The 144179-nt window shown below is 46.4% G+C and overlaps 1 pseudogene; it reads right to left on the reverse strand.

Annotated features, from left to right (window-relative positions):
- Positions 1-52883: 52883 nt before the first annotated feature.
- On the reverse strand, positions 52884-53122 carry LOC139276541 (U2 spliceosomal RNA; annotated as a pseudogene).
- Positions 53123-144179: the final 91057 nt, after the last annotated feature.

The raw sequence follows: 144179 nt of genomic DNA on the forward strand, positions 1-144179 counted from the left end.
TGGACATTCTCAAACCCTCAGCCAAACCTCGCGCGAAGATAACCAGCAGGATGGAACAGAGGTACCATTCTGTTTCCCAACCAAACACGAGAGCAAACACCGCAAGCTTCACGCCGGTCGCAGCGTATCAGAACACGACCTGGCTATCTCAAGGACTTTGTCTGTACATAGACTGTGGTTTTAAAAAGGGGGAAATATGTTGTGTTCATACTCTGCTGGTTTGTTGCAGCTCACAGGACGGGAGCTATTCACAGTTGCTGTCGTCATGCTGGTTCATGCCGGTTTGGCGACTCCAGTTTTGGGTTGTTGTATAAAGCACGCGGTTTAAGTTACTTTTTCTCCTGGCTCAGTTCGTCAGTTATTTACAACAGATTGCTTGCTCTATGACACATCTGGTCATCATGTGGCTTCCATTATAACGCTCCTCGTCCTCATTGCTTGGCCTCCTCAAGGGTGCCATCAGCTACATTTTCAGTGGATGGCCCTTGTCTCCAAGCAGCCAGCTGGTGAGCCTGTTTGAAGCTGTGAAGAGCTGAGGGAGGGTGGACTGGTGCAGGACGAAATAGTCTTGACAGCTGCCAAGGAATCTGGTGCACGCATGCATGATGATCTTTTTGTGGTTGCAGACGAGCTGCACATTGAGGGAGTGGAAGGACTTATTGTTGCTGGGTGATGATGGGGGCGCCGTGATGGCCCATGTGTGCAGTCGATGACGCCCTGCACCTGTGGGAAGCCAGCCAGAGACGCAAAGCCGAGCAACCACTCAGTAACATTGGCTTCATCAGTGGCATAAGTTTACGTAAGTGGCTGAGTTGTGAAACATGGCATCAGTCACATGGGTGATGCATTTGTGGTTAGCCGACTGCGAGATCTGGCGAATATCTGCTGCAGATTCCTGGAAAGAGCCTGAGGAGAAACATAGAAACATATAAAACAGGTGCAGGAGTAGGCCATTCGGCCCTTCGAGCCTGCACCACTTCTCATTAAGATCATGGCTGATCATTCACCTCAGTACGCCTTTCCTGCTTTCTCTCCATACCCTTTGATCCCTTTAGCCGTAAGGGCCATATCTAACTCCCTCTTGAATATATCTACCGAACTGGCATCAACAACTCTCTGCGGTAGAGAATTCCACAGGTTAACAACTCTCTGAGTGAAGAAGTTTCTCCTCATCTCAGTCCTAAATGGCTTATCGCTTATCCTTAGACTGTGTCCCCTGGTTCTGGACTTCCCCAACATCGGGAACATTCTTCCTGCATCTAACCTGTCCAATCTCGTCAGCATTTTATATGTTTCTATGAGATCCCCTCTCATCCTTCTAAACTCCAGTTAATACAGGCCCAGTGAAGATGTTGAGGGCTATGCTGACTTTGACAGCCAGTGGCAAGGCACATCCACTACGTCCTCTGGGCAGCAGGTCTTGTTCCAGCAGGCTACAAATGTCTGCGATGACCTGGCGCGAGAGCCTGAGCCTCCTGAAGCATTGTTGCTCAGTCATGTCCAGGAAGTTCATCCTCTGTGTTTGGGGTACCGCCTCCAGTGCCGTGCACCTCTGTGCTGATCCCCTCTCTCGTGTAGGGCATCAGGTCAGTGAGGTGAAGGCTGCTGGTGTTATTTCTCCTGCTGCTGCTGGTATGGGGCTCATCTTGGTCCAAAAATGAGATCCAAGGTGGAACAGCATAAGCGGCACCTATGCTGATTCGATAGATGCCAGCTTACCTGGAGATCAGAGGCACAATCCGCCAGTGTAGTGAGTGTTATGTTCAGAATAATTCCACGAGACTGTGTTGTAAGCTTGGTCTCTGTAATATAACTCCAAAGTGAGGCAGCAACGTGGTGGCCTGCCTTTTATACCTGCTTGCACCAGTGTACACAGGTGACCCATAGGTCTCCCACAGGTGTGCCCCCTAGTGGCAAGTCTTACACACAGGTGAGGTTCACATACATAACAGTGAGAGTAACTTGCAATGTGGTGAGAGTGGCTTCCGAGGTTGCAGAGATCACCTGTGAACTCCTGAAAGCAAAATCTCCACACAAAATGGTGTCAGCCAGAGCCTTTCCCTTAGGCAAGGAAGCAGGTGTCTGAGTATTTATGTGCATTTTCCAGCTGTCACTTAATGAACTGACACAACGTACCCTGAGTTTCCACCTTGCCTTCACACAGGAGCTTGACGAAGTCCGTGAATCCTGTTCACACGCAGTAAAAGCTGTCACCTCATGTTAAGAAAATCTCTTAAGGGCCTCTCAAATGAGCTGTTAATTATCTCACGAGTTCGCCCGCCTCTCCCATGCGGGTCCGTGACGTGCTTCAAAATGTGCCAGAGTTCAATGTGGAGGTCGGCGAGATGAAGGCGGATTCCCAACGAGCTGTCAGTTTCAGTACTTTCAACACTGGTGACGCGCTCCCAAACCCGCGCTCTCTGCAATGTGAAAGTTTCGGCCTTGGCCTCTGGGCTGCTGGTCCAGTACTACAGCTGCTGCACTCAGTATTGTACACAGCATTCAAGTTGCGGTCTGAACAGTGTGCTGTGCAATCTGATCAGGACTTCCTGCGGCCAAAATTGCCCTGTTCTATGTCTCCGGGGGGGGTGCTAATGGGTTGTGAAACTGTTTTTACCCGGGGCGGGGTGGGGCGGGGGGGGGCGGGTACCCGGAGGTGTGGGGGGGGGGGGGGCGAGAGGGTACCCGGGGGGGGGGGGCCGCTACCGACTCCCGCGAAATTGCACGGGAGTTAGTGAAAGCGCTACCACAGTAGTGCCACACCCCTCTAGTAGAGACCCAGGCCGCCGCGCAACCGGCGATGATGTAAACACCGTGCGCATCGACGCCTTAGTGCCCCACGATGACCACATTCGCCCCCGCTATGGAAATTGGCCAGCGAGCGGTGTCAGCGCCAGCCTCACAGGTCGTGAACCGAGCCGTCCTCCGCTCCCGGGGTGAAAGTTAAAGGGGAGGTGCTCTGTGTCGCATGCCGCCATTTTCCTTCCGGTCGACTCAACCGTCGGCCCATTGAACTCAGCCCGCAGAGTTCGCCAGCCGCCCCTCCCCTTTAACAGAAGGGGAGGGGCGTTGAAATGAATCAATGCTGCGTGGAGATGCCGCGTAGCGCCTCCGAAACCACCCCAACAGGAAGTGGAGTGCGTGATTTTGCACTCCACGTCCTGTGACAGGCCGTAACCACAATTTTGCGGCCTGGATGGGACTTCCCCGCCGGGCGCAGGAAGTCCCACCCCGACTGGGGTACCACCCCCAAACGGGGCGCTGGGGGATTTCACCCCCAATGAGGTGGTAAATGCGTCATGCTTGGGAGAAAAATGATGATTTTGGACCTGTGGTGCTGTAGAAATATAAGTTATGATATACTGCAGTTTTGAGCTGTTTGCACCTTTGAAACTGCTTAGTAACATAATCATTGCAGGAATTACCATGGACTTAATAGCAGCTGCCATTTCCTGTCAATCAGCATTACTTTGACCTGGCCATCTTTCCTTTTCATTTTGCAGCTTTGAAAGACAATCTTTAAGAAGAAACTGAAGTTTAGTCGAAAATATAAAATAGGACATGCTGATGTGAGGATGAACATGGGGGTATGTCACCACTAGCTCCAGATACCACAGGGCAAGTCAACTTTAGTAAACTCCAGAATATTGTGTATTTAGATTTCCAACAGTAATTTGATAAAGTTCCACGTGAAAGGCTACTAATTAAGTTGGAAGCTGTGGGGATTCCATGTAAATCTTGGGTATGGATAAGAAAGTAGCATAAAGGATGAAAACAACAGGCACTGATTAGAGGAGTAATGTCAGAATGGGAGGAAGTACTGAGTGGGGTGCTCCAGGGCTCAGTGTTGGGACCACTGCTGTTTCTAATTTCCATCAGTGGATTCAGAAGCTCGATGCAAACTGGTCAAATTTGCAGACAATACTAAACCAGGATGAGCCATAGCATTGAAGGAAGCAGCGCAGACATTACAAAATGAGTTTAAAAAAATGTGATTGGTCTGAACAATAGCAGATGAAATTTAACACAGACAAATTGAAGTAATACACATAAGAAGGAAACGTGGGCGATTCCATGGACGGCGTTGCGAAAGCTAAGGATGAAATTGAAAGAGATTTCGGAGTCTTATTAGACACAACACTCAAAATGCCTCGCCAATGCCGAGCAGGCAGCTACAGAGCCAATAGAATATTGGGCTACATAGCAGTATACAAGATAGAGGGGGGGCGAGAAATTCGTCTTGGGCGGTGGGGCAAAACAGGCGGTATCGGATTGGCCGCCCGTTATACGCAGCGCCTGATATTCAGTTCCACTGCAGACAATGGAGCTGAATATAACACCATCCGAAACCGCCCGCTTTGCGCCACCACCCGAGATTAATTTCTAGGCCAAAAAGTTTTAATAACCACCACAGCTTCATTGTTCCCTTTTTGGGTCTCCAAGGTTGAGTGTCATGTCAGGACCATAAATCAACTCATTAATAGAACTCTTAAGACATGAATTGCCAGCCTGAAATGGCTACAGCGAGATCAATTCGCATCAATGGCATAAATCCAGCATTTACATGACACACAATGGGTCGCTCATGGGGAGATTGCAGTCATTTCGGTTTTTGTCGAGGCTAATCTTCCGATTCTCCACAAATTGCTGGAACTCATGCAGTATCTCTGCTTCGCCGCAAATAGCTGGCTTTTTTGCTGGGAAATCTGGGTCCTTGCGGGGACTCGTTGGGCAGTCGACCGGCAGAGTCACGCCACCCACCCACCCCGTCAAGTAGCCGAGGAGACCCAATCCATTTTGAACTCAATACTGATATAAGTCATGACTAAACACAATTTTCTTCTCCCCCGCTCGTCTCCTCCCTACACCTCTTGGAATGAGCTTACACCAGAGAATAGTATGCTATTAACAATTGATCTTGAAGGCATATTCTGGACCAGTTCTTAAACATTTAAAACTCACACTTCAGGATTCAAATCAATCAGTATAAATTTGCAGAATAAAGTAATGAATACCTTTATTTAAAAATAAACAGCACTGCAAAGCAAAATACTCAACAAATACCCAAAATACAATTATATGTACATATTACAATAAGAAAGTCCAAAATGAGTTAATTACCCTATGGAAGATTTGTTTCTTAAATGCAATAGTGGCTGTTGAATGACAAAGTTCTGGTTTTGACCAGGAGAAGTCAACTAGTTCCACCTTTTCGCAATACCTCCAGTATCCATCAAGCAGGGAATGACACTGAGCATCGAATTCCAATCAAACACCGTCTTTCAAACAAAACCCGCCTTCTGTTTCTCAAGCTGCTTTCATATTGCAATTCTTTTAATTTGGCTTCTGGGAGCCCAGTGTTCATGAGCTGGAGCTCAGCATTTATGTTATTAAATTAATTTTCTATAGCTTGGTGGCAGATTTATAAGCCGAACTGGGTCAATGGGACCGAATTTCACCCAACCAAGTCGGGGCAGTGATGGCCTCAAGATGGAGTCAGTAGACCTACTGCCCCATTAACGTTGTTGCCCCAACCACCTCCATTTTTAAAGGGTCCTTCCTTTGGGCGGCCGGAGCACCTGCCTGTTGCAGGCAGTAGGCCTCTTGATTATCCAAATTGAGGTCTCATGCCATATTTAAGAACTTGATTGCAATTTTCAGGGTGGAATGTGCATCGTCCGTGCTCCACCCATGTGATCTAGATCTGAGCAGCCTAACCAGGACTGGAGGTCGCTCCAAAGTTGGCCTAGAAAAGTTTTTGGGGGTGCTCCTCCTTGCTCCTCAAAAATACCGTTGAGCGCAGCCGGCCTGGCTCCCCCTCCCCTTGCTGATGTGGAGGTGAGTCGTCATATGATGCCTGCAAGATCGATGCCCTCAGTGCCCCCCCTATGGTACCATCCCAATTGGAGAGTGTTAGAGTATGCCTGCTACATTTCATGCCCAGCAGACGGTTAATGTCCCTGCCTGTGCCAGCTTATGCTGCTTGGTAGCTGCAGGTGTCCTTGCCGACTTGCTGATTGAGATCCTGAGAAGACAGTCTTTTCCAAGTCGATGCACCAGGACCTCCAGAAATGCTTGGTGGCAACTTGGCAGGTGCAGTCCATCGGGCAATACTGACTTTTGATCACTTGGCATGACTTCTTTCATGCAGCACCGTGTAAAGCACGACCTGTTGTGACTGGGCTATTTCTGAAGAATCATCCGGCATAACAGTTGGTAAAGGCATGAACAAAAATCTTTGAACGGAAAATAAAACAGTTAACTGACTCACCACCATATTACACAGCAAGGTGTGACTCACTCTTACAGGTAGAGGATAGGGCCAAAGACAACAACTTGAACAATATCTCAGCTCACATCATACATTTCCTTTTTGGGTCCAATTTGGGCAGAATGGCTTCTCGTATAATTATGGAAGTGATTATTGATGACTGAAGAATCTACAAGAGTTGATCTACAATATAATCAAACCAACAATGCCCCTTAACCTATTTTTTACGGTCTTGTTTATTGATTGATTATTGTGCATCTACATTGACCTGCAGATGATCACATCAATATCGACCATGTATTTCCTATTTATTCTTTGGCATTATGTAAATATATTCTCATCCTTGCATGCAGTTACTCTATTTAAGTTAACCGGCCAGCTAATCAGACTGATTCAATTCACATAAACAAGTTATTGAATCCTCTTTGGTCCATACAGTAGAAGTCAAACTCCATACACTCCATTTATAAATCTTGCAAGAATTATTCCTGTTTTATTCAATTGATGTACAAGCATTAACCAGGGTGCTTCTGAGATTTCCCATTCAGGTCTAAGTGCAAGCTAAATACATAAGTGATCCTTACAACAACAACTTGTATTTATATAGCGCCTTTAACATAGTAAAACATCCCAAGGCGCTTCACAGGAGTGTTATAAGACAAAAAAAAGACACCGAGCCACATAAGAAGTAATTATGGCAGATGACCAAAAGCTTGATCAAAGAGGTAGGTTTTAAGTAGATTCTTAAAGGAGGAAAGAGAGGTAGCGAGGTGGAGAGTTAGAGAGGCGGAGAGGTTTAGGCAGGGAGTTCGAGCTTGGGGCCCAGACAACAGAAGGCATGGCCACCAAGAGTTGAGCGATTATAATCAGGGATGCTCAAGAGGGCAGAATTTGAGGAGCACAGACATCTCGGGGGGTTGTGGGGCTGGAGGAGATTACAGAGATAGGGAGGGGCAGCTTGTCGCACTGAAGCCTCTGCTACATGTACATGAACGATGGCATGTTCTGAAACAAGGCAATGCAAAAAGGAATGAAGAGCACCAACCTTTTCATCACTGAGGCAAAGCCCATTCTAACAAGCAACTCACAGACACAGAAAGAGGTTTGGTCACAGTTCGGATATTGACTCTCACCTGGCACAGGGAGAAGTTTCCAAGTTATAGAACATTCGAGGTACTTTAGATGGATCGCCTCCACAAATCTGCCTCATACAGTTTGTGTACAGCACACTCAGTGAAATAACCTTAACTTTCTCCTCTCCACAGCTGAGAACACGAGTTGTCAACCCGCTCCATGACCTTTTCTAATCTCATTCGAGCTGTCCGTCTCTGTGAGCAGCTAATCAATTCCCCCTCCAGTGCTGTGGAGAACTGCTTTGCCTCACTCAGTATCTCAATCTGACAAGGCCGTGTCCAAATTGTTATAAATTCAAAGTCAGCTTTGAATTTATAACATGTATTCACAGACTCAAGATTCACTCATGCCACTGATAACATTAACAAATTGGTCCTTATAAATTTAAGCTAACATCTCTTAATTTAAACAGGATAAACATCTTTGACATTTTACACATCTCGTATTGGTGAGGCCATACCTGGAATACTGCGTGCAGTTTTAGTTTCCATATTTACAAAAGGATATACTTGCTTTGGAGGCAGTTCAGAGAAGGTTCACTAGGTTGATTCCAGAGATGAGGGGGTTGTTTTATGAGGAAAGGTTGAATAGGTTGGGCCCCTACTCATTGGAATTCAGAAGAATGAGGGGTGATCTTATTGAAACGTACAAGATTATGAGGGGGCTGGATGCGGAGAGGATGTTTCCACTGATGGGGGAGACTAGAACTAGAGGGCATGATCTTAGAATAAGGGGCCGCCCGTTTAAAACAGAGATGAGGAGAAATTTATTTTCTCAGAGGGTAGTAAATCTGTGGAATTCGCTGCCTCAAAGAGCTGTGGAAGCTGGGACATTGAATAAATTTAAGACAGAAATAGATAGTTTCTTAAACAATAAAGGGAGAAGGGGTTATGGGGAGCGGGCGGGGAAGTGGAACTGGGTCCATGATCAGATCAGCCGTGATCTTATTAAATGGCGGAGCAGGCTCGAGGGGCTGTGTGGCCTACTCCTGTTCCTTTTTCTTATGTTCTTATATTCTTATGTTCTTATGAATAGGATAAAGGGAATGGCTGCCACAACATAATGGGGAGGTTATAGTTTAGGTGTGCACAACAATAGGATTGCATTATAATGGGAGGAAATTCTGGTCAGAGGCTTCCTTCAGACAAACGCCTCTGACCCGAAATGTTTTTGTGAAAATACCTGGAGGTCACGGATTCCGGTTAGAGGCCTTCATTCAATGCACAGCGTATGGGGAGATGACTTCCCTATACATACGGAAATGCTGGAGTCACGTGGGCCTGGACCACCAATCACTCCACAGTATTCTCATTGGTCTCTGTATTTAAGGAAGGATATACTTGCATTGGAGGATGTTCAGAGAAGGTTCACTAGGTTGATTCCGGAGCTGAGGGGGTTGACTTATGAAGATAGGTTGAGTAGGTTAGGCCTATACACATTGGAGTTCAGAAGAATGAGAGGCGATCTTATCGAAACATAAGATAATGAGGGGGCTCAACAAGGTGGATGCAGAGAGGATATTTCCACTCATAAGGGAAACTAAAACTAGGGGACATAGTCTCAGAATAAGGAGCCACCCAGTTAAAACTGAGATGAAGAGGAATTTCTTCTCTCAGAGGGTTGTAAATCTCTGGAATTCTCTGCCCCAGAGAGCCGTGGAGGCTGGGTCATTGAATATATTTAAGGCGGAGCTAGACAGATTTTTGAGTGATAAGGGAGTAAAGGGTTATGGGGGGCGGGCAGGGAAGTGGAACTGAGTCCATGATCAGATCAGCCATGATCTTATTGAATGGCGGAGCAGGATCGAGAGGCCAATAGCCTACTCCTGCTTCTATTTCTTATGTTCTTATGTTCTTATAATAATGGGAACTTGTAAAAACTGAGAATCAATGAGAAAACCCCCCTAAAACAAGAAACACTACATAATAATTTTTTAAAAACTCCTCACATATTTAAAATTAATTGAAATTAAAGTTAATTAAAAGTTTTAGAAAAAAAACATTTTTAAAATTTTTTTTTAATGTGTTTTAAGAGGGTTTAAAATAACTTTACCTTGATGGACAGGGTTTGTAACATAAAAATGTATGATTACATTTAATTTTTATATGTTTTAAAACTCTTATGCTGGTAAAAGTAAGCTATACGTCTGCTTTTACCAGCTGTAAAGGTTTAAAGGACATTCACAGGGCAAGAGTTGGGCAAATAGCCCAATCTCTCCCGTGCAGATGTCCTTCTCCCAGGGATGCAGAGGATTTGTCAAGAGAAATCTTGACAGATCGGAAAAGCCGATTTTCGGCGCATGCGCATCGCGCCCCAAAAACCGTCTTTTGCGTACTTCGTACGGACCCGGCGAGGTCGGAATTTTTGGCACAATAATTGTCAATGGCTTTGTACAGTATTTTGTGAAAACAGTTCCTTTGTGGAATTTGTGATTTACAGTTCAAAATTTGTTAAGTAAATGCTTTAACTTACTGAAGGAAGTCGTTTGGTCTTCAATTAAACTACCATATGGTATCTTACGTACCTCATATTCACGGGCAATTCAATCAATCTAGCTTGAGGCTGATAGTGGGAGTATGGGCTGGGTCTGTGAGTATGAGAGCGGGAGCAGGTCTGAGTGTAAGGGTTGAGCATTCAAATAGTAGTAGTAGAATTGCAAATTGTGATTCCCAACCCACCAGTAAAAGTGATGGAATCCCATGTAATAAAAGCTAATTTGATTTATTTATTGTCCATGATCAATGCTCCTCATTATGGGGATATAGGTTACAAAAGCAAAATACTGCAGATGCTGGGAATCTGAAATAAAGCCCGAAAATGCTGGAAGCACTCAGCAGGTCAGGCAGCGACTGTGGGGAGAGAAACAGAGCTAATGTGCGTAAATTTGCGGTCGGAGGCTTTCCGTGTGGAAATGCCTCCGAACATCAAATACAATCCGTGCCGACCTGGGGCCTCGGGATCCATGGAGACTTGCGCTCCTGGGCCTCTCTGGGAATGCGCGGGTAAAGGCCCATGTATCCCAGGGGTGCAAGCAGTTCACAAGCGCCCTGGGATCACATGAGCTGGCCCAACCAATGAAAGAAGGGGGATCCCCATTCATACACATGGGGATTCTGTTTTTAACATAATTACACACCAATTAAATTTAAGCAAACATTATATATTTAAAATTAATTTAAATACTATTTAATCAAATATTTAAAACAAAAATTAAATCTTTTGAAAAATAAATTGAAATGTTTTAAAAGGGCTAAAAATAGCAGTAACTTGTTTTAAAGATGTTTTAATGTATAAATAATTCAAAAAATATATTTTTATATTCACTTAAACTCTTACGCTGGTAAAAGCAGGCTTTATGGCTGCTTTTAGCAGGCCTAAGAGTTTCACGGGCATTCGCTGGGCAGTAGCCCAACTCTTCCCCCATGATGACGTGTTATATCTGTCAAGAAGATTTTTGGCAGATTGTAAGTTCCGGGTTTTTGTGCATACACTTCGGGCGCGAAAACCCCAAATTTGTGCGGCCCTTACGGGCATGTACGCACCACATACGCACCACATATGCACCCGTAGGGGCTGCAAAATATGGGCCAACGTTTCTGGACGAAAGTTCATCGACCTGAAACGTTAGCTCTGTATCTCTCTCCACAGCTGCTGCCTGACCTGCTGAGTATTTCCAGCATTTTCTGTTTTAATTCTAGATATAGGTTAATACACTAGCTTTCTGATTCCACAGGAATTTAGGAATGTAATTCCCAAAACACTGGTAATAAGAGTAAATTTAATGCTCCCGAGCTTTCAACGGATAACTATGATTTAAGGGAACACTCTTTGGAGAATCAGGTCTACAGTGGCTATTAGTCACCACAAACCAGTGGCTGTGAAGAGAGCACAAGTGTGAAGTAGCAAGTTCAGGAGCAGCAATCTGCTAGCCAGAAGACCAGCTTAAGGGATCCTTCAGTTACGCAGCCTGATAAATCATATAGTCCTTGTCCCTGTAGGAGCAGATAGTACATCATAGGCAGTCCCTCGAAATGAGGATGATTTGCTTCCACACCAAAAAGGGCTGAGTTCACAGGTGTTTCAATGAAGGACCTAATACTCTAGGTCCTGAACTACATAGTGTAGGGTGGAAGATGCCTGTGCGTGGATTTTTTTAACGTGTGGTGGCCGTTGCACACCAGCCACCACATGGGCTTGACAGAGCTAGGTCTTGGTCCAGTGGCAAGGATTAACACTGGAGCAGATAGTACAGGGTGCTGTGAAGTGCTTGGTCAAGGTCAGAAATTGATCTCTGCTGCCTCCTCATCTTGGACACATAGAGGAGCAGAAGACAAATATATTTTACAATTCTGGAAGTAAGGCACATCTTGAAATACAGCTTGCATGGCAAGACATGCTGGTGCCTTATGCTCCAGTGCTGCAGTGTATTTCTGTGTGTGAGGGAATGCACAAATGAGTGAGTAATGAGATAAAGAATTATTAACAATGGATGGCACTAGCCATGTGCTCAGAGGCCTCTGACCTCACTCTCTCGCCTTCCTTTTACCTGCAGACGCAGAAACCCCAGTAGCTTCTCTTCATAGTCAGTCAAAGATTTTACCTGAAGTGACCTCATGAGTTCTACATTCATTGGTGCAAGGGTCAAGTATGTCTCGGAGTGGCTGCAGAGCATTCTGGAGAGGGAGGGTGAACAGCCAGTTGTCTGGTACATGTAGGTACCAACGATATCGGTAAGAAGCGGGAAGAGGTCCTACAAGCTGAATTTAGGGAGCTAGAAGTTAAATTAAAAAGTAGGACCTCAAAGGTAGTAATATCTGGATTGCCACGTGCTAATCAGAGTAGAGGGAGCAGGATAGTTAGAATAAATACGTGGCATGAGCAGTGGTACAAAAGGGAGGGATTCAAATTCATGGGTCATTGGAACCAGTTCTGGGGGAAGTGGGACCTGTACAAGAGGGACGGTCTGCACTTGGGCAGGACTGGAACTGATGTCCTGGGGGTAACATTTGCTAATGCAGTTCGGGAGTGTTTAAACTAATATGGCAGGGGGATGGGAACCTATGCAGCGAGACAGGGCGAAGTAATATGGAGTCAGAAACAGATGGTAGAAAGGTAAAAAGAAATAGTGGAAGGCCGAGTAAACAAAGGCAAGAAACAAAAAGGGCCACACTACATCATAATTCTAAAGGGACAAAGGGTGTTAAAAAAATAAGCCTAAAGGCTTTGTGTCTTAATGCAAGCTATATCCGTAATAAGGTGGATGAATTAACTGTGCAAATAGATGTTAAAAGATATGATGTGATTGGGATTACAGAGACGTGGCTCCAGGATGATCAGGGCTGGGAACTCAACATGCAAGGGTATTCAACATTCAGGAAGGATAAAATAAAAGAAAAAGGAGGTGGGGTAGCATTGCTGGTTAAAGAGGTGATTAATGCAATAGTTAGGAAGGACATTAGCTTGGATGATGTGGAATCTATATGGGTAGAGCTGCAGAACACCAAAGGGCAAAAAACATTAGTGGGAATTGTGTACAGACCTCCAAACAGTAGTAGTGATGTTGGGGAGGGCATCAAACAGGAAATTAGGGGTGCATGCAATAAAGGTGCAACAGTTATTTAATATGCATATAGATTGGGCTAACCAAATTGGAAGCAATACGGTGGAGGAGGATTTCCTGGAGTGCATAAGGGATGGTTTTCTAGACCAATATGTCGAGGAACCAACTAGGGGGGAGGCCATCTTAGACTGGGTGTTGTGTAATGAGAGAGGGTTAATTAGCAATCTCGTTGTGCAAGGCCCCTTGGGGAAGAGTGACCATAATATGGTGGAATTCTACACTCGGATGGAGAATGAAACAGTTCATTCAGGGACCATGGTCCAGAACCTAAAGAAGGGTAACTTTGAAGGTATGAGGTGTGAATTGGTTAGGATAGGTTGGCGAATGATACTTAAGGGGTTGTCAGTGGATGGGCAATGGCAGACATTTAAAGACCGCATGGATGAACTACAACAATTGTACATCCTTGTCTGACGTAAAAATAAAAAAGGGAAGGTGGCTCAACCGTGGCTATCAAGGGAAATCAGGGATAGTATTAAAGCCAAGGAAGTGGCATACAAATTGGCCAGAAATAGCAGCGAACCCGGGGACTGGGAGAAATTTAGAACTCAGCAGAGGAGGACAAAGCGTTTGATGAGGGCAGGGAAAACAGAGTACGAGAGGAAGCTTGCAGAGAACATTAAGACGGACTGCAAAAGCTTCTATAGATATGTAAAGAGAAAAAGGTTAGTAAAGACAAATGTAGGTCCCCTGCAGTCAGAATCAGTGGAAGTTATAACGGGGAACAAAGAAATGGCAGACCAATTGAACAAGTACTTTGGTTCGGTATTCACTAAGGAGGACAGAAACAACCTTCCGGATATAAAAGGGGTCAGAGGGTCTAGTCAGAAGGAGGAACTGAGGGAAATCCTTAATAGTCGGGAAATTGTGTTGGGGAAATTGATGGGATTGAAGGCTGATAAATCCCCAGGGCCTGATGGACTGCATCCCAGAGTACTTAAGGAGGTGGCCTTGGAAATAGCGGATGCATTGACAGTCATTTTCCAACATTCCATAGACTCTGGATCAGTTCCTATGGAGTGGAGGGTAGCCAATGTAACCCCACTTTTTAAAAAAGGAGGGAGAGAGAAAACAGGGAATTATAGACCGGTCAGCCTGACATCGGTAGCGGGTAAAATAATGGAATCAATTATTAAGGATGTCATAGCAGCGCATTTGGAAAGAGGTGACATGATAGGTCCAAGTCAGCATGGATTTGTGAAAGGGAAATCATGCTTGACAAATCTTCTGGAATTTTTTGAGGATGTTTCCAGTCGAGTGGACAAGGGGGAACCAGTTGATGTGGTGTATTTGGACTTTCAGAAGGTCTTCAACAACATCCCACACAAGAGATTAATGTGCAAAGTTAAAGCACATGGGATTGGGGGTAGTGTACTGACATGGATTGAGAACTGGTTGGCAGACAGGAAACAAAGAGTAGGAGTAAATGGGTACTTTTCAGAATGGCAGGCAGTGACTAGTGGGGTACCGCAAGATTCTGTGCTGGGGCCCCAGCTGTTTACATTGTACATTAATGATTTAGACAAGGGGGTTAAATGTAGTATCTCCAAATTTGCGGATGACACTAAGTTGGGTGGCAGTGCGAGCTGCGAGGAGGATGCTATGAGGCTGCAGAGTGACTTGGATAGGTTAGGTGAGTGGGCAAATGCATGGCAGATGAAGTATAATGTGGATAAATGTGAGGTTATCCACTTTGGTGGTAAAAACAGAGAGACAGACTATTATCTGAATGGTGACAGATTAGGAAAAGGGGAGATGCAACGAGACCTGGGTGTCATGGTACATCAGTCATTGAAGGTTGGCATGCAGGTACAGCAGGCGGTTAAGAAAGCAAATGGCATGTTGGCCTTCATAGGTAGGCGATTTGAATATAGGTGCAGGGAGGTGTTACTACAGTTGTACAGGGCCTTGGTGAGGCCACACCTGGAGTATTGTGTACAGTTTTGGTCTCCTAACTTGAGGAAGGACATTTTTGCTGTTGAGGGAGTGCAGTGAAGGTTCACCAGACTGATTCCCGGGATGGCAGGACTGAAATATCAAGAAAGACTGGATCAACTGGGCTTGTATTCACTGGAGTTCAGAAGAATGAGAGGGGATCTCATAGAAACGTTTAAAATTCTGACGGGTTTAGACAGGTTAAATGCAGGAAGAATGTTCCCAATGTTGGGGAAGTCCAGAACCAGGGGTCACAGTCTAAGGATTAGGGGTAAGCCATTTAGGACCAAGATGAGGAGAGACTTCTTCACCCAGAGAGTGGTAAATCTGTGGAATTCTCTACCACAGGAAGTTGTTGAGGCCAATTCACTAAATATATTCAAAAAGGAGTTAGATGTAGTCCTTACTACTAGGGGGATCAAGGGGTATGGCGAGAAAGCAGGAATGGGGTACTGAAGTTGCATGTTCAGCCATGAACTCATTGAATGGCGGTGCAGGCTCAAAGGGCCGAATGGCCTACTCCTGCACCTATTTTCTATGTTTCTATGTTTCTATTGCCAACTGTTATGTACAGCCTTCTCCTGTAAACAAATGTTGGTGTGTTGTAAAGGAGTTTTCCAAAGTTTTTCCTAAAGTAGCTAAGATTTTTTCTCTTCTCTTTTGTCTCTCCCAGGAGATTGCATAGGGTGCATGTTTTTGAGTGTGTGTTTGAGTATGTGTTTGAGTATGTGTGAGAGAGTGATCGGGGTGATATTTTGTGAAAGTTACACCACACCGGATGGGACAGGTTTGATGGACCAGCCCTTCTTACCCTGTCTCTTTTTGTATGTTCGCAACATGCTTAACGTTTGCCATTTCAACATTGAATGGAGTCATAGGGCAAGTGCAATTGCATAGCAGCATTAGAGCGTGCGCTGCTAAAATATGGGTATGTCTGTGCATTTAGAAAGTACTTGAACAGTTGTCACTGTGTTGTCATGCTCTACATTCTACCTCTGTGATTTTCCCTAAGTCTACAATGGACTGTTGTTAAGATGCATGGCAATGCCAGATTATAATATTAAGCAAAGGTGAAAAATACTTACCATGGCAGCTGATTGGATACCAGCAAAATTCTTCCTTACCTGCTTCCAATATGAATGCACAGGTGAGCTAGCATTGATGTGGGCCGACATTCAGCCTCCCAATAAGGCCCGTAACCGTCGGAATGCAGCGGCCAGCTGGCCGAATCCAACGGCTGCCGATTTGTGGTCGAATGGCTGCCGCCAGCAAAATTCAACACGGGATGGTGAGGGGGGGTTTCTGGTGGTCGCCACTTCTGCCCCACCGCTGCTGAACGGCTTTAAGTTCATCATCAGTGCGCGCACTGCCGGGTGCTCCCCACCTCCGTCAAAATTCAGGCATAAAAAATGCCTGCCGAGCGGTGCCCCCGACAGCTTTTTCTGTCGGTGCACCTTGTATTCTCTCTGTGAGCCCTGGCTGCACAGCGGCCATTAAAGGTGAGGGCCCACTGCTGCGGTCGCCATTTTATTTTTTTGCCATCCGACTTCCATGTCAGCCGGACTATTATGCCCTCAGGTTCGGCCGGGCCGCCAACAGGCAGGATGCAAGGACTCTCCCTGGCCCAGTGGCTGATCCTAAATAATTGCTGCTTCTCTCCCCTTTAAGTAAAGAGGAGATACGTGGTGATGCAGACACGCAATGATGTCATCTCCACTCCGCTGCTGACTGACAGCGACGGAGAATCCGTCCCGCCTCCACTTCCGCCCCTCACCAGCACTTACCGCCACACTTCCGTCCCCATTATGACCGACTTCCTGGCTGCTTCAAAAAAAAGGGACAATGAGCTGAATATCGATCAAGAGTCGACCTCATCCTACCCGGCGGTGAATGCACTTAAAAAACGGTAAGTGCGCCAGGTTTCTGGCAGGCCTGAATTTCGGCTCCATGGTTTCAACCACCTTCATCCAGGCTGCTCTACAACAACAACTTGTATTTATATAGTGCCTTTAATGTCGTAAAACATCCCAAGGCACTTCACAAGAGCGTTATCAAAAAGAATTTGGCACCAAACCACTTAAGGAGGTATTAGAGTAGATGCTTGGTCAAAGAGGTACGCTTTAAGGAACGTCTTAAAGGAGGAAAGAAAGGCAGAGAGGCAGAGAAGTTTAGGGCCTCAACTGCTGAAGGCATAGCCGCCAATGGTGGAGCGATTAAAATTAGGGATTCGATGCTGCTCAGCTCCAAAAAAGGATCTGTCTTCTTTGCAGGATCTTCTGCAGGACCTCCAAGCTTCTGACTAGGAGCTGGCCTGCTTCATGGACTGGTTCCAGCCATCCCTGCCCCTCAATTACAGACCTACTTTAATGGCAAACGAGAGCCCTTTAAGAATCCCGGGCAATGGATAACTTGCACCTTGACCCTATTGATCTCCTAGCACTTAATTCGCTGCGCACTTGGAGCACCACAACATAATCTAACTGTATTCTAATCTATCTACTCATAATTACAGTGCAAGGTCAACTCACAGAACTGCAGGCACATGCAACCCCTAAGGAGCAGTAGTCCGAGCATCAATGCACTGGGACCACATTATCAGCTCCATACTGTTTTACATGCATAAATAAACGTGTTTCCCAACTACAGTGACATGACTACTAAATTCTCTTCACTGCATGTCACATAGTGAAGAAGCAACAATGGGCACACAGTAATAGTTTAAATCACTGTGATCGTGGGAAATTGCTTTGGGCATGATAGTACAAAATGTGCATTCAACTTTTGTGAAGCAGTCATCAAACAACTTTGCAGATGCTGTCTGCATGACGCTGAGTTCTGTTTGTTATTTAGTTATTATGGCCCCAGTTTCCACATGCGGCAAAACAGGCGCCCCTCCGAGCTGGGCGCCCGTTTCTCGCGCCGAAAACGGCCCCTGAAAAAAACGCGCTATTCTTGAGCTCCTTGCAGCTCAATGTCTGCTTGGCGCGGCACACAGGGGGCGGAGCCTACCACTCGCGCCGATTTTGTAATAAGGAGGGGGCGGGTACAATTTAAATGAGTTTTTTTCGTGCTGGCAACCCTGCGCGTGCGCGTTGGAGCGTTCGCGCACGCGCAATCTGAAGTAAATATTGGCACTCGGCCATTTTAAAAAGTGCTGCAGAAAAAGTGAAAATTTGTTTATTGAACCCTTACAAAGGCTTGCATTTTAATTTTCTTGATATTTCTGTGTGTGAGGGTGAGGGAGTGCATTCTGTAATTAAAGATAGACTGTGATAAACAGGACACATGCACTTGTTTGAGACTATTCAAATTCTTTGTAGCTGTTCAATTTTTAACATTTTTTAATAAAACCACATTGCCCTTCCATGATCAGCGCTGAGGCTTCTTGCAGCTTTCTTCCCCTGCCGTCCATCGGGCCTGACGGCAAACGGCTGCCTCAAGTACTGAGGCTTCTTGCAGCTTTCTCCCTCCCTCCTCCTGCCGTCCGTCGGGCCCGACGGCAAACGGCTGCCTCAAGTACTGAGGCTTCTTGCAGCTTTCTCCCTCCCTCCCCCTGCCGTCGGTCGGTCCCGACGGCAAACCGCTGCCTGAAACACGCCCCCTTTTGAAAAAAAAATTCTGTTCAAAAGTGAAACTGTTCTACCTGACTAGAACTGCAGAAAACTTAAATGTGGAGAATTCCGATTTCTAAGATATTCCGTTCTCCACCAGTTGCTCCTAAAAATCAGGAGCAAATCATGTGGAAACTTGGGGCCTATTTGTTTCATATACATTCATGTATAAAAATGCAGTATTTCAGGCATTCTTTTTCTGCATATGTATCCAACATTTTAACCAAGTATATTGACTTTTTATCAATATTAATCATAACTTGAAGAATATATTGCCATTTTCATAAATAACGTATAAATTGCCTCTCTATTGTTGAAAATAGCAATCTAAATCAAAATGATGGATGAATGCTACCTTGCTTCCAAACATTCCATTCAATCAAACCCCATTAGCATTAATGGAATCAGGGCCCCCTTGTAATAATGATGCTTTTGATATTTTTTGAGCACATAACTTGATAAAAGAAAGACATAATTATATAGCAACGTTCACGACTTCTGGATGTCCCAAGGTGCTTTACAGCCAATGAAGTACTTTTGAAGTATAGTCACTGTTGTAATGTAGGTCCATTAGCATGATAGCAGCCATGGTGTGGCCCTGGACACCGTGGACCACTTTCCATATCTCTGGAGCCTCCGATCAACAAGAGCAGGCATCGACGACGAGATCCAACACCGCCTCCAGTGCGCCAGTGCAGCCTTCGGCCGCCTGAGGAAAAGAGTGTTTGAAGACCTGGTCCTTAAATCTGCCACCAAGTTCATGGTCTACAGGGCTGTAGTAATACCCACCCTCCTGTATGGCTCAGAGACATGGACCATGTACAGTAGACACCTCAAGTCGCTGGAGAAATATCACCAACGATGTCTCTGCAAGATCCTGCAAATCCCCTGGGAGGGGAGGCGCACCAACATCAGCGTCCTCGTTATGGCTAACATCCCCAGCATTGAAGCACTGATCACATGCGATCAGCTCCGCCGGGCAGGCAACATAGTTTACATGTCAGACACGAGGCTCCCAAAGCAAGTGCTCTACGCGGAGCTCCTTCACGGAAAACGAGCCAAAGGTGGGCTGCGGAAACGTTACAAGGACACTCTCAAAGCCTCCCTGATAAAGTGTGACATCCCCACTGACACTTGGGAGTCCCTGGCCAAAGACCACCCTAAGTGGAGAAAGTGCATCTGCGAGGGCGCTGAGCACCTTGAGTCTCAACGCCGAGAGTGTGCAGAAGTCAAGCACAGGCAGCGGAAAGAGCATGCGGCAAACCAGTCCCACCCACCCCTTCCCTCAATGACGATCTGTCCCACCTGTGACAGAGTCTATGGCTCTCGTGTTGGACTGTTCAGCCACCAAAGAACTCACTTCAGGAGTGGAAGTAAGTCTTCCTCGATTCCGAGGGACTGTCTATGATGATGTTGATGGTATGGTAGTACAGTGGTTATGATACTGGTCGAGTAATCCAGTAGGCCTGGACTAATGATCCGGAGATGTGAGTTCAAATCCCACTGTAGGAGTTGGAGAATTTAAATTCAGTTAAATAAATTGTGAATAAAAAGTTAGTATCAGTAATGGTGTCCATGAATCTACCGTTTTGTTGTAAAACCCACCTCGTTCACTAATGTCCTTCAGGAAAGAAAATCTGCTGTCCTTAACTGGTCTGGCCTATGTGTGGCTCTAGCCCCACAGTAATGTGCTTGCCTCTGAAATGGCCTAGCAAGCCGCTCAGTTGTGCTCAGTGCTACAAAAAGCAATAATAAGAATAAAACTGGATGAACCATGTGGTTTTGGACACAAAAACAGCACATTCAGCCCATTCAACCCTGCAAAGTCCTCCTCACTAACATCGGGAGATTTGTACCAAAATTGGGAGAGCTGTCCCACAGACTAGTCAAGCAAAGCGTGACATAGTCATACTCACATACCTTTCAGCTAATGTTCCAGATTCCTCCATCACCATCCATGGGTATGTCCTGACCCACCAGCAGGACAGACACAGCCAGGAGGGAGAGGCTCTGGGGCATCTCAACATTGACTCCGGGTCCTTGCTTTGCAGACCCCATGAAATCTCGCAGAGCAAGGCAATCTCCTGCTGATTACCATCTACTGCCCTCCCTCAGCTGATGAATCAGTACTCCTCTATGTTGAACACCACTTGGAAGAAGCACTGAGGGTAGAAAGGGCACAGAATATACTGTGGGTGGGGGACTTCAATGTCCATCACCAAGAGTGGCTCGGTAGCACCACTACTTAGCAAGCAGTCCAAGCCCTGAAGGAAATAGCTGCCAGACTTGGCCTGTGACAGATGATGAGAGAACCAACATGAGGGAAAAACCTATTTGATCTCGTCCTCACCAATTTACCTGTTGCAGATGCATCTGTCCATGACAGCATTGGTAGCAGTGACCACCGCACAGTCGTTGTGGAGACGAAGTCCCGTCTTCACACTGTGTTGTGTGGCATTACCACCGTGCTAAATGGGACAGATTCAGAACAGATCTAACAGCTCAAACTGAGCATCCATGAGGCACTGTGAGACAGCAGCAGCAGAATTGTATTCCACCACAATCTGCAACCTCATGGTCCAGCATATCCCTCACCCTATCATTACCATCAAGCCCAACCCCGGTTCAATGAGGAGTGTAGAAGAGCATGCCAAGAGCAGCACCAGATGTACCTAAAAATAAGATGCCAACCTGGGGAAGCTGCAACACAGGACTACGTGCAACTATCTTCAGCTAGAAGTGTTGAGTGGATGATCCATATTGGCCTCCTCCTGAGTTCCCCACCATCACAGAAGCCAGTCTTCAGCCAATTTGTGGTATTAAAAAGCAGCTGAGTGCACTGGATACAGCAAAGGCTATGGGCCCCGACAACATCCTGGCTATCGTGCTGAAGACTTGTGCTCTAGAACTAGCCGTGCCTCTAGCCAAGCTGTTTCAGTACAGCTAAAAAATGGCATCCACCTGACATTGTGGAAAACGGCCCATTTACGTCCTGTCCACAAAAAGCAGGACAAATCCAATCCGGCCAATGACCATCCCCATCAGTCTACTCGCAATCATCAGTAAAGTGATGGAAAGTGTCATCGACAGTGCTATCCAGCAGCACTTACCAATATCCTGCTCACCAAAGCTCAGTTTGGGTTCTGCCAGGACAACTCAGCTCCAGATTCATTACAGCCCTGGTCCAAACATGAACAAAAGAGCTGAATTCCAAAGGTGAGGTGAGAATTACTGCCCTTGACATCAAGGCAGCATTTGCCCGAGTATAGCATCAAGGAGCCCTAGTAAAATTGAAGTAAATGGGAATCAGAGGGAAAACTATCCATTTGCTGGAGTCATATCTAGCACAAAAGAAGATGGTTGTGGTTGTTGAAAGTCAATCATCTCAGCCTGGGGCATCGCTGCAGGAGTTTCTCAGGATAGAGTCCTAGGCCTAACCATCTTCAGTTGCTTCATCGATGACATTCCCTCCATCATAAGGTCAGATGTGGGTATGTTTGCTGATGATTGCACAGTGTTCAGTTTCATTCACAACTCCTCAGATAATGAAACAGCCCATGCCTGTATGCAGCAAGACTTGGATGACATTCAGGCTTGGGTTGATAAGCGGCAAGTAACATTTGCGCCACACAAGTGCTAGGCAATGACTATCTCCAACAAGCGAGTGTCTAACCACCCCTTGACATTCAATGGAATTACCATTGCTGAATCCTCCACCATCAACATCCTGGTGTCACCATTGGCCAGATAATTAACTGAAACAGCCACATAAATACTGTGGCTACAAGAGCAGGTCAGCGGCTGGGTAATCCTGTGGTGTGTGTCTCATCTCCTGACTCCCCAAAGCCTTTCCACCATCTACAAGGCACAAATCAGGAGTATGATGGAATACTCTTCACTTGCCTGGATGAGTGCAGCTCCAACAACACTTAAGAAACTCATCACCATCCAGGACAAAGTAGCCTGCTTGATTGGCACCCCATCCACCACCTTAAGAACATAAGATAAGAACATAAAAAATAGGAGCAGGAGAAGGCCATACGGCCCCTCGAGCCTGCTCCGCCATTTAATACGATCATGGTTGATCTGATCATGGACTCAGGTCCACTTCCCTGCCCGCTCTCCATAACCCTTTATTCCCTTATCGTTTAAGAAACTGTCTATTTCTCTCTTAAATGTATTCAATGTCCCAACTTCCACAGCTCTCTGAAGCAGCGAATTCCACAGATCCACAACCCTCTGAGAAAATAAATTTCTCCTTATCTCAGTTTTAAATGGGTGGCCCCTTATTCTAAGATCATGCCCTCTAGTTCTAGTCTTCCCTATCAGTGGAAACATCCTCTCTGCATCCACCTTGTCTAGCCCCTCATAATTTTATACGTTTCGATAAGATCACCTCTCATTCTTCTGAATTCCAATGAGTAGAGGCCCAGCCTACTCAACCTTTCCTCATAAGTCAACCCCTTCATCTCTGGAATCAACTTTGTGAACCTTCTCTGAACTGCCTCCAAAGCAAGTATATCCTTTTGTAAATATGGAAACTAAAACTGCACGCAGTATTCCAGGTGTGGCCTCACCAATACCCTGTATAGCTGTTGCAAGACTTCCCTGCTTTTATACTCCATCCCCTTTGCAATAAAGGCCAAGATTCCATTGGCCTTCCTGATCACTTGCTGTATCTGCATACTAACCTTTTGTGTTTCATGCACAAGTACCCCCAGATCCCACTGTACTGCAGCACTTTGCAATCTCTCTCCATTTAAATAATAACTTGCTCTTTGATTTTTTTTCTGCCAAAGTGCATGACCTCACACTTTCCAACATTATACTCGATCTCCCCAATATTTGCCCACTCACTTAGCCTGTCTATGTCCTTTTGCAGATTTTGTGTGTCCTCCTCACACATTGCTTTCCCTTCCATCTTTTTATCGTCGGCAAACTTGGCTACGTTATACTCAGTCCATTCCTCCAAGTCGTTAATATAGATTGTAAATAGTTGGGGTCCCAGCACTGATCCCAGCCACACCCCACTGGTTACTGGTTTCCAACCCGAGAATGAACCATTTATCTTGACTCTCTGTTTTCTGTTCGTTAGCCAATCCTCTAACCATGCTAATATATTACCCCCAACCTGTGAACTTTTATCTTGTGCAGTAACCTTTTATGTGGCATCTTGTCAAATGCCTTCTGAAGTCCAAATGCACCACATCCACTAGTTCCCCTTTATCCACCCTGTTCGTTACATCCTCAAAGAAATCTAACAAATTTGTCAAACATGACTTCCCCTTCATAAATCCATGCTGACTCTGCCTGACCGAATTTTGCTTTTCCAAATGTCCTGCTACTGCTTCTTTAATAATGGACTCCAACATCTTCCCAACCACAGATGTTAGGCTAACTGGTCTATAGTTTCCTGCTTTTTGTCTGCCTCCTTTTTTAAATAGGGACATTACATTTGCTGTTTTCCAATCTGCTGGGACCTCCCCAGAATCGGGGGAATTTTGGTAAATTACAACCAATGCATCCACTCTCCCTGCCGCTACATCTCTTAAGACCCTAGGATGCAATCCATCAGGTCCAGGGATTTATCCGCCTTTAGTCCCATTATCCTACTGAGTATCACCTCCTTCGTGATTGTGATTGTGTTAAGTTCCTCCCCCTACCCTATAGCCCCTTGACTATTCACTGTTGGAATATTGTTAGTGCCCTCTACCGTAAAGACTGATACAAAATATTTGTTCAAAGTTTCTGCCATCTCCATGTTCCCCATTACTAATTCCCCGGTCTCGTCTTCCAAAGGACCAACATTTACTCTAGCCACTCTTTTCCTTTTTATATACCTATAGAAACTCTTGCTATCTGTTTTTATATTTTGTGCTAATTTACTTTCATAGTCTATCTTCCCTTTCTTAATCATTTTTTTAGTCATTCTTTGTTGGCTTTTAAATGCTTCCCAATCTCCTGTCCTCCCACTAGTTTTGGCCACATTGTCTGCCCTTGTTTTTAATTGGATACCATCCTTTATTTCTTTAGTTAGCCACGGATGGCTATCTTTTCTCTTATGCCCTTTCCTCCTCATTGGAATATATTTTTCTTGAGAGTTGTGAAATATCTCCTTAAATGTACACCACTGTTCATCAACCGTCCTACACTTTAATCTATTTTCCCAGTCCACTTTAGCCAACTCAGCCCTCATACCTTCATAGTCTCCTTTATTTAAGCTTAGTACGCTGGTTAGAGATCCAAATTTCTCACCCTCTATCTGAATTTGAAATTCAATCATGCTATGATCACTCATTCCAAGGGGATCTTTTACTAGGAGATTGTTTATTAATCCTGTCTCATTACACAGGACCAAATCCAAGATAGCCTGCCCTCTGGTTGGCTCCATTACATACTGCTCAAGGAACCCATCCCTTATGCACACTATGAACTCTTCCTCAAGGCTACCCTGACCAATTTGATTTGTCCAATCAATATGGAGGTTAAAATCACCCATGATTACTGCTGTTCCCTTTTTACAAGCCCCCACTATTTCCTGGTTTATGCTCCGACCAACAGAGTTGCTACTGTTAGGGGGCCTATAGACAACATCCACCAGTGACTTTTTCCCTTTATTATTCCTTATCTCCACCCAAACTGTTTCAACATCCTGATCATGTGAGCCAATATCATTTCTCACTATTGCAGTGATTCCATCCTTCATCAATAGAGCTATCCCATCTCCTTGTCCTTTCTGTCTGTCCTTCCGGAATGTCAAATACCCCTGAATATTTAATTCCCAGTCCTGGTCACCTTGCAACCATGTCTCTGTAATGGCTATCAGATCATACTCATTTGTCTCAATTTGCGCTATCAATTCATCTATTTTGTTACAAATGCTACGTGCATTTAGACAAAGTGCCTTTAAATTTGTTTTTTACCCTTTTTTCCTGCTTTTTTCCTCTCTCCTTCAAACTCATTTTCTTTATTTTTGCTTTCTAGTTCCAGCTTTACTCCCCTCCCTACTGAATCTATTCTCAGGTTCCCATCCCCCTGCCAAGCTAGGATAAACCCTCCCCAACAGCATAGCAAACCCCCCAACGAGGATATTGGTCCCAGCTCTGTTGAGGTGCAACCCGTCCAGCTTGTACAGGTCCCACCTCCCCCAGAAGTGGCCCCAATGCCTCAGGAAACTAAAGCCCTCCCGCCTGCACCATCTCTCCAGCCTCTTATTCATCTGCTCTATCCTCCTATTTCTGTACTCACTAGCTCGTAGCACTGGGAGTAATCCAGAGATTACTACCTTTGAGGTTCTAGTTTTTAATCTCTCTCCTAGCTCCCTAAACTCACTCCCTCCACTAGTGGCGCACCGTGGCTGCAGTGTGTAACATCTTTAAGATGCACTGCAGCAACTCACCAAGGCTTCTTCAACAGCACCTCCCAAACCCATGACCTTTACCACCTAGAAGGACAAATGCAGCAAGTGCATGGGAACACCATCACCTCCAAGTGCCCCTTCAAGTCATACACCATCCTGACTTGGAAATATATCAGCATTCCTTCATCATCGCAGGGTGAAAATCCTGGAACTCCCTCACTAACAGCACTGCGGGAGTACCTTCACACATGAACTGCAGCGATTGATGAAGGTGACTCACCACTACCTTCTCAAGGGCAATTAGGGATGGGCAATAAATGCTGGCCTTGTCAGCGACGCCCACATCCCAGGAATTTATTTAAAAATCAATAATGTTGTAATGTATGCAACAAGCATAAGCATCAATTCTTGCGTTCGTCCAATAGTGCAGTGCACAAAGCCGAGTCACAATAAATCAATGAAGATTTAACATATCCGATTTTACAGATCATAACATAGAAGTTCCATTATATTTCAGAACTGAAATGCATGCTGAACATTTTGGGCTGACATGTGGCAGCGAACATGGCAGAGTTAGGAGAATGCATTGGCATCGCCTTCATTATCCTGGCTTCTGTGGATAACCCCGGCACAACTTGCACTAGCTGTTGGAGCTTGACTCTCATTGCCAGTCCAATCCAACTCAACTCCCATTGTCAGTTCACATATTGTCAATTTACAGCCAATAAGTGCCTTGCCTAATATGGACATGATGGACTTCTAGAGATGATTTTTAACCCTACCCGCTTGGTAGAAATTGGGTGAGCTGGCAGTTACAATTGGCTGCCAACATCTCATACTGATCCTGCTGGCTTCGATATTAACTTGTCCTTCTGAACAGGCGGCAAGGACACCCACCTGGAGACGGCGAGGTCCTTCTTTAAATATAGAAACATAGAAACATAGAAAATAGGTGTCGGAGTAGGCCATTCGGCCCTTCGAGCCTGCACCGCCATTCAATAAGATCATGGCTGATCATTCCTTTAGTACCCCTTTCCTGCTTTCTCTCCATACCCCTTGATCCCCTTAACCGTAAGGGCCATATCAAACTCCCTCTTGAATATATCCAGTGAACTAGCATCAACAACTCTCTGCGGCAGGGAATTCCACAGGTTAATAACTCTCTGAGTGAGGAAGTTTCTCCTCATCTCAGTCCTAAATGGCCTACCCCTTATCCTAAGACCATGTCCCCTGGTTCTGGACTTCCCCAACATCGGGAACATTCTTCCCACATCTATCCTGTCCAGTCCCGTCAGAATAAGAACATAAGAACATAAGAACATAAGAATTAGGAAATAAGAATATGTAGGTTGGCGCCTGATGTCATCATCAGGGCTCCAACTGCAATTTTAACTGTGGTCTGAGCAAAGAAGCCATTGTGCTTTTCACACCAGGTGAAGACAGCGGGAAGAGGCTCAAACAGGTAAGCTTTTATTTTAACTTTCCTTGTTGGGCGAGGAGGAGGGGGAGTGCTCCTCCAGGCCCCACAAGGAAACTTTAGGCTTTTCCTGCCTCGGGGCACTCTTCTTCCCTTCCAAGAAAGCAACCCAAAACTGCCTTCCCCCGCCCCTCCCCTCTCCCTCACCTTCACCCCGCCGCCCCCCCCCCCATTCCCCTGCCCCCCCGCCGCCCCCCACCCCCCCAGCCATCCCATGACTTACCTTGTTGCCAGTGTTTGTTCCTTTGGTGCTGGCTGGCAGCCTCCTGCAGCTCCAAATTCCGTTCCCACATGCCAGCCAGCTGTCGCTTTTTGCCCATTTCCAGCGGGCATCTGACAGGTAGCATGCAGACGAGGCCCAGGGGTAAAAAGGATCAGGCTTCACACTGCCAAGGCCAGGGGTGTTAAGCACTCGACTCATCGACCCTCTCCCCCCCCCCGTCCATCCCCCAGCCCCCCCCCCCCCGCATCCCGCCTGATTCCTGCTCGCAATTAAAAGCGGGGCATATATATCAATGAAATGATGTACTCGTTTTTTAAAGATTTGAATGAACTAAATAAAATATATCCGCACACTCACTCAAATGAATGAACTTATGGGAGGATAGAGGGAGATACAATACTTTACTACAGTATCACTGAATTCAGCTGAAAAAATGATCTGCTGACAGACCAAAAATGACAACCATCATCAGACACTTCAAGATAGCATTTCCTTTCTGTGGAAGTGTCATTTGAAGTATTACTGAAGTATAATGAAGTATACATAAGAACATAAGAAATAGGAGCAGGAGTAGTCCATTTGACCCCTCGAGTCTGTTCTGCCATTTAATAAGATCATGGCTGATCTGATCATGGATTCAGTTCCACTTCCCTGCCCGCTCCCCATAACTCTTTATTCCCTTATCGCTCAAAAATCTGTCTATCTCTGCTTTAAATATATTCAATGACCCAGCCTCCACAGCTCTCTGGGGCAAAGAATTTTAAATGGGCAGCCCCTTATTCTGAGTTTATGCCCCCTAGTTTTAGTTTCCCCTATGAGTGGAAATATCCTCTCTGCATCCACCCCTCATCTTCTGAACTCCAATTATAGTCCCAACCTACTCAACCTATTTTCATAAGTTATAAGTTAACCCCGTCATCTCCGGAATCAACCTAGTGAACCTTCTCTGAACAGTCTTCAATGCAGGTTTATCCTTCCTTAAATGCGGAGAACAAAACTGCACACGGCACTCTAGGTGTGGCCTTACCAATAGCCAGGACAGTTGTAGAAGGACTTCTCTGCTTTTATATTCTATCTCCCTTGCAATAAAGGGCAACATTCCATTTGCCTTCCTGATTACTTGCTGTACCTGCATACTCACTTTTTGTGTTTCATGCACCAGGACCCCTAGGTCCCTCTGTACTGCAGCACTTTGCAATTTTTCTCCATTTACATTATAATTTGCTTTTCTATTTTTTTCTGCCAAAGTGGATAACCTCACATTTTCCCACATTATACTCCATCTGCCAAATTTTTGCCCACTCACTTAGCCTGTCTATGGGCTAGAACCTCCATTTTTTTTGCATGCATAACGCCCACTTAATGCCCATTTTACTGCTGAAATGACGTGTAACGCCCATATAGCGCCCATTTTGGCACAAAATGGAAACTGATGGGCATTTTTAGGAAACTTATCGCCGAGTGTTACTTTCCCCATGTGGTTAACGCCGGGAAAAAATATTACCGCCCGCCCACTGTTTTTGGGTGGAATCATCAGAATGGGCGAAACCAACGCCCATAATATCACCCTGTTACTTTCCGCATGGAATTAACACCGAGATTCAATAATACCGCCCGCTCACTTTTTTTTGTCGTGAAGAGCACATTTGACGAAACTTACGCCCAGGAGATTGCCCATCGTCACTTTCACCACCTCGCACACATATCGCCCACAATATCGCTCGCCCAAAAACCGACCAGAAAAAGTGGCTGCCATTTTTTAAATCGCAGGTCACTTCATTCAAAAGGCTGCTTCAACTTTGGGGGAGTTTGTATTGACTCTGGAGTTCTTCTCAGGTGAAGTGAACATCTCGACAGACATATTTTCAGACTCTGGACTATTGGGGGTTTACTCTAGGTGTATTTTAGTGAGGAAATTATTGCTTCTGATCAATCGCTATTATACTTTCAATGCAATGGGGCCAGCCATTTCTCAGCCTACATCGATTAATACGCAGATGCTGCAGAGTGCTGATGGCTCAATGATGCACATCATTATGTCCCCAATTAAAGACATGCAAGAATGAGGAGCGCTAGACCGTACACACCCCGCACGTTCAAGGAAAAGAGGTCTTACCTCAACGTGTCCGACCACACCTGCCTTCGGTGACTGCGATTCCACAAGGTGGTGATCAATGAAATATGTGAGCTCATCAGGCCACATATGCAGCCAGCTATCAGGACATCAGTGTCGGTCGAGGTCAAGGTCACCGTGGTACTGTCTTTCTATGTGTCTGGTTACTTTCAGGCCTCCGTGGTCGAGATTTGCCCTCTGTCTCACCATGTAACCCATCGCTGCATTAGACAGGTCACATAGGCCCTGTACGCGAGAACGATGGACTTTATCAGCTTCCCCATGACCACGCAGGCTCAGACTGACAGGGCTGGAGCATTCTACCGCATTGCTCAGTTCCCCAGGGTACAGGGAGCTATACAGTGCACCCATATCGCCATGCGGCCATCTTCTCAGGACCCGGAGTGTTTTCGTAACACAAAAGGATTTCACTCCCTGAAGGTCCAACTAGTTGTCGACCACAATCAGATCATACTGGCAGTGAATGGCAAATGTCCGGGCACGTTCGATGAGCCTCACATCCTGTGTGAGAGCGCTGTCTCTGACATCTTTAAGAGTCAGCCACAAGAACAATGCTGGATGCTTGGTGACAACCGATATGGCTTAGCCACCTGGCTGATGACCCCCGGTGTGACATCCACACCGAGGCCGAGAAGCGATACAACCAGAGGCACAGAGACACAGGCAATGTGGTCCAGCAAACAATAGCTGTGCTTCAGATGTCTGGACCACTCAGGAGGGGAGCTACAATACCACACTGAGCAAATTGGTAAATTTGTGGTCGTGTGCTCGATGCTGCACAACCTGGCTATCGGGAGGGGCCAAGAATTGCCAGAAGGCACTGATGTTCCACCTCAGGAGAGAGAGGAAGAGGACGACGAGGGGCTGGATGCTGACCTAGGGCCAGACAATCAGGCCGGCTATGCAACCATGCCCATGACCCTATCCAGACCGCAGGAAAGGGCCCATGGTGGCTACATAGCTGCAAGACTCTTACGAGAGGAGCTGATATCTGAACGATTTGCCTGAAAGAACTTGATGTGAATGACAACGCTGACACACTGCTGTGTGTGTGCAGCTCAGACATCAATGGTGCCCATCACCTTGGTGCCAGTTAAAGTTTACATTGATTGAAGTTAAGTTGTATTTAATGCTTTCATGTGAAGGAATCACCAGTGTGTAACGGTCCAGCTATCTGAGACTATATGCAACAAGGTTATGTTCAATAAAAGAAATGTTACACCAACATTGGTCTGAAATCATAAGTATCACAGGCAATAACAATCAACACCCGCCCACACCCCACTTTTTCCACCATTGACAACAATCAAATGTTCAACGTGCCCAGCAACACAGAATACAAATACAAAGCAGGAGCGTGCTCCCCTCCCCCCATACATTACAACGAATTGCATACACCTAGATGGAGATATAACACAGCCATCACCTGCAGTCATGCACCTCACTTTCCTTCCCCCTTCCCTTCTTCACCCCACCTCTACCTCTTCCCCTCCTTGCTCCATGGTGCCTTGTTGAGGAGCTCCTCAGATGATGCCTCATGGGGGGGGGGGGGGGATGAAAGCAGATGCAGTGGTTGCACGGGTATAGTAGCAGGGGGTGCCGAGGGGGCAACATTCTCTGATGCAGAAGCAGGATCTTGGTCCGCGCTCTCATCTGTCATTCGCAGTGGTGGTGCGGAACCGAGGGGTGGAGTGCTGCGCTCGGGGACCACTGGGAGGCCTGTGCCAGCAGTGATCCTGGCTATCGCCTCCAGGGCCTCCACCATCCGTGGAATGTACTCAGTCATGGTGGCCAGCTATTGGGATATGCCCTTCAATGCTTTGATGAGCTGATTATCAATGTCTACAGTCCTCCTGGACAACTGTACCATCTCTCGCTCTCACGTGGCGCTCGTGGAACAGACCTGCTGCGTCTACGAGACCTCCGCGGGGTCGGTGCCGTCCTGGAGACAAATGTGCTGCCCTGTGGTGAGGTGCTTGGGGCTGGTACCTCCAGAGTGGAGGCGGGAATGACCGGAGGAGCAGTAGATGGCCTCGGGGTGGAATGGCTTCTGGAGCGTGGCGATGCAGGTTCCTCGAAGTCTGCGCTCTCATCCGTGGAGAACAGACCCAGCGGATTGACGGGCGAGAATCGGAGCTCCTCAGCAGCAGCTGTAGGATCGTCCGGAGAGTCAGTCCCCGCGCCCCACCTTCTGGCCTCTGTGGACTAGCCTTGGGACGCGCTGCTGGCTGAGCTGCAAAACACAATGAGATTATTAGAGGAGAAGTAGGTGCTAGGGTCACAAGGTGAGTCCAGCGCTACACACAGCAAATGCACGACAGAAGCACTACCGTTATCAAAATCATCGCAGACATCACATTTCATGGCCATCAACACATTTGCATTGCAATGATTTTCATTAGGCCATCGTTATTTCTATGACATTTTTAGAAATCATCTATCATATATGATTGTTCAGATATGAATGGGTGTGGCATCTACTGACTTTATATTATGCAATAGTGTAAGCTTTACTCACGTGACATCACTTCAGGGTCTGCAGATGCCTCCGTGGTTGTCCGGGGGTGCTTCCCCATCTCAGTGATGTCGCTGGGGACTGGTGGCCCCCCGCCCATTCGCCTCTGCACGGACCTCATCGTCGATAGCTTCTTCTGTAAAAGGTGACAGGATGACATGACATGAGATCATTGCGTGATATCATTTACTAGGTACTGTCACAGAGATGATACAACTCATAACCAACAGATGTAATCCTGATTATTATGAAAATTATCATTCTTTACCCAAAGATGTGCACTGTGACCGTAGGCTTTGAGTAAAACATTCCCGGTAAAAGTGAAAGACCTCACATCTGCTGATAGTCATCCATGACTGTTGCAAATCAACTTATCTAAATACATAAGTACATGTAAATCAATGAAATACTTACTCTTGCGGATCCCACAAGGTCGTTCCATCGTTTGCGGCATTGGTTTCCCTCACAAATCTCGTTGGTCGCCGACAAGACCACCTCTGCTATTTCGGTCCATATCCTCTGGTAGGCCTTTGGGGTGGGCTTCCTACGCTCTCCCTGTGTCAAATCACCCTGGGGTGGCTTGACCTTCTGCAGGAGGGAGGCATTTGCCTCATCTGAGAACCTCCTGGCACTTTTGTGCCCTCCAATGTGCTCCTCTCCCACCTCACTGCTCTCTCCAGCGTCAGTCTCCACAGCGTGCTGTGATGCCTCTTCCTTTCCCTCCATTATAGGCCAAATTCGGGCAAATATGTGGCTGGTAACAGCTAATTTTTGTTTCCCTACTTGCTGTGAAGCTCTAAAGCCTCCCTCCGTCCTCCCAAAGCAGCCACACCACACCCAGACACGCCTTAAGGCTTTCTCAGCTCCCTCTCTCTCTGTCTCCTCTTCTGTGCATGTCATGATGACCCTTGACCTCCTGAATCGTGAGAATCGATCGTTGCCATGCCGTTGCTAAGGACGGGCACACTTTACGACACAAGGTCAGAGAGATTTAACGCTACCGCCCATTTCATATCGCTCGCAGTAACGCCCATTTTCAAAAATGGAGACTAGGTGCTTTGAGAATGGGCGACAAGCCGATGATCTGAGAACTCTTTGTTACCGCCCACGCCGGAAATAATGCCCATTTTTGGGCGATAAGCACAAAAGTGAAAAATCTAGCCCTATATCCCTTTGCAGATGTTTTGTGTCCTCCTCACAATTTGCTTTCCCACCCATCTTTGTATCATCAATAAACTTGGCTACATTACACTTGGTCCCTTCATCCAAGTAATGAATATAAATTGTAAATAATTGAGGCCCCAGCACCGATCCCTGCGGCACCCCACTAGTTACTGTTTGCCAACTGGAAAATGATCCATTTATCCCGACTCTCTGTTTTCTGTTAGTTAGCCAATCCTCTATCCGTGCTAATATATTACTCCCAAGTCCGTGAACTTTTATCTTGTACAGTAATCTCTTATGTGGCACCTTATCGAATGCCTTCTGGAAACATCCACATCCACTGGTTCCCCCTTATCCACCCTGCTCGTTACATCTTCAAAGAACTCCAGCAAATTTGTCAAACATGATTTCCCTTTCATAAAACCATGCTGACTCTGCTTGATTGAATTATGCTTTTCCAAATATCCTGCTACTGCTTCCTTAATAATGGACTCCAGCATTTTTCGATCGACAGATGTTAGACTAACTGGTCAATAGTTTCCTGCTTTCTCTCTGCCTCTTTTTTTAAATAGGGGCATTACATTTGCGGTTTCCAATCCACTGGAACCTCACCAGAATCCAGGGAATTTTGGTAGATTACAACCAATGCATCCACTATCTCTGCAGCCTCTTCTTTTAAGACCCTGGGATGTAAGCCATCAGGTCCAGGGGACTTGTTCGCCTTTAGTCCCATTATTTACCGAGTGCTACTTCTTTAGTGATAGTGATTGTATTAAATCCCTCCCTCTCTATAACCCCTTGATTATCCACTATGGGAATGTTTTTAATGTCTTCTACCGTGAAGACTGATGGAAAATATTTGTTCAAGGTCTCTGCCATTTCTTTGTTCCCCATTATTAATTCCCCATTCTCATCCTCTAGGGGACCAACATTTACTTTAGCCACTCTTTTCCTTTTTATGTACCTGTAGAACCTCTTACTGTAATGTATTTAACCCTGTGTAACCTGCATGACACCTGGCCACCAGAGGGCCCACCTGTTGGAGTCCCAAAAGATCGCAGCATCCCTTGGGAGCACAGTATATAAGCAGGCCACCCACGAGGTACCTGCACTCTGGAGTCTTATTAAAGGAGCTAAGGTCACACTTGCTCATTGTACATAGTACTCAGTTTCATCCTTTATTATGAGTGTATCACTTACTATCTGTTTTTATATTTTGTGCTAGTTTACTCTCATAATCTATCATCCCTCTCTTTATTATTTTTTTCGTCATTCTTTGCTGGCTTTTAAAATTTTCCCAATCCTCTGGCCTCCCACTAGTTTTGGCCACATTGTATGCCCTTGTTTTCAATTTGATACCATTCCTTATTTCCTTAGTTAGCCACGTATGGTTATCCCTTCTCTTACAGTCTTTCCTTATCATTGGGATATATTTTTGTTGCGAGTTATGAAATATCTCTTTAAATGTCTGCCACTGCTCATCAACCTTCCCACTCTTTAATCTATTTTCCCAGTCCACTATCGCCAACTCTGCCTTCATATCTTTGTAGTCTCCTTTATTTAAGCTTAGGACACTGATTTGAGATCCAACTTTCTCACCCTCCAACTGAATTTGAAATTCAACCATGTTATGGTCACTCATTCCTAGAGGATCCTTTACTAGGTGATTGTTTATTAATCCTGTTCCACTACATAGTACCAGATCTAAGGTAGCCTGCTAGTATTATTGGATAATTCCAGTTGCTGCCTCAGGATTAAATAGGATATACCGCACAGGAACAGACCATTCGGCCCAACCAGTCCATGCCGGCATTAATGCTCCACTCGAGCCTCCTCCTATCTTTCCTCAGCTAAATCTATCAGCATAACCCTCATGTGCTTGTCTAGCCTCTCCTTAAATGCATCTATACTATTCGCTTCAACCACTCCCTGTGGTAGCGAGTTCCATATTCTCACCACTCTCTGGGTAAATAACTTTCTTTTGAATTTCCTATTGGATTTCTTGGTGACTATCTTATATTGATGGTATCTAGTTATTCTCTTCCCCACAAGTGGAAACATTCTCTCTGTATCCACTCTATCCAAACCTTTCATTATTTTAAAGACCTCTATTAGGTCAGCCCTCAACCTTCTTTTTTCAAGAGAAAAGAGACTCAGCTTGTTAATCCTTTCCTGATATGTATACCCTCGCATTTCTGGTATCATCCTTGTAAATCTTCTCTACACCCTCTCCAGTGCCTCTATATTCTTTTTATAATATGGCGACCAGAACTGTATGCTGTACTTGGTCTAACCAAGGTTTGATACAGGTTTAGCATAACTTCCCTACTTTTCAATTCTATACCTCTAGAAATAAACCCTAGTGCTTGGTTTGCTTTTTTTATGACCTTGCTAACCTGTGTAGCAACTTTGTGATTTGTGTATTTGTACTCCGAGATCCCTTTGCTCCTCTGCCCCACCTAGACTTTCACCTTCCAAGTAATAAGTGACCTCCCTATTCTTCTGACCAAAATGTAATACCTCACATTTATCTGTGTTGAACTTCATTTGCCAATTATATGCTCATTCTGCAAGATTATTAATGTGCTCCTGTAATTTGTTGCAGTCCTCCTCAGTATTGACTATTCACCCCCCCCCCCCCCCCCCGGCCTCCTCACCTCCAATTTGGTGTCATCCACAAATTTAGAAATTGTGTTTTTGATTCCAAAGTCTAAATTGTTAATATAAATTGTGAACAACAGTGATCCCAGCACTGATCCTTATGGAACACTGTCATGTATCCTACATGGCCACTGTTGGTACTATATCAAGGTGTGTCACCAGAGGGCACAGCAGTGGGAGACTCGTATGTTATCTGTACAGGTGTGCCTGGCCTAGTAAAAAAGGCAGGCCACCAGGTGTGATCCTCACGCTGGAGTTAACTAATAAAGGACGAAGGTCACTACAGTTCAAGTACAACACACTGCCTTGTGGAGTCATTGTTAGAGCATTTAAGGACATAACAACTGGCAACGAGAATACGAACTTTCACGTGAAAATGGCTACCCTTGGTACGTTGCAGCAGTTCGCCAATGGTGATGATTGGGATGCCTTTGTGGAGAGGCTAGAACACTGTTTTTACAGCAATCGACCTGGCAGGAGATGAACCGGCCGCGCTGGCTGCTAAACGGCGAGCTATCCTACTGACCAGTTGTGGGCCCAACGTCTATGGCCTCATCAGGGACTTGCAGTCACCAGCGAAGACAATGACCAAGTCGTACAAGGAGCTTGTAACCCTGATCCAGGAGCAACTCAAGCCCAAGGAAAGCATCCTCACAGCCAGACACTGGTTCTATACCCACCGACGGCCCGAAGGCCAGGAAATCGCAAAGTACGCCGCAGACCTCAGGAGGCTGGCGGCACCGTGCGAGTTCAGCACCCACCTCAATGAAGCGCTGTGGGACATTTTTGTCATTGGCATTGGCCATGAGGACCTTCTTCACAAGCTATTGTCAGCGGATACCACAGTCCCACTGCAGCAGGCCATCTCTGTGAGCCAGGCATTCATGACTTCGACCTGTGGCTCTAGGCAGATGTCTCACCCTCAGGACTCAAACCCGGCAGGTACTGTGCACCAAGTGGCGCCGTTCAGGAGCTGGACTGTAGAGAGCGCACCCTCTCAGGGGCGAGGGAACAGGTCCCCGAGTCCCTTAACTCAGAGTCCGCCGAGAGGGGCTAATCGAGTAGTACCATGCTGGCATTGCGGAAAGAATCACAGGGCTCACCAGTGCCGTTTTAAAGACAATGTTTGCAAAGCCTGCGGCACAAAGGGCCATCTCCAGCGAATGTGTAAGGGAAATAGGACTCACTGTGTCGATGAGGAGTCTGCAGATGGCCATGAATCCAACGTGGATTACGAATCGTTAGACAGAGAGGCAGCTCAGCCCCACTATGAGGTATATAGCATGTTCATCTGCACCACCGAGTGTTCGCCGTTGAGGATGGAAGTCGAGATAAATGGCGCTCCAGTCTTCATGGAAATGGACACGGGGGCGAGCCAGTCAGTGATGAATCAAGGAGCCTTTGAGAGGTTATGAGACAATCCGGCTGAACGACCCGAGTTGGTACCGGTTCAGGCTCATCTACACCAATCAAATCATCTCAGTCATTGGTAGTGTGAATGTAAAGGTACTCCATGATGGAACGGTACAGAAGTTACCTCTGTGGTTTGTTGCAGGTGATGGACCAACGCTGCTCGGCAGAAGGTGGATGGAGAAGATCCAGTGGAAGTGGGAAGACTTCACCCCTCCAGCGATCGAAGCCCTCTGCGCTCAGAGGCAAAGCATGCCCTCACCTGAGGGTGGACCCGGCACCGATGAGCTGACCAGCACGGCACCCAAGACACAGACCGCTCAGCACGACAGCGTGGAGATGATCCAGTTGAGACGACCCGAACGCACCTTCCAGGCTCCAGTGGCAAGACTCAGGAGGGAGAAAATCGGATCCAGCAATGACTTCCCATCTGTGGAGGCAGAACCCGGGGAGAAGAGGATCACTGCGGTCGACATCATGGACGAAGAAAAGATGGCGCCCGAACCATGAGGTGATGTGCTGCAGACAAAGATGGCTGCGACCAGACCACGAAGTGCAGCGCTGATGGAGCAACACATGGTACCAAGCGGAGAAGCAGATTGGGGTAAAGCAAGCAAGGCTCTCTTAAAGGAGGCTTGCAAACCACTACAATTAAAGGGACAGTTCCACACAATTAAGCAATGTAACAAGTATTGTAAGTTAGAGAGTAAAAGTGCAGTGGAGCATGTAAAATGTGTAACTGATCATGTAAAATGTGTAAATGATGAACGGAATTGTATACATGCAACCAGCGAGGAAAAGTTGCGTGATTATGTACAATGTGTAATTGATGATTTGAACTGTGCATATGCAATCAGCGAGGAAAAGTTGTGCGATCGTGTTTGGATCCCTAGAGTGTCCATAATAAGCAAGGAAAAGCTGAGCGATCCAGGATTCCCACTGCACGCAGCTAATGCAGTGGGCAGACACCAATGCTGTAGCCTGCTTTCCAGGGACCAGAGTCAGGCACCACGAAGTGTGGCCACAAGCCACGAGCTGCAAGGCAAGCGACTTCAGCAGGGCAACGGCAATGGTAGTAAGACCATGCCCTGGGTCGGCTCCATCTCTCAGGCAACCGATGGCCCCAATGGCCACAAGCCTGAAGGAGCAGATTGCACCAAGGCCATACCCCTAGATGTAGGGTCACCTGTCAATGTTTCCCCAGAGGAAACAAGCACCAGCCAGGATCACGAACCAAGTGACGCTCAGGTCAGCGAGTCAGCAGTTCCCTGTGCACTGCTAGATGACAGCTCCTCAGGGAGCAGCTGGGACCCAGGACGTAAAGAAAGGACAGGGAGATCACAGACATCTGTGAACTTGCCCGACGCTAGGGACCGTGGCAACAGCTCCGAGAGCAAGCTATGCAAGCCAACCGGCTTCCCACTGCCAGTACCGGGCACTGAGCCGCCAGCAGACTGCAGGGACACCACCCAGCAGCTTGGGAACTAGCCATCCTTACGCACCGGTCACTGCATCTTGTCGCACCACAAACACAAAAAAAAAGAGAGAGAAACGCAAAACCCACTCACCTGAACTTGTAGGTACATGAATGCCAGGAGCCTCCGCCACACCAACGTGGGAAGGGGGGAGAATAGAATGGTTAGGAACACACACACACAAACAGCAACCACCAGTACACTACTACACCAACTACCCATCCAAGGTTGAGCCGGCCCGCCAGAGGTCTACCAGACAGAACCCATATAGAGCTAAGCCCAGAGCATAGTTAATGCAGAGGCGATTTGCACTGAGGGTTCAGGGGAGACTGATGTCATGTATCTTACATGGCTACTGTTGGTACTATATCAAGGTGTGCCACCAGAGGGCACAGCAGTAGGTTACCCATACAGGTGTGCCTGGCCTAGTATAAAAGGCAGGCGTGACCAGGTGTGATCCTCGCACTGGAGTTAACTAATAAAGGACTAAGGTCACTACAGTTCAAGTACAACACACTGCCTCATGGAATCATTGTTAGAGCATCTAAGGACATAACAAATACCACTACCCACCTTGTGCCACTGTGAATAGCTACCTTTTACCCCTACTCTCTGCTTTCTGTCTTGAAGCCAACTAGCTATCCGTTCTGATACTTGTCCACTGACTGCACATTCTCTGCCCTTGTTCATTAATCTATGGGGTACATCTACTGCATTACCCTTGTCTACTCTCTCTGTTATCTCTTCAAATAATTCAATGAGCTTGGTCAAGACTTTTCCTTTTGAAATCCGTGCTGATTCTTACAAGTCGTTGCTGTGGTGCACTAGAGTGATGACACACGAGCGCACGATGTCAGGGAATGGTTCTCCATTTTGTGACTTCTCACCTACAGCATTGAGAAGAGGTTCCAGACACAGGCCACAGTCACAAAGAAGAAGAAATAAATCAGGAGAGGGGCCTGTGGTCACTTTTTTGGTTGGAGTTTTAAACAGGCTGTTTCAGGCATTTCAGGGAACTGAGCCTGCATGAAAGTGCCTTGGAAGTGTGACAATGCCCCTTTAAATTGTTTATGTGTATACCTGGTGCTTTTACAATATATGTATTGATGACTGATGTTTTACAGCAGTGTGTATAAACATGTGGTTTGGCTGATAATGCACCGAATGTGTGCATGGCATCATATGTTACTAGCTGGCAATGTTGTGGCGAGATAGGAGTAAGTGGTTCCTGAAAAGTGTCTGTTTCATTTTCCCATATTGCCCATCTGATTTTCTGTAGCCAAATTCCTCAATGATTTCCATCGGACCATTGCCATAGCTATGTGTGCCTATCTCTCGCATGTACCTACTTCTGTGCCTGTGTCCAATTTCCCTGGATAGGTATCGGTCTGCCCAGTTTCTCTGACTAGGGAGGCCTCCATCTGGTTTTTATAGTAAACTAGTGATACATCCAAGTTTCTTGGCAGTAAAATGGGTCCATTGCATTTGATTGTCTTGGCTGTCGAGTGGTTATATATCAATCTGCTAATTTTCCTTATCCCAGGGGCATGGAAGGCAACTACAGCATTAAGGGGCTGAAATGTTGTGGTTTTGCTTCTGTCTATGTTCTCTACCGACTAACAGATCCCAAAGGGTCTGTCTTCCCTTGACTCTGGATCAGTTCCTATGGAGTGGAGGGTAGCCAAAGTAACCCCACTTTTTAAAAAAGGAGGGAGAGAGAAAACAGGGAATTATAGACCGGTCAGCCTGACCTCAGTAGTGGGTAAAATGATGGAATCAATTATTAAGGATGTCATAGCAGTGCATCTGGAAAATGGTGACATGATAGGTCGAAGTCAGCATGGATTTGTGAAAGGGAAATCATGCTTGACAAATCTTCTGGAATTTTTTGAGGATGTTTCCAGTAAAGTGGACAAAGGAGAACCAGTTGATGTGGTATATTTGGACTTTCAGAAGGCTTTCGACAAGGTCCCACACAAGAGATTAATGTGCAAAGTTAAAGCACATGGGATTGGGGGTAGTGTGCTGACGTGGATTGAGAACTGGTTGTCAGACAGGAAGCAAAGAGTAGGAGTAAACGGGTACTTTTCAGAATGGCAGGCAGTGACTAGTGGAGTGCCGCAAGGTTCTGTGCTGGGGCCCCAGCTGTTTACATTGTACATTAATGATTTAGACGAGGGGATTAAATGCAGTATCTCCAAATTTGCGGATGATACTAAGTTGGGTGGCAGTGTGAGCTGCGAGGAGGATGCTATTAGGCTGCAGAGTGACTTGGATAGGTTAGGTGAGTGGGCAAATGCATGGCAGATGAAGTATAATGTGGATAAATGTGAGGTTATCCACTTTGGTGGTAAAAACAGAGAGACAGACTATTATCTGAATGGTGACAGATTAGGAAAAGGGAAGGTGCAACGAGACCTGGGTGTCATGGTACATCAGTCATTGAAGGTTGGCATGCAGGTACAGCAGGCGGTTAAGAAAGCAAATGGCATGTTGGCCTTCATAGCGAGGGGATTTGAATACAGGGGCAGGGAGGTGTTGCTACAGTTGTACAGGGCCTTGGTGAGGCCACACCTGGAGTATTGTGTACAGTTTTGGTCTCCTAACTTGAGGAAGGACATTCTTGCTATTGAGGGAGTGCAGCGAAGGTTCACCAGACTGATTCCCGGGATGGCGGGACTGACCTATCAAGAAAGATTGGATCAATTGGGCTTGTATTCACTGGAGTTCAGAAGAATGAGAGGGGACCTCATAGAAACGTTTAAAATTCTGACGGGTTTAGACAGGTTAGATGCAGAAAGAATGTTCCCAATGTTGGGGAGGTCCAGAACCAGGGGTCACAGTCTGAGGATAAGGGGTAAGCCATTTAGGACCGAGATGAGGAGAAACTTCTTCACCCAGAGAGTGGTGAACCTGTGGAATTCTCTACCACAGAAAGTAGTTGAGGCCAATTCACTAAATATATTCAAAAGGGAGTTAGATGAAGTCCTTACTACTCGGGGGATCAAGGGTTATGGCGAGAAAGCAGGAAGGGGGTACTGAAGTTTCATGTTCAGCCATGAACTCATTGAATGGCGGTGCAGGCTAGAAGGGCTGAATGGCCTGCTCCTGCACCTATTTTCTATGTTTCTATGTTTCTATATGCCCTCAAAGCTCCCTGCTCATTTCATCATCATAGGCAGTCCCTCGGAATTGAGGAAGACTTGCTTCCACTCCTGAAGTGAGTTCTTTGGTGGCTGAACAGTCCAATGCGAGAGCCACAGACTCTGTCACAGGTGGGACAGACATTTGTCGGGGGAAGGGGTGGGGCGGGGGTGGGACTGATTTACCACATGCTCCTTCCGCTGCCTGTGCCTGACCTCTTCACGCTCGCGACGTTGAGATTCGAAGAGCTCAACACCCTCCCGGATACACTTTCTCCACCTAGGGCGGTCTTCGGCCAAGGACTCCCAGGTGTCAGTGGTGATGTCGCACTTTACCAAGGAGGCTTTGAGGGTGTCCTTGTAATGTTTCCTCTGCTCACCTTTGGCTCGTTTGCCATGAAGGAGCTCTGCATAGAGCAATTGCTTCGGGAGCCTCGTGTCAGGCATATGAACTATGTGGCCTACCCAGCAAAGCTGATCGCGTGTGGTCAGTGCTTCAATACTGGGGATGTCAGCCTGGGCAAGGTCACTAGGTATCTGTTTATCTATCTGGCTTTCTTGATGGTCTAATGGACTTGATATATTCAAGCTTGCTGGTAGGATTTCTACCTCACGCACAAAGTAGTATTTAACTTCTTTTATTCCTTCTCCCATTCCCTACTTTAGGTGTTCTTGTATTATATCCAAGTCTCTAGCCAAGAGGGCAAACTTGCTCCAAGGCCCTTGCAACATGGTTTTCCAGCTGGCTCAAGGGGCTGTGCACTTGTGACCAAAGGTGACGCATCCGAAATCGTTCTTTCCCTGTCTGGCCTCTAATCAGTGCCTGGGTTCACTCAGCTCCTCCCCAACATATTGCACTAATGCGATATGCCATTGAGCTTCCTGCTGTCATTTTCTTTTACCAGTTTTAAGAATGTGAACGATGGATGGTTCGAATCTAAAGGCTGAAGTTCCAAATGCTCATCTATGAAGACCGTGCATAATCTCTCATCAAGCAGTATGATCTAAATTCAAGAATCATGGGGGAATTTTAACCCCCCCCTCCCCCACCCCCAATGACGGGCGGGCGAGAATCGGTGGGGATGGGAGATTTTAAATCAGCAAATTTGAGAAAACACGACCCAACCTGCTGTGGACGTTCTGGCTTCCATTTTAACCGCCACAGATTTTGGCAAATTTGAGTAACCCACTCTGGAGAGGCGGGTCCGTAATTAGAATGTGTAAACATGCCTCCGTTCCTGAAATTTTGGCAGCAATTTGAATTTAACTTCCTGCACGGGTTTCCCAGGACTCGGGAAACTCGGCAGCTAAAGGGAGATGTGAGCAGCCGGATCCAGCAGGTAAGGGCTTTTTATAGCACTGCGTGTGCCCCAGAAGGAGCAGGAATTCTTCCCCCGGTCCCTCGAGCAAACCTTCTGTTGCGATCAGCCAACTCCCCCCTGCCCCTCTTCCAAACCTACAATCCCCCCTCCCACCCGATTGCCAGTCTAACCTTCCCACCCACACCCTCCCGCAACCTGCAATCTATCTCGGTCATCCCCTTCCTCCCGACGGCTGGTCCAACCTCCCTCGCCAACCCACAATCTATCTTGGTCCTCCTCAGCCTGTTACCCTGGCCAGCTGCCAAGGTCCTACCGAACCTCTGCCATCCCGGCATTTCTGGATTTCCCACTTGCAACCGCGTTCCTTTGTTCCTCCCCCGCCTGTCACCCTGGCCAGCTGCCGAGGCCCTACCGAACCTCTGCCATCCCGGCATCGCTGGGTTTCCCACTTGCAACCGCGCTCCCTTGTTCCTCCCCCGCCTCCCTGTAAATGTCAGGGCCATACAATCAGGCAGCACAGAAGGAGGCCATTCAGCCCACCATGCCTGTACTCGTTCTTTGAAAGAGCTGTCCAATTAATCCCACTCCAGTTTCTTCATGTATATGTACAATTCCCTTTTGAAAATTACAATTGAATCTGCCTCCACCACCCTTTCAGGCAGTGTATTTCAGATCTTAACTACTCACTGCATGAAAGAATTCTCCTCATGTCCCCTCTGGTCCTTTTGTCAATATCTTACATCTGTGTCCACTGAATTGAAAAATAATTCAACTTAAAATGATACTTTTTTTTTACATCTTACTGGTACTGCTTTTCTGCTGATTAACAGTAAGGGAATTAATAAGGAAATTACCAGAACTGCTCCCTGGTCTGTGTTGAGTTAATTGATCTCAGCTCATCCGTGCTGTAGGTGGCTTCCGTGCCCCTGGGGAAAGGAAGGGAAAATCAGCCAGAGTTCCTGCTCCTGATTGCTAACCAGTGGCCACTGCCAAAAAAAATGCATGGATATTGGGTGAGAACAGGATGGCACTTGGCAATGATGCTCGTCTCCACATTCGAATATCCTGCTGTCACTCACTATCTAGGCCCGTACCTGAAGAATGATCAGTTGGGGGAGTTGCTGGACAGTCAATAGCTTTGGTGGAAATGTACACAAGCCAGAGTCAGTGCCTTTAGACGATGGAGGAGAGAAAACTGGAGGGGATAAAAAAAGGTTGAAGGACGGGCCAAGTTTTTAAAAAAGTGTTCTGAATCTCCTGAGGTTAGCCCTCGTTCAGGCCACTCTGACTCTGGTAGCACTTGATCCTCCTCGATAAGTGGCCCGTGTACACGGATGATCATTGGGATTTCTCTAAAGATTTGTGAATGTATGGCTATCTGAGAAGAAACACAAATCCCTGCCCCTGTCTGACATTCATACCATATCCGGCATGAAAGCCATTTGCGTCATATTTATCTTAAAAGGAGGAAATGGTCCTCTTCTCACATTCACATACATTTCGCTGTCGCCCACTGACAAATGGAATGGGCCCTTATTACCAGCGCATTTGAAAATGACAACGAGGTTATGATTCATGTTATCAACAGTGCAGCGACATGTCTCATTACTGACTGACAAGAGAAAAAATACATCTTTGTGCTGCACATCCCCTAACCAGACGTCAGGTTAACATGAGCAAGTACAGGTAGTATATAATCAGTGACAGGCCTGTTTATGGTTATGCTTACATGTCAAGCTCAGTAAAAGGTCCATCAGGTTTATACATGCTCACCCTACCTTGGCAGATTTAACTTCCATATACCAGCTCTCCAAAAACAGAGGCCTGTCACCAGTTCAGAAGTCCTCTGTGAAAAATTCCTCTCTGACCTCTTGTGGGCACCGACCAAGCTCCAGGAGGTCCCAAACTCATTGACTATTTAATGGAATGATTTACGTGTGCCTTCCAGATAGTGGGGTCACTTCTTTTTCTAGAAATTCATCCACTGACTACTTCACAAGGTGCTTTAGAACCCTGTCCCATAGGTCAATCGCCCTCTTGGAAAAGTGACATTTCCAGACATCCAATCGCGTTCCCTGCTTCCTCAGTTTATATGGAGGCCGCCTCAAACGTACTGGGGGTGCAATTGGTCTTCAGCAGGAGCACAATTGAAAAATTTGGAAAAGAAGATTGGACAGGGTGTAGAAAGAGTCTCGGGATCACGAGTTGGAGGATAGGGTCGGCAGAACAGGCAACAGCGGGGAGAGGCCGGGTTGGAGCACTTCTCTTGCTCCTGGTTCACAAGGAGTTGCTGCGAAAAGCTCTTGCCTTCTGCAGCCAGCTGCTCCCATCTCCATTTCCCCCCGAGTCCTGGGAAACCCGCCTGGCTGCCGTGTGTGCAAGACGGGACACATGCAGGCCACGTAAACCGTCGCCGCAAAAATGGCGGCAAGCATGTACGCAGCGGTTTGGGGTCGCGTTCCGTGATTTTACATTTTTAACCATCCCAACCCCTGAACCACTCCCATCTGTCGGGGCGGGGTTAATATTGCTTCCTGCATTTCAACAGTATTTCATTGACCGTAAAGCGCTTTGGGACATCCTGAGGTTCCGGAACTCCCTCCCTAAACTTCTTTGCCTCCCGACCTCTCTTTCCTCCTTCAGAAGCTCCTTAAAACCTCTCTTTGACCAGGTTTTTGGTCACCCGCCCTAATTTCTCCTTATGTAGCTCAGTGTTAAATTCTTTGTCAAATAATACTCCTGTGAAGCACCTTGGGATGGTTTACTATGTTAAAGATGCTATATAAATACAAATTGTTGAGGTTGTGAAAGGTCTATATAAATCTTATTTGCCTTGGCTGTGACCTCCTGATATTTTGTTGCAACATTGAGAGAGACATGCATGAGGTGTACATGCATGAGAGAAACTTCCATTTGCTGAACAGGACACCAAACATGATGAGCTGGGTGGTATGTTGCTAAAATGATGTAATGCTCCTGGATAATGGCCCAAATTTGTATTGTAACAGTATAACACAGTTAATTTGCGGTCAGTGCTTAAACCTCTGTATGTGTCTGCCATGTGGCATGTCTTTCCTCATTTTGTTCTTCATTTTTTTCTTGGAAAGTGGGTTGACAAGACAGTAAGAAGTGAAGAATTTAGTGCATGAGATCGGAATTTTGATTCAGTCATACTACTTGACAGCTCTGTATGATTATCTAAATTCTGATAAAGAAGGCAGACAGAATTATTTTTAAAAAACACCAAGCCTGTCAAATACCTGATAGTTCAATGGGTTGAGTGCTGGAGGGCAGCTCCTGTGTTCGAATCCAAGTGGGGTTCACTCAGACTATGCTTCCTTCTGAGGTAGATAAAATAAGTGTTGTATGTGAGAGTGTGGGAATAGAGCAGACAACTCATGGGACTGTGCAGTACTTATTGCACTTATACAGTAGCTGTTGCAGAAATGAAAGTCAACACTGCCTCATGCAGTGCTGGTGAGATAAGGGGTTTGAATATGGCCTGTTGTACGCCTCCCTTTAGCGCCTCTGAGCCCACCCCGAGAGGAAGTGGACCGCGTGACATTCGGCCATGGGGTGGGCTCTCTGCGCCGGGCACAGGAAGTTCCGCCTTGTGGAGGGGGATGTTGGGGGAGGAGGGCGGTACTCAATTTCTAGGCCAGGTTTCTCAGAAATTAGTCTAAGTAGCCCTTTGAACAGTTACGTTTTGAATATTTGGCCTAACTTGAATTAGTATTGACTTTCAAAAACAATACTTCATTTAAAGTGAGATCTGGAGCCATAAATCAAGGCCCACAATTCATATAAACCACCTGCTGGTTCATGAAACCACTGCAGGGCACTTCCATGAACCACAGGGGGAATATAATAACATAAGCACTGCTATCAACTGGTCCCAACATTCTTCCCAGTATTGTTTTCCCAGGCTGCTACTTCTGCTCCTGGCTTGCTAAATTCAAACTAAAAATATTAAAAGAAAAAAAACTGCTGCTCAAGTGCCCACATGTGTGGGAGGGCAGGAGAAGGGGGTGATCCAAGCTGAGCTCAACAAGAGTTGCCCAGGATCTGAAGCCATCTCTTCTAGCTTTTTTGTTGACCTCCTGCCAATCCAGAAATGGCTAATTTGAATCATTAAATGGTGGCAAACGGTGTTCAAAAGACAAATGTCTTTTGTGCTGGTCTGCCTTCAATGGAATTTGCATGGAAGAGCATGCCAGGAGCAGCACCAGGCGTATCTAAAAATGAGGTACCGCCCTGGGGAAGCTGAAACACAGGACTACATGCATGCTAAGCAGCGGAAACCACATGCTATAAACAGAGCTGATTGGGGGTCATCAAAGCTCTGTAGTCCTGCTACATCCAGTCATGAATGGTGGTGGACCATTAAACAACTAATGGGAGGAGGAGGCTCCATGAATATCCCCATCCCCAGCATGCGAGTGTAAAAGCCAAGGCTGAAGCGTTTGCAACCATCTTCCTGGGGCCTTCTCCTGAGGTCCCCACCATCACAGAAGCCAGTCTTCAGCCAATTCAATTCACTCCACATGATATGAAGATGCGGCTGAGCGTTTTGGATACAGCAAAGGCTATGGACCCCGACAACATCCCGACTGTCACTGCATATCTGTGCTCAAGAACAAGCCGCGCCTCTAGTCCAGCTGTTCCAGCACAGCTACAACACTGACATCTACCCAACAATGTGATAAACTGCCCAGGGATGTCCTGTCTATAAAAAGCAGGACAAATCCAATCCGGCCACTTACCACCCCATGAATCTACTCTCAATCATCAGCAAAGTGATGGAAGGTGTCATCGACAGTGCTATCAAGTGGCTCTTACATACCAATAACCTGCTCACCGATGTTCAGTTTGTGTTCTGCCAGGACCACTCAGCTCCAGGCATCATTAAGGCCTTGGTCGAAACATGGACAAAAGAGCTGAATTCCAGGGGTGAGGTGAGAGTGACTGCCCTTGACATCAAGGCAGCATTTAACCGTGTGTTGCATCAAGGAGCCCAAGTAAAGTCAATGGGAATCAGGGGGGAAATTCTCCATTGGCTGGAGTTATACCCAGCACAAGGAAGATGGCTGAGGTTGTTGGAAGTCAATCATCTCAGCCCCAGGCCATCGTTGCAGGAGTCCCTCAGAGCAATGTCCTAGGCCCAATCATCTTCAGCTGCTTTATCAATGACCTTCTCTGCATTATAAGGTCAGAAGTGGGGATGTTTGATGATGATTGCACAGTGTTCAGTTCCATTCACAACTCCTCAGAAAATTAAGTAGTCCATGTCCGTATGCAGCAAGACCTGGATGACAGACGTGGGCTGATAAGTGGCAAGTAACATTCGTACCACAAAAGTGCCAGGCAATGACCATCTCCAACAAGCAAGAGTCTAACCATCTCCCCTTGATATTCAATGGCATTACCATTGCTAAATCCCCCACCATCAACATATTGGGGGTCATCATTGACCAGAAACTTAACTGGACCATAAATGCAGTGGTAACAAGAGTGGGTCAGAGGCTGGGTATTCTGCAGCGAGTGTCTCACGTCCTGACTCCCCAAAGCCTTTCCACCATCTACAAGGCATCAGTCAGGAGTGTGATGGAATACTGTCCACTTGTCTGGATGAGTGCAGCTCCAACAACACTCAAGACACTCAACACCATCCAGGCAAAGCAGCCCGTTTGTTGGGCACCCCATCAACCATCTTAAATATTCACTCCCTCCATCACCAGCGCACCGTGCCTGCAGTGTGTACCATCTATAAGATGCATTGCAGCAACTTGCCATGGCTTCTTTGGCAGAACCTCCCAAGCCCATGACCTTTAGCACCTAGAAGGACAAGGGCAGCAGGTGCATGGGAGCACCATCACCTGCAAGTTCCCCTCAAAAATATACACCATCCTGACTTGGAAATATATCGCTGTTCGTTCATCGTCGTTGGGTCAAAATGCTGGAACTCCCTCTCTAACACTGCTGTGGGAGTACCTTCACCACATGTGTTATATATGTAAACCTGTAAATACTTTGTTTAACCACCGGAGGGCTCATCCCCTGGAGTCCCAAGAGATCCCACAATCCCTTGGGAGCATCTGTACTAAAGGAGGCCTCACAGGCTGGAGAGGCACTCTGGAGACCTGCAAATAAAGGACTACGGTCAAACTTTACTTTGAGCTCACAGTATCTGGTCAGACTCTTTATTCATATACTACAACTGGTGATGAGATACAGATGACAAACCCCACCACAATGATGCAGAGAACAACGGACATCCTGGAGAAATTTTCGGAGGGAGATGATTGGAAAACCTTCGTGGAGCGACTTGACCAATACTTGTGGCCAACGAGCTGGAAGGAAAATCGAACGCTGCCAAACGAAGGGCGATTCTCCTCACCGTTTGTGGGGCACCAATGTATGGCCTCATGAAAAATCTGCTTGCTCCAGCGAAACCCACAGAGAAATCATACGATGATTTGTGCACACTGGTCCGGGAGCATCTTAACCCGAAAGAAAGCGTTCTGATGGCGAGGTACCGGTTCTACACGTGCAAGAGGTCTGAAGGCCAGGAAGTGGCGAGCTATGTTGCCGAGCTAAGATGCCTTGCAGGACATTGCGAATTTGAAGGATATTTGGAGCACATGCTCAGGGACTTTTTTGTACTTGGCATTAGACATGAAGTAATACTTTGCAAACTTTTGACTGTAGAGACCTCAACCTTGAGTAAAGCCACAGAGAAATCATACGATGATTTGTGCACACTGGTCCGGGAGCATCTTAACCTGAAAGAAAGCGTTCTGATGGCAAGGTACCAGTTCTACACGTGCAAGAGGTCTGAAGGCCAGGAAGTGGCGATAGCCCAGGCTTTAATTGCTACCAGTGACAATACCAAGCAAATCTCTCAGCACACGAGTGAACAAAGTAATGTTGTTTTCGAATCGTAACGTACAGGGCAGGCCTCACATGCCTGCAGCTGCACGTCCACAGATGCCTCAGAGTCCACCATCAAAGGTGGTGAATGCTAGGCCATTAACACCTTGTTGGTGCTGCGGGGGTGATCATCGTTTCCATTCATGCCGCTTCAAAGGGTACATGTGCAAGGGCTGTGGAACAATGGGACACCTCCAACGAATGTGCAGGCGAGCTGCAAACCCTGCTAATCCTGCAAACCACCATGTTGCAGAGGAGGACAGATCCACGGCAGATCAGGATGAACCAGTGCCTCAGACCAAGGAGGCAGAGGTATATGGGGTGCACACATTTACCACAAAGTGTCCCCCGGTAATGCTGAAGGTTGAATTAAATGGACTCCCGGTGTCAATGGAGCTGGACACGGGCGCGATCCAGTCCATTATGAGCAAAAAGGCTTTCGATAAATTGTGGTTCAGCAAGGCCTCAAGGCCCATCCTGACTCCCATTCACACTAAACTGAGAACTAATACAAAAGAACTGATTACCATAACCGACAGTGCTACTGTAAAGGTCTCCTACGATGGAGCGGTGCATGTTACCACTCTGGGTGGTACCGGGCGATGGCCCCATGCTGCTCAGCAGGAGCTGGCTGGGGAAGATACGCTGGAACTGGGATGACGTCCGAGCGCTTTTGCCCGTCGACGACATTTCGTATGCCCAGGTCCTAAACAAGTTCCTCTCGCTGTTCGAACTAGGCATCGGGAAATTCCAAGGAGCAAAAGTGCAGATCCACCTAATTCGAGGGGCGCAACCATCCATCACAAGGCAAGAGCAATACAGTACATGATGAGAGAGAGGGTGGAGATTGAACTGGACTGGCTGCAATGAGAGGGCATCATTTCGCCGATCGAATTCAATGAGTGGGCTGTCCGATTATTCCAGTCCTCAAGGGAGACGGCACCATCAGAATCTATGGTGATTACAAAGTAACTATCAATCGTTTCTCCCTGCAGCATCAATACCCACTACCAAAGGCAGATGACCTATTTGCGATGTTGGTGGGAGGAAAGATGTTCACAAAGCTGGACTTGACCTCGGCCTACATGGCGCAGGAGCTGGAGGAATCATTGAAGGGCCTCACCTGCATCAACACGCACAAAAGTCTCTTCATTTACAACAGATGCTCATTTGGAATTGGATCAGCTGCGACGATATTCCAGAGAAACATAGTCGGCTTACTGAAGTTGGCCCCACGCACTGTGGTCTTCCAGGACGACATCTTGGTTACAGGTCGGGGCACCCTCGAGCATCTACAGAAAACATAGAAACATAGAAACATAGAAAATAGGTGCAGGAGTAGGCCATTCGGCCCTTCTAGCCTGCACCGCCATTCAATGAGTTCATGGCTGAACATGCAACTTCAATACCCCATTCCTGCTTTCTCACCATACCCCTTGATCCCCTTAGTAGTAAGGACGACATCTAACTCTTTTTTGAATATATTTAGTGAATTGGCCTCAACAACTTTCTGTGGTAGAGAATTCCACAGGTTCACCCTCTGGGTGAAGAAGTTCCTCCTCATCTCAGTCCTAAATGGCTTACCCCTTTTCCTTGGACTGTGACCCCTGGTTCTGGACTTCCCCAACATTGGGAACCTTCTTCCTGCATCTAACCCATCAGAATTTTAAACGTTTCTATGAGGTCCCCTCTCATTCTTCTGAACCTGGAGGAGGTTCTCAGTCGGCTTAATCGTTTGGGGCTCAGTTTAAAATGCTCGAAGTGCGGTTTCCTGGTGCCTGAAGTGGAGTTCCTGGGGAGAAGAATCGCGGCGGACAGCATCAGGCCCACTGATTTGAAGATGGAGGCAATTGGGAATGCACCGAGCCCACAGAACATGACGGAGCTGCAGTCGTTTCTAGGACTCCTGAACTACTTTGGTAACTTCTTACCGGGTCTCAGCACACTGCGAGAACCACTGCACACTTTATTGCATAAAGGAGACAAATGGGTATGGGATAAAAGCCAAGAAAATGCCTTTGTAAAAGCGAGAAAACTGTTATGCTCAAACAAATTGCTTGTGTTGTACGATCCATGTAAGCGTTTGGTTCTAGCATGTGATGCATCGTCATACAGTGTCGAGTGTGTATTGCAACAAGCTAATGAATTTGGGAAATTGCAACCGGTTGCTTATGCATCCAGAAGTCTGTCCAAGGCTGAGAGGGCCTACAGCATGATTGAAAAAGAAGCGTTAGCGTGTGTTTATCGGATAAAGAAAATACATCAATATCTGTTTGGGCTCAAATTTGAATTGGAAACCGACCACAAGCCACTGAAAGTAAGGCGATAAATACGAATGCATCAGCCCACATCCAGAGATGGGCACTCACATTTTTTTTTTTTTTTTTTTGAAATTCGTAGCCAATCGTTCCAATTCTTTGTCAAATCACAAACGCCAGAGGTCACCTTGCACACGCCAAGGATCACTCTGCGCCAATGCTCTTAGCCAAAAGGCCTAGAGCCACTGCACCGTTCCTGGAAGTACTGCAATACCAGGTTCGTGCCATGGAGGTGGATGGGTCAGGTCCCCCACACACCTCCGTGGAGGTGGATGGGTCAAGCCACCCCACCCACCTCCTGTTTCCAAAAAAGCAAGCATATACCTTCCTGATCCAGGGAGAACCACTCGGAGGTCATGGTGGCTACTCCCCTGTCAGGTCAGTTACGCATGATCTTAGCCAAAAGGCCGAGAAGCGATGGACTCACATTGTCCGCATTCAACTACGCCATCCGCCACAGGCCAGGCACAGAAAACTGTGCTGCTGCTCTCAATAGGCTGCCATTGCCCACCACCAGGGTGGAAATGGCACAGCCAGCAGATTTAGTTATGGTAATAGAAGCATTCGAGAGTGAGCAATCACCCGTTACCGCCCGACAGATTTGAACCTGGACGAGCCAGGACCCCTTATTGTCCTTAGTAAAAAACTGTGTGTTTCACGGGAGCTGATCCAGTGTCCCGTTAGAAATGCAGGAAGAAATAAAGCCGTACCAGCGGCGCAAAGATGAAATGTCTATACAGGCAGACTGCCTTCTGTGGTGTAATCGGATAGTGGTACAAAAAAAGGGCAGGGACACTTTCATTAGTGATCTCCACAGTAACCACCCAGGCATTGTAATGATGAAAGTGATAGCCAGATCTCACGTGTGGTGGCCCGGTATCGATGCAGACTTAGAGTCCTGCATGCACAAATGTAACACCTGTTCACAGTTAAGCAATGCACCCAGGGAGGCGCCACTAAGTTTATGGTCTTGGCCCTCCAAACCGTGGTCTAGGTCCATGTTGACTATGCAGGCCCATTCTTGGGAAAAATGTTCCTTGTGGTTGGAGATGCATACTCCAAATGGATTGAATGTGAGATAATGTCGGCAAGCACGTCCGCTGCCACCACTGAAAGCCTGCGGGCCATGTTTGCCATGCACGGCCTGCCTGATGTCCTTGTGAGTGACAACGGGCCGTGTTTCACCAGTGCCGAATTCAAAGAGTTCATGACCCGCAATGGGATCAAACATGTCACATCTGCCCTGTTCAAACCAGCATCCAATGGTCAGGCAGAGAGAGCAGTGCAAACAATCAAGCAGAGCTTGAAGAGGGTAACTGAAGGCTCACTGCAGATTCGCCTATTCCAAGTTCTGCTTAGTTACCGCATGAGATCCCACTCATTCACTGGGATTCCACCCGCTGAACTGCTCATGAAAAGGGCACTTAAGGTAAGGCTCTTGTTAGTCTACCCTGATCTACATGAACAGGTAGAGAGCAGGCGGCTTCAACAAAGTACATATCATGATGATGATGATGATCATCATCATCATAGTCAGTCCCTCGGAATCGAAGAAGACTTGCTTCCACTCTTAGCATGAGTTCTTAGGTGGCTGGAGGAAGTGCATCCGAGAGGGCGCTGAGCACCTCAAGCCTCAATGCCGAGAGCATGCAGAAATCAAATGCAGGCACCAGAAAGAGCATGCGGCAAACCAGTCCCACCCACCCCTTCCCTCAATGACTATCTGTCCCACCTGTGACAGAGTTTGTGGCTCTCGTATTAGACTGTTCAGCCACCAAAGAACTCACTTCAGGAGTGGAAGCAAGTCTTCCTCGATTCCGAGTCCTATGATGAGTGTTAATGCAATGCCAATCAACCTCTCTGACCCAGAAAGGGAACAATTTAAACTGTTTGGTTTCATTCCTGCATGCAGTAAATTTTTATTTAAAATAAAATATAATTTTAAAGTTTTGAATTTTTTTTCTAACTTTTCTTTTCTGTCTCTTTTATCTCGCTCTCTTAATCCTATCTTTCTTTCCCTCTATTTATTTTTCTTTCTGTACATGATATGTGTCTAATTCAGCTTAATTCCCTTACCGCCGTTCCTCGGTTTCTTTCACAATCCTTAAATTTCATTGGTTAAGGAGCGAGATTGTTGGATCCGCCATTCCCGAAGGTCCCAGATGGCCCGTTGCCCTCGCCAGGCCATTAGCAGCTCGCACCCCCAGCAAGTTATGGCGCTAATTATATTCGAACTGAAGGAAAATGTTGAACTAACGGCACGCAGTGTGAGAAGCTCTGCTCCAATAAGATTTGGCCCATTATGTTGTGTAATAGATACTGTCACTGCAAAACAATTAGAATCATTCAAGATTTATTTTCACATATCGTTATAGCAGCAGATAACAAACTGTTACTTTATGAAGCTAACATTTGTATTTTGTAATATTTACAGACTTTTTGTTATGCCCATTGCCAAATTCTGTCCTCTATAACATGCTAGAGTTACTTCAGTACCATCATTGATAACCCTCGGTTTCAACACCATTACTGGAAGTGAAAGGGACCTGGTAATTCGATGACTCTGCCCCCAATTTACAGATGTAAACAGACGCAAAAGCCTCCAATACGGCTGGCAGTTTGTGGACGTATTCTGAGCCGGAAGTGCGGCGTCCACCATATCAGTACAGGGATCAAAAGAGGACCAGAGGTCCCTAAAGGGACTGCTGACAGCCGCCACCAAAGGGGTAAGTTTTGTAAAATATAAATGTGGAGTCAGGAGGAGCAAGGTATCTGCACCTAGTTCCACTACAGCTCTGAAAAACATTGCTGGCTCCTGCTCGGCCCCCTCCCTATCGGCCTCCTCCCTCTCCCGATCGCTGTCCACCTCCCCTCTCTCAGTTGCTGCCCTCCTCCATCTCCTGGTTACTTTCTCCCTCTCTCGGTCACACCCCACCTCTCCCAGTTAACCCATTCTCTCCTGATTGCTTCCTTCTCCCTCTCCTACCTGATGGCTACTATCAACGGCACTGCAGGACAGAATTGCAATCCGCTCTTTACGAGGGAGCTGTCTGGGGACTACTGGCAGGTCTCCAGCCTGAGGCCCAATATTGGGCCTTGGGCTCGGGACCCAATATTGGGTGGGCCTTGGGCCCGAGACCCAATATCGGGAGGGCCTTGGGCCTGAGGCCCAACATCGGATGGGCCTTCGGCCCGAGACCCACTATCGGGTAGGCCTTGGGCCCGAGACCCAATATCGGTTGGGCCTTGGGCCTGAGGTCCACTATCGGGTGGGCCTTGGGCCCGAGACCCAATATCGGGTGGGCCTTGGGCCTACCCATTCCAGTGCAGCGGTTGCCTACCACGTCCTGTTCTCCCCGACAGGCTGGCGCGAACCAACCTCTGGCCAGGATGTTTGCTGCACAACTCAATCGCTGCAAGGTCAATTGGAAATCAATACTACCTCTGAATTGAAAAATAATTAACTTGAAAGGAAAGAGACTGCAATGAAATATCTATGAACAATGCAGGTCTGACTAATGAACCTACCATAATGAGCGTCTTTTTTCTGTTAGTCTAATGAACAGTCAAAAGCGGCCCTTGCCTAACCTCATTCTAAATTATGATGAGATACTATAGTCTCTATATTTATCTCTTCCTCGAAAAAATAAGGGAAATCTGAATGTAGATTTCTTTGAACAGGTGCAGGTGGCACAAAAGTATTTTGATTAGACTTAGTGTGTTCTGAAATGAATGCTATGCAAATATCAAGACAAAGCAACATGTATTCTCTATTAAAATGCCTGTTTTATTTATCTGTGCATGGAGTTCAGTTTAGCAGTTGAATCTACAAAATGCTCATTGATTAACTGAATGTGCAGCATGTTTCCTGATGCATTGCACAAGTATTTCCCTTGGAGTTTTGCATTGCCAGATAACATTTGGCTACAGTAGATTAACACACGAAAAACTGTCACCAGCCACCATCTCTGGCCATAACTTCAGGTTGCCGTTTCTTCTATTCGTTTTAAATTTCCATTTTTTTCAAGCGTAGGCACAGACAGCATGGTTGTATGATTGACAGCACCACAGCTAGCTTCTGCTGGTTAATGTACTGATCTCGTACTTGGCTAATAGCCTTACAGTACACTGCAGAGTACACTGATGATACATGATAAAACTTTCCTGTGTTACTTGATCTCAAGCTACACTCTCTGAGTTTACCCAGTAACTCATATTGTGAGTAACAATCAGACAAACCCCCTCCTTATCACCATTACACCTACTGTTATTGGGAAACTCCCTGCCCATACAATCACATCTAGTTTACAGACTCTCTTGTTTTAACACAAAGGGGGAGAAATTCGACATGTTAGCGCTCCCTGTTAACACCTGCTGGGGGTGCTAATGAGGTGCTCAGACAGTAGTGCCACGGTGGGGCGAATCCTGCGCCGCACGCCAAATTCGCCGGCCCCATAGCAGCGGTGATAACATTTGGCGTATCGGCACCTCTCATAGAAACAAAGAAACATAGAAAATAGGTGCAGGAGTAGGCCATTTGGCCCTTCAAGCCTGCACCACCATTCCATAAGATCATGGCTGATCATCCACCTCAGTACCCCTTTCCTGCTTTCTCTCCATACTCCTTGATCCCTTTAGACGTAAGGGCCATATCTAACTCCCTCTTGAATATATCCAATGAACTGGCATCAACAATTCTCTGCAGTCGGGAATTTCACAGGATAACAACTCTCTGAGTCAAGAAGTTTCTCCTCATCTCAGTCCTAAATGGCTTATCCCTTATCCTTAGACTCTGTCCCCTGGTTCTGGACTTCCCCAACATCGGCAACATTCTTCCTGCATCTAACCTGTCCAGTACTGCCAGAATTTTATATGTTTCTATGAGATCCCCTCTCATCCTTCTAAACTCCAGTGAATAAAGGCCCAGTCGATCCAGGGTCTCTCCTCATATGTCAGTCCAGCCATCCCAGTAATCAGTCTGGTGAACCTTCGCTGCACTCCCTCAATAGCAAGAACATCCTTCCCCAGATTAGGAGATCAAAACTGAACACAATATTCCACGTGAGGCCTCACCAAGGCCCTGTACAACTGCAGTAAGACCTCCCTGCTCCTATAATCAAATCTCCTAGCTATGAAGGCCAGCATACCATTTGTCTTCTTCACCACCTGCTGTACCTGCATGCCCACTTTCAATGACTGATGTACCATGACACCGAGGACTCGTTGCACCTCCCCTTTTACTAGTCTGTCACCATTCAGATAATAATCTGCCTTCCTGTTTTTGCCCCCAAAGTGGATAACCTCACATTTATCCACATTATACTGCATCTGACATGCATTTGTCCATTCACCTAACCTCTCCAAGTCACTCTGCAATCTCTTAGCACCCTCCTCACACCTCACACCACTACCCAGCTTAGTGCCATCTGCAAACTTGGAAATATTACACTCAATTCCTTCATCAAAATCATTGATGTATATTGTAAATAGTTGGGGTCCCATCACTGAGCACTGCGGCACCCCACTAGTCACTGCCTGCCATTCTGAAAAGGACCCATTTATCCAGACTCTCTGCTTCCTGTCTGCCAACCAGTTCTCTATCCACGTCAATACATTACTCCCAGTACCATGTGCTTTAATTTTGCACACCAATCTCTTGTGTGGAACCTTGTCACAAGCCTTTTGAAAGTCCAAATACATCACATCCATTGGTTCTCCCTTGTCCAGTCTACCAGTTACATCCTCAAAAAATTCCAGAAGATTTGTCAAGCATGATTTCCCTTTCATAAATCTATGTTGACTTGGACCGATCCTTTCACTGCTTTCCAAATGCGCTGTTATTTCATCTTTAATAATTGATTCCAAAATTTTCCCCACTACTGATGTCAGGCTAACCGGTCGATAATTACCCATTTTCTCTCTCCCTCCTTTTTAAAAAAGTGGTGTTACATTAGCTACCCTCCAGTCCATAGGAACTGATCCAGAGTCGATAGACTGTTGGGAAATGATCACCAATGCATCCACTATTTCTAGGGCCACTTCCCTAAGTACTCAGGGATGCAGACCATCAGGCCCCGGGGATTTATTGGCCTTCAATCCCATCAATTTCCCTAACACAATTTCCCGCTTAATAAGGATATCCTTCAGTTCCTCCTTCTCACTCGACCTTCGGTCCCCTAGTACTTCCGGAAGGTTATTTGTGTCTTCCTTCGTGAAGACAGAACTAAAGTATTTGTTCAATTGGTCTGCCATTTCTTTGTTCCCCAGTATAAATTCACCTGAATCTGACTGCAAGGGACCTATGTTTGTCTTCACTAATCTTTTTCTCTTCACATATCTATAGAAGCTTTTGCAGTCAGTTTTTATGTTCCCGGCAAGCTTCCACTCATACTCTATTTTCCCCCTCCTAATTAAACCCTTTGTCCTCCTCTGCTGAATTCTAAATTTCTCCCAGTCCTCAGGTTTGCTGCTTTTTCTGGCCAATTTATATGCCTCTTCCTTGAATTTAACACTATCCTTAATTTCCCTTGTTAGCCATGGTTGAGCCACCTTCCCCATTTTATTTTTACTCCAGAAAGGGATGTACAATTGTTGATGTTCATCCATGTGATCTTTAAATGTTTGCCATTGCCTTTCTACCGTCAACCCTTTAAGTATAATTTGCCAGTCTATTCTAGCTAATTCACGTCTCATACCGTCAAAGTTACCTTTCCTTAAGTTCAGGATCCTAGTCTCTGAATTAACTGTGTCACTCTCCATCTTAGTAAAGAATTCTACCATATTATGGTCACTCTTCCCCAAGGGGCATCACACAACAAGATTGCTAATTAGTCCTTTCTCATTGCACATCACCCAGTCTAGGATGGCCAGCCCTCTAGTTGGTTCCTTGACATATTGGTCCAGAAAACCATCCCTAATACACTCCAGGAAGTCCTCCTCCACCGTATTGCTACCAGTTTGGTTAGCCCCATCTATACGTAGATTAAAGTCACCCATGACAACTGCTGTACCTTTATTGCACGCATCCCTAATTTCTTGTTTGATGTTGTCCCCAACCTCACTACTACTGTTTGGTGGTCTGTACACAACTCCCACTAGCTTTTTCTGCCCTTTGGTATTCCGCAGCTCCACCCATACAGATCCACATCATACAAGTTAATGTCCTTCCTTACTAGTGCATTAATTTCCTCACCGTGCAGCTCATGACATCAGTGAGCATGCAACGCTCGCTGGGCACTTGATTTGCAAACATCAGTAGCACCACCGCCCCCCGCCACCCCCACCGCCTTACCGCCTCGCGCCAGGGAGCGGAGACATGAACCAGCCAGCTGGTGGCTGGCGGGGTGCTATTTAAAGGGATGCATCCCACCTGTCACAGAATCATGGAGATATACAGCACGGAAGACGGCCATTTCAGCCCATTGTGTCTGCGCCGGCCGAATCCCACTTTCCAGCTCTTGGTCCGTAGCCCTGTAGGTTACGGCACTTTAAGTGCACATCCAAGTAGATTTCTGCCTCTACCACCCTTTAAGGAAATGAGTTCCAGACCCCCAACACCCTCTGGATGAAGACATTTCCCCTCATATCTCTTCAAAACTTCCCCCCAATTACTTTAAATCTATACCCCCTGGTTGTTGACCCCTCTTCCAAGGGAAACAAGTCCTTTTTATCCACTCTATCCAGGCCCCTCATAATTGTATACACCTCAATCTGGTCTCCCCTCAGCCTCCGCTGTTCAAAAAAAAAAACAGACCCAGCATCTCCAATCTTTCCTCATAGCCAAAATTCTCCAATCCAGACAACAATCTTGTAAATCTCCTCTGCACCCTGTAAAGTCCTTACTCTACAGTATGAAACCACACGAGGCACATTCTGGGGACAAGGTCACTCTGTGACCTTAACTCTTTATTCACAGGACTCCAAAGACGATGACCTTGCGTGGGACCTCGCTTTATATACCTGGGAGATCAGGTAAGGAGTGTCTGCCACAAGTTCACCCCTTGTGGTCAAGGTGTGCATCTAGGTTGAGTGTATACAGTAATACAGTGGTGTTACATTGCGGTTACATACATGACATCACCTTCCCCCCTCACCCCAAAGTCTTATTGCGATCATAGGTTTAGTCTTTCACATGGTCTACGCTCCCTCGTGGAGCGCCGCAGTTGGGGCTCTGGTTGTTGGACACTGACGTAAGTGTCTGTCACCTGTGGTGATTCCGGCCTGTCCGGGCTGACCGCAGGGACTGTGCATTCTTCTGATTGCTCTTGTTGCTCGTTCACTGGCGGTGTTGTGAGCTCCATCTCATGGTCTTCTTCAGGTTCCTCCGTGTCGATGCTGAACTTTTTTTTTTACTTGGTCCAGATGCGTACGGCATATCAGACCATTGTCGAGTTTTACCACGATGACCTTATTCCCCTCTTTGTCAATTACAGTGCCCTCAAGCCATTTGGGCCCCATGGCATGATTGAGGACGAATACAGGATAATTTATTTCTATGCATCTCCCCCTCGATTTACGGTCATGGTACTCATTTTGTGACTTGCGCTTGCCCTCAACTATGTCGGTCAGGACTGGGTGAATGAGGGACAACTGAGTTTTGAGTGTCCGTTTCATTAGTAGCTCTGCGGGCGGAACCCCTGTGAGTGAGTGCGGTTGGGATCTATAGGCCAGCAGGAGACGCGATAGCCGGCATTGTAGGGAGGGTCCTTGAATCCTGAACATACCTTGCTTAATGATTTCGACCGCACATTCTGCCTGGCCATTGGAGGCCGGCTTGAACGGTGCAGTCCTGACGTGGTTGATGCCATTGCCCGACATTAACTCTCGGAATTCGTAGCTTGTGAAACATGGGCCATTATCACTAACCAGGATGTCCGGCAAGCCATGGGTTGCAAAGATCGCACGTAGGCTTTCCACGGTGGTGGATGACATGCATGAATTCAGAATGATGCACTCAATCCATTTCGAGTACGCATCTACCACAAGAAGGAACATCTTTCCCATGAACGGGCCCGCGTAGTCAACATGAATGCGTGACCATGGCCTGGTGGGCCAGGGCCACGGGCTGAGCGGGGCCTCCCTGGAGGCATTACCCAGCTGGGCACACGTCGTGCACCTGCGAACACAGGTCTGAATCAATTCCAGGCCACCAAACGTGTGACCAGGCAATGGCCTTCATCAGCACAATGCCTGGGTGCTCGCTGTGGAGTTCCCTGATGAATGCCTCCCTGCCCTTCTTGGGCATAACTATCCGGCTGCCCCATAGTAGGCAGTCAGCTTGGATGAAGAGCTCATCCATCCATCTGTGGAACGGTCTGACCTCCTCAGGGCATGCTCCGTGTGCAGGCGCCCAATCCCCAATCAGGACACATTTCTTAATCAGGGATAGGAGGGGATCTCTGTTTGTACAGATTTTGATCTGGCGAGCTGTGATCGGGGAGACTGCGCTGTCAAAGGCATTGACAGCCATGACTTCCAGTGCGCTTTGCTCTGCTGCCCCCTCAGTGGTGGCCACCGGAAGCCTGCTGAGCGCATCAGCGCAATTTTCAGTGCCGGGCCGGTGCCGGATGGAGTAGTCATAAGCAGCCAGCGTGAGAGCCCATCGCTGTATGAGAGCATTTGCGTTGGCATTGATAGACTTGCTGTCTGACAACAGTGATGTTAATGGCTTGTGCTCCATCTCTAATTCAAACTTCCTACCAAAGAGGTACTGATGCATTTTTTTTACACCATATACACATGCAAGCGCTTCCTTCTCGACCATCCTATATCCCCGTTCTGCTTGAGAGAGCGACCTGGAGGCATAAGCCACAGGTTGTAGTTGACCCTCAACATTGCCCTGCTGCAACACGCACCCAACCCCGTAGGACGATACATCACATATCAGAACCAATTTTTTACAGGGGTCGTACAGAGTCAACAACTTGTTTGAACAAAGTAGGTTTCACGCCCGATCAAAAGCCCGTTCCTGACAGTCTCCCCAAAACCAATCGCAACCCTTATGCAGGAGCATGTGTAGCAGCTCCAACAACGTGCTCAAGTTTGGCAGAAAGTTCCCGAAATCGTTCAACAGTTCCAGGAATGAATGCAGCTCCAATGTGTTGCAGGGCTCGGGTGCTCATCGAATCGCCTCTGTTTTGGATTCGGTGGGCCGAATTCCATCTGCAGCAACCCTCCTGCCCAGAAACTCAACCTCAGGGGCTAAGAACACACATTTAGACTTCTTGAGTCGCAGGCCTACCCGGTCTAGTCGGCATAGCATCTCCTCCAGGTTGTGGAGGTGTTCCTCGGTGTCTCGACCCATGATGAGGATGTCGTCCTGGAATACAATTGTTCCAGGAATGGATTTAAGCAGGCTTTCCATGTTATGTTGAAAAATCGCGGCCGCTGATCGAATGCCAAACGGGCACCTGTCATAAACGGACAGTCCCTTGTGCGTGGTGATGGTGGTCAGTAGTTTAGAGTCGTCGGCCAGTTCCTGGGTCATATAGGCTGAATGAGGTCCAACTTGGTGAACAGCTTACCGTCTGGCAGCATGACGAAGAGGTCCTCCACTCTCGGGAGTGGGTATTGATCTTGTAGGGACACCCGATTGATGGTGGCCTTGTAGTCGCCAGAGATCCTGACAGAGCCATCCGCTTTTAGGACGGGAACGATGGGGCTCGCCCAGTCGCTGAATTCAACAGACGAGATGATGCCCTCTCTCAACAGCCGGTCCAATTCGCTCTCGATCTTTTCCCGCATCACATACAGCACCGCTCTGGCTTTGTGGTGCACTGGCCTGGTGTCCGGGGTGATGTATATCACTACTTTAGTGCCTTTGAAAGTCCCGACACCAGGTTGGAATAGTGAATCGAATTGTTGCAGGACTTGTGAGCACGAACTTCGTTCCACAGATGACATTGCATGAACATCCCCCCATTTCCAGTTCATCTCAGCTAACCAGCTCCTCCCCAACAGTGCGGGACCATTGCCCGGGACAATCCAGAGCGGCAGCCGATTCACTAACCCATTGTGTGTGACAGCCAACATTGCACTGCCTAGCACCGGAATGATTTATTTAGTGTAAGTCCGTAATTGTGTCTCAATATGTGGTAATTTGGGTCTACTGGCTTTAAGTGGCCATAGCTTCTCAAATTGCTGAACGCTCATGAGTGACTGGCTGGCCCCAGTGTCCAGCTCCATACGTACTGGAATACTGTTTAATAAAACCCTCATCATCATTGGTGGAGTTTTGGTGTATGAACTGTGAATATTCGCCACATGGACCCGCTGAACCTCGACGTTCATCGATTTGCCCCAAAAGTCATCCTGCCTCAAAGAATCCTCTTCTGGTCCACCCGCCTCATATATTAGTCTGGTTGCAGATTTCCTGCACATTCGAGCTCAGTGGCCACTGAGATTGCAGTTCCTGCAGACAAACTGTTGAAATCTGCAAGATCTAGCTGAGTGTTTTCCCCCACACCTCCAGCATGAGTTAAAGTTTCCATTGTTGGGAACAAAGGAACTATGGCCAGGCATTCCGCGCTGACTGTCCCTTTGACACCCTATTAGTGGGTGTCAATGGCCCCATCCCAGGCCGCATTGTCCACTGTGATGGCATGAATGTCCGTTCAGCCTGTCATTGTCTCTGTTGAAGTCCTACTCTGGGGTCTATTGCTGCCTGGGGAGTGTCAGACTGCCCCTGCCTGCCTGCAGGGCTCTGAGTCGCATTGATGATGTTGACTCCCTGATCCATTGCCGCGTTAGAGGCAGAATTGCACGCGTATATTATTTTCATCTCTTCCTCCCCCGCCATGAAAGTTTGAGCCATCAACGCCGCCGCTTCCAAGGTCAAATCCTTGGTCTCAATTCATTTGCGGAAAATTCCCGCATGACCGATGCCCTCGATAAAGAAGTCCCTGAGCATCTCCCCCCTGCAGGCGTCTGTGAACTTACCAAGGCTGGCCAAACGCCGGAAGTCCGCTACGAAGTCCGGTATGCTCTGTCCTTCACGACGTCGGTGGGTGTAGAATCTGTGTCGGGCCATATGTATGCTACTCGCTGGTTTGAGGTGCTCCCCGATCAATTTGCTAAGTTCTTCAAAGGTTTTGTCCGCCGGCTTTTCGGTTACTAGTAAGTCCTTCATGAGCGCGTAAGTCTTTGGTCCGCAGCTGGTCTAAAGATGAGCCCTTCGCTTGTCGGCCGCTGCATCCCCCAGCCATTCTTTCATAACGAAGCTTTGCTGAAGCCTCTCGACAAAATCGTCCCAGTCTTCCTCAACACAGTACCATTCCTCTGTGATACCGGTGGCCATTCTCGTGGGTCGTGAATTCCCATTTCTCATCGCCAATGTAAAGTCCTTACTCTACAGTATGAAACCACACGAGGCACATTCTGGGGACAAGGTCACTCTGTGACCTTAACTCTTTATTCACAGGACTCCAAAGACGATGACCCTGCATGGGACCTCCCTTTTTATACCTGTGTGATCAGGTAAGGAGTGTCTCCCACAAGTTCACCACTTGTGGTCAAGGTGTGCATCTAGGTTGAGTGTATACAGTAATAGTGGTGTTACATTGTGGTTACATACATGACACACCCTTTCCAGTGCAGTCACATCTTTCCTGTAATGTGGTGACCAGAACTGCACACAGTACTCCAACTGCGGTCTAACCAGTGTTTTATACAGTTCAAGCATAACATCCTTGCTTTTGTATTCGATACCTTGACTAATAAAGGCAAATATTCCATATGCCTTCTTAACCACCTTATCTACCTGGCCTGCTACCTTCAGGGATCTGACAAGGGATTTCTGTTCCAAAGGTCAGTTATGAATGGCAGAGAGCGCAGGATGTATCTGCAGCCAAATAAAGGCTGCTTAGTCCTCGGAGTGTTGCGGGCAATCAAAGGAATTTGCATTTTATCCCACAGCGTTTCGCCGCTCTGCACTCCCCAAATTATTGGGGGCTGATGAGCAGACTCCAGTGACCCTCCCCTTTAATGGCTGCAAGGCGCCTTCGCCAATGCTCACTCCCGATTACATAATCGTTATCGCTTGGAGCCGAACGCCACTCACCTACGCCGTTCTTTGAGCACTGAGACTGAATTTAGCGGGCAGCGAGATTCATCAGTGCCTGGTGCTAAACTTCCAACTTCTCAAAAGTTAATGCCCGAATCGGGGCGATACCGAATCTCTAGCCCAAAGTTTATTAACTATTTGTTGTAAGCAACTGGAGACCTCACAGTCGCTTCTTTCCCCTCTGACTATTCCCGCAGCTATCTTGTTAAAAATTTATTTATTCACGAGGTGTCAATGTCATCGGCAAGGCCAGCATTTATTGTCCATCCCTAATTGGTGGTGAGCTGTTTCCTTGAATACAACTGAGCAGCTTGTTTCAGAGGGCAGTTAAGAATCAACCACAATGCTGCAAGTCTGGAGTCACATCTAGGCCAGCAGATTTCCTTCCCTAAAGGACATTCGATGAGTTTTTAACAACAATCCAGTAGTTACATGGTTACCATTATGGATACTAGCTTCCAGAATTATTTAATTTAAGTTCCTAGGTTGCTGTGGTGGGATTGGAATTTATGTCTCCAGATCATTAGCCCAGGCTCTGGATTACCAATCTAGTAACATCACACTATGCTACCGTGCCCTTGTTACTCTTCAGGTCAGATCTTCCTGTACACAATCTCACCATCTCAGCTTCTGCCTGCTGCATGATCTTTCCCTGGCGAGGTCCCATTCCATCAGCTCCAGTAGGTATTGGCCTTCAGTCAAGTGATGCATGCGTCTTGCCCATTGCAGTCCTCACTTCCTGTTGCAGTATGCAAGGTACTCCTCATTACTTCAGCTTTGCTTGCTCCCTCCTCACAACTGACAACCAACACCTTCCCTTCATACTTCATTGAAGGATGCAAAATGACCTCTGTCTTTGCACCCTCGCATGGGGAGAGCACACTTACTACATATTGAAGCTGGAATAAACCGAGTTGCACATGATGTACTCGGAGACATGCAAGGAGAACTGTTCACCAGCGTCCCACCGACAGCGCAATTTAAAAAAAGACTTGCATTTATATAGCGCCTTTTGCGACTTCAATTCATCCCAAAGCGCTTTGCAGCCAATGAAGTACTTTTGAAGTGAAGTCACTGATGTAAAGTAGGAAATGCAGCATCAATTTAGCACACAGCAAGATCCCATAAACAGCAATGTGATAATGACCTGATAGTCTGTTTTAGTAATGTTAGTTGAGAGATAAATATTGACCAGGACACAGGGAGAACTCGCCTGTTTTTCTTCGAAATAGTGGGATCTTTTATGTCCACCTGGATGGGCCTCGGTTTAACATCTCGTCCGTAAAACAGCACCTCCGACAGTGCAGCACTCCCACCGCTGACACCGTATAGTGATTGAAAACGGCTGACAACATCGTCGGCTCTTTTCAATTGCTGAATCGTGAATGGTGGTTAAACAGGCCGCTGGACTTTGCACCCGCTGCTTTTTGACTCCAAGCAATGGTTCATTCCCTTGTGAGATCACCTTTCCAGGTGATTACTGACGGAGGACGGCATTTGTTCCTTTAGCTACCAGGAGACGCAACTCGGCTACTCCATGCCAACGGAAAGAAATTGTTTCATCCCTTGTATCAGGGCTCCAAACTCAGATTAAATCAGAGACCATCCCCTGCAACCTATTTATGAGCACAAGTTATTACTTGTTTATGCTTTTGGCACCAGGTGATGCCTCAAGTTGGCGATGTGACCAAAAATCTAAAATCTATGATCTGCTCAATTTTGACAATTCCAAACATGAGCCCAATAAAACTCCAACAAAGGTCTCAGAATGTCTAAACCGGTCAGTGAGTTTCCCAGTTTGGTATTGAGTCAGGGTCTGAATCCTAGACTGCAAGGAATTAGCTACACTCAGCCTGGCAGCAATACTGAACTAACGATTGACCTTCATGCCTTGGACTTAGAAGCCACAAAATCAACCATTACTATTCAATAAATCATGCTGGAAAATACATGTTTGTGAGCATCAAGTGAAGGTGAGATCAGGTTTGACTGTGACATCCCTCACTGTCAAATCACTCACTGCATTCAACGTCAAGCATCACACATGGAAGAATTATCATTTGGATAAGGTAGTGAAAGGGGTTGCAGCATTTACTGAACCATGTCACAGTATAAAGTGATTGTAACTGATCTTAATTATGAGACTTCAGTGATTTAGTGATTTGGTTTGCCAATGAACTGTGGTTCAGAGTGCTAAGACGTGTGGCCCTGATTCCCTATTTCTCTGCACTTCTCCAATTCTGGCCTCGTGCTCATCACTGATTTTAATCACTTCACCTTTGGGCGGCCGTGCCTTCAGCTGCCTCAGTTTTAAGCTGTGGAATTGCCTCGCTAAACCTCTCTGTCTCTCTATCTCTCTCTCCTCCTTTAAGATGCTCCTTAAAACCTACCTCTTTGACCAAGCATTTGACTATCTGTCCTAATATCTCCTTATGTGGCTCGGTGTCAAATTTTGTTTGATAACGCTCCTGTGAAGTGCTTTGGGACGTTTTACTCTGTTAAAGAAAGTAAGACTTGGAGCTATATAGCGCCTTTCACAACCACCAGACATCTCAAAGCACTTTACAGCCAATAAAGTACTTTTGAAATGTAGTCACTGTTGTAATGTAGGAAACATTAAAAAAGGTGCAATATAAATGCAAGTTATTGTTGTATGGAAAGTTCCGATGTCAACAATTGCGGCAGCTGTAGAGGAATGGGATACTCAGGCCCAATCTGTGCGAAACCAAAGTGGTGACTTGACTGTCTCGCTCGCACACATCTCCTGATAAGCAAAGGAAAAGTGGCATTGGCTGAAGGTCTGGCAGCCAGTCAGTCAACCTATTCCACCAGTACAAATAATAGCCTATTCCACCATTTGCATAACGGCATGAAATAAAGAATAAATGGAAAACCATTTTATATGATACAAGTTGTGAGAACATTGTTGACGAACATACTATACAATTCTACAAGGAAAATTCCAATAAAAATTAAATGAAAATAACATAAGCTCAGAGAGCTGGTTGGTGTCAAAGTAATTTTTGCATTACTGATAAAGCATTTGCATTCATTTCAGTCGTTTGTACTTGCCTATCTTGGGCTGATGCAAATCAAAAGAAGAAAATGAATAAAGAATATTTTTTTTCTCTCTGCAAACAGAATGCAAATGCTGCAGAAACAGAAAGTCATCTCATCACAGGCCAGAGAACATTAAAATAACACTCGATTTTTTTTTTAAATGGAGGTTTCATGTTTGCGTACTCTGAAAACGGGAATTGAAGTAGAAAGATGGGCTTGATACCGAAACCAGCACAAAGGGCAAAAGTGCAGAAGAGGGGTGAAAGCACTTCATGGTGATTTCATTATACACAGCGAAAAGCAAAAACTCAGTGAAATTCTATCCATCCCACAAGAATGAACACCACTGAGTGGCTAGGTAAATAGAGCTAATGATCTCACTCTTCAGTTTTCACATTTCCTCTTATGTTTGCAGCCAATCCATTCCCTCCTTTTTTATTACGCTGAGATTAAGAGATGCTTCCAAAATTCCAAAACGTTGCAAATGTTAAAATTGGACCTATATTCCATTGATGAGTATTGGGTTGAAATGTGATTGTGGAGCTATCCAATGTGCGATTCGACATTCAGAGTAAGTTAGATGAGAGCGGATAGTGATACTGCATTAAACATAGGAGTTATTGATCATTCATAACCTTCCTGAACGGCTAACCTACAAAAAAAAAGCCATCTACTCGAGTGCCACTGATGAGACCGCAGACGCTAAATGCTTCGTAAATACTCTCTGAGGTGGACTGACCGAGCAGTGCAGGGCTAATAAAAGCGGCATCTTCTGACTTATGAACAATTAGTGTAAAGGGGAGAAAAAAAACACATCAGCAATCCCCTTGATTCTATGAGAATAAGACGCTGCAATGAAAATAGCAACTGTGTATACTTCATACATTGGAACAGACACGTTTGTCATGTCATAGAAAAAATTACGACACAGAAGGAGGGCATTCGGCCCATTGTGTCCGTGCCAATCGAAAAAGAGCTATCCAGTCTAATCCCACCTTCCAGCACTAGGTCAGTAGCCCTGTAGGTCACGGCTCTTTAATTGCACATCCAAGTACTTTTTAACTGTGATGAGGATTTCTGCCACCCTTTCAGGCAGTGAATTCCAGACTCCTACCACCCTCTGGCTGAAGAAATGTTTCCTCATCCCCCCTCTAATCCTTCTACCAACTACTTTAAATTTATGCCCCCTGGTTATTGAGCCCTCTGCTAAGGGAAATAGATTCTTCCTATCCACTTTATCTAGGCCCCACATTATTTTATACACCTCAATTAAATCTCCCCTCAGCCTCTTCTGTTCCAAGGAAAACAACCCCAGCCTATCCAATGTCCAATGTCCTGTGGGTATGTTTGCTAATTGCCCTTTTCCTCAATCTTCTATCGTTTTGTGATGAAATCAGTTGAAGTAGAGTTGGATCAAATGAGGCTGGAGATTGCTGTGGGCTAAGGTGTGCGAGAGGAGCCGGAAAGACGCGAGATCTATGCATCTCCTTCGATTCCTTACCCGATGGTTTCTGGGTGTGTACCCTCTTACACAGAATGCCACGCAAATCAGCTGTTAATAGAATAGCCAGTGAGATTCCTGTTTCCTTGACCCACGTAAGCAGTATGCCCATTTAAAATGGCCGCTAAAGGCCAGCCAGGTTCCCTCCTATTGGGAGGAGATCCCTCAAAGCCACACTGATCCTTCGTTTTAGTTGCCATTCAATTGCAAACTGTAATGCTTGTTTGCAGTGCTCTCCTCTCACTGGATTTAGTGAAAGAGGATGAACTAGGAAGGGACGTCAGGGCTATCAGATGGCATCAGCCGCAGACTGGCGCACTGGCCATACTGACAGTAAAACCATGCGGCAATGACATTGCAGCCTGGCTTCCAGTTGTGAAGGGGGGCAAGGACAGAGTTCTGCCAACCTGCACCATTGAAACACCGCTGCTGGTGAGCGTGGCCCTTAACTTGAATGGTTGCAGCTCTTTTCGGGCTAGTGCAGAGGACATCAGCAATATCAGCCAATGTACTGTCTACAGATGCATCGTCGGCACGACCAAAACTTACTTTTCTTTCCTTACTTAACAGTGATGGCAGGGTGACCAAGCTGCCTAATGTCACAGCATAGCTTGGTTGAAATAGAAAGGGGTTCGATTCCATCAATGTGCAGCTGGTCAGTAACCACACTAACACAGGATCATGCATGTCATTGCCTGCTTCCCAAGCAGTAGTCACAATGCTGTGGTTGGCCTATATGAAAATGAAGTCACACTAGATAACTGGAATTCAAAGCTACCTCCTTCCGTTTCAATTAGTAGCATCCTTACAATAACCATGGACAGAAGCAGAGTGCAAATACAATGAGGCACATGCAGCGACCAGGGTCATTAGAGACCATACTATTGGAATATTGAAGCAATGCTTCAGACAGTTTGGGGCCTACAGTATAGCCATGTCTTTCAGATGAGATGTTAAGCCGAGGCCCAGGCTGCTCTCTCAGGTGGATGTAAAAGCTCCCAGGCCACTATTTCGAAGAAGATTAGGAGAGTTATCCCCAGTGTCCTGGCCAATATTTATCCCTCAAACAACGTCACTAAAAGACAGATTATCTGGTGATGATCACATTGTTGTTTGTGGGAGCTTGCTGTGCGCTAAATTGGCTGCTGCGTTTCCTACTTTACAACAATGACTTCACTTCAAAATGTACTTCATTGGCTGTAAAGCGCTTTGGGATGTCCTGGGGTTGTGAAAGGTGCTATAGAAATGCAAGTCTTTCTTTAGCACGGCAAGAAATTAATATTACCTTTTACTGTATGTTCCACTGCTTTGCAATGCAGGCATCTGATCAGGGAGGAAGAGGAGGCCCACCCACAAAAGAGGCCAAAGCAGGAAGCAGACATTAAACAAAAGGGATGTTGCTGCAGCCAGGTGTGATGAGCACTCAACCAAGAAACACCAAGCTTAGTATCTCAGCTAACCTTTTAAGGAATCCTGCTGTCCATACTGTACTCAGAAAGTCCTTCCAAGAATCTTCTTTAACTCTGCTTTGTAATTCCTTAACTAACAGCAATACCTATCCTTTGCTGTGCTGGTACCTTCCTCTATACAAATAGAAAGAAACTCTAAACAAAGTTAAATCAATGTATTTACCGTGTACAGTTTTGATCTCCTTACCTAAGGAAAGATATACTTGCCTTAGAGGGGGTGCAACGAAGATTCATTAAATCGATTCCTGGGAGAGATTGAATAGAATGGGCCTATATTCTCTGACGTTCAGAAGAATGAGAGGGGATCTCATTGAAACATCTAAAATTCTTAGAGGACTTGACAGGATAGACGCTGAGAGGCTGTTTCCCCTAGCTGGGGAGTCTAGAACTAGGGGTCATAGTCTCAGGATAAGGGGTCGGCCATTTAGGAATGAGATGAGGAGAAATTTCTTCACTCAGAGAGTGGTGAATCTTTGGAATTGTCTACTAATATCGGTTCCTGAGATGGCTCTGGAACTTGCCCAGCCGTATCTCCCCATGCTGTGACTGACCCATCCTTCTTGCGTTCTGGCACATCAGTTGTCACTTGCGTAGGGAGATCGGAGGGGCCAGGTGGGCCACTACCTGCAGAGATAGCTGCCTCAGCCATCTCTAGCCATGCCCGTACTGCTGAACACTTTCTCAATGTGACCACATGAGCACACCTTAGGGCAGCTGTGAAAACTGTGAGGTACTGCCTCTAGGATCTCCCCATCTGATCACCAACCTATTCAATCTGGACAAGAGAGACCATTGTATTTTGGAGCCCAGGGGCCTCTACAACCGCAGTGCGGACATTAATCAGAGATATGCCAATAGGGCTTAGGGCTATGCCAATGGCTATTCCACTGCAGATGACCCTGGAGTTGCTATATACTCCATGGTATATTGCAGTGCTGAAAAGCCTTCCCGCCCAAAGTGGTTTACGGATTCCTCCGTAGCTATATCCAGATCTTGCAGGGCATTTTGTATAAACTCAAGTAACTCCCATGCACAATGCTGCTCAGATAACAATCTCCTTTTTATATGCAGTTTCTGTGAGGTCTGTTATCCCTAGGCACTGCAACTGAAGAAAGAAACAAGCTATGAGGTAATGGCTTGCTGGGGCCACTCGTATTGCTGGAAGCTGTTCTTCCAGGCCTATGAAAACAGGAGGCAGACATATGTTATATAATGCTGTCTGCAAAACACATTTCTAAACAACGTTTACCTGTACTAGACTTGCAATATATTGTATGTAGTGATTTTGTGGTGAATGTATGCCTGTGAGTGAGTGAGGGAGGTTGTAGAAACGATGTCACAAGAGCAGGATGGCGCTACACCTGAGCCTGAGGGAGACCTTTGGCATCACCCTCCTCTACTCCGCTAAATGGGCAGTGCGACCTCTTCAAAGACAGCCAACGGCTTGAAATCAACGTTATAAGCCATGTTATCCTCTAAGCAGAGCAGTTCTTTTGAGATATTTCAAGTTTAGGGAGTGTTTTCTGATCAGCAGAGAAACTGTATAACATACCCTCCGAATAACACACCCCTCACTAAACATGTGTTCTGATATATTGTGACCTCTGATTTTAATCTTCTGATTATGACTCCCTTCACACATGACAGAAAACCTATAGAAGTAAATTATTTTTATCACAATACATTGTTTTCATGTCTCCCACAGATGATCTCATATAGAGGGTGTGCTATACTTAGAAAATCAGACCGACTACTTAAAAGTCTCTTTAAATTCAGTTCCGTTCCATTAGGATTGTATTGTTAAAAAGGAAGAAACGTCTTCAAGATTCAAAGTAATGTTTTACTCTACTGCTGCTTTCAATGTGATTTACTGATCTATGTTGATCATTATTACTTAAAAAATAAAACTGCTTTGCAACTCTCCTGAAGGTTGGCTTGTTTTCAGTGTTGGTGGCAGTACGGCTATCAAATCAAAAAGCTTTGAACTTTTGCACTTTCAATATTGTTGGAACCTAAGTGACCGACATACCAGTACGACACAAGCAGTAGCTTCTGCTTTTCAGTGACATTTAGTCTTATTTTAACCATCTCACTACCAGTGCCATTGGGTCACAATGAGTGGTATGAGTGGCTCAAAATGGTGCATTAGGGCCGGTTCCCCAAATGTGTGCTCCTGGGAAGAAGTTTCACCCATTGGAAATACACATATAGGCAACCATCTTCCATTTTAGTATTCTGTTCTGTTGCAACTGACCCTAATGGTCGCTGCAGGTTATAATTCCGTGCCTTCAACTGCCTTGACCCTAAGCTCTGGAATTCCCTCCCTAAACCTCTCCGCCTCTCTACCTCTCTTTCCTCCTTGAAGATGCTCCGTAAAACCTATCTCCTTATCTGTCCTAATATCTCCTTATGTGGCCCAGTGTCAAATCATGTTTAATAATGGTCCTGTGAAGCACTTCTGTAGGCATTTAAATAGTAAAAGGTTAGTAAGGTGGGGCCGATTAGGGACCAAAAAGGAGACCTACGCATGGAGGCAGAGGGCATGGTTGAGGTACTAAACGAGTACCTTGCATCTGTCTTCACTAAGGAAGAGGATGCTGCCATAGACATAGTGAAGGAGGAGGTAGTGAAGACACTTGACAGGATAGAAATTGATAAAGAGGTATTAGAAAGGCTGGCTGGACTTAAAGTAGATAAATCACCAGAAGCAAATGGGATGCATCCTAGGATGCTGAGGGAATTGAGGGCGGAAATTGTGGAGTTACTGGCCATAATATGGGTGGTGCCAGAGGATTGGAGAATTGCAAATGCTACACCATTGTTCAAAAAAGGGTATAAAGATAAACCCAGCAACTACAGGCCAGTCAGTTTAACCTTGGTAGTGGGGAAGCTTTTAGAATCAGCAATCAGAGACAAAATTAACAGTCAGTTGGATGAGGCTTGTTTAATTAAGGGAAGTCAGCATGGATTTTTAAAGGTAAATTGTGTTTAACCAACTTGATCGAGTTTTTTGATGAGGTAATAGAGAGGGTTGATGAGGGTAATACTGTACTGTACATGTATTTCCAAAAAGCGATCGACAAAGTGCCACATAATAGGCTTGCCAGAAAATTTGAAGCCCATGGAATAAAAGGGAAAGTGTATACAAAATTGGCTAAGTGACAAGAAACAGAATGCAGTGGTGAACTGTTGTGTTTCGGATTGGAGGAAGGTATACGGTGGTGTTCCCCAGGGGTCGGTTCTAGGACCACTGCATTTCTTGATATATATTAATGACTTGGACGCGGGTGTACAGGGCACAATTTCAAAATTTGCAGGTGACACAAAACTTGAAAGTATAGTGAACAGTGAGGAGGAGAGTGATAGACTTCAGGAAGACATAGACAGGCTGGTGAAATGGTCGGGCACATGGCAGATGAAATTTAACGCAGAAAAATGTGAAGTGATGCATTTTGGTAGAAAGAATGAGGAGAGGACATATAAACTAAATGGTATAATCCTAAACGGGGTGCATGAACAGAGTGACCTGTGTGCATAAATCATTGAAGGTAGCAAGGCAGGTTGAGAAAACAGTTTAAAAGGCTTATGGGATCCTGAGCTTCATAAATAGAGGTACAGGGTACAAAAGTGTGGAAATTATGGGGAACCTGTATAAAACAATGGTTCGGCCTCAATTCTGGGCATCACACTTTATGAAGGATGTGAAAGCCTTTGAGAAGGTGCAGAAAAGATTTACACGAATGATTCCAGGAATAAGGGACTTCAGTTACGTTGATAGCCTGGAGAAGCTGGGGTTGTTCTCCTTGAAGCAGCGAAGATTGAGAGGAGATTTGACGTGTTCAAAATCACAAGGATCTGGTCAGAGTAGATAGAGTGAAACTGTTCCCATTGGAGAACCAGAGGACACAGATTTAAGGTGATTGGCAAAAGAACCAGAGGCGACATAAAAAAAAACTTTTATAGCAAGTGGTTAAAATCTGGAAGGCCTGAAAGGGTAGTGGAGACAGACTCAATTTTATCTTTCAAAAGTTAGTTGGCTAAGTATCTGAAGGAAAATGATTTGCAGGGCTACGGGGAAAGGGCAGGGGAGTGGGACTAGCTGAGAGTCGGCACGGGATCGACAGGCTGAATGGCCTTCTTCCATGTTGTAACCATTCTATGATTCTATGAACCATCTTTACAGATCACATCATTCTTACCTCAGTATGTCAGAGGAGACAGAGTTAACATTTCAAGTCAATGGTCTTTCATCAGAACTGGAAGATGTTAGAGGTGAACAGCTTTTTAAACCATATGCAGAGCCAGGGAAAATGGTGGGACAAGAAAAAAAAATAAAAGGAAGAGGCTTGTGCTGGGGTGGAGGGCAGGAATGATTAACTGATAAAAGAGTTTGATGGCGCAAGGCACGATGAAGTGATCGTGAGACCTCTGCACTGCTGGGATAGGCACAGCTGTACCACAGACTAATGCAGCAGCAGTTTTGTTGGACTCACAAAATCAGGATTTTTAAGGAAAGTATAGAAGCAGAGAATTGCAGAATCATACAGAACAGAAGGAGGCTATTCATCTATCGTGCTTGTGCTGACTCTCTGAAAGAGCTATTCAATTAGTCCCATTTCCTTGGTCCTCCCCCATAGCCCTGTAATTGTTTTCCCTTTTAAGTAGAGATCCAATTCACTTTGCAAAATGACCATTGAATCTACTTCTACCACCTTTCCTGGCAGGGCATTTCAGATCATAACAAATTACTGAGTACAACATTTCTCCTCATCAGCCCTCTCAATTTTTTGCCATTACCTACCTTCCTGCCAGTGGAAACAATTTCTCCCTATCTATTTTTCTATTTGTTCCAGGGATGTGGTCATTGCCGGTAAGGCCAGCATTTATTGCCCATCCCTAATTGCCTTTGAGAAGGTTGTGGTGAGCAACCTTCTTAAACCCATTGCAGTCCACATGTTGAAGGTACTCCCACAGTGCTGTCAGGGAAGGAGTTCCAGGATTTTGACCCAGCGACGATGAAGGAATGGCGATATATTTCCAAGTCAGGATGGTGTGTAATTTGATAGGGAACTTGGAGGTGATGGTGTTTCCATGCGCCTGCTGCCCCAGTCCTTCTAGGTTGTAAAGATGGTGGGCCTGGAAGGTGCCGCCAAAGAAGCCTTGGTGAGTTGCTGCAGTGCATCTTGTAGATGGTACATACTGCAGCCATGGTGCGCTGGTGATGGAGGGAGTGAATGTTTAAGGTAAGATATTATTGGTTCAGAAATTCCTCTGGGGGTCTTCCGCGGGCAATTGCCTCCTCACTGGATATTTTTTACGAATTTACCTGGTGGTCTAGGAGGCGCCCTGATTTCCAACGGGGAGGCCTTCTCCTCCCGCGCTGTGAGGCGCGCTCCCGTCCAGAGGGTCCCGACGCAGAAGATGCAGTTATATGTGACTGCTCAGCCAATCAGGTAAGTATTTCACAGGTTCCCATTAATAGCACTGAGACTCGCATAATTACGAGTTCTCAGTGCTATTAATGGGAACAAAAGCAATCTCACAAAATAATAAAAAACAGACCACACACATTTAAAATTAATTGAAATTAAAGTTATAGGGCTAGAACCTCGACTTTTTTTACATGCTTAACGCCCACTTAATGCCCATTTTACCACTGAAATGACATATAGCACCCATATATTGCCCATTTTGGCACAAAATGGAAACTGACGAGCATTTTTAGGAAACTTATCGCCGAGCGTTACTTTCCCCATGTGCTTAACGGTAGGAAAAAATATTACCGCCCGCCCACTTTTTTGGGGCGGAATCAGCAGAATGGGCAAAATCAACGCCCATAATATCGCCCAGCGTTACTTTCCGCACGGAATTATTGCCGAGATACAGTATCAACTCCCGCCCACTGGTTTTTGTCGTCAAGAGCATATTTACCCAAACTAGCTGCCATGAGATCGCCCACCGTCAATTTCACCACGTCGCACACATATCGCCCATTATATCGCTCGGCCAAAAAACCGCCCACAAAAAGTGGAACTAACCGGAACGAACACCAGCGGTGTGACTGGCATTTGTTAAATCCCACTTTTACGTGAGGAGCTGATATCTGAAAGATTTGCCTGAAAGAGCGCTGAGGGGAGTGACAATGCTGACACACTGCTGTGTGTGCAGCTGAGACATCAATTGTGCCCATCACCTTGGTGCCAGTTAAAGTTTACATTGATTGATGTTAAGTTGTATTTAACCCTTTCATGGTAAGAAATCACCAGTGTATAACGGTCCAGCTATCTGAGACAAAGTGCAACAAGGTAAGGTTCAATAACAAAAATTTATTACCAACATTGGTCTGAAATCATAAGTATCACAGCCAATAACACCCAACCCCCGTCCACACCCCACTTTTTCCACCATTGACATAAATCGCATGGTCAACATGTCCAACAACGCAGAATACAAAGGCAAAGCAGGAACATGGTCCCCAGCCCCCATACATTACAATAAATTGCATACACCCAGATGGAGATATAACACAGCCATCACCTGCGCACATGCACCTCACTTTCCTTCCCCCCTCCCCTTATTCTCCCCACCTCTACCCCTTCCCCTCCTTGCTCCATGGTGCCTGGCCAAGGAGCTCCTCAGGTGGTGTCTCACTGGGGGGATGAAGGCAGATGCGGTTGTTGCACGGGTACGGGAGTGGGGGGTACCGAGGGGGCAACATTCTCTGATGCAAAAGCAGGATCTTGGTCCTTGCTCTGATCTGTCATTCACAGTGGTGGTGCAGAACCTAGGGATGGAGTGCCGCACTCGGGGACCACCGGGAGGCCTGTGGCAGCAGTGTTCCTGGCTATCACATCCAGGGCCTCCGCCATGCATAGAAAGGGATGGCGGGACTGACCTATCAAGAAAGACTGGATCAACTGGGCTTGTATTCACTGGAGTTCAGAAGAATGAGAGGGGACCTCATAGAAACGTTTAAAATTCTGACGGGGTTAGACAGGTTAGATGCAGGAAGAATGTTCCCAATGTTGGGGAAGTCCATAACCAGGGGACACAGTCTGAGGATAAGGGGGAAGCCATTTAGGACTGAGATGAGGAGGAATTTCTTCACCCAGAGAGTGGTGAACCTGTGGAATTCTCTACCACAGAAAGTTGTTGAGGCCAATTCACTAAATATATTCAAAAAGGAGTTAGATGAAGTCCTTACTACTAGGGGAATCAAGGGGTATGGTGAGAAAGCAGGAATGGGGTACTGAAGTTGCATGTTCAGCCATGAACTCATTGAATGGCGGTGCAGGCTAGAAGGGCCGAATGGCCTACTCCTGCACCTATTTTCTATGTTTCTATGTTTCTATGTTCATGGTGGCCAGCTGTTGGGATATGTCCCCCAATGCTTTGATGAGCTGGTCACCAATGTCTACAGTCCTCCTGGACAACTGTACCATCTCTCTGCTCTCATGTGGTGCTCATGGACCAGACCTGCCACGTTCATGAGGCCTCCGCAGGGTCGGCACCATCCTGGGGACAAATGGGGTGCCCTGTGGCGAGGTGCTTGGGGCCAGTACCTCCAGAGTGGATGCGGGAATGACCAGAGGCACCACGAGATATCCTTGGGGTGGAATGGCTTCTGAAGCGTGGCGATGCAGGTTCTTCGAAGTCCGCGCTGTCATCCATGGAGAACAGACCCAGCGGATTGATGAGCGAGAATCGGAGCTCCTCAGCACTAGATGCAGTAGGATTGTCTGCCGACTCCTGCCCCGCGTCCTCACCTTCTGGCCTCTGTAGTCTTGCCTGGGGCAGCACTGCTGGCTGAGCTGCAAAACACAAATGAGGTTATTCGAGGAGAAGTGGGTGCTCGGGTCACAAGGTGAGTCCAGCGCAACACACAACATATACACGAGAAAAGCACCACCGCTATCAAAATCATCACAGACATCACATTTCATGACCATCAACTCATTGTGCATTGCAATGATTTTTATTAGGCCAGCATTATTTCTATGACAATATTAGAAATCATCTATCATATATGATTGTACGGATATGAGTGGGTGTGGCATCTATAGACTTTACATGGCGCAATGGTGTAAGCTTTACTCACGTGGCATCACTTCAGAGTCTGCAGGTGCGTCCGTGGCTGTCCGGGGGTGCTTCCCCATGAGTGCGAACACACGCTCCCCCATGTCAGTGATGTTGCTGGGGACTGGTGGCTCCCCCGCCCATTCGCCTCTGCCTCATCATCGCTAGCTTCTTCTGTAAAAGGTGATAGGACAACATGGCATATCATTGCGAGATATCATTGCTAGGTACTGTCACAGACACTGATACAACACATAACCAATGTAATCATGATTATTATGAAAATTATCATCCTTTACCTAAAGATGTACATCGTGACCGCAAGCTTTAAGTAAAACATTCCCAGTAAAAGTGAAAGACCTCATATCTGCTGATAGTCACTCATGACTGTTACAAATCAAATTATATAAATACATAAGTACATGTAAATCAATGTAATACTTACTCTTGCAGATCCCACAAGTTCATTCTATCGTTTGCGGCTTTAGTTGCCCTCACGTACCTCGTTGGTCGCTGACGAGACCACCTCTGCTATCTCGGTCCATATCTTCTGGTATGCCTTTGAGGTTGGCTTGCCACACCCTCCCTGTGTCAAATCACCCCAGCGTAACTCGACCTCCTGCAGGAGGGAGGCATTTGCCTCGTCCGAGAACCTCCTGGCTCTTCTGCGCCCTCCAAAGTGCTCATCTCCCAGCTCACTGCTCTCTCCAGCATCAGTCTGCACAGCATGCTGTGATGCCTCCTCCTCTCTCTCCATTATAGGCCAAATTCGGTCAAATATGTGGCTGGTAACACCTACTTTTTGCTTGGCTACTTGCTGTGAAGCTTTAAAGTCTCCCTCCTTCCTTCCAAAGCAGCCACACTACACCCAGCCACGCCTTCAGTCCCTCTGAGCTCCCTCTCTCTCTGTCTCCTCTTCTGTGCATGTCATGGTGACCCTTGATCTCCAGAATCGTGGGAATCGACCGTTGCCATGCCGTTGCTAAGGACAGCCACACGTTACGGCAGAAGGTCAAAAAAATGTAACACTACCGCCCATTTTATATCGCTCGTGGTAACGCCTATTTTCAAAAATGGAGACTAGGTCATTTGAGAGTGGGCGAGAAGCCGGCGATCTGAAAAGCCTTTTTTACCGCCCACACCGGAAATATCGCCCAACCACAAAAGTGGAGGTTCTATCCCTGTATGTCTTATAAAAATAAAATATTATCCCGATTTTTAAAAAAGTTTTTTAAATTATGGTTTAAAATAAACTTATCATAGTGCGGAGGGCGTTTAACAATAGGCTATGTGTTTATAATTTTATTTTACAATTGTTTTTGTGTGTTTTAAAACACTTGCATCTGTAAAAGTAGGCTATGCTCCTGCTTTTTCAGATGCAAGCTCCAGCTTGACAGACCGGAAAAGCCGGTTTTCAGCGCATGCACATTGTGTGCTGAACACCGGCTTTTCCGATGTCTTCCCGGGTCCGTAGAAACTTTGTATGGGCCCGAGACGTCGGAATTTCCACGACATTAGTTTGAGCATCTCTATTAAATCTCCTGATAATCTTAAGTAGTAGGAGACAAATGAAAAAAAATAACTTGCATTTATATAACACCATTGAGGTCCTAAGGACATCCCAAAGCAGTTTACAGCTAATAAAATACTTCTGAAGTGTAGGCCGAATTTTGCAGAGGTTCAGCGGGTGTGATCAGTGGCGACTTGGGTGGCAAAGTGTTTTTCCCGATGTCGGTTCTGTCAGCGCTGAGCATTTCCAACAAGCAGCTGCGGGTGACCCGATTCGGTTAATTAACATAAGAACAGAAGAAATAAGAGCAGGACCACCTGGTCCCTAAAGCCTGCTCCGCCATTTAATAAGATCATGGCTAATCTGATCATGGACTCAGCTCCACTTCCCTGCCTGCTCCCCATAACCCTTTATTCCCTTATCGCTCAAAAATCTGTCTATCTGAACCTTAAATATATTCAATGACCCAGCCTCCAGAGCTGTCTGGGGCAGAGAATTCCCCAGATTTACAACTCTCTGAGAGAAGAAATTCTTCCTCATCTCAGTTTTAAATGGGCGGCCCCTTACTCTGAGACTATGCCCCCTTGTTCTAGTTTCCCCTATGAGTGGAAATATCCTCACTGAATCCACCTTGTCGAGACTCCTCAGTATCTTATATGTTTTGATAAGATCACCTCTCATTCTTCTGAACTCCAATGAGTATAGGCCCAACCTACTATCTTCATAAGTCAGCCCCCTCATCTCCAGTATCAACCGAATGAACCTTCTCTGAACAGCCTCCAATGCAAGTATGTCCTTCCTTAAATACGGAGACCAAAACTGCACACAGTACTCTAGGTGTGGCCTCACCAATACCTTGTACAGTTGTAGCAGGACTTCTCTTCCTTTATACTCTATCCCCCTTACAATAAAGGCCAACATTCCATTTGTCTTCCTGATTACTTGCTGTACCTGCATACTAAATTTTTGTGTTTCATGCACAAGGACCCCCAGATCCCTCTGTACTGCAGCACTTTGCAATTTTTCTCCATTTAAATTATAATTTGCTTTTCTATTTTGTTTGAGAACTAGTTGACAGTCAGGAAGCAGAGAGTGGGAATAAACGGGTCCTTTTCAGAATGGCAGGCAGTGACTAGTGGAATGCCGCAAGGTTCAGTGCTGGGACCCCAGCTACTTACAATATATAGGGCCCAAGTTTCCACATGATTTGCGCCTGATTTTTAGGAGCAACTGGTGGAGAACGGACTATCTTAGAAATCGCAATTCTCCACATTTTTTTTCCTGCAGTTCTAGTCAGATAGAACAGTTCTACTTTGGAACAGAATTTTTTCTTCAAAAGGGGGCGTGTCCGGCCACTGACGCCTGATTTGAAAGTTTCCACAGTGAAAACGTACTCCAAACTAAAGTAGAATGGAGCCAGTGAAGATTTTTGTAGAACTGAAAAAACCTGTTCTACACATTAAAAAATCAGGCGCAGGTTACAAATTAGGCGTCCAGAACGAGGTGGGGGGGGAAGGGAACTCATTAAATTCTACAATAAATCCTTATTTATACTTATACAAATAGTATACAAATAAATCCAACCTGAATAAACATTTATAAGCCAAGAAAAGATTAAATAAACCATCTTCCTACCTGTGTGAAAGTGCTTCAGCCAGGGAGAATTTTGCAGCCGTTCGTGCCGCTGAGCGGGAGGCGGGGGGGCGGGGGGGGGCAAGAAAGCCGTTCGTGTCGCTGAGCGGGAGGGAGGGGGAGAGAGAGAGAGGGAGGGAGGGAGAGAGAGAGAGGGGGAGGGAGAGAGAGAGAGGGGGAGGGAGAGAGGGGGGGGGAGCGGGTGTCGGGTCTGGTCCGGAGGCAGGAGGGAGCGGGTGTCGGGTCCGGTCGGGGGCGGGGGTTAGGGCGGGGGGAGAAGCAGGAGCTGGCCGTGGGAGGAGCCTTATTCACGCAGCCCCAGTGAGGCCATTGGGCCAGGGCTAGGGGCTGCGTGCTTCGGGCCCCTCCCACACAGTTCGGCGCCTGGAGCTACTGCACTTGCGTGCCCACTGTAGCGCGCATGTGCAGAGGTCCCGGCACTGTTTTCAGCGCAGGGACCTGGCTCCGCCCCCCCCACAGCTCGTGCTGACTGCGCCGAGGGCCAGAGGACCTGCAAGTAGGTGGAGAATACTGAGGATTTTTTTAGGCGCCGTTTTAGGCGTGAAAAATGGGCGCCCAGCTCGGAAGGGCGCCCGTTTTTTTTCTTGTGGAAACTTGGGCCCATGTTGTTGATTTAGACAAAGGAATTGAATGTAATATCTCCAAGTTTGCAGATGACACTAAGCTGGGTGGCAGTGTGAGCTGTGAGGAGGATGCTAAGAGGCTGCAGGGTGACTTGGACAGGTTAGGTGAGTGGGCAAATGCATGGCAGTTGCAATATAATATGGATAAGTGTGAGATTATCCACTTTGGTGGCAAAAACAGGAAGGCAGATTATTATCTGAATGGTGATAGATTAGTAAAAGAGGAGGTGCCACGAGACCTGGATGTCATGGTACATCAGTCATTGAAAGTAGGCATGCAGGTACAGCAGGCAATAAAGAAAGCAAATGGTATTTTGGCCTTCATAGTGAGAGGATTTGAGTATAGGAGCAGGGAGGTCTTGCTGTAGTTGTACAGGGCCTTGGGAGACTACACCTTGAGTATTGTGTGCAGTTTTGGTCTCCTAATCTGAGGAAGGACATTCTTACTATTGAGGGAGTGCAGCGAAGGTTCACCAGACTGATTCCCGGGATGGCAGGACTGACATATGAAGAAAGACTGGATCGACTCGGCTTATATTCACTGGAATTTAGAAGAATGAGAGGGGATCTCATAGAAGCATATAAAATTCTGACGGGATTGGACAGGTTAGATGCAGGAAGAATGTTCCCGATGATGGGGAAGTCCAGAACCAGGGGTCACAATCTAAAGATAAGGGGTAAGCCATATAGGACCGAGATAAGGAAAAACTTTTTCACCCAGAGAATTGTGAACCTATGGAATTCTCTACCACAGAAAGTTGTTGAGTCCAGTTCGTTGGATATATTCAAAAGGGAGTTAGATGTGGCTAAAGGGATCAGGGGGTAGGGAGAGAAGGCAGAACTGGGGTACTGAAGTTGCATGATTAGCCATGATCTTATTGAATGGTGGTGGAGGCTTGAAGGGCCGAATGGTCTACTCCTGCACCTACTTTCTATGTTTCTATCTTTCTATGTATCATCAGCAAACTTGGCTACATTACACTTGGTCCCTTCATCAAAGTCATTAATATAGATTATAAATAGTTGAGGCCCCAGCACCGATCTCTGCGGCACCCCAGCACTTACTGTTTGCCAACCGGAAAATGACAATTTTTTCCCGATTCTGTTTTCTATTAGTTAGCCAATTCTCTATCCATGCTAATATATTACCCCCAACCCCATGAACTTTTACCTTGTACAGTAACCTTTTAATTAGCGGCATGTTTTGATTTTCAGCTTACCTTTTGCATTTGACAGCTCACCCATGTGGTCCACACTGGTCGTGGATCAAATCTGTCAAGCTGAGGTGAGTGTTCAGTGGCCATTGAATCAGTTGTTGAGGTGACAGATGTAAAGTAAAAGCTGCCATCTTACAGAGATATCTTCCCTCAGCTACAAGTTCTTTCTCACTGCATTTCCACAACAGATTTACCATGCTGCAAGTCTTTACACAAGTCTCCATTCAGTCTGACCTCATTACCACTCTCACCATTGATAGATTGCTTCTGTCATCTCTTCTTCACCTGCCATCTATTTCATCAGCATGGGTGTCCTTTATACTCTCTCACTGTGATCCTCAGAATCTCACAATGATCAGCAGCATCAGGCACACCAGCAGCACTAACAACATCACCAACCTTCTGCTACACAGGACACAGGGCATCAGCACCCAACCACATTGCTGCCCCGGAGGCCAGGGATGGCCTCACCATGGCCAGATTTACTTCACTTGATGCTGTACACCCTGGCTGCCACATGATGTGCCAGGTTGGCACCACCCCACACCAACACCATAAAGCATCCCTACAATGCCCAAGCCATTCCTTTCACACTCACCACCATTGCAGGGGGTACCGTGATGTCTCACCATTCACTGCAACTCACTAAGCCACTCCCAAAGGTGCACACAGATCAGTCCAAGAATGCAAAGTGTTGAAAATAAAGGTTTCAATGTTTAACATCTAACACATTAACAGAAACTTTACATGAACATTGCATATAACACCTTATGTGTTGTTAGTTGGTATGATTGGACTAGGATGAGGGTGAGTGTGAGGGGTGGATAGTGAGATGTAGATGTGATAGTGTAGATAGAGAGGGATGGGTGGAGGTACAAGGTAAGTTGGTGTGAGTAAGGATGTGTTGGGTAGGATAGGGAAGGCAGAGTGATGGGGATGTGATGAGTGGCACAGCAGGATGAGGTTGAGTGTGACTTTGTACTAATGTTTAGTGATCTACTGAGATCATTGAAACATTTGTGGCACTGCACCCAGGTCCTCCTGACCACATCCTTGCTTGTGCCCTCCTCTGCAATGTGTAACCTGGCTGTGTTGATCTCCTGGGGAGGTCTGTTCTGCCCATGGGAAGAGAAGAGGACCTCCCTGCTTAATGTGACTCTCTCCATAAGCATATGGAGGGTGTCATGGGAGAGCCTGGGTGTAGCGCTGCACATCTGTGCAGTCATTGTCAGCGTTTGCAGCACCTCAATGCTATCGAACACTGACAGCACAAATGTCAAATTTAAGTTGCCCATGGTCCCTTTAAGGAAACCGGCTGATGACACGTCATAAAATGACATCACCAGACCCGCTTCCTCTAATTGGCTGGGAAATGTGCTGGGCGGGCTTAACAAGCTCCATTGAGGTAAATTCATTTCACAGAGCCGGATGGAGCCAGTAGCAGGGTTGGGACCAAGCATCATCACCACCCACCATGGATGCGCCGATGTTTGTAAAATGTAGGGAAACATGGCAGCTAATTTTCACACAGCAAGATCCCACAAATAGAAATGAGATAATGACCAGATAATCTGTTTTAGTGCTGTTAGTTGAGAGAGAAATGTTGGCCAGGACACTGGGGCAACTCCCCTGCTGTTTTCCAAATAGGACCATAGAATCTTTTACATCCACCTGAGAGGGCAGACAGAGCTTTGGTCTCATCCAATAGGTGGCATCTCTGACAGTGCAACACTCCCTCAATACTGAACTGGAGTGTCAGCCCAGATTCTGTATTAAGGTCTTTGGCGTGGGTCTTGAATCCACAATGACTCAATGATGCCACTAAACACACTCCAGTTTAGTACTGAGGGAGTGCTGCACCATTGGAGGTGCTGTCTTTCAGATGAGATGTTAAATCGCGTCTGCCCTTTCATGTAGATGTAAAAGATCCCATGACACTATTTCGAAGAAGAGCAGGGGAGTTATCCCCGGTGTCCTGGTCAATATTTATCCCTCAATCAAGATCATTAAAACAGATTGTGCCAAAAATTCCCACCTCGCTGGGTCCGTACAAAATGCATGCACCGAAAACCAACTTTTCTGAACTTTCAAGATTTGTCTTAACCGATCCTCAATATCTCCGGGAGAGCCTCTCCGGGGAGTTCCAGGTGCGTGGAGAGGCTCGGGAGGTGCGTCGTTGAGGCCTATAAAAAGGCCCAACGCATCGGAGAGGCTCGGGAGTAACAGGTGCGTGGAGAGGCTCGGGAGGTGAGTCGGAGAGGCCTATAAAAAGGCCCAACGCGTCGGAGAGGCTCGGGAGTTCCAAGTGCGTGGAGAGGCTCGGGAGGTGAGTCGGAGAGGCCTATAAAAAGGCCAACGCGTCAGAGAGGCTCGGGAGTTTCAGGTGCATGGAGAAGCTCGGGAGTTCCAGGTGCGTGGATAGGCTTGGGAGTTCCAGGTGCGTGGAGAGGCTCGGGAGTTCCAGGTGCGTGGAGAGGCTCGGGAGTTCCAGGTGCGTGGATAGGCTTGGGAGTTCCAGGTGCGTGGAGAGGCTCGGGAGTTCCAGGTGCGTGGAGAGGCTCGGGAGTTCCAGGTGCGTGGATAGGCTTGGGAGTTCCAGGTGCGTGGAGAGGCTCGGGAATTCCAGGTGCGTGGAGAGGCTTGTGCAGCTGCAGCAGGGTGAGAAGGCAAAAAAGAAGTAGAAAGAAATCAAAAGGTGACGTCACAGCCAAGGGGGTAAGTGATTGGCTGGCGATTGGTAAGCAGTTTTTCTTTTTCTTTTTCTTTTTCTTTCTTTATCAGTAAGTAACCGTTTAACATTGTTGTTAACCAATTAGGTTAATCTAAGGGTTAAGTCATGGCGGGAGAGCTCGGATACATGTTATGCTCCTCCTGTACTATGTGGGAACTCAGGGACACTTCCGGTGTCCCTGACGACGACGTGTGCGGGAAGTGCATCCGCCTGCAGATTCTGACGGACCGCATTGCGGCACTGGAGCTGCGGGTGGATGAACTCTAGAGCATCCACGATGCTGAGAATGACATGAATAGCACATTTAGTGAGTTGGTCATACCACAGGTAAAGGGTACACAGCCAGATAGGGAACGGGTGACCAACAGGAAGAGCAGTGCAAGGAAGGTAGTGCAGTGGTCCCCTGCGGTCATCCCTCTGCAAAACAGATACACCGCTTTGGGTACTGTTGAGGGGGATGAATCACCAGGGGAAGGCACCAGCAGCCAGGTTCATGGCACCGTGGGTGGCTCTGCTGCACAGGAGGACAGGAAAAAGAGTGGGAGAGCGATAGTGATAGGGGATTCAATTGCAAGGGGAATAGATAGGCGTTTCTGCGGCCGCAACTGAGACACCAGGATGGTATGTTGCCTCCCTGGTGCAAGGGTCAAGGAAGTCTCAGAGCAGGTGCAGGACATTCTGAAAAGGGAGGATGAACAGCCAGTTGTCGTGGTGCATATAGGTACCAACGATATAGGTAAAAAATGGGATAAGGTCCTACGAGACGAATTTAGGGAGCTAGGAACTAAATTAAAAAGTAGGACCTCAAAAGTAGTAATCTCAGGATTGCTACCAGTGCTACGTGCTAGTCAGAGTAGGAATCGCAGGATAGCTCAGATGAATATGTGGCTTGAGGAGTGGTGCAGAAGGGAGGGATTCAAATTCCTGGGACATTGGAACCGGTTCTGGGGGAGGTGGGACCAGTACAAACAGGACGGTCTGCACCTGGGCAGGACCGGAACCAATGTCCTAGGGGGAGTGTTTGCTCGTGCTGTTGGGGAGGAGTTAAACTAATATGGCAGGGGGATGGGAACCTATGCAGGGAGGCAGAGGGAAATAAAAGTGAGACAGAGTCAAAAGATAGAAAGGAGAATAGTAAAAGTGAAGGGCAGAGAACGCCAAGGCAAAAATCAAAAAGGGCCACATTACAGCAAAATTCTAAAGGGGCAAAGTGTTTTAAAAAGACAAGCCTGAAGGCTCTATGCCTCAATGCGAGGAGTATTCGGAATAAGGTGGACGAATTAACTGCGCAGAAAGCAGTTAATGGATATGATGTAGTTGGCATCACGGAGACATGGCTCCAGGGTGACCAAGACTGGGAACTCAACATCCAAGGGTATTCAACATTTAGGAAGGATAGACAGAAAGGAAAAGGAGGCGGGGTGGCGTTGCTGGTTAAAGAGGAAAGTAATGCAATAATAAGGAAGGATATTGGTTTGGATGATGTGGAATCGATATGGGTGGAGCTATGGAATACCAAAGGGCAGAAAACGCTGGTGGGTGTTGTGTACAGGCCACCAAACAGTAGTAGTGAGGTTGGGGACAGCATCAAACAAGAAATAAGGAATGTGTGCAACAAAGGTACAGCAGTTATTATGGGTAACTTTAATTTACATATTGATTGGGCTAACCTAACTGGTAGCAATGCGGTGGAGGAGGATTTCCTGGAGTGTATTAGGGATGGTTTTCTTGACCAATATGTCGAGGAACCAACTAGAGGGCTGGCCATCCTAGACTAGATGTTGTGCAATGAGAAAGGACTAATTAGCAATCTTGTTGTGCGAGGCCCCTTGGGCAAGAGTGACCATAATATGGTAGAATTCTTTATTAAGATGGAGAGTGACACGGTTAAATCAGAAACTAGGGTCCTGAACTTAAGGAAAGCTAACTTCGACGGCATGAGGCGTGAATTGGCTAAATAGACTGGCGGGTGATACTTAAAGGGTTGACGATGGATAGGCAACGGCAAACATTTAAAGATCACATGGATGAACTTCAACAATTGTACATCCCTGTCTGGAGTAAAAATAAAACAGGGAAGGTGGCTCAACTGTGGCTAACAAGGGAAATTAAGGATAGTGTTAGATCCAAGGAAGAGGCATATAAATTGGCCAGAAAAAGCAGCAAACCAGAGGACTGGGAGAAATTTAGAATTCAGCAGAGGAGGACAAAGGGTTTAATTCGAAAATAGAGTACGAGAGAAAGCTTGCCGGGAACTTAAAAACCGACAGCAAAAGCTTCTATAGATATGTGAAGAGAAAAATGGTAGTGAAGACAAACGTAGGTCCCTTGCAGTCGGACTCGGGTGAATTTATAATGGGGAACAAAGAAATGGTAGACCAATTGAACAAATACTTTGGTTCTGTCTTCACGAAGGAAGACACAAATAACCTTCCGGATGTACTAGGGGACCGACGGTCTAGTGAGAAGGAGGAATTGAAGGATATCCTAATTAGGCGGGAAATTGTGTTGGGGAAATTGATGGGATTGAAGACCGATAAATCTCCGGGGCCTGACTGTCTGCATTCCAGAGTACTTAAGGAAGTGGCCCTAGAAATAGTGGATGCATTGGTGATCATTTTCCAACAGTCTATCGATTCTGGATCAGTTCCTATGGACTGGAGGGTAGCTAATGTAACACCACTTTTTTAAAAAGGAGAGAGAGAGAGAAAACGGGTAATTATTGACCGGTTAGCCTGACATCATTAGTGGGGAAAATGTTGGAATCAATTATTAAGGATTAAATAGCAGCGCATTTGGAAAGCAGTGAAAGGATCAGTCCAAGTCAACATGGATTTATGAAAGGGAAATCATGCTTGACAAATCTTCTGGAATTTTTGAGGATGTAATTAGTAGAGTGGACAAGGGAGAACCAGTGGATGTGGTGTATTTGGACTTTCAAAAGGCCTTTGACAAGGTCCCACATAAAAGATTGGTGAGCAAAATCAAAGCAGATGGTATTGGGGGTAATGTACTGGCGTGGATCGAGAATTGGTTGGCAGACAGGAAGCAGAGAGTCGGGATAAACGGGTCCTTTTCGGAATGGGAGGCAGTGACTAGTGGAGTGCTGCAGGGCTCAGTGCTGGGACCCCAGCTCTTTACAATATACATCAATGATTTGGATGAAGGAATTGAGTGTAATATCTCCAAGTTTGCAAATGACACTAAGCTGGGTGGCGGTGTGAGCTGTGAGGAGGATGCTAAGAGGCTGCAGTGTGACTTGGACAGGTTAGGTGAGTGGGCAAATGCATGGCAGATGCAGTATAATGTGGATAAATGTGAGGTTATCCACTTTGGTGGCAAAAACAGGAAGGCAGAATATTATCTGAATGAGGAAAAGGAGAGGTGCAACGAGACCTGGGGATCATGGTTCATCAATCATTGAAAGTTGGCATGCAGGTACAGCAGGCGGTGAAGAAGGCAAATGGCATGTTGGCCTTCATAGCTAGGGGATTTGAGTATAGAAGCAGGGAGGTCTTACTGCAGTTGTACATGGCCTTGGTGAGGCCTCACCTGGAATATTGTGTTCAGTTTTGGTCTCCTAATCTGAGGAAGGGCATTCTTGCTATTGAGGGAGTGCAGCAAAGGTTCACTAGACTGATTCCAGGGATGGCTGGACTGACATATGAGGAGAGACTGGATCAACTGGGCCTTTATACACTGGAGTTTAGAAGGATGAGAGGGGATCTCATAGAAACGTATAAGATTATGATGGGATGGGAGAGGTTAGATGCGGGAAGAATGTTCCCGATGTTGGCGAAGTCCAGAACCAGGGGACACAGTCTTAGGATAAGGGGTAGGCCATTTAGGACTGAGATGAGGAGAAACTTCTTCACTCAGAGAGTTGTTAACCTGTGGAATTCCCTGCCGCAGAGAGTTGTTGATGCCAGTTCATTGGATGTATTCAAGAGGGAGTTAGATATGGCCCTTACGGCTAAAGGGATCAAGGGGTATGGAGAGAAATCAGGAAAGGGGTACTGAGGGAATGATCAGCCATGATCTTATTGAACCGGAAGGGCTCGAAGGGCTGAATGGCCTACTCCTGCCTATTTTCTATGTTTCTACGTTTCTAAGGACATCTGCGCGGGAGAGATTGGGCTATTTGCCCAACTCATGGCCAGCAAATGTCCTTCAAATGCTTATGTCTGGTAAAAAGCAGGCGCATAGCTTACTTTTACCAGTGTAAGAGTTTTTAAAACATATAAAAATTAAATTTAATCATAAATTTTTACATTCAAAACCCTGTCCATTAAGGTAAGTTCATTTTAAACCCTATTAAAACACATTTAAAAAATTCCAAAAAATATTTTTTTTTTCTCAAATATTTAATTAACTTTAATTTCAATTAATTTTAAATATCTGAGGTGTTTTATTCATTTATTATACTGTATTTCTTGTTTTAGCGGGTTATTTTCATTGATAGTAATGGGAACTCATAAAAACGGAGTTCCCATTATTATCAATAAGAATACTAGACAATGATTGGTGGTCCAGGCCCATGTGACTCCAGCATTTTTGTACGTGCGGGGGAAGTCATCTTCCTGTTTGCAATGCATGGAATGAAAGCCTCCGAAGGAAACCTCCGACTGGAATTATCCCCCATTATCTGTTCGTTATCATATTGCTGTTTGTGGGAGCTTGTTGTGTGCAAATTGGCTATCTTGTTTTCTACATTACAACAGTGACTACACTTGCAAAAAAAGTACTTCATTGGCTGTAAAGCAATTTGGGTCGTCCAGTTTTCATGAAAGGCGCTATATAAATGCAAGTCTTTCTTTTAACTGTGGCAAGATGAACAGAAATGCATGTCTCTTGCTAAAGCTATTGTTTAATTGGAAGCATTTAAGAGACAGGCTGAAATGCGCTGTGCGTCTGCTCGACAAAATCCTTTGTGAAATGTAGTGAGAGCAGCGGGCCACCTCCTCCAACAGTTTAATCAGTTCCATCCTTTTAATGTTTTAGTCTGCAGTCTGCCTCCAATTCATTGCCTTTTGTGTACTGAAAAAAAAATGGAACAACTTTGTCAGTTGAGGTGCTAATTAAGTGTCACTAGTGCATAATTAGCAATGCTAGTTGACAACACAAAAGCCTGGAGATGACACAGACTGCATGGAGATTTTCATGCCCAGTTTATCAGCGTGTTTTGCAGCGCCGAGAGCAGGCCGCTAATCTGTTACTTCAGATCAAAGCTATTAACGACACAACATTTGCAAAGCTAACATATAGCACCAGTGGCATTGAGACTCTGCAGACTAATCCGACAGCTTGTCGCAATACACTTCCGATCATTTTATATCTACATTGTTCTACATTGACACTTTTAAGCAATTGAGCAGAGTGCAGGTCAGGGGGCAGGAAACAACCTTTAATATGTTTTGCTAGGAGTTCTAATCACTGGCACAAGGGGCACTATACAATTACACTTGACAGAAATGTTATCCAAACATGTCGTGACCTTTGACAGAGAATGCAGTGTTTCTTTCACAAAGCTGGGCCGATAAGGCATCTCTAAACAGTAATATTTGTATTTGTGCAACTGATACGGATTCCGGCAGCAACAACACATTAAAGGTACAATACCTCTTTTTGTTTTTAAAACTATTTTTTTAATGCTCCCATTTGCATGGGTGCCAGTGTAACTCCAAGGGAAAATTCCAGCGATGAGACATGGAGCAGGGGATTTTCTGTTCAATTTTGTAGTATTGAGAAATAGAATTACAAAACAATACAAAACCACGGATCACCTTAGTTCTACCTGCTTCTAAATGAACTAGAACTATGACCTAAATGTCTTTATTTATTTGTTTTAAAAAAAAATCTCCTCCTCTCTCAATACCACTGATTCTTGCTTGGGTACAGTTCCACTGGTGCTGGTACATCATGCAAGCTTGCTTTTTAATTAGTTACAAGATGTGGGTGTCGCTGGCAAGGCCAGCATTTATTGCCCATCCCTAATTGCCCTTGAGAAGGTGGTGGTGAGCTGCCTTCTTGCAGTCCGTGTGGTGAAGGTACTCCCACAGTGCTGTTAGGGAGGGAGTTCCAGGATTTTAACCCAATGACGATAAAGGAACGGTGATATATTTCAAAGTCTACAAGATGCACTGCAGCAACTCGCCAAATACTTCATGCGTGAGCCTACAGAGAGAATACCAGTTGGCTATTTGACTCTGGGGGCATCACATCCATGTTGCGATCCTGGCTTTTCCAGATGTCTGCAGATGCTGACTTTCCAGCAGGGGTCTGCGATCAAGAGCCTTGGATTATTTTCAACCTCATTAGTTCACAGATGCTGAGGCTGATTGTAAAGGCTCTGCAACAGCTCAGCACAGGCTGGGAAGCCTGGCCTGTTCAGCCCAGTCCTACATTAGGCAGTGCGCTGAACAAATGAGCCACCAGAGGCACTGTATTTGTTTTACTTCTTAAGCTGATGTGGCCATCTCGTTTCCACATGATAAAGATGGGATGACAAGAAGCATGAATGGTTTGAGGCAAGAATATAGGTAAGCACGTTACAGTGGGTCTAGAACAGTAAGACTATGATAAGACAGATTGCCTGCTATCACTTCCTAACCTCAAAATGCGGAAAATCCCATTGTGCCATCAATTTGGGAATTTTCTTTTTAAAAGGGTTAATTATTCATGTAGAGAATGTTGGTGCTACTCAGCACTTAATTGTCTATCCCTTGTGACTGTGCGGCAAAGTAAACAGGAAATACACTGCATGATTTATTATTAAGGAGTAGTGGGAATGCTACAAGTTAAATATTATTCATGCCGTTGCTTCGCAGTTGTGACCAGGAGGTCGCAATCTTATCAGAAGTGAAAAATTCAATTCGCTCCACACTCTGTCTGGTTAGTTCATATGTTGTTTTATGTGCACATGAACTGTAGTCTCCCTCGCTAAGTAACACTTTGTTTCTTTTGCTAAAACAACAGAGCCAACTAATAACTGTTGCTGCTATTAGCAGACGAATGCTTAACTCATCCGTAAGGTATTACTTTGCCCGCTATTTTACCACAAATGCTAACTCTTTCACTTGAAATGGATTAATGCCTTTAAGAACATAAGAAGTAAGAGCAGGACCACCTGGTCCCTAAAGCCTGCTCCGCCATTTAATAAGATCATGGCTGATCTGATCATGGACTCAGCTCCACTTCCCCACCCGCTCCCAATAACCCTTTATTGCCTTGTCGCTCAAAAATCTGTCTGTCTCCGCCTTAAATATGTTCAATGACCCAGCCTCCACGACTCTCTGGGGCAGAGAATTCCACAGATTTACAATTCCCTGAGAGAAGAAATTCCTCATCACCTCAGTTTTAAATGGGCGGCCCCTTATTCTGAGACAAATCCCCTAGTTTTAATTTCCCCTATGAGTGGAAATATCCTCACTGCATCCACCTTGTCGAGCCCCCTCATTATCTTATATGTTTCGATAAGATCACCTCTCATTCTTCTGAACTCCAATGAGTATAGGCCCAGCCTACTCAATCTATCTTCATAAGTCAACTCCCTCATCTCCGGAATCAACCTAGTGAACCTTCTCTGAACAGCCTCCAAAGCAAGTATATCCTTCCTTAAATACGGAAACCAAAACTGTACACAGTACTCTAGGTGTCGCCTCACCAATACCTGTACAGTTGTAGCAGGACTTCTCTGCTTTTATACTCTATCCCCCTTACAATAAAGGCCAACATTCCATTTGCTTTCCTGATTACTTGTTGTACCTGCATACTAAATTTTTGTGTTTCATGCACAAGGACCCCTAGGTCCCTCTGTACTGCAGCACTTTGCAGTTTTTCTCCATTTAAATTATAATTTGCTTTTCTATTTTTTCTGCCAAAGTGGATAACCTCACATTTTCCCACATTATACTCCATCTGCCAATTTTTTGCCCACTCATTTATCCTATATATATCCCTTTGCAGATTTTTTGTGTCTTCCTCACAATTTGCTTTCCCATCCATCTTTGTATCATCAACAAACTTGGCTACATTACACTCGGTCCCTTCAGCCAAGTCATTAATATAGATTGTAAATAGTTGAGAATCCAGCACCGATCCCTGCGGCACTCCACTAGTCACTGTTTGCCAACTGGAAGATGACCCATTTATCCCGACTCTCTGTTTTCTGTTGGCTTGCCAATCCTTTATCCATGCTAATATGTTACCTCCAACCCCGTGAACTTTTATCTTGTGCAGTAACCTTTTATGTGGTACCTTATCGAATGCTTTCTGGAAATCCAAATATACCACATTCACTAGTTCCCCCTTATCCACCCTGTCCGTTACATCCTCAAAGAACTCCAGCAAATTTGTCAAACATGATTTCCTTTGTTGGAATAGTAAAGAAAGGAATGTCTTATGGATATGTTCAATGTTTAGCCTCAGTTCGAAATTCAAATTTCTAGTTTAATTAAACAGGAACTCGATCCAGATTAAGCAGCCAGCACAGCAATAGACATATTGGACCATAACTTGCTGTAGCAGGGCATCCAGTGGTGTCTGCCATTAGTTAGACTTGTCCTTGCATGTTTATGTTTTTACATTTTTTGCATGGCAAGTTGCTGAAAGTGCGAGCTGATAATGTCACATCGAGGGAAACAGGCCATGCAACTGTGTATCTCCTTACCCAATCAGATTGAAGAATTGTGAAAGAAACAACTCAAGGACAGAGGCGGAAGAGTAAATTAGACTGGGTGAATTCACAAATCAGGTACAGAAAGAGAAATAAATAGAGGGAAGTAAGAGAGAGAGATAAAAGAGACAGACAGGAAATGTAAAAGAAATTAAGGGGGTGAAATTGTCCCTTTTTATAGCTCCGTTAGCTGCTCCCAGGGTGGGGGCGGGCATTAATAGGGTGCAATGGTGTTTTCGCCTGGGGGAGGGAGGCCATAGTGCCTCCGGGGAAATTGCCCTGGAGGTTTGGGGGATGTTGTCACGGGTTAGTGCGATTAGCGCCCCGGGCCGCGCACAACCGCCGGTGACGTCATCGCCATGCGCACTGACCGCTTATGGCCCCGCGCCGACCTCTTTGCGCCCCGTGGGGGAAATTGCCCCACGGGCTGCAGCACTGGCGGACATCCGCCGCTGGGGCGTCCCTTAAAGGCGAGGCCTTTAGCACCTGGGGCCACCATTTTTATTTGTCGACTGACTCTTGCGTCATGCCCGACAATGGTGGCCCTCACGTTGACCGGGAAACCATCGTGCAGCCCAGCACGTAGTTTTGGGTGCCAGGCTGCTGGCCTGGTCGAGCGCTTCCCTGGTGGTCCAGTGGCAGCCATCAAAGGGCTTACAGAGTGCACAGCGGCTCTTCTCTTTAACTGAAGTGGAGGGGCGTTGTAGCACGTGAGCTGTCGTCCTGGGAGCGCCCCTCAAAGGAAGCAGAGAGCGCCGGAGACAGCACTCCACTTCCTTTGTGTGGTGCACGGCTAAATTCTGCATCGGGGCGGGACTTCCGGGCCGGGCGCAGGAAGTCCCGGCCCCAGAATGTTACCGCCCCCAATCAGGGCGAAGGGCAATTTCGGGGCTAAATGTTTAAATTTGACATTTTTAAAATCTCCAACATCAATTGTAATAGTTAATTTTCAGGGACAGAGAGATTGATTGGCAGTAATTAACACTTACCATGTCGTTAAAAGGGTACTAGCGCCTGAAATAACAAAACTCAACTTTATGCGGCAAGCTTAGTTCATATCTACTGCGTAAATGCAGCAACTTTACAGCATTCAGTGCATTTCAGTGGTGAGGCAGACGGCGAGGTGCCGTTTTCACAAAGCCAACCGTGGAACGGCACAACTTGGACGGCAACTTTTGGATATTCGCAGTTAACCTCACATCTGCCCTTCACCCGAAGTTGCTGTACCATTTGAGCATAAATAACGGTGTTTGCCATTAGCCTCAACGTCATTTTGACAGCAAATTGCAGCCCACTAAAGGAGAGGGCAATGTTCAAGAGTTCCGTTCAAAATGCTTCAACATCTATCACCAAAGAAAAGTAAAATATTGTCAAATATTTGGTCCCAGAGAGACTTGTCAGGTCTGTTCTCCGTCCCTCCACAGATGTTCCAGTTGTGTCAGCCATCCTGGAGGAACTCCACTTCCTGCAGTGGGGGCCGGTAATGCTGTCAGTGTCAACTCGAAGAGTAGATGCCATGAATTTGCCGTCCTGGCGTGGAGCTTCATTTGCTGGAGCCACAAATTCATAAAATCTCTCATATAGGGTAAATGCTGTGGTGCACCGGATGAAGGGGAACTGCAGCATAAGCTGAGACAACCCCGGCCTAGAAACACAAATCGCGCAGCGCTCATTTTACTGGCGTAAAACGGGCACCCAAGGGTCCTATATGGTGGGGACGCATTGACATCAGCAGAAATGAAAATGGGGTGAGGTGTATAACAGACAGCAGAAACTGTTTTACATGATCACCCAAAGTCAAAATTACCCTCTCGATGATTATCTTAAAAAAACACACACAGAGAGATTTAATTCACGTAATATTCGGGAACTGACTAGATATAAGTATTTTTTTAATGGTTTTAAGTCCCCTTTTGTACAACATACACTTCCTCAGAAATTCTTGGTAGAAATCGTCATATTTAGACGGACTACAACTAGAATATTAAACATTCCGTGGAAACAAAATGCACTGCAGGCAGTCTCATTTTAAATCACTTCTCGAAAATAAAAAGGCAACAGCTATTTGATGTCTGAAAATGATTTCTGTGCAACAATAAATTTGCCTCGCTTTTCCTATAATGCAAGACATTTGCCACTGATCGCATTAAACTTAATCCATTGGTGAAATCTGCTTGGAGAAAAAGGTAGCCTATACAGTCAATTAAACAGCAATCTTATTAGGGACATTCTCAGCTGTACAAGTTTGGCAATTATAAACTGGCAGTTGGATCGTTTCAAAAAAATGCATGAAAATAAATTGACTCAAAGCCAAATAGGTGCAGAAATATTTAATATTCTGTCATTGATTTATATTGCCCATCAAAGGGGGGATAAAGGTGCTATTCATTAACAGAAACAATACCATATATAACAGGGCTGGGTGTAAGCAGATCCGTACAAACATATCTATGCATAATGAATGGTACAGGCTCATATTTTGATTTTCCTCCATGATACTCTTGCTCAGGTTTTTAAGTAATACTTATAGTTTGGGTCCTCATTAACAACATCGGGCTGTAATTAATCATAATCAACAACAACAACGTTTATTTATATAGCGCCTTTATTGTAGTAAAATGTCCCAAGGTGCTTCACAGCAGTGTTATAAGACAAAACAGATACATTTGACACCGAGCCACATAAGAAGAAATTACGGCAGATGAACAAAAACTTGGTTAAAGATGTAGGTTTTAAGGAGCATCTTAAAGGAGGAAAGAGAGGTAGAAAGGCAGAGAGGTTTAGGGAGGGAGTTCCAGAGCTTAGGGCCCAGGCAGATGAAGGCACGGCCACCGATGGTTGAGCAGTTATAATCAGCGATGCTCAATAGGGCAGAATTTGAGGAGCGCAGACATCTCGTGGGGTTGTGAGACTGAAATAGATTACAAAGATCGGGAGAGGCAAGACCATGGAGGGATTTATAAACAAGGATGGGAATTTTGAAATCGAGGCATTGTTTAACTGAGAACCAATATAGGTCAGTGAGCACATGGGTGATGGGTGCGTGGGACTTGGTGCGAGTTAGGACACGAGCTGCCGAGTTTTGGATGACCTCAAGTTTACATAGTGTAGAATGTAGGAGGCCAGCCAGGAGCATGTCGGAGTAGTCAAGTCTAGAGGTTACAAAGGCATGGATGAAAGATTCAGCAGCAGATGAGCTGAGGCAAGGCCGGAGTTGGACGATGTTATGGAAGTGGAAATAGGCGGTCTTAGCTAAGCCACGGATATGTGGCCGGAAGCTCATTTAAGGATCAAATATGGTGCCTAAGTTGTGAGCTTCGATTTATAAAGTGCTTTTAACATTGTAAAATGTTGCAAGGCTCTTCACAGGAGCATTATCAAACAAAATTTGACACCGAGCCATAAAAGTAGATATTGGACAGGTGACCAAAAGCGTGGTCAAAGAGGCAGGTTTTAAGGAGCGTCTTAAAGGAAGAGAGAGAAGTGGAGAGTGTTGTGTATGCAATAACTGTTAGACTGAGTACTGTTTAACTCCAAGAGATATGACCTTGGCTCTGCTTTATTAAGGCCCAAATTGACTAATATACAAAATGGCTGGCCTTTTATCCTTGGGCTGCACACACATGCGTGCAGCCCAATGGCCTCCAACAGTGACGCCATCTAGTGACTAGTGATCCCAAAAGTACATACATGACAGAGAGACAGAGAGGTTTGGGGAGGGAATTCCAGCTTAGAACCTAAATAGCTGAAGTCACAGCCGCCAGTGGTGAGGTGAAGGAATTTGCGGATGCACAGGAGGGCAGAATTGGATCGGCAGAGATCTCAGAGGGTTGTAGGGCTGGAGGAGATTACAGAGAGAGGGAGGGGCGAGGCCATGGAGGGATATGAAAACAACAATGAGAATTTTAACACTGTTTTTCATATTCTTTTGTTTGCATCTCTTTTCTTCCAGGAAGTTTTGACTGGAGGTGTGCGAGCGCCTTTCTGTATCGGCGATTCGATAAGCGGCGAGACCACTAGTGCGAATTGAGAAAATTCGCCATGGCCGATGTTTTGGATGAGGACGGGTCTCATCTAATTAACTTTTTAACCTGATTGGACACCTGTACGAGCATAAGTGACTACCACCATAATTTGCTGGAATTTCAACACAATAATAATGGCTTATGCCCTAGATGCACTATTACACGTGTTCAGGAAATTCCGGGCAATTGATATCATTAGAGTGAGAAAGATGGAGAAAAAACTTCCTGCAAGAAAATTACCCATTATCTGGTGAATTAGGAAAATAATTCCAATCGAACAAACATAAATAATATATTTCATTTCCTCCAATTTCTCGCCCCTTCTACTAAAGGCACTGATTTCTGCAGGGATACAGTTGCATAAGTGCCAGAGACTTGCTACTAAATACCCAACCTTAACAGCGAGTACCAGCAAGCTGTTTGACCATGGAAGGCAGCACAGCCAAGCCCAATTCTATCCTCACTCAATATTCACTTTCTGTGGTGCTTATGTCAGCTTCAGCTCAGTGATAGCACCTCTTGCTTCTGGGTCAGAAGGTTGTGGGATCAAGTCCCATTCCAGAGGTTTGAGCACTAGGTTGACATTGGTACAGTATTGTCTTTTGGAGGAGATATTTAGCTGAGGCCCTATCTGGCCTCTCAGGTGGAGGTAGAAGATCCCACAGTACTATTTAAAAAGTAGGAAAGTTCTCCCGGTGTCCTAGCCAACATTTATCTCTCAACCAATGTCTCAGAACAGATTATCTAGTCACTTATTTTGTTGCTGTAAGTGGGAGCTTGCTGTGCACAAATTGGCTGCCACTTTCTTTACATTAGGCTGCAAAAGTATTTCATTGGTTGCAAAGTGCTTTGAGATGTCCTGAGATCATGAAAGGCGCTATATCAATGCAAGGGGTCGAGATTGCCCTGTTTCGTCATGCCCGTTAGCGCAGCCGGGGAAGGGGGGGGCCACTCCTGACTCCCGCAAAATTGCGCAGACGTTAGCGGAGGCGCTGCCACTGTAGCACCCCGGGCCACCGCGCAACCTGCTGATTACATCATTGCCATGCGCGCCGACCCCTTCTCCACCCCGCGACAGAAATTGCCCAGTGTCCCGTGAGGCTGCCATGAGCGATGTCACCACCAGCCTCGTGGGTCGCGAACGTGCCACCCAGTACTTCACTCTGGGTGCCCGGGCTGCGGCCTCGGCACCACGCCACCCTGGTGGCCCAGTGGAGGCCATCAGAGGTCTGGCAGAATGTACGGTGGCCCTCCCCTTTAACCGAAGGGGAGGGGCATTGAACCGTGTCAGAGTTACGTGGATTGTCCGTGTAGTGCTGCCGATTGCGCTCCAGTAAGGTGAGCACGCGAGATTACACTTCACTTCATGTGAGGGGTGGTAACCGCAAATATGCAGCCGAAGCGAGACTCACGTGCCAGGCGTGCGAAGCCCCGCCCCAAGCCAGTTACTGCCCCCAATCGGGGTGCTGGGCAATTTCTCCCTCCAAGTCTTTCTTTTTCACACTGGCTGGTATTATGAATTGGTTCATTTTCCTCTGCCTACCATTAAATCCACTTTTAGTACCCTTTACTGCTGCCCTGGGCTGTCCTCGGCTAAATCAGCATAGATTTGGAAAATCGAACCTTGGCCTTCCTTGTCTCCATGACTCGGTGTAGTACTGCTTAGTGCTTTTACCCACTCGGGGCGGGACTTCGCACGCCTGGCACGTGAGTCTCGCTCCGGCTGCATATTTGCGGTTACCACCCCTCACATGAAGTGAAGTGTAATCTCGCGTGCTCACCTTACTGGGGCGCAATCGGCAGCACTACACGGACAATCCACGTAACTCTGACACGGTTCAATGCCCCTCCCCTTCGGTTGAGTTGCAAAATCCAGATAATACTCAATGCTGTTTTGTGTCAGCTGTGGCTCAGTGGGTAGCACTCTCACCTTTGAGTCAAAATGTTGTGGGTTCAAGTCCCACTCCAGAGACTTTGAGCACAAAATCTAGGCTGAAATTCCAGTGCAGTACTGAGGGAGTGCTGTACTGTGAGAGGTGCCGCCTTTCAGATGAGATGTTAAAGCGATGTCCCATCTGCTCTCTCAGGTGGAAGTAAAAGATCCCATGGCACTATTTTGAAGAAGATCAGTGGAGTTATCCCTGGTGTCCTGGCCAATAGTTATTCCTCAATTAACATCACGAAAACAGATTATATGGTCATTATCACATGGGAGCTTGTTGTGGGAACCTGCTGTATGCATATTGGCTGTCATGTTTCCTATATTACAATAGTGACGACAATCCAAAAGAACTTTATTGGCTGGAACATGCGTTGAGACTTCTGGTGGTCGAACAAGGCAATCTATAAATGCAAGTCTTACTTTTTCCATTTTTCTTACAAAGCAACATTGTAAAGAATAAAATTTCCAAAGAGTAAAAAGCACGCAATGACTTAAAGACATGTGTAAGCCTGATCAGTAAAGAACACCAAGTTAGCTTCATGCCTTGAGGCAGACTCTTGTGCTTTAATTCTCAACTGAATCTTTAAATGAATTCTTAATTAATGTCAGCATCCAGATGTTGGGCAATATGAGGAAGGAATCGGCAGCCTCTGAATCTAGTCCATTTCAAGGCACATGAGCACATATCTTTATCAGACAGATATAAAGATTGCTTGTGAACGTTTACAAAACAGGAAGGGAAGTGGTGGTGCCGAGGCAGAGATAGGCACAGCACATCCCTGGGAACCCTCTTATCAATCCATCTCTGTGACTAAGGCTTCTGCACTCACACAGCTCCTTGTGTTTCCTGAGCACTAATCCTATTTCTCAGAAGATAAAAAGTCAAGGTGGTTAGGGCAAGTCATAAAAATAGAAAGAGGAGGTGCAAAGTTAAAGAGTTAATATGTATTATCTCAAGGAATGTTTTGAATTATTACTTGGGAACAAAGGTCATTGAGGGAAATGATGCTGTTTGAACACTGAAAAATAATCAGTGCATATTTTTGAAATGAATAAAATGTCTGTATTAGTACAAAGACATGGCAGCTCAGCAGCAGTAGAAATCGTGTTCTGAACATGTGTTGAAGGATTTCGCTTCTCAATAATGGATAGCCAGAAGTTCAGGGATTTCTATACATACAGTCCTGCCCTCCGCTCTGTATCCTCAGTTATAAAATATGCGTTTTGTTTCTCCACACTACGGCAAAGCTAAGATATTTTTGCGGGTGGAGGTGCTTCACCTGTCAGTTGACTGTGGGACACAGCAGCTTTAAATAACTTTATCGACTGTGATGGTGTATATCAGACCTGTCAGGTCTTGCTCATCTGGAGTAGGAGTCATTCCTTGTTTAAAAATGTAGCCTATTTGATGTATCTGATTCTGCGAAGTAAATGAGGGAAGTGTTCCTCGGTGTGCAGTCGGGCTGATTCCCTGGCATTACGTGCCAAGTGTACAGGTGGATCACACAACTCAGAGAGTTGTGGAATACATTTTGGATGCCAGAGTGCTTGCGCTCATTTCATGTCTTAGCCTCATTAAGGCTAATAAAATTTAATGCATAAATATCTTCTTCTTCTTAGGCAGTCCCCCGGAGTCGAGGATGACTTGCTTCCACACTCATATGAGTTCGAAGGTGACTGATGAGTTCAATGTGCAATCTACAGTCTCCGTCACAGGTGAGGGCAGGTGGTGGTTGGAGGGCCGGGTAGGTGGGGTGCTTGGTTTGTCATACGCTCCTTCCGCTGTTTGTACTTGGCTTCCGCGTGCTCCCGGCGAGGAGACTCGAGGTATTCGGCGCCTTCTCGCATGCTTCTCCTCCACTTTGACCGATCTTGGGCCAGGGATTCCCACGAGTCGATGGGGATGTTACATTTTTTCAAGGAGGCTTTGAGGGCATCTTTGAAGGGTTTTCTCGGCCCTCCTGGGGCTCGCTTGCATAAATATATAAGCAAACACTTAGTACGGCTCTGCGGGATCTGTCTTGGATTTCCACTTTTCCATCCAGCGCCCATTTGGATTGGGAGCAAGGGAAGCTCCATTGACAATTTATCTCTTAAAGGAGTACAGGCTTTTTATGTGTTTTTTGTAATGTTTCATTACTTATTTAGTAAGTGTTATTTTTATTAGACATCCTTTTCCATATTTCTAATATTCTTATGGGTGGGGGGGGTGTAATTTATTTTCTTTAGTTCTTAAGGTAAGCTTGGTTCTCAAGTGCCTCAAGTACAATGGGCTAGATTTTGCTGTCAAAATAACGGTGAGGCTAATGCGTAAATCGTACATCAACTTCAGGTGAGGGGTAGATGCACGGTTAAAGGCAGATATCCAAAAGTTGCTGTCCGAGTTGTGCCATTCCACCATTAGCTTCGCGAAAACTGCATCTCGCTGCCTACCTCACCATGGAAATGCAATGAATGGTGTGAAGTTGCTGTATTTGTGCAGTAGATATGAACTAAACTCACCACAGAAAGTTAAACTTTGTCGTTTCAAGTGTGATTACCCTTTTAGCAAAGTGATAATTGTTATTTACTGAAAATTAACCTCACGGTCTCTGAAAATTAACTTTTACAAGTGTGGAGTCTCATTCTTTCAGGAATTAATTGTTGTTGGAGATTTTAAAAATGTCGATTTAAATTTTTTTTAAACTTTTCTTTTCTGTCTCTTTATACTCGCTCTTAATCCAAACTTTCTTTCCCTCTCTTTATTTCCCTTTCCGTGTCTTAAATAGTTAGTTAATATTGTCTCAGGAATTTTTGAATTATTATCTGAGAACAAACGTGTTAGAGGAAAAATATTTTTTTAAGCAATGAACACTGGTACATATTTTTGAAATGAATAAAATGTCTATATTAGTACAGACAAAGACATGGCAGTTCAGCAGAAACAAAAATCAAGCTCTGAACATGTTTGGAAGGATTTAGCTTTTCAATAATGGATAGCCAGATGTTCAGGGATTTTTTATATATACAGTCCTGTTCTCTGCTTTTGGCCTCAATTATAAAATATGTGCTATATGTTTTCAACACTGTAACAAAGCTAATACTGTAGTCCTTGGGCTGTTTATTTTGTAATCTTTCAATCTGATTGGTTAAGGAGATACCTGTTGGTTGTCCTGATCACTCAGGTCCCAGATTCCCCATTTCCCTCACTGTGACATTATCAGCTGTGACTTTAGTGGGCCAAAATGTTTTGTAGCTGAAGGGTGCCGGGGCAAATCTAACTAATGGCAGACACCATTAGGTGTCCTCCTATGGCAAAATCTGGCCCAATAGATAATAGCTGAGGTCACTCCCGAATAAAGAAGGTCAATAAGAACCAGATTGTATCTGCAGTCCTTGACACAAATACCTGCCATTGAGCCCCAGGTTTTCAGCAAGGGACCATTCACAGCACTTGTTTATCTGCGACGAGGACATTGGCAGGCAATTTGCAACATAGGCAGGGCATTGCCCGTGATCGGCCTCAGCTATTGCGACTGTGGCTTATTCCCGGCCTACACTGCAGTATCGAACATGTGACTGTACTCAAGAAGTGTAGTCAAATAATGTAAATAGCCTGACCTCAGCAACTAGGTCAGAGCACTCGTGGCACATGTTGTGCATGAAGCCCATCTGCAACAAAACCAAGTCATTTATAAAGAATAAGTTGACACATAGTCAGTGGAGGAAATTTCCCTCTCGCCCCTCTCCACCCACATGCACATTTATTAAATGGATTGGGAAGAAAACTTCTTTCCCACCATTACCTTGACATTGCCAGCTTTAGTATACACATCATGGGTACAGAAATGTATTCCACTATCTCTTTATAAAGGCATGCTAAACGAGAGCTAGAGGGTAATTTCAACAAAACCCGCCCGGCGGGAAGCTAATGGGATCAGACTGACCGCACATTCTACACCGCCCCCCTCCTCCGCTGATTTTACATTCCATTGGCGGGGTGTAAAACGGGCAGGAAATCCGACGCCATCACTTCCTCATGAGCCGGGTCTGTTTAAAATGACCCCTTTGTTTCAAGGCAGGTTTACTTATTAGTTGATAAACTTTATTAAAGATCGCATTTGAATATTAAGGGAATCAAGGGATATCGAGATAGTGGAGGTGAGGTAGAAGATCAGCCATGATCTTATTGAATGGCGGAGCAGGCTCGAGAGGCCAAATTGCCTACTCCTGCTCCTAATTCTTATGTTCTTATATTTATATGTTGGAAGAATACAGTACTCGAGTTCCAGCTGTATGATGTTATTTTTGTTGTGATAGAATTAAGAATGCAAAATGCAAACGTCAGGATGAAAAGCAGAATGGGCATGTGACCACACAAGCTGAACAGAGACAAGAGAAGGTGATAAGAGTAACAGCTCTGCTCGTAACAAGACAAATACAGGGTGAGCTCATTCATTAGGTTCAAAAGGACACAGTCTCGCATAACATCATCTAACCGCATCTTGAATTAACTCGAAGGTTTTCACCTTCACTTGCCTATCCGTATTACTTTTAGAAATATCCTACCAAGTGAAGGGGAGGAGGAGAAAAGGTTGATCGGCATAGATAAAAGCATATGCAGTGACGTTGTGCTTTTAGAACGGATAATAACTCTTAAATCAGATTTCTCATCAGTCGTACAGCTTCCACGTTCTCTCGCTGAAAACAGGTTTATATTATGTAAAAACAGGAAACCTTAGCAATACACAGTCAAGAATTTTAACTCCCTCCGCCCGACAGAAACCAGGCAGAAGAATCGAGCAGCTCCATTCTCGGCCGGCAACATATTTAAGCCTGCTGTTTCTGCTGGTAGCTGAGCAGCCCACCTGACTCAGATGGGGACCTCATTAACATAAGTTAATCGGGGTTCTATGGCACACATTGGATGTCCCGTAGCACTTTGTCAGCATTCTGAGTGAGGCCTGCTCAGTAAAACCAATACGGTAGCAGGTTAAGTTTTATCCTTACATTTGTGGGTGCCGGAGGAGAAAGATTGCTCCTCCAAGCAGCATGAGCATCATCTGGGTCTCTGATGCCCCAGATTTCCAGAATTTGCCGCTTTTTCTGTTTATTTCTACCGTGTGATTTTAAAAACAAGCTTCAATGTTCTTCATTTCTAAGCACTCTCTTCTTATGCATTCACTAATTAATTCAGTTACATGTGCTCAGATAGTAATCCAGAGATTATTATTACCCTTGAGGTTCTGCTTATTAATTGAGAGCCTAGATCCTCAAACTCTCTCAGCAGAGCCTCATTCTTAGCTCTACCTATGTCATTGGTTCCTCATCATAGGCAGTCCCTCGGAATCGAGCAGGACTTGCTTCCACTCCCAAAGTGAGTTCTTGGATGGCTGAACAGTCCAATACGAGAGCCACAGACCCTGTTACAGGTGGGACAGACATTCGTCGAGGGAAGGGATCGGTGGGGCTGGTTTGCCGCGTGCTCCTTCCGCTGCCTGCACTTGGCCTCATGCTCTGCGTTGAGATTCAAAGAGCTCAACGCCCTCCTGGATGCACTTTCTTCACCTCGGGCGGTCTTCGGCCAGGGTCTCCCAGGTGTCAGTGGTGATGTCGCACTTTACCAGGGAGGCTTTGAGGGTGTCCTTATAACGTTTCCACTGTCCTCCTTTGGCTCATTTGTCTTGAAGGAGCTCTGCATAAAGCATTTGCTTAGGGAGTCTCGTATCTGGCATGCGAACTAAGTGGCCTGCCCAGCGAAGCTGATTGAGTGTGGTCAGTGCTTCAATACTGGGGATATTAGCCTGATCGAGGACACTGATGTTCGTGTGCCTGTCCTCCCAGGGGATTTGCAGGATCTTGCGGAGATATCATTGGTGATATATCTCCAGCGACTTGAGGTGCCTTCTATACATCGTCCATGCCTCGGATCCATATAGGAGGGCAGGTATTACTACAGCCCTGTAGACCATGAGCTTGGTGGTAGATTTGAAGGCCTGGTCTTCAAATACTCTTTTCCTCAGATGGCCTAAGGCTGCACTGGCGCACTGGAGGTGATGCTGAATCTCCGCATCAATGTCTGCCTTTGTTGATAAGAGGCTCCTGAGATATGGGAAATGGTCCACGTTGTCCAGGGCCGTGCCGTGGATCTTGATGATTGGAGGGCAGTGCTGTGCGGCGATGACAGGCTGGTGGAGGATCTTTCCCTTACGGATGTTAAGCGTAAGGCCCATGCTTTCATATGCCTCAGTGAATACATTGACTATATCATGGAGTTCAGCCTCTGAATGTGCACAAACACAGGCGTCATCCGCATACTGCAGCTCAACGACAGAGGTTGGGGTGATCATGGACCTGGCCTGGAGGTGGCGTAGGTTAAACAGCTTCCCACTGGTTCTGTAGTTTAGTTCCACTCCAGCGGGGAGCTTGTTGATTGTGAGGTGGAGCATGGCAGCGAGGAAGATTGAGAAGAGGGTTGGAGCGATGATGCAGCCCTGTTTGATTCTTGTCCAGACGTGGATTGGGTCTGTAATAGGTCCGTTGGTAAGGATCACGGCCTGCATGTCGTCGTGAAGCAGGTGAAGGATGTTGATAAACTTTTTGGGGCATCCGAAATGGAGGAGGACACTCCATAGACCCTCGTGGTTGACAGTGTCAAAGGCCTTTGTAAGGTCGAAAAAGGCCATGTATAAGAGCTGGCGCTGCTCCCTGCATTTTTCCTGCAACTGTCGCGCTGCAAAGATCATGTCTGTTGTGCCCCATAGGGGATGAAATCCACACTGTGATTCCGGGAGAAGCTCCTCGGCCACAGGGAGAAGTCGATTGAGGAGAACTCTAGCGACAACTTTCCCAGTGGCCGATAGCAGGGAGATTCCCCTGCAGTTGCCGCAGTCGGACTTGTCCCCTTTTTAAAAAATGGACACAATCACAGTATCTCTCAGATCACCAGTTATGCTCTCCTCCCTCCAGATGAGAGAGATGAGGTCATGTATCCGCGCCAACAGCGCCTCTCCGCCATACATCATTGGTTCCTACATGGACCACAACAACCTCCCACTCCAAGCTCTTCTCCTGCCACGAGGAGATATCCTTAACCTAGGCACCGGGCAGGCAACACAACCTCCAGAGCTCCCTGTCGTGGCTACAGAGAACAGTATCTATCCCCCTCACTACACTGTCCCCTACTAACAATTAGAGCCATTGACTCATTGGAAACTAATATTTAATGTAGTTTTGCAATAAGATTGTAAAAACTCACTGCTGCAAGGGTAGACCTATGATTCCCACCTTTAATATCAGTTTACAAGTTAGCTTTTAGTATTTATTACTACCACATTGTTTTTAAGCTCCGTGATGAAACACTGTGGTCAACCAGTCCATGGTGAGGACAGCTCTTGGCTTTCGTGCTACTTCTAACAGCAATATGTTGCAATGGATTAGTCAACAATAGCATGCGTTCATGAGATATGATGACATCTGTATTTTCCCTAGTGGGGTATTCCAGTCAGCAGCCTGAGAAAACAGATTATGCGTGCCCCACACAAAGTTGGGGATTTCCAAGGTGACTCAAACCAAAACTGCAGTTGTGAGAAGAAAATATAGAGCACTGTGCACAGCTCTGGTTTCCATATTATAAAGGGGATATAGAGGCACTGGAGAAGGTGCAACAAAGATTTACTTGGATGACACCAAAACTGAGAGGTTATACCTATCAGGAAAAATTGAACAAGCTGGAGTTCCTTTCTCTAGAAAAGAGGAGGCTGAGGGGTGACCTGATAGAGGTCATTCTGATTATGAAAGGGTTTGGTAGGGTAGACGTAGAAAAGATGTTTCTACTTGTGGGGTGACCAAAACTACGGGTCCTAATTATAACATCGTCACAAATAAATCCAAAAGAGAATTTAGGAGAAACTTCCTTATCCAGAGAGGTTAGAATGTGGAACTCATTATCACATGGACCAGTTGAGGTGAATGGTACAGAGGCACTTAAGGGAAAGCTAGATAATTATATGAGGGAGAAAAAAATAGAAGGTTATTTTGATAGGGTTGGCATAAATACCATCATGGATCAGCTGGGCCGAATGACCTTTCCGTGATACTATGCAAAATAGAGATGAGTGGAAATCCAAATCCAGCACAGACTGATTGGATACATAGAAACATCGAAAATAGGTGCAGGAGTAGGCCATCCGGCCCTTCGAGCCTGCACCACCATTCAATAAGATCATGGCTGGTCATTCCTTCAGTACCCCGTTCCTGCTTTCTCTCCATACCCCTTGGTCCCTTTAGCCGCAAGGGCCATATCTAACTCCGTCTTGAATATATCCAATGAACCGGCATCAACAACTCTCTGCGGCAGGGAATTCCACAGGTTAACAACTCTCTGAGTGAAGAAGTTCCTCCTCATCTCAGTCCTATGTGGCTTACCCCTTATCCTAAGACTATGTCCCCTGGTTCTCGACTTCCCCAACATTGGGAACATTCCTCCCGCATCTAACCTGTCCAGTCCCATCAAAATTTTATATGTTTCTATCAGATCCCCTCTCATCCTTCTAAACGCCAGTGAATACAGGTCCAGTTGATCCAGTCTCTCCTCATATGTCAGTCCTGCAATCCCAGGAAGCAGTCTGGTGAACCTCCGCTGCACTCCCTCAATAGCAAGAACGTCCTTCCTCAGATTAGGAGACCAAAACTGAACACAATATTCCATGTGGGGCCTCACCAAGGCCCTGTACAACTGCAGTAAGACTTCCCTGCTCCTATACTCAAATTCCCTTGCTATGAAGGCCAACATACCATTTGCCTTCTTCACCGCCTGCTGTATCTGCAAGCCAACCTTCAATGACTGATGAATCATGATACCCAGGTCTCGCTGCACCTCCCCTTTTCCTAATCTGCCGCCATTCAGATAATATTCTGCCTTCGTGTTTTTGCCCCCAAAGTGGATAACCCCACATTTATCCACATTATACTGCATCTGCCATGTATTTGTCCTAATCTGTCCAAATCACCCTACAGCCTCTTAGCATCCTCCTCACAGCTCACACCGCCACCCAGTTTAGTGTCATCTGCAAACTTGGAGATATTACACTCAATTCCATCATCCAAATCATTAATATATATTGTAAAGAGCTGGGGTCCTAGCACTGAGCCCTGCGGCACTCCACTAGTCACTGCCTGCCATTCTGAAAAGGATCCGTTAATCCCGACTCTCTGCTTCCTGTCTGCCAACCAGGGAAACAAAAAGGAGCCAAAAGCAAAAGACAGAAAGGAGATGAGGAAAAGTGGAGGGCAGAGAAACCCAAGGCAAAGAACAAAAAGGGCCACTGTACAGCAAAATTCTAAAAGGACAAAGGGTGTTAATAAAACAAGCCTGAAGGCTTTGTGTCTTAATGCAAGGAGTATCCGCAATAAGGTGGATGAATTAATTGTGCAAATAGATGTTAACAAATATGATGTGATTGGGATTACGGAGACGTGGCTCCAGGATGATCAGGGCTGGGAACTCAACATTCAGGGGTATTCAACATTCAGGAAGGATAGAATAAAAGGAAAAGGAGGTGGGGTAGCATTGCTGGTTAAAGAGGAGATTAATGCAATAGTTAGGAAAGACATTAGCTTGGATGATGTGGAATCTATATGGGTAGAGCTGCAGAACACCAAAGGGCAAAAAACGTTAGTAGGAGTTGTGTACAGACCTCCAAACAGTAATAGGGATGTTGGGGAGGGCATCAAACAGGAAATTAGGGGTGCATGCAATAAAGGTGCAGCAGTTATAATGGGTGACTTTAATATGCACATAGATTGGGCTAGCCAAACTGGAAGCAATACGGTGGAGGAGGATTTCCTGGAGTGCATAAGGGATGGTTTTCTAGACCAATATGTTGAGGAACCAACTAGGGGGGAGGCCATCTTAGACTGGGTGTTGTGTAATGAGAGAGGATTAATTAGCAATCTCATTGTGCGAGGCCCCTTGGGGAAGAGTGACCATAATATGGTGGAATTCTGCATTAGGATGGAGAATGAAACAGTAATTTCAGAGACCATGGTCCAGAACTTAAAGAAGGGTAACTTTGAAGGTATGAGGCGTGAATTGGCTAGGATAGATTGGCGAATGATACTTAGGGGGTTGACTGTGGATGGGCAATGGCAGACATTTAGAGACCGCATGGATGAAGTACAACAATTGTACATTCCTGTCTGGCGTAAAAATAAAAAGGGGAAGGTGGCTCAACCGTGGCTATCTAGGGAAATCAGGGATAGTATTAAAGCCAAGGAAATGGCATACAAATTTGCCAGAAATAGCAGCGAACCTGGGGACTGGGAGAAATTTAGAACTCAGCAGAGGAGGACAAAGGGTTTGATTAGGACAGGGAAAATGGAGTACGAGAAGAAGCTTGCAGGGAACATTAAGGCGGATTGCAAAAGTTTCTATAGGTATGTAAAGAGAAAAAGGTTGGTGAAGACAAACGTAGGTCCCCTGCAGTCAGAATCAGGGGAAGTCATAACGGGGAACAAAGAAATGGCGGATCAATTGAACAAGTACTTTGGTTCGGTATTCACTAAGGAGGATACAAACAACCTTCCGGATATAAAAGGGGTCAGAGGGTCTAGTAAGGAAGAGGAACTGAGGGAAATCTTTATTAGTCGGGAAATTGTGTTGGGGAAATTGATGGGATTGAAGGCCGATAAATCCCCAGGGCCTGATGGACTGCATCCTAGAGTACTTAAGGAGGTGGCCTTGGAAATAGCGGATGCATTGACAGTCATTTTCCAACATTCCATTGACTCTGGATCAGTTCCTATGGAGTGGAGGGTAGCCAATGTAACCCCACTTTTTAAAAAAGGAGGGAGAGAGAAAACAGGGAATTATAGACCGGTCAGCCTGACCTCAGTAGTGGGTAAAGTGATGGAATCAATTATTAAGGATGTCATAGCAGTGCATCTGGAAAATGGTGACATGATAGGTCCAAGTCAGCATGGATTTGTGAAAGGGAAATCATGCTTGACAAATCTTCTGGAATTTTTTGAGGATGTTTCCAGTAAAGTGGACAAGGGAGAACCAGTTGATGTGGTATATTTGGACTTTCAGAAGGCTTTCGACAAGGTCCCACACAAGAGATTAATGTGCAAAGTTAAAGCACATGGGATTGGGGGTAGTGTGCTGACGTGGATTGAGAACTGGTTGTCAGACAGGAAGCAAAGAGTAGGAGTAAACGGGTACTTTTCAGAATGGCAGGCAGTGACTAGTGGAGTGCCGCAAGGTTCTGTGCTGGGGCCCCAGCTGTTTACATTGTACATTAATGATTTAGACGAGGGGATTAAATGCAGTATCTCCAAATTTGCGGATGATACTAAGTTGGGTGGCAGTGTGAGCTGCGAGGAGGATGCTATTAGGCTGCAGAGTGACTTGGATAGGTTAGGTGAGTGGGCAAATGCATGGCAGATGAAGTATAATGTGGATAAATGTGAGGTTATCCACTTTGGTGGTAAAAACAGAGAGACAGACTATTATCTGAATGGTGACAGATTAGGAAAAGGGAAGGTGCAACGAGACCTGGGTGTCATGGTACATCAGTCATTGAAGGTTGGCATGCAGGTACAGCAGGCGGTTAAGAAAGCAAATGGCATGTTGGCCTTCATAGCGAGGGGATTTGAATACAGGGGCAGGGAGGTGTTGCTACAGTTGTACAGGGCCTTGGTGAGGCCACACCTGGAGTATTGTGTACAGTTTTGGTCTCCTAACTTGAGGAAGGACATTCTTGCTATTGAGGGAGTGCAGCGAAGGTTCACCAGACTGATTCCCGGGATGGCGGGACTGACCTATCAAGAAAGATTGGATCAATTGGGATTGTATTCACTGGAGTTCAGAAGAATGAGAGGGGACCTCATAGAAACGTTTAAAATTCTGACGGGTTTAGACAGGTTAGATGCAGAAAGAATGTTCCCAATGTTGGGGAAGTCCAGAACCAGGGGTCACAGTCTGAGGATAAGGGGTAAGCCATTTAGGACCGAGATGAGGAGAAACTTCTTCACCCAGAGAGTGGTGAACCTGTGGAATTCTCTACCACAGAAAGTAGTTGAGGCCAATTCACTAAATATATTCAAAAGGGAGTTAGATGAAGTCCTTACTACTCGGGGGATCAAGGGTTATGGCGAGAAAGCAGGAAGGGGGTACTGAAGTTTCATGTTCAGCCATGAACTCATTGAATGGCGGTGCAGGCTAGAAGGGCTGAATGGCCTGCTCCTGCACCTATTTTCTATGTTTCTATGTTTCTATGTTTCTCTATCCACGTCAGTACATTACCCCCCAATACCATGTGCTTTGATTTTGCACACCAATCTCTTGTGTGGGACCTTGTCAATTGCCTTTTGAAAGTCCAAATAAACCACATCCACTGGTTCTCCCCTGTCTACTCTACTAGTGACATCCACAAAAAATTCCAGAAGATTTGTCAAGCATGATTTCCTCTTCATAAATCCATGCTGACTTGGACCAATCCTACTATAACTGCTTTCCAAATGTGCTGATATTTCATCCTTAATGATTGATTCCAACATTTTCCCCACTACTGATGTCAGGCTAACTGGTCTATAATTACCCGTTTTCTCTCTCCCTCCTATTTTAAAAAGTGGTGTTACATTAGCAACCCTCCAGTCCATAGGAACTGATCCAGAGTCAATAAATTGTTGGAAAATTATCACCAATGTATCCACTATTTCTAGGGCCACTTCCTTAAGTACTCTTTGATGTAGACTATCAGGCCCTGGGGATTTATCGGCCTTCAATCCCGTCAATTTCCCTAACACAATTTCCCGCCTAATAAGGATATCCTTCAGTTCCTCCTTCTCACTAGACCTTCGGACCCCTAGTACATTGGGAAGGTTATTTGTGTCTTCCTTTGTGAAGACAGAACCAAAGTACTTGTTCAATTGGTCTGCCATTTCTTTGTTTCCCATTATAAATTCACCCGAATCCGACTGCAAGGGACCAACATTTGTCTTCACTAATCTTTTTCTCTTCACATATCTATAGAAGATTTTGCAGTCATTTTTTATGTTTCTGGTAAGCTTCCTCTCATACTCTATTTTCCCCTTATTAATTAAACCCTTCGTCCTCCTCTGCTGTATTCTAAATTTCTCCCAGTCCTCCGGCTTGCTACTTTTTCTGGCTAATTTGTATGCCTCTTCCTTGGATTTAACACTATCCTTAATTTCCCTTGTTAGCCACGGTTGAGCCACCTTCCCCGTTTTATTTTTACTCCAGACAGGGATGTACAACTGCTGAAGTTCATCCATGTGATCTTTAAAGGTTTGCCATTGCCTATCCACCGTCAACCCTTTAAGTATCATTTGCCAGTCTAATCTAGCCAATTCGCGCCTCATACCATCAAAGTTACCTTTCCTTAAGTTCAGGACCCTAGTTTCTGAATTAACTTGGTCACTCTCCATCTTAATAAAGAATTCTACCATATTATGGTCACTCTTCCCCAAGGGGCCTCGCACAACAAGATTGCTAATTAGTCCCTTCTCATTACACATCACCCAGTCTAGGATGGCCAGCTCTCTGGTTGGTTCCTCAACATATTGGTCAAGAAAACCATCCCTAATACACTCCAGGAAATCCTCCTCCACCGCATTGCAACCAGTTAGGTTAGTTCAATCAATTTGTAGATTAAAGTTGTCCATGATTACTGCTGTACCTTTATTGCACACATCCCTTATTTCTTGTTTGATGCTGTCCCCAACCTCACTACTACTATTTGGTGGCCTGTACACAACTCGCACTAGCGTTTTCTGTCCTTTGGTATTCCGTAGCTCCACCCATACTGATTCCACATCATCCAAGCTAATGTCCTTCCTTTCAATTGCATTAATTTCCTCTTTAACCAGCAACATCACCCCACCTCCTTTCCCTTTCTGTCTATCCTTCCTAAATGCTGAATACCCCTGGATGTTGAGTTCCCAGCCTTGGTCACCCTGGAGCCATGTCTCCGTGATACCAATCACATCATACCCGTTAACTGCTATCTGCGCAGTTAGTTCGTCCACCTTATTCTGAATACTCCTCGCATCAGATCAGATCAAAACAGCAGTATTATTTTATATGTTTGCCTTTGTTAGGGATTGAATGTGAGCATGTATATTGGGTCCTGAATGAGTTAAACCTGGATCTAAAGTAGCCATTGTCAACCATTTATTAATCATCTGTAATTGCACCTTAATATATAGATGGGACTTGGAGCAACGTAATCAGAACCATAAACAAATATTCATGGTGAAGACCTCATGGGGGTTATTTTCGCCAGAGTGTGAAAACAAGTGCTTTGAACGTCTGGGTTTAGCACACAATTTGGGTCCTAATTGCTGATTATTATAATTTGAACTTGCGTGGATGTGCTAAACTAGACACCTGCAAGTTTAGCACTCAAGTGCTGATTAGACGCAATTTTCATGGAGCAGTAGATGTGGGCTCCTCACACCCACCTCCAATGAAGGTATGGAGTGCTCTGGCTGACACACAGCTGCAGGTTTTAGGATGGCTCAAAGAATGAGGGAAAGGCCACACAGTGTCTTGGACACAGCACTGGAGGTCCTGGTGGAGGAGGTCCAGAGGAGGAAGATTGTCCTGTACCCGCAGGGGGAAAGGACGCCACCTTGCCCTCCTGCCTCTCCTGGCGCTACTCTGCCTGGCCTCATGTCCTCGTCCCATTCCTTGTCCAGACCAAGGGGGAGCTCTAGCAAGATACCCATGACCAAGCAATCCCTTTCGCTTGGTGACTCCTATAAGGTGGAGTAGCACAGCACTCACTCCTTTTAGGAGAAGTCCTCAGAAAATTTGTGGGATAAATGTTGCTCGAGTGTTGGTAAAATCTTCACAAATTGTCCTACAAACTTTCCCAATGTGTTTCAGAGGTCCTCTTCACAGCACCCAGCAGCAAATAAACATGAAAGTGTGAGAATCCCTTTAAGGAGTACTAGAAATCCTCAGTAACCACCTGTTTACTCCCAAACAGCTGGTTGCTGTTAAGAGAGGGCGTTCGGACAAGCACTAACCACCAAAATACCAGGCAACCTCCTTAATGAGCGCTAGCAGGCATTTTAAATGTCAATCAGTCACTTAATGATCCTCCGGGCAGCCGTTTCTAGTGCAGGCTTCAACTCCTTTATCAAGATGGCATCTTATGTTAAATGTGGGGTAAACCGCATTTCAGCTCAAGACCCCCACGTTGGCCACCTCAGAGGCTCTTTGGCGCCTGAACGCGCTGCCGAACATGGCCCACCAGGTATTTATTGTGATAGCCTGAAGCATGGCCAGAGAACAAAGTACCAAGTGAGTACCTTCAGGGGTTTGGGGACAGATTTCACAGAGTAGATTTTTGTAGAGTTCATGATAGGGCATCTTTTACATGGTGTGTCGAGGGAATGGGCTGAACAGCCTTTGCTCATAATAGTGAGAGACGAGGGGCTGTGGAGGTGCACAGAGATTTAGGTGTCCGTGTGCACAAATCACAAAAAGATGGTGCACAGGTAAAAAAGTAATCAAAAAGACAAATAAAATGTTGGTCTTTATCTCAAGGAGATTCGAATTCCACAGCAAGATAGTGATGTTCCAGTTGTACACAACCTTGCCCAGACCCGATCTAGAGTACTGCGTTCAGTTTTGGGCTTCGAACCTCAGGAGCGATATCTCGGCCTTGGAAGGGGTACAACTCAGATTCACCAGAATTATACCACAGCTTAATGGTTCAAATCCGAGGACAGGCTGCATAAACTTGGCATGTATTCCCTTGAGTATAGAAGGTTGAGAGCTGATCTAATCAAGGTCTTTAAAATTATTAAGGGTTTTGCTTAGGTAGCTATAATGGGCCCAATTTTCCCGAACCCCTTTTTTCGGCGCACTTACCTTAAATGCGCCGACTTTGCGCGCTGGAACCGGCGCCGAAAAAAGGGGCCCCAACCTGCCCCGCTCTGCCGAGTCTCCTGTGTCCCAGCATGGAGTAGCTAGTGAAGTGGAGGGCAGAGCATCAGGCCAGCGCAGAAAGCACTGCCGGCAGCTGCGCGCATGCGCAGTGAAGTCTGCGCGCATGCTCCTGCCCTCCCAGCGTATCCTGCGGGCTGTGAGCAGGACCCGATGTTCGCAGCCCCGATCCCCGGCCGAAGGGACGCCCCGATCTTCGCCGCACCCTATCCCCAGCCGAGTGGCCTCCCGCACCAGCCGGCCGGCCCGTTGACTTCCCGGGCAGAGGTAGGACTTCAGTTTTATTTTTTATTTATTGATGGTTGTGCTTGAGAGTTTTGATTGGGGGTGGTGGTGGGAGGAGGAGAGTTTTTTTGGGGGGTGGGGAGAAAGGGTGTTTAGGGGGGGTAGAGAAAGAGTGTTTTGATGAGTTGGGGGGAACTTTAAAAAAAAATTGATTCTGGCTAAAGGTAGGACTTCCTATTTTTTATTAGTTATTGATTGATTGCTTATTACTTTTTGTGGTTTGTTTAGTGCTTTGTAAGTCTTGGTGCAGGTCCTCTCAGCTTCCTTGTATTTTTTATTTGTTATTGAATGCTTAATTTTGTGCTTTGTTTAATGCTTTGTAAGTGTTGGTGCTTTAAATGTACTCACCTGCGCCGAATTCTGAACTGCCCGCAATGTTTTTCAGAGCTGGCCACATACGCTGACCTAAGTCGATTTGGAATAAGTTTTAGCTGGCCAAAGTGGCATAAATGGCCAAAACTGGCGTAAGTGTCTGGGAACACCCCCTTTTGAAAAAAAAACTGGTACTAAAAAAAATTGTATCTAACTGACTTACGCTGGAGCAAATTTTGGGGGGAAAATGGCATTTTTTAACTTACGCCAGAAAAAACAATTCACTCCAAAACAATTGATGCCCAGAAAAATTATTTCCTCTGGTGGAGTTTGCATAACAAGTGGGCATAAAACTAGAGCTAGACCATTTAGGAATGGAATCAAGATTCACTTTTTCACAGAAAGGGTAGTACTTGGCTCACTCCCTAAAAGGCTGTGGATGCGGGGTCAATTCAAATTTTCAGGACTGAGATCAATAAGCGTTTTGTTAGGTAAGGGTAGCAAACGAAATGGAACAAAGACGGATAAATAGATTTGAGGTACAGATCAGCCGTGATCGAATTGAATGACCTATTCCTGTTTCTGTGATTCTCAGTGTCAAACGTTGTAACAACATCATCAATTACTTTTGTAACATCTGAATCGTTGCCTTCTGACACAGAGATTATTATCTTCTAGTATCTGTCTATGTGCAATGAGGATTGTCAAAACCTCACTCACGGCCTGACTCACTCAGCGTAAATCCTTTCATTAGCAAGTTTAGATGGAAGTATTTGGATAAAACAAAATCAAGTTAATACAGACAAAGAAAACAGGTGACTCACTGTTATAGAATGCCACATGCCCCTGCAGGAATCAAATTCAATAATACACATAATTACGTCTGCTGCATCAAGATGCTGTTAGCTTATAACTGATTAAAACAACTTAGAATCATGGAATCCTACAGCACAGAAGGAGGCCACTTGGCCCACCATACCTGTACCGCTCTTTGAAAGAGGAATCCAATTAGTCCCACTCCCCTGCTCTTTCCCCATAGCCCTGCAAATCTTTCCCTTTAAGTGTATATCCACTTCCCTCTTGAAAGTTACTATTGAATCTGTTTCCATGACCATTTCAGGCATTGCGTTCCAGATCACAGCAACTCACTGAAAATCTCCTCATCTCCCCCACCCCCTAACTTTTTTGCCAAATATCTTAAATCAGCTACGTCGTCTTGTTTCCTACACACTATTAAGAATTTAGGAGGATTTTTTTTTACACAGGCAATGATGGCAATGTAGAACTCGCTGCCACATCGAGTGGTCAAAACAGATAGCATTGACACTTTTAAAAGGGGGCTTGATGCATAGATGAGGAGAGCGGGATATGGGGGAAAGGTGGGAAGAGGTGAGTGGAAGGAGGCTTGTGTGAAGTATAAACACTGGCACAGCTCAGTCAGGCTGAATGGTCTGTTTGTGTGCTATATGTATATCATCTCAACTTATTGGCATGTCGCATAAACTGTGCATTACACAGAAGCACCAATGTGCAGTGTCGCAGAGGAGCGAGGCACAGGTTCAATGTTCCACCCTGCTCAGTTCCTGATGCCAGCTAATGCACTGTGGGAAACCTCTGGCCAGACCCAGACATGTCCAGGTATAGGTGTTTGCTGAGTCGACCAATAGCTGGATTTGCAATGATTTGGAAGCACCTCAACTTCATGGATGCTGGAGGTGGAAGTGGGGACCAGCAAAGGAGAAGATCAGAAAGAACAAGGAGTTAGTCCTGAAATTTTATTTTTGACATTTCCAGGGCCTTAAGTTGGGAGAATTCAATGTACTGGGTTGAAAATTAGGGCAGAAGCTATTTCTGTTGGTTTTCCAACCAAAATTTGATGCACTTGAGATCGTGATCACGTTTGAGTCATCACACACTTCACTCCCTAGTTCCCACAGGGCTCATTTAAATATTTTAAAATGAGGGCCCGTGGCACTGGTGCACTAAAATTCAAGAATTTACAATTGTAATGCACCAGGATGTACTTGGAATTCATGTTTTAAAGACGTACTTGTTGCAGGATCATGGGGAGAAATTGGATCCCAGTGTGCCCGTTTTCTGGGTGTAGAACAGAAGCAAAAAACACCCATTTCCCCGTGCCTTCTCCCGCACCCCAAATACATATGTCACCATGATCGCTATTTAGACATCCCTGGTGGCCACCTAAAACAGGCTTTTAGGCCCCTTACATGTGCTAATGCGGGGCCCATCACCTGTTTCAGGACCTCTCCTGGAGATTTGTTCGGACATTTTTGGGTTCGTCACTAGCGGACCTCAAAGAGAATGCCAGAGGCCGTCACCAAGCTGACCTTTAATAAAAACTGAAAATGCTGGAAATCTCAGCAGGTCAGGCAGCATCTGTGGCAAGGAAGCAGTTAACGTTTACCCTTCGTCATAACTGGAGAGTGAAGTTAGGGGGTGCAGGAGTGCTTCTCACGACAGCATTACTGCGGGTCAATGCCAGACTGGCTATTCCCCTTCCCACATCCTTTCCCCCACCCCCAACACTTAGCTGAGGGCCACTGCCGGCGAGCCAACCGGCCCAAATTAGCCCATTTTAAACTCATGAGCTGCCTCTGGATTGGTGTCCACAACTCACCAGAAATGTGCTGATGAAACCCGGGGTCAATTTCGGTCAAGCCTGGGGCCTCCGGCAAGTGCTCCGAATGTGTTGACTATTTTGTGCTTGAAAATGAGACAAATTGGATTTCTAGGCCGGTGAGTGACTGCTGGAAAGGTAAGTGGAGATGTATAGGGCTTGTGCGTATAGTGCATGTGCTGAGAGGTGGCGAAGAAGCAAGATGGAATGAGGATGGGGAGATAGCGGAGATCACCTCTTACAGAAGGTAGGTACAGCAGAGAATTCAAGGCCAGAGTGATCCCCTGGACTCGTTTCGATTGTCTAGATGGGTCGGAGAGGATTTTCATAGATTTTATTTTCCCAAATTGGCCTGGGGTATTTTCTGTTTTTTTGCCTCTCCCAAGAGATCACATGGTTTCGGGTGAGGTGGAGTGTATATGTTGTGATATACAAGGCATTACAATTGTGTGGGACAGGCTCAATGAGCCTTACCTGCCCATCATTGTATGATGAATGTAAAGAGAAATACGTGTATTGCAAAATGAGGAAGACGTGCTGGGAGAAGTTGGTGGTTGTGAAAGTGGCAGTATGTGAGAAGAGAAGTGTGTGGTGCTAGTGTGTGGTGTGAAGAGAGGAAAGGAAGAGGTGCGTTTGCTTGGAATGAGAAAGAGAGGTTCTGCAATTTGTGCTTATGATAGGAAGCAGAAGGATGTGATGGGAGAAGGGAATTGTTCAGAGTGATGTGGAGGGAAGTAATATTGTCAGATGCTGTTTAGAGAAGTGAAGAGGTGAGGAGCTGTGCTCATCTTTCCTGCTCTTGAACTTCTTTCTACAGTGAACAAGGACCTTAACTATTCCGGGAAGCTCTGTCCAGGACAGCTTCATCGTGGCCATGAGAAGCTTCCCTCCTTGCCTTGACTTCCTCCACTTGGACCTCCCAGAAGGCATCAGTAAAGCAAGGACCATCTCTTCAAATCATCTCTAGTGACAACATTTCTTCAACTGTTGGACACACAAACCTCAAAGTGTGGAATGCAGCTTTGCTTTAAGAGGTGCATCCCCACTTTAAATCGGACTCGGGAGGAGCACTGGAAATTACGCGCATTGTTTTTTACATTTATTTTTAAATGTGGGCATTGCTGGTTAGGCCGGCATTTATTGCCCATCCGTAATTGCCCTCGAGAAGGTGCTGGTTGGTGCCTTCTTGACCTACTGCAGTCTTTGTGGTGAAGGTACTCCCACAGTGTTGACTTTGTCGCACCATATGAGAAGAGACTGGATTACCGGATCTTTATACACTGGCGTTTAGAAGGATGAGAGGGGATCCCATAGAAACATATAAGATTCTAACGGGACTGGACAGGTTAGATGCGGGAAGAATGTTCCCGATGATGGGGAAGTCCAGAACCAGGGGACACAGTCTTAGGATAAGGGGTAGGCCATTTAGGAGAAACTTCTTCATTCAGAGAGTTGTTAACCTGTGGAATTCCCTGCCGCAGAGAGTTGTTGATGCCAGTTCATTGGATATATTCAAGAGGGAGTTAGATATGACCCTTACGGCTAAAGGGATCAAGGGGTATGGAGAGAAAGCAGGAAAGGGGTACTGAGGGAATGATCAGCCATGATCTTATTGAATGGTGGTGCAGGCTTGAGGGGCCGAATGACCTACTCCTGCACCGATTTTCTATGTTTCTATGTTTCTATGTGGCTTGCTGGGCCATTTCAGAGGCCACTTAAGAATCAATCATGTTGCTGTGGATCTGGAGTCACATATCGGCCAGACCAGGTAAGGACAGCAGATTTCCTTCCCGAAAGGGCATTCGTGAACTAGTTGGGTTTTTACGGCAATCCAGAAGTTTCATGATCACCTGTACTGAGACTAGCTTTTTATTCTAGATGTATTTATCAACTGAATTTAAACCCCTTTGCTGCCATAGTGAGATTTGAACTCTCATCTCTGGATCATTAGTCCAGGCCTCTGGATTACTAGTCCAGAAACATAACCATTATGCGACTGTATCCCGCCCCACCATGTGTGCAGCTGTTCGATTGTTGGTCGGGAGGCACCCCATCAGTCAAATGGGAATGAGGCCCAGGAGTTAAAATTGCCCGGGCCTCACACTAACAGCATCCTGGGAATTTAATGCCAGCCTCATGTCCCGGTGTATCCCAAATAAAAATCAGAGGGTGGATATTCCCTATGTTGCCGCCTCTGTTCGCGCCACGGAAGGGCGGTAATGGAGATGGCAATGGTTTCTGGGTGGCCGGCCAGCTCACTGTACCCTGCCGGGAAATTTGTTGCCGGTTTTGTGGGGGCACAGAGCAGCACCACTTGGGAGTGTCGAACCGGTGTGCAATGTCGCCGGTTTCCACTGCGCTCATAAAATTGTTGTGTGCTGCCAGTATAGAGCCCGTCGTGGACTGTGGTGGGACCGCCTGGAAAACCAGGTGGCCAGAGCCGTCCTGGCGGCAGTGAGTGATGCAATTGGTGAATGAGCTAAGTCTGATTGTTTTGTTTAGTTGTAGCTTATCCTGGGATCTTTAAGGTATTGGGAATGTTTGTTGTGTTTTTAGGGGCGATTTTATTTTTGCTGCAGAAGCCTCTCTTCGGGCCAGCTCTTTAGCAATGGATTTTCAGTTGCTCAGCCTGCCTTGCGCCCTAAAAGAGGTGTGTAACGCCTCCCTTAGCGCTCCACCCCACACTCAGGGCCCAGCTGATGAATTTTGCTGACTGAGGCGCAAACTGATCCCAGGCACAAACTTTACCGTCCCGCCACCATGACCGCACCAAAATGACCAGAACCAACAATCCCGCCCCAAAGCGTTTGTCTATCTGTTAATGCTACAGCCTAGTTTTGGCTTTTTCCCCCATATACAGTAGTGGACTTGTCTTTGACTGCCTGTGGCACTGTGATACCTCTGGTATATTTTGCCCTTGTCCACAGTAAGAGATACTGAGGACCAGCTATGGGATTCTCAATGTTTGCCAATATAATGGAGGAGAAGGAGTAGCAGGAGAGGATTGAAGAAAGAAGAGTGAAGCGGCATATAAGGAGGATGTACCTTCAAGATATTAAACCCTCCCTCAAGCCTACGCATTTTCAGGCTGTACAGGTTGTAGTGTATGGAGAAAGGGTCAGATTGAACACTGTGAGCTCAAAGTAAAGTGTGACCTTAGTCTTTTATTGCAGGTCTCCAGAGTGCCTTCTTAAATACCGGTGCTCCCAAGGGATTATGGAATCCCTTGGGACTCCGGGAATGAGCCTGCTGTACAAAGTAAATACAAGTCCACATATATAACAACATTCCCCCCCAAAGTCAATAGGGTAACTATTTACAATGTGAGTCGATCTGGAGCCTTCTTGCCCTGGTTGATCATCTCGGTGTGAAAGCTGGTGTTGTTGAATTATTTGTTGGGCCCTCACTGGGCTGCTGTGCAGCTGGCCTTGCTGGGCTGGTGTGTTGGGTCCTGGTGTGGATGATGGGTTCTGCTTCGTGGTCAACAGTGGTGTCGTTTGCCAATGGTGTGTATGTTGGAGGGTCAAAAAAGGTAGGGTCCAAGGTGGGTTGCTCAAGGTAGTTCATGAATCTGAGTTTGATTTGGTCCAAGTGTTTCCGGTGAATGAGTCCATTTGAAAGTTTGACCTGAAACAGCCTGCTCCCCTCTTTGGTCACGACAGTGCCGGGAAGCCACTTGGGACATTGTCTATAATTTAATACAAATACAGGATCATTGACTTCAATCTCGTGTGACACATTTGCGCTATCATGGTATACACTTTGTTGAAGCCGCCTGCTCTCTACCTGTTCATGCATATCAGGGTGAACTAACAAGAGCCTTGTCTTAAGTGCTCTTTTCATGAGCAGTTCAGCAGGTGGGATCCCAGTGAGTGAATGGGGTCTCATGCAGTAGCTAAGCAGGACTCCGGATAGGCGAGTCTGCAGTGAGCCTTCAGTTACCTTCTTCAAGCCTTGCTTGATGGTTTGCAATGCTCTCTCTGCCTGACCATTGGACGCTGGTTTAAACGGGGCAGCTGTGACATGTTTGATCCCATTACGGGTCATGAATTCTTTTAACTCAGCACTGGTAAAACATGGCCCGTTGTCGCTCACCAGAACATCGGGTAAGCCGTGAGTGGCAAACATGGCCTGCAGGCTTTCAGTAGTGGCAGCGGACGTGCTAGCCGACATTATCTCACATTCAATCCACTTGGAGTATGCATCTACAACCACAAGGAACATTTGACCCAAGAACGGGCCTGCATAGTCGACGTGTAGCCTAGACTACGGTTTGGAGGGCCAAGACCATAAACTTAGCGGCGCCTCCCTGGGTACATTGCTTAACTGTGAGTATGTATTACATCTGTGAACGCAGGACTCTAAGTCCACATCGATACCGGGCCACCACACCTGGGATCTGGCTATTGCTTTCATCATTACGATGCCTGGGTGGGTACTGTGGAGGTCATTGATGAAGGTGCCTCTGTCCTTCTTGGGGACCACTACTAGATTGCCCCACAGAAGGTAGTCTGCCTGTACAGACATTTCATCTTTGTGCCGCTGGAACAGCTTTATCTCTTCCTGCATTTCCACTGGGACACTGGACCAGCTCCCGTGAAACACACAGCTTTTCACGAGAGATAATAAGGGGTCCTGGCTTGTCCAGGTTTTGATCTGCCTGGCAGTGATGGGTGATTGCTCACTCTCAAATGCTTCCATAACCATGGCTAGATCTTCGGGCTGCGCTATTTCCACCCAGTGGTGGGAAATGGCTGCCGACTGAGAGCATCGGCACAGTTTTCTGTGCCTAGCCTGTGGCGGAAGACATAGTTGTATGCGGACAACATGAGCGCCCATCTCTGGATGCGGGCCGATGCGTTGGTATTTATCCCTTTACTCTCGGAGAACAGGGATATAAGTGGCTTATGGTCAGTTTCCAATTTGAATTTTAGCCCAAACAGATATTGATGCATTTTCTTTACCCTATAGTCACACACTAACACTTCTTTTTCAATCATGCTGTTGGCTCTCTCAGCCTTAGACAGACTCCTGGATGCATAAGCAACTGGTTGCAGTTTCCCAAAATCATTTGCTTGTTGCAATACACACCCGACGCCATATGACGACACATCACATGCTAGAACCAAACGCTTACATGGATCATATAACACAAGCAATTTGTTTGAGCGTAACAATTTTCTTGCTTTTACAAAGGCATTTTCTTGGCTTTTGCCCCAAACCCATTTGCCCCCTTATCATAGTCAGACATGTAGTGGTTCTAGCAGGGTGCTGAGACCCGGTAAGAAGTTACCAAAGTAGTTCAAGAGTTCCAGAAACGACCGCAGCTCCGTCACATTCTGTGGCCTCGGTGCGTTCTCGATTGCCTCCGTCTTCGTGTTGGTGGGCCTGATGCCATCTGCCGCAATGCTCCTTCCCAGGAACTCCATTTCAGGTGCCAGGAAAATGTACTTCGAGCATTTAAACCTGAGCCCACGCGGTTGAGTCGACTAAGAACCTCCTCCAGGTTCTGCAGGTGCTCGACTGTGTTCCTACCTGTGACCAAGATGTCGTCCTGGAAGACCACGGTGTGCGGGACCGACTTCAGTAAACTTTCCATGTTTCTCTGGAATATTGCCGCCGCTGATCGGATTCCAAACGGACATCTGTTATAAACAAAAAGACCTTTGTGCGTGTTGATGCAGGTGAGGGCCTTCGATGATTCCTCCAGTTCCTGCCTCATGTAGGCTGAAGTCAGATCCAGTTTTGTCAACGTCTTTCCTCCCGCCAGCGTTGCAAAGAGGTCATCGGCCTTTGGTAGTGGGCATTGGTCCTGCAGGGAGAAACGATTGATAGTTACTTTGTAATCACCACAGATTCTGACGGTGCTGTCTCCCTTGAGGACTGCGACAATTGGACTGGCCCACTCGCTGAACTCGATCAGTGAGATAATGCCCTCTCTTTGTAGCCGGTCTAGCTCGATCGCTACCCTTTCTCTCATCATGTACGGTACTGTTCTCGCCTTGTGATGGATGGGTCGTGCCCCCGGAATTAGGTGGATCTGCACTTTTGCTCTTTGCTCCCGATGCCTGGTTCGAACAGTGAAGGAAATTTGTTTAAGACCTGGGCACACGAAGTGTCGTCAGCGGGTGATAGCGCTTGGATGTCGTCCCAGTTCCAGCGTATCATTCCCAGCCAGCTCCTGCCGAGCAGCATGCGACCATCGCCCTGTACCACCCAGTGTGGTAGCTTGTGCACCGCTCCATCGTAGGAGACCTTTACGGTAGCACTGCCGATTACAGGAATCAGTTCTTTTGTGTTAGTTATTAGTTTCGTGTGAATTGGAGTTAAGACTGGCCTTGAGGCCTTGTTGCACCACAACCTTTCAAAAGTCTTTTTGCTCATGATGCCTGTGTCCAGCTCCATTGACACCGGGAGTCCATTTAGTTCAACATTCAGCATTATTGGGGGGACAATTCGTGGTGAATGTGTGTACCCCATGTACCTCTGCCTCTTCCATCTGAGGCTCTATTTCGTCGTGATCCTTCTCTGCAACATGCTGGTTTGCAGGTTTAACAGGTTTAGCAGCTCGCCTGTACACCTGTTGGAGGTGTCCCATTGTTCCACAGCCCTTGCAAACGTATCCTTTGAATCGGTATGAATGGAAACGATGATCACCCCCGCAGCGTCAACAAGGTGTTAATGGCCTTGCATTCATCACCCTTGATGGTGGACTCTGAGACATCTGCGGACGTGTAGCTGCAGGTATGTGTGATCTGCCCTGTACATTACGATTTGAAAACAACATCACTTTGTTCACAGTACTTGTGAACTTATGTGCTGAGAGATTTGCTTCGTATTGTCACTGGTGGCAATGAACGCCTGGGCTATCGCTATGGCCTTACTCAAGGTTGGGGTCTCTACAGTCAAAAGTTTGCGAAGTATGGTTTTGTGGCCAATGCCAAGTACAAAAAAGTCTCTGAGCATGTGCTCCAAATGTCCTTCAAATTCGCAATGTCCTGCAAGGCGTCTTAGCTTAGTGACATAATTCATCACTTCCTGGCCTTCAGACCTTTTGCAGGTATAGAACCGGTACCTCGCAATCAGAATGCTTTCATTTGGGTTCAAATGCTCTCGGACCAGTGTGCACAAATAGTCGTATGATTTCTCCGTGGGTTTCGCTGGAGTGAGCAGATTCTTCATGAGGCCATATGTTGGTGCCCCACAGACGGTGAGCAGGATCGCCCTTCGTTTGGCAGCGCTCTCTTCCCCATCTAGCTCATTGGCCATGAAGTATTGGTCGAGTTGCTCCACAATAGTTTCCCAATCTTCTTTCTCCGAAAATTTCTCCAGGATGCCCACTATTCTCTGCATCTTTGGGTTTGCTATCTGTATCTCATCACCAGTTGTAGTGTATGGGGAAAGAGTCAGACTTAGCACCGTGAGCTCAAAGTAAAGTGTGACCTTAGTCTTTTATTGCAGGTCTCCAGAGTGCCTCTCCAACCTGTGAAGCCTCCTTAAATAGCTGTGCTCCCAAGGGATTATGGGATCCCTTGGGTCTCCGGGGAATGACCCCTCTGGTGGCTGTACAGAGTAAATACATATATAACACAGGTCTTGTGCAAATCTTCCCTATGTTTGAGCAAAGATGAAGTAGGAGAGTTCTGCCGGTTACTATATGAAGCGTGTTAATTTGCCCCCATAACTTTGACTGCTTCTGCAATGAACATGACCACACGTAGGTTTTAAACCATCGGGTCATTTCAGGCAGTCATGGGGTATGTGTAACATTGGCCAGCTTGCTGTCTGGGCATCAATTAGTCAGGCAACTGACTCGCTTTTCCAGAGAGCTGGGTAGTTCATCCAACTTGGCATCACAGTACGGCAACACTGGTGCAAATAGCCCCGTGGAATTTCAAGGCCTCACTGTTTAAGACATCAATAATGGCCCTCAATCACATTCCTACTTTGTTGTAAATGGAATTTCTCAGCCATTGGGTGCTCCCAGAGGATGTTTTAGAACTTATTCCTAAAAAGGAACGAAATCCAGTGTTTTTTTTTATATAGATGTTCAAAGTGAAAAATGTTAGTACAGTGCTGGAAAGGAATGCTTTCTACTTCAGGTACCTAGTGCCAACACCAAGCATGACCAGTTATAACACAGCTAGATATAAAGCAGCGCTCACTTTAATCTTGCTTCGAAGAGCACACCTGGGAGAGGGGGGGAGAATTGTGTTTTTGGCAGAAACACAAAATGGCCGTTAGCAATTTGACAATCTATTTTACATCGTGTCGATTTTCTTTTCCATTGACTTGAACAGGAAAGAAAATGGAGCGGGGGTGTAAAATGGGATGCTAATTCGCTTGGGTCTGCTTGGTGCTACCATCGAAGGCCAATTTCTTCCCTCCCAGGTGTGCTCTTCAACCCCCCGCCCCCCCTCGTGTTTTATGCAGAAATCAAAGAGATAGGCCAAGACCTAAGATTAGGACACCAACCTAACACATCAGTGCAACTATTTTCTGCAGTTCTGACGAAGGGTCGTCGACCCGAAACGTTAACTCTGTTTCTCTCTCCATAGATGCTGCCTGACCCGCTGAGATTTCCAGCATTTTCTGTTTTTATTTCAGATTTCCAGCATCCGTGGTATTTTGCTTTTGTATTTTCTACAGACCGCTGAGTGAGAGTATCAATTCCGTGGCAAATTAGAAGCAATTTTAAACTGTGGGCCCATGTTGCTCGGAGAAGAAGCAGTGACTTGTTTCACATAGACTGCTTGTAGCCAGCAGACAGAGGAGATTCTCACCCCGTGAGGCTAGGATGGATTTGAACCGATATCTCAGAGGTCAAAGACCAGGGTCTAATGCACTGTAGCATCAACTTCCCCAATCAAGTGACCTTTATCAGCAGCTGCTGATAACTGAAAACTGCCTGGTCCCAGATAATATACAACTACAATCAAATAGATTCCTTTGAGTGGTAGGAGCCTGCTGGCCACTGCTGACTGCAGTCTCGGTTAACATACTTTTTTGCTGATTTACTAAAATGGAGCTCTCTACTCTTCTTTTGCCAGTGGCTGAATTTTGCTGGTACAATTACACCGGCATCTACATGCTGAAAAATTGCATGTTGATTAACCGAGCGAAGATGCCTAAACAAGGTGATAAAGACTGAAGGGCTGCTACTCGCTCCCTGTAAGCAATGCCATGGGAAGTTCACTACCAGCCTGAAACGATGGGTGGAAAATTGGACTTGCGCCCAAAACAGGCAGCCAGTCAATGGAGCACTCTCGGTCCACGCCGGCGGGAGACCCGTGCCAAATCTGGCACCAGGCCACATCTGCGTGGAACCGGCATGCCGCGGAGACCGTTCCAACCTCGGGAAATAGCTTGTGGGTTCCATCTGCAACAATTCGGGCCGGCAGCAGTCACAACGGCCACTTTGATCATTATGCTGCCCAATGTAATGCTCCCTCCCTTCACGAAGACTGTTTCTAAACTGAGAATGTTTTTATGTTATTCAATTCCCTTAGTGGGAGTAAACCTCTCTCACATTATCACCCTTCCAGCACTCAATATTTACAATGAAAATGCAGTTATCTCCTTTATTCGAACAAGCCCTCACTGTCATGAATGATTTAATATACTGGAATGTAATTTTACATGATAAACTCGCACAAAAACTCTCACGCAATTCCAAGTAAAATTTCCTCTGTACTAAATATAGCAAAATTGCAAACATGTTTATAAGGAACGCATTTATGATGTCCTTACTTGTAGTGCAGGGAGGCTTTTCCCCATGATGTCAACTGCTGATGCTTATCCTGACTGATTGAAGTTGTTATTTACCTCAGTGCTATAAACGAGAAAACGTCACAACTTTACCAATAAACTGACCCACAAAATCGTTGGGCATCGATATGACAATCACACTGTTGATTTTTAGCACTGTTGAAATCAATACACTGTCTTGTACAGCACATGAAGACACTCAGCATATAAAAGGTATGGTAAGTAGGATTTTCTCAGTCCAGTCTTTCAACACACCCATGATATAAGCCGCAGGGTGCGAAGGATGCCTGGAGTTTGGCAACTCCAGTTTCTTTCCGCTGGAGCTCCTTCTCTAAATGCGATTCCTTCTGTCTTTTGTTCAGAATGTAGCGGATTACTCTGGCGTGCCACAATCTGAAAAGGGTTAATTTTTTTGAGTGCCACTGTCAGATGAAAGCTGTGGTCTAAAGTTTCCATAAATATAATGTTTCCATCAGTATACAGACTGTTCATCATATTTCCATTACACTCACTTTTTTTCAAAAATCCCTTTTAATTAAAAACAGAGTGCCCAGTAACTCTGCCAGCATCACTGAACACATTTTCACTGGAACCAGAAAGAGTATCTTTCATGGATTTCTGATCACTTGCTCTGAAATACTTTCTTGCAACTAATATAAACTATAAGCAACAAAAGGAATTTGCCTGATAGGATTGATTAGTAACCTTAAAAATATGTCTTCTTAAAGGGTACACAGGCTGAATGGACAACTTGAACAAAATGTATTACCTCCTTAAAAAGGCCTGATAGATGTTTTACTTCAAGTTCCTTATGGCGATTTAATGCTTAATAAAATATAACTATGTTAGTGTTTCACTGTGCCTTATTGGAACAAATAACATCCTCAAGTTCTGGTACAATTAATAACGCAGACTTTTGTTTTTTTTCTGTTCTCACCCTTCTTGTTGAAAGAGGCGAACTCATGCCAGGGTCAGGCACCATGAGTGCCAGGAGGGCACCTTCCCATCAGGGGTCACTAATCAGCAATCCATTCCCCATTGCAGGGCTATTGTAAGAAAGAACTTGTATTCATACAGCTCCTTTCACAACCTCAGGACGTCCCAAAGAGCTTTACAGCCATTGAAGTGTAGTCACTGTTGTAATACAGGGAAACATGGCAGCCAGTTTGCATACAGTGAACTTTAGACCACAAAAAACAATGAGATAATCTGAATTAGTAATGTTGGTTGAGGGATAACTATTGGCCAGGATACCAGGGATAACTCCCCCCACTCTTCAAAATAGTATCATGGGATCTTATGCATCCAACTGAGAGGGCAGAGGGGACCTTGGTTTAACGTCCCATCCGAAAGACGGCACCTCTGACTGTGCAGCACTCCTTCAGCCTAGAGTGTCAGCCTAGATTTTTGTGCTCAAGTCACAGGAGTGGGACTTGATCATGATCCCCTCCCTCACCTCTTTTTCTGGTACATTGATGACTGTATCAGTGCCTTTTCCTGCTCTTGTCCTGAACTAGAAAGCTTCATTCACTTTGCTTCCAATTTCAACCCTTCCCTCACCTTCACATGGTCCATCTCTGACCCTTCCCTTCCTTGTCTGTCTCCATTTCTGGGGATAGGCTATTGACAAACATTCACTGTAAACCTACTGACCCCCACAGCTTCCTGGACTACATGCCTGCACACGTTGTTAACCTTGCTACTTGGTTCTGCAGACCCACCCCTGATGTTGTAAACCCCTCAGTCTTCATATGCGTCTCGAAGACGGTAGCCTCCCCGTTACTGTTAGGTCCTGTCCCCCTAATTCAAGCATTGCCACAACAAGTCCACGCAGCGAATGGAAGTTATATCGAACTGTGAAGACTCTCATACAGTAACATGTTCAAAACTATGTAAGGTACTTGGGACACACTGATAGAAGAGCTTTAACTCGGATCTTCTCTTTAATCTTACAGGAGAAGCTCGCCCACAACCACAGAGAGCAGATAAGGACTGGTGGAGGGTACTCTGAACTCCAGGACCTGACTCCGTTGGAGGCCCTGATGGGTATTCAAGTTGGTGCCATGGCGGTGGGTGAGGCCGACCCTCCTGGGGACAGTGACGGTATGTTGAGTTCCTTTGCATGACGCCACAATCCTTCAGCTCTTTCCATGAGACTGGCATGCTCGAATGCCTTTGCTGCTCCTGGCCCCCTCCCCTGCAGTAACCACTCTTCTCTGGCTTTGTGTTTTCAGATGATGACTCAGACGGCCAGGGGCCTGCACTTCAGCCTCCCACTGCGGGTGACGGTGGAGAGGACGAGGAGGCAGAGGACACCTCTCTGGACATGACAGAGGATCCAGCTTCTTCACAGTGCGGGGCCAGCATCTTTTTGGCGGAAGGCATAGTCGAGGAGATGGAGATGGGTGATGCTCCGGAACTCAGTGGCCTGCAGCAACGGCACGGTGGAGGGGAGTTTTGGGGGCCAGCTCCCCGGAGGGTGAGAGTGCGCTTGAGTGATGTTCAGCAGCACTCTGATGATTACGCTGACTTCAAGGATCTTGCAAGATAGTCATTGCAGATGCACAGTGATCTGCTGGGTATTTTGTCAAGGGTGCCCGAGAGTATTAATGCACTTGCTTTGAGTGTGGTGCAGGCCGCCTCAACTATTGAATTTGTGTTTCAGCAGCCCATTGAGCCCATTGTTGATAGATATCAACGGATGTTGGATGCTTCACATGACCATGGGGTCCCAGACATGATGGTACAGGCTATGACTGATGTAGCAGTAACCATTGAGCACCAGGCCGACACTATAGCAAGCCTGCAGACTGCCATGTAGTCAGTGCATGGTGGCATCAATCAGCTCTGCGCTGTGCTGCAGTTGCAGTCTGCCCTGATGCAAATTGAACTTCGTAGACCTTGACCGCGTCCATCATGTCTGGATCCCCATCAGTTGCATGGGGAACTAACGTTGGCGAAGTCTGGCAGGAATCTATGCTCAGCCTCCTGCCCCGCCGTCCGGGGTCTCTCCTCTGCCGAGCGTCCATATTTGCCATAAGGCATCTCTGCAGCCGGCGTGTTTAAAGTCCTCGCCGCAGGACGACATGGTGTGCCATCACTGCCCCCATAACTTTGCAGAGGTAAGAACGATATGCCAGTTCCAAATGTATCTGATTTTGAACCCACCAATGTCTCGGAGCTGCTCGTACTGAAGCTCAGGAGTCAGTAGCCGCAGGACGCCAGCACCTTAGAACTGTGCGAGCAGTGAACGCAGCACTGACCGCAAACTCTCTGGGCCGGCAGTAACTCCCTTTAAATAACGCCCCAGATTCGTTTCCCCGCCTTGTGCACGCCAACTTTTTCAGGCATCATCGTTGCCAGCTGGCAAGTGAGGCAGCCAAAGTGAATTTGGCAAGACTGGCACCAAATAGGCGTTGCACACGAGGCTCCTGCTCCTGCGGCGTCCACCCTGTCTGGTCTGCCGACACCACGGAGATCCTCCGTGGCCCAGGGGTGGCCAAGTGTGGACCAGCAGTGGGGTCATGGCCCAGGAGCAATGCAGCACGGGCCAACGGCGAGTTCATGAGGCCACCACTGCATCCTATGAAACCCAGAGCGAGAGGTCCTGCGGGAAGGAGAAAGGCGGACAGTAGAAGCATATGTGTTTGTATGTACTCAGCACATACATCAGAGCCTGGTCTCCAGTCTTGGATCCCCTTGCCACTGGACCAAGACCTTGCTCTGACAAGCCCATGTGGTAGCTGGTGTGCAACGGCCACCCCACGTTAAAAGAATTCATGCACAGGCATCTCCCACACTTTTGAAGTTTGGGACCTGGAACGACAGGACCCTCATGGACAACCCTAACAGCAATAGATCGGAACGCCGCACTGCTATTGTTGCTCAGGAACTCGGGCGCTTCGATATAAACATCCCCACTCTAAGCGAGACCTGGTGGGAAGAACAAAATGGTGGCTACACCTTCTTCTGGAAAGGCAAACCAGAAGAAGAATGCCGCCTCCATGGGGTATGCTTCACATTAAAAAATGAGCTAGCGGGCCATCTCAGAGACTCCCCTTGCGGGATAAATGAACGCCTCATGAATCTTCAGCTTCCCCTAGCCCGGAACCATTGACCTCCAGTCTTCAGCGCATACGCCCCACAACATTGGAAGCTACAGCCAAGACCAAAGAGGAATTTTACTCCAGCCTCAAATAATCTCTGTCCCGAGTCCCAACGGGCGACAATCTGATCTTCCTTGGTCGACTTCAACGCCAGAGTTGGAAAAGACACTGACAACTGGGGAGGCGTGATCGGCAGAGACGGGGTAGGGAAAGTCAATTCCAATGGCACCCTCCTCCTGACAAAATGCTCAGAACAAGGTCTCGTCATAACCAATACCCTGTTCCATCAGAAGGACAAATATAAAGCTTCATGTCAACACCCTCGCTCCAAGCACTAGCATCTGCTAGACTACGTCATCGTCCGAGCGAGGGACGACAAAGATGTGCACATCACCTACACCATGACAGGAGCTGATGATTGCTGGACAGACCATCGCCTAATTCGCTCTGTCATCACCATCAACATTGGCCCAAAATAGCGACGGCAGTAGAATCAATGCAACAGGAAAATCAACGCCGGAGCACTCAAAGATCTGCTAAGAAAGGCTCTTTCAGCCAGCGTCTCACTACCAACCTGACGACTCCCAGTGACCCAGAGACTCAGAGTGCCCACAGCGCCTGGTCTGCCCTCAAGGCTTCTGTCATGTATCTTACATTATTATATATAACTGTATCCTAACATGCTATACATGACTGTAATAAGATATGACCTGTAACCACCAGCATACCTTACCACCAGGGGTGCACTTGCAAGAGACAGGTATATAAGCACAGGTCTCAGGCAAGTGCAGCATTCCAGAGCTGTGAAATAAAGGTGCAGGTCCAGAGTGACCTTGACTTCACTATATGCCTTGTGTGAATCTGTACTGAGGGGACAGGACTTTACAGTGGCGACGGGTTACGGGATTACAGAATCCACAGAATGGCTAACAACGGATCAGATGAAAAGTATAATGCGGGAGACAATTGGGAGGACTTTATAGAAAGGCTCCAGCAAAGCTTTGTAACCAAACACTGGTTAGGCGACGATAAGGCAGACAAGTGAAGAGCCCATCTCTTGACCAGCTGTGGCTCGAAAACATATGCTTTAATGAAAGATCTGTTGGCACCCGAGAAACCAGCAAGCAAGTCGTTGAAGAATTGAGCACACTGGTAAGAGACCACCTGAAGCCAGCGAGCAGCCTACACATGGCCAGACACAGGTTCTACAACTACAGATGCTGTGTGGGCCAGAGCATACCCGACTTCGTGGCGGAACTTGGAGGTTGACTAGTTTATGTGAGTTCTCCGATGAACTGAGGAGAGAAATGCTGAGAGACTTTTTCATTGAAGGAATAGGCCACGCAGGCATATTCCGAAAGCTCATAGAGACCAAGAACCTGACCTTAGAGGCAGCAGCACTGGTTGCACAGACATTCTTGGTAGGGGAAGAAGAAACAAGGTTGATTTACAATGCAGGTACGACAACTAACGAAATATCGGAAGAAGAAGTTCACAGCACTAAACAAGCTGCTACCCCCACACACAGACAAAACCATGAGAAAAGGTTCTCGACAGTAGGCAGAAGCCATCAAGGGCCACAGGAACGGCTGTTCACACCTCATCAACCCACAATGCGAGCAATCAACTACAAACTGAGAGAAGCTCAAGAGAGATCAGCCAGACGCAGCTCATTCTATGGGAACTCTTTGAACAATGGAACAGGTCTGTGCTGGAGGTGTGGGGGTGGGCACTCGTCAAGAGGATGTCGATTTCAGCAGGTTGTTTGCAGAAATTGTGAATATACAGGGCATTTGGCTGCATGTGCAATAAAACGGCAGCTCGGCTGGTATACGAATCAGATGGGTCGGAAAGCGGACCAGAAGATGGTAGGGACAGTACCCGGGACACCGATGTACAGCGGGTCAACATGATCAATGGCTGCTGCTCCTACAACAGGACGCCTCCTATAATGATGAGGGTCCTACTCAACGTGGAGCTGTCAACATGGAGCTGGATATAGGAGCGAGTCAATCTCTCATGGGCGCTCAACAATTTGAACGACTGTGGCCGCATAAAAGAGATAGACCAAAACTCACAAGGGTCGACGTCACACTAAGGACCTATACCAAAGAAATCGTACCAGTCCTCGGCAGTGCCATGCTCTCTGTCACACACAAAGGGACAGTGAACCGACTTCCCCTGTGGATTGTCCCTGGAGGCACCCCAGCGCTTTTGGGGAGAAGCTGGCTGGCAAAACTAAACTGGAAATGGGATGATGTCCATGCCATGTCATTAGAGGAACGGACCTCCTGCTCAACAGTTATAAAGCGATTTGAACATCTCTTTCAGCCAGGTGTAGGCACTTTCAAAGGGGCCAAAATCAAAATCTACATCATACATGATGCTAGACCAGTCCATCACAAGGCCAGAGCTGCACCCTATGTGATGAGGAAAAAGATTGTACACGAACTAGACATGCTTCTGCGGGAAGGCATTATATCATCTGTGGAATTTAGCGACCGGGCAAATCCCATCGTCCCAGTCATGAAGCCTGATGGATCCGTACGAATCTGTGGGGACTACAAATCTACCATAAACAGAGTCTCCCTACAGGACCAGTACCCGCTGCCCAGAGCGGAGGACTTATTTGCCACATTGGCTGGAGGTAAACTTTTCTCAAAATTAGACCTCACATCAGCGTATATGCCGCAAGAATTGACCGAGGAATCCAAGCTGCTCACCACCATCAACACACATCGAGGCCTTTTCATGTACAATCGATGCCCATTCGGCATCAGGTCGGCAGCTGCCATATTCCAGCGCAACATGGAGAGTCTGCTCAAGTCCATCCCGGTGACGGTTGTATTTCAAGATGACATACTTATCACGGGCAGGGACACCGACTCCTATCTCCGTAATTTGGAGGAAGTACGAAAGCGGTTGGATCGGGAAGGCCTACAAGTCAAGAAATCCAAGAACCTGTTTCCCGCACCCGAGGTTGAATTTTTGGGCAGAAGGATTGCCGCTGATGGAATCCGCCCAACAGAGTCCAAAACAGAAGCAATTCGCCTGGCACCCAGGCCCCGGAATGTCTCAGAACTGTGCGCCTTTCTCGGGCTACTCATTACTTTGGGAACTTTATGCAGAACTTAAGCACGCTGCTGGAGCCTCTCCACGTGCTACTCAGGAAGGGGTGCGATTGGTTTTGGGGGGATGCCCAGGAACTCGCCTTCAATAAGGCACGCAACCTTCTGTGTTCCAACAGTGTTTTTGAATTTCTTTGACCCAGGTAAAAAGCTAGTTCTCACATGCGATGCGTCAGCGTATGGGGTCGGGTGCATTTTGCAACATGTCAATAGTACGGGCAAATTACAACCCATAGCTTATGCCTCCAGGTCACTTTCGCGGGCGGAGCGCGGGTACGGAATGGTAGAGAAGGAGGCGTTCGCGTGCTTGTACGGTGTCAAAAAGATGCACCAATACCTTTTCGGGGCCAAGTTCACGTTAGAAACCGACCACAAGCCCCTCACGTCCCTCCTATCCGAGAGCAAGGCAATAAACGCCAATGCCTGTGAATTCAACGGTGGGCACTCATGCTGGCGTCCTACGACTAGACAATAAGGTACAGACCAGGCACAGACAACTGTGCCGACGCACTCAGCAGGCTACCCCTAGCGACCACGGAAGGTCTGACGAACAGTACTGTGAGATAGTCATGGCAATCAATGCCTTTTAGTCCACAGGTTCGCCCATGACAGCTCGTCAAATCAGAGCCTGGACGGCCAGCGACCCCACGTTATCCTTAGTAAAAAGATGTGTCCTAACCGGTGACTGGGCAGAGGCTCGCGAAGCCTGCCCCGAGGAATTAAAACCCTTTCACAGGCACATGCATGAGCTATCACTACAAGCAGACTGCCTGATGTGGGGCAGCCGAGTAGTCATGCCTCTGCGAGGCAGAGAGGCATTTGTCCAGGAGCTCCACCGCGAGCACCCGGGGATCGTTCTCATGAAGGACATAGCCAGATCCCAAGTCTGGTGGCCTGGTATTGATGTGGACTTGTAGCTCTGTGTCCGAAGGTGCACCATTTGTGCCCAACTCAGCAATGCCCCCAGGGAGGCTCCACTGAGCCCCTGGCCCTGGCCTACCAAACCGTGGTCGCGGGTGTACGTAGACTATGCGGGCCCATTCATGGGCAAAATGTTCCTCGTAGTTGTAGATGCATTTTCAAAGTGGATCGAATGCACCATTTTAAACTCGAGCACAACCTCCACCACTCTGGAGAGCCTCGCAACCATGTTTGCAACGCACGGAATTCTTGACATATTGGTCAGTGAAAATGGTCCGTGCTTCACCAGCGCAGAATTCCAAGACTTTATAATTGACTACGGCATAAATCACGTCAAGACGACACCGTTCAAGCCGGCCTCCAACGGCCAGGCGGAGAGAGCAGTGCAAATCATTAAACAAGGCATGCTTAAAATCCAAGGTCCCACGCTGCAGGGTCGCCTGCCGCGACTGCTGCTGGCATACAGATCTTGTCCGCACTCACTGACTGGGATCCCCCCTGCGCAACTGTTGATGAAAAGGACTTTAAAAACAAGGCTCTCATTAATCCTCCCAGACATGCACGAAATCGTTGAGGCAAAGCGCCGTAAGCTGACTGAGTACCATGACAGAAATTTGAGGGGGAGATGGAATGAGATAGGGGACAAAGTGTTTGTACTAAACTATGGCAGGGGTCCCAAATGTCTTGCAGGGACAGTAACGGGCAAGGAAGGAAACAGGCTACTGGTAGTACAAATGGACAATGGCAAAACCTGCCGGAGGCATGTCGACCAAGTCAAAAGCAGATTTACCAACAACACTGTGGAACCAGAGGCAGACTACAATGTGGAACTTGCACCACACCTGGTGGACAGACAGAGGGAACAACCTGAGGAAAGGGCAATCCCAACAGACAGTCCAGGCGAGTCAACAACAATCACACCAATCGAAACAGACAGCCCAGGCGAGATACCAGCAACCATACCCAAAGAAAAACAGACACCAAGGCAAACAACTGAACCACAACTCAGACGCTCCACTCGAGACCGTAGACCACCTGAGAGACTGAACCTATAAAGACAATAAGCCCTTGGGGGAGGGTGATGTCATGTATCTTACATTATTATATATAACTGTATCCTAACATGATATACATGACTGTAATAAGATATGACCTGTAACCACCAGCATACCTTACCACCAGGGGTGCACTTGCAAGTGACAGGTATATAAGCACAGGTCTCAGGCAAGTGCAGCATTCCAGAGCTGTGAAATAAAGGTGCAGGTCCAGAGTGACCTTGACTTCACTACATGCCTCGTGTGACTCTGTACTGAGGGGACAGGACTTTACAGCTTCCATAATCAGCACCTGCAAAGTGACGCTTGTTCACTCAACCAGGAAACACCAAGACTGCTTCGACGAGAATGACTAGGATATCCAGGAGCTAATATATTGTAAGCGCAAGGCATTCTTGGACTGGCAGCAGCAACACAACTCAAGGGCAATAAAGCAGCTCTACAGATGTCTGAAGGCTGAGATCCAACAGAAAACCTGCAACCTAAAGAATAGATGGTGGGTGGAGAAAGCTCAAGAAATCCAGCAGCTAGCCGACAACCACGATGAGCGAGGATAATTCAGCACAGTCAAGACAATCCACGACCTAAGCATCCAAGGCCCTACCCCACTGCTGGCCAAGAATGGAGAGGTGCTCATCAAGGACAGAGAGGCAGTCAGTGCCTGCTGGAAGGAGCACTTCGAGGATCTCCTTAACCAAGACTCTGTCTTCGACGTGAGTATCCTTGACTCCATCCCACAGCATGCCACCTGCCACCATCTCAGCACAATCCCAGCCCGGCATGAGGTTGAAAAGGCCATCTGAAAACTGAAGAACAACAAGTCATCAGGAGCAGACAGAATTTCCACCGAAGCACTAAAACATGGCGGGGAAACACTGCTGGCGCAGAATCATGATCTCATTTCTCTTATCCGGAAGGAGGAGAGCATGCCAGGAGATCTCAGAGACGCTATAATCGTGACCATCTTCAAGAAAGGTGACAAGTCCGACTGCAGTAACTACAGAGAAATCTCCCTGCGGTCGACCACCGGGAAAGTCATCACAAGAATCCTCCTCAATCGCCTTCTCTCTATGGCTGAAGAACTCCTCCACAATGCGAATTCCACCCACTAAGGGGCACAATGGACATGATCTTCACCGTGCGGCAGATACAAGAGAAATGCAGGGAACAGCACCAATCCTTGTACATCGCCGCCTTTGACCTCACAAAAGCCTTCGACACTGTCAACCATGAGGGACTATGGAGCGTCCTCCTCAGATTCGGCTGCCCCTAAAAGTTTATCACCATCCTCCACCTGCTCCACAATGACATGCAAGCCATGATTCTGACCAGCAGATCCATCACAGACCCATTCCACATTCAGACCGGGGTCAAGCAAGGCTGTGTCATCGCACCAATGCTGTTCTCGATCTTCCTTGCTGCAATGCTCCATCTCATCCTCAGCAAGCTCCCCACTGGAGTGGAGCTAAATTACTGGACAAGCAGGAATCTGTTCAACCTCCACCACCTCCAGGCCAGATCCAAAGTCGTCCCATCCTCCGTCATCGAATTACAGTACGCAGACAACTAATGCGTCTGCGCACACTCGGAGGCCAAATTCCAAGCCATCATCAACATCTTCACCGAGGCGTACAAGAGCATCAGCCTTACACTAAACATCCGTAAGACAAAGGTCCTCTACCAACCTGCCCCCGCCACACTGTACTGCCCCCCAATTATCAAAATCTACGATGAGGCCTCAGACAACGTGGATCATTTTCCATACCTCGGGAGCCTACTGTCAACAAGGGCAGACATCAATGTTGAGGTCAGACGCCGCCTTCAGTGTGCCAGCGCAGCCTTCGGTCGCCTGAGGAAGAGAGTGTTTGAAGACCAGGACCTCAAACTCGGCACCAATCTCATGGTCGACAGAGCAGAAGTGATACCCGCCCTCCTATATGGCTCAGAGACATGGACTATGTACAGCAGGCACCTCAGAACACTGGAGAAGTACCATCAGCGCTGCCTCCACAAAATCCTGCAAATCCATTGGCACCAACATCAGTGTCCTCACTCAGGCCAACATCCCCAGCATCGAAGCACTGACCAAGCTCGATCAGCTCTGTTGGGCGGGCCACATCATCCACATACCTGACACGAGACTCCCAAAACAAGCGCTCTACTCGGACCTCCAACATGACAAGCAAGCCCCAGGTGAGCAGAGGAAATGCTTCAAGGACCCCCTCAAAGCCTCCTTGAAAAAGTGCAACATCCCCATCGACACCTGGGAATCCCTGGCCCAAGACCACTCAAAGTGGAGGAAAAGCATCCAGGAAGGCGCTGAACACCTTGAGTCTCGTCGTCGAGAGCAAACTGAAGCCAAGCGTCAACAGGGGAAGGAGCGTGCAGCAACCCAGGCTCCCCAACCTCCCATTCCTCCAATCACTGCCCCACCTGTGATAGCGACTGTAGGCCCCGCATTGGACTCTTCAGTCACCTGAGAACTCATTTTTAGTGTGGAAGCAAGTTATCCTCGACTCCAAGGGACTGCCTGAGAAGATGAGGGCATCATGTCCAGAAGGAGGAGCCAGAATACAGCTTCCTCTCAGGGCCACACCATATCTGGCAAACCGAGCCATCCCCCTCAAATGACTCAAGAAGCATCGGTTAGTAGGCAGAAGCAGGTAGACAGTGCACAGGATCTGCCATTGGCTCTTTAGGATCCAGCACTAAGAGGTAGATGACCACATATGTCCATTGAAGTTCTCAATGAGGATCAGCAGTCTGCCACCTGTTCCACTGTTTCAATGTAGCCCTGACAGCTGGGCAGCCAATAGTAGCATGTGTCCTTCAGTGTACAGTTCTGCGTACCGTTCTGGTCTCCTTAACGAAGGAAAGACATACTTGCCATGGCGGTAGTATAACAAAGGTTCACTAGACTGGTTCCTGGGATGAGGGGATTGCCCCATGAGGAGAGATTGAGTAGATTAGGCCAATATTCCCTCGAGTTTAGAAGAATGAGAGGTGATCTAATACAAACATATAAAGTTCGTAAGGGGCGAACAGAGTTAATGCTGATAAAATATTTCCCCTGGCTGGGGAATCTGGAACACGGGTCACAGTCTCAGAACAAGGCGTCGGCCATTTAGAAGACATTTCTTCACTCAAAGGGTGGTGAAACATAGAAACATAGAAACATAGAAAATAGGTGCAGGAGCTGGCCATTCAACCCTTCTAGCCTGCACCGCCATTCAATGAGTTCATGGCTGAACATGAAACTTCAGTACCCCATTCCTGCTTTCTCGCCATAACCCTTGATCCCTCGAGTAGTAAGGACTTCATCTAACTCCCTTTTGAATATATTTAGTGAATTGGCCTCAACTACTTTCTGTGGTAGAGAATTCCACAGGTTCACCACTCTCTGGGTGAAGAAGTTTCTCCTCATCTCGGTCCTAAATGGTTTACCCCTTATCCTCAGACTGTGACCTCTGGTTCTGGACTTCCCCAACATTGGGAACATTCTTCCTGCATTTAACCTGTCTAAACCCGTCAGAATTTTAAACGTTTCTATGAGGTCCCCTCTCATTCTTCTGAACTCCAGTGAATACAAGCCCAATTGATCCAGTCTTTCTTGATAGGTCAGTCCCACCATCCCGGGAATCAGTCTGGTGAATCTTCACTGCACTCCTTCAATAGCAAGAATGTCCTTCCTCAAGTTAGGAGACCAAAACTGTACACAATACTCCAGGTGTGGCCTCACCAAGGCCCTGTACAACTGTAGC

The sequence above is a fragment of the Pristiophorus japonicus genome, chromosome 11 (genome assembly GCF_044704955.1).
Source record: "Pristiophorus japonicus isolate sPriJap1 chromosome 11, sPriJap1.hap1, whole genome shotgun sequence".
NCBI lineage: Eukaryota > Metazoa > Chordata > Chondrichthyes > Pristiophoridae > Pristiophorus > Pristiophorus japonicus.